This window comes from Peromyscus maniculatus, chromosome 15 (assembly GCF_049852395.1).
Source record: "Peromyscus maniculatus bairdii isolate BWxNUB_F1_BW_parent chromosome 15, HU_Pman_BW_mat_3.1, whole genome shotgun sequence".
Lineage (NCBI taxonomy): Eukaryota > Metazoa > Chordata > Mammalia > Rodentia > Cricetidae > Peromyscus > Peromyscus maniculatus.
Genome location: NC_134866.1, coordinates 71,190,621 through 71,334,799, shown reverse-complemented (window position 1 = coordinate 71,334,799; position 144,179 = coordinate 71,190,621). Strand labels below are relative to the sequence as shown.

General features: G+C 47.4%; 1 protein-coding gene across 2 annotated transcripts; it reads right to left on the bottom strand.

The window, feature by feature from the left end:
• Positions 1-28,843: 28,843 nt before the first annotated feature.
• On the bottom strand, positions 28,844-137,334 carry Serinc5 (serine incorporator 5). 2 transcript variants are annotated; one of them, XM_076552067.1, is made up of 12 exons: positions 137,235-137,334; positions 87,715-87,882; positions 68,772-68,950; positions 68,291-68,373; positions 66,136-66,229; positions 58,475-58,686; positions 56,249-56,344; positions 53,564-53,690; positions 41,311-41,377; positions 37,544-37,583; positions 36,776-36,920; positions 28,844-32,943 (listed from the first exon to the last, which is right to left on the bottom strand). In XM_076552067.1, exons 1-12 carry the CDS (start codon positions 137,319-137,321, stop codon positions 32,796-32,798), a joined length of 1,446 nt encoding a protein of 481 aa, XP_076408182.1. In that variant the 5' UTR covers positions 137,322-137,334; the 3' UTR covers positions 28,844-32,795. The 2 variants fall into 2 exon arrangements, with proteins under 2 accessions (XP_076408182.1, XP_042117556.1); XM_042261622.2 differs by lacking the exon at positions 137,235-137,334 and adding an exon at positions 132,313-132,555.
• Positions 137,335-144,179: the final 6,845 nt, after the last annotated feature.

Here is a 144,179-nt window from a genome sequence, read left to right as displayed (position 1 = left end):
CAAAGGTCTTTTCTGGGGTGACCCTATGTAGTACCACACTAAAACCTGTTTTCTGCTCACCGAGGGACCTCCTCATTCTGGGACAGGGAGTCTCCGGGCCACCCTCCCTAGTCTTCCAGAGGAGGTCACAGTTGAAAAACTGGAAGGAGATTTGCCCTGATATAAAGACACCCCTTACCCTTTCTGTCTCCACCTTCCACAGACACTTACATACTTGGCTCCCCCCAATGTCCTGTGAGTCCAATGGGAAAAAGGGATCTTGTCATTGTAGTCAGGGTCCCACAGCACCAGGCATAAAATCAGTAGCCAACAAACATTTGCTGGGTCAATAAATGGCTGCCTCTTAAGCAACAAGAATAATAGGGGCCGGGCGGTGGTGGCGCATGCCTTTAATCCCAGCACTCAGGAGGCAGAGGCAGGCAGATCTCTGTGAGTTCGAGGCCAGCCTGGTCTCCAAAGCGAGTTCCAGGAAAGGCACAAAGCTATAGAGAGAAACCCTGTCTTGAAAAACCAAAAAAAAAAATAATAATAATAATAATAGGGGTGTAAATGGGTCGAGTGAGCCCTCATACAACCCCCAAGGGCACTCTAAATCTGTGCCAGTTGCTTTGTGTACAGGGCAGACGCTCGCCTCATCTGGCCAGCTGTCCTTACTTTCTAGTTATCGGTCAAAGATACACAGACATTTTACAAATCCCATAGAAATTTAATTCCAAAAAGGTTGGACAACTTATTCTTTTATTCTTTTATTTTTTTTAGATGGGGTCTCATGTAGCCCAAACTGGCCTCAAGCTCTCTGTATGTCCAAAGATAACCACGGGCTTTTGGTCCTCTTGCCTCTGCCTCCCGAGTGAAGGGCTTACAAGCAAATGTCATGTTGTCTGGTTTCATATCATGCTGAGCATGATGCTGAGTAGATCTACTAACTGAGCTACACCTGACTCAACAATATAGTTTCCATTTCCATAATTCCCTAGACTATCTTAAACCACACATTATAAACATCCATTCCAGCTTTACCAGGGCTCCAGTATTCAGGGTGTCTAATAGTGACCAGTGTGAACTATGCTGGATTTAGGGGCCATATTCCCTAGAGGTAGAGCCAAGAAAGATGTGGTAGCTTGTAAGTCAGGACATCAAGATCTCAACGAATGGGGAGACCCTAAGCCCGCCCATCCTCACTGCCGCTGGTTACCCGGTCTTCCAGAGAAACGGGCCTCCAACAGCTCTTCTCAATCTCTGGGTGAAGCACATCTACAGACCTTTCTCAGTTCTGAACCCCCGGGGAGGGAAGGGAACCTGACGGCTGGAGATATTACCTTTCCACCCTCCCTCTTTTACAGCTCACACAAAGGTAGTTTCTGAGCCTCCAGGTCCTTCAAGAGCCCCAAGGCACTCTCCGTTTTCCACTCAGTTATATAGGTAGATTGTACCTGTATAGTATTTGGATGATTCTTCTCTGGACCTCTTGGTGTTTCACTAGGCACCGTGAGGAAGGTTACAGATCCTCTTCTGGAGAAATATTTTTGATCACTGAAGTCTACCAAGTCGTGTTCACAAAATCCAGTCATCTACCAGGCAGGTGTGTTGGCTGATCAGATCTGGAGAGTCCAGGGTTCACCTTTGCACATCCTGCAGCTCTTACATTGTCCCCATCCCCTCGTCTGTGAGGCTCCATCAGCCTTGGTTCGGGGTGGGGAGTGATAGAGATGTCTCATTTAGAACTGAGCGTTCGACGGTCACTTATTCTCAGTGCTTTGTACAGTTCTGAATCTGCTTTAACGACTGCCCGCTACAGCCACAGCAGCTATGGGTATAAGAACAAATACTGGCAGTTTGTCAACACGTCAATTTAGCAAAACGACCATAGGTTCCTCCATAGAGCCTGTGATCTCCTGAGCCATGGGCTTTTGACCAGGTTTACAGTCCTCCGCATGGATCCCCTCCTGTGGAAGGGGCCTCAGATCCAATCAGAAAGCAGTTGCTTACCCGCTAACCTTCATCCCCTGTAGCACCAGCGGGAACACCTCGCATGTCAGCTTGTGTGAGGTCACTAACGTCTTTTCTCCCCCAGAAGCCTGCACGGTGTCTGCATGGCACCGTGAAGGCAAACAGACAGGATGTTTTCAGGTCAGTTCTGGCTCCATTTCTCTAAGAATCCTCCTCCAAATCCAGCTTGATGTGAATGGCTCCCCAAGTGGAAACGGACGTTATCACTCACCCACTACATGAATTCCTTCCGATGCTTTTCCTCTCCTGATTGCTTCTGTTACTTGGGGTGTAGGAGACGTCGCTATAAGGGGAAGCCCGTGCCTGGGTGAAATGGTACAGAACCAATGGGAGAGCCCTTGGGGCAGAGAGGACACACCCAGGGTATCAGGAGCAGGCCCAGCGCACAGGGGTAAGCAAAGAAAGGGATGCTAAGACCTCCTGCTTTTGCCCAAGAAGGACAGGAAACCCTTCCTTCTTCCACCCAGGGCATTAGCCTATGTTTCACAAACATAAGTGAATGCCTGCAACTCCGCTTTCGAGGTGAGCTATAGAGTCAAAGAGGATGGTAGAAGTATAGAAAATCATTATTATTTAAATTCCTTTAAGCATTATTTTATGGTCCAAATTAGGGTGCCAACAGGGACATAAGTAACTAAATTAATATAAATAAACAAAAATTAAGTCTGATCCAGAAGTAAGGCAGCTTGGGACCTAGGATGTGGCTGGTAACATGAGTTGAAGGGAGGCAAGGTGCTGTGTAGAGCCACGTGTGGGGTCCTACCCACAGTGGCCTTTACCGGAGTAAGTTTTACTTGTTTGACCTGGTCTTGTGTGTGTCATCCAGTGCGCAGTGAAACAGACAATCCTGTCAAGCTGACGACATGCAGATGCCCATTATAAGGAAGCAAAGGTCAATTAGGGGTCATCTTGGTCACCCCATGTTCCACATAACACAGCATGTGGAAGGAGTAATTTAATTGGAAAAGTTTTCAGTCAACTTGTTTTTTATTGTTTGTTTGGAGACAAGGTTTTGCTATGTAGCCCAGGCTAGCCTTGAACTCACACACACTCCCTCTATCCCCCAGTGCTGGGGTATGCCTAGGTGGTAATCAGTTTATTTTCCATATGATATTGTCAATCATTCCCATCCACTCTCACCCTCTCCAACAAATTCAGTGGGTTGCTGCATGAGAAAACAACCCTCCAGTGTCCCTCAGTCCTGGGTTTTTCTGAACGCCCCTGAAGGATAAGGATTGGGACGTGAACAGCTCCATATGCTCCAAACCCCACCCCCTCTAAATAAAGTATATTGAACAGGCTGGTGAAATGACCCAGCACTGAAAAGTGCTTGTTGTACAAGCCTGATGATGTGAGTTCAAGCCCAGAAATCCCTGGTGAAAGCAAAGACTCACCAGACACACCATTGTGTGTGTGTGTGTGTGTGTGTGTGTGTGTGTGTGTGTGTGTGCGATTTGCTGCACACATATCATGCCATGTATATTTTGCACATACATACATACAATAGATAGGTAGGTAGATAGATGATAGATAGATAGATGATAGATAGATAGATAGATAGATAGATAGATAGATAGATAGATGATAGATAGATAGATAGATGATAGATAGATAGATAGATAGATAGATAGATAGATAGATAGATAGATAGATAGATAGATAGATAGATAGATAGATAGATAGATAGATAGATAGATAGATGATGGATAGATGGATAGATGACAGATAGAAGTGTTTGTGGACTTGTAAAAACCCACAGCATCAAGTCACCAAGAGGTTGCCAGTGCATAGCTCTTTGCATATGATCCACTAGGGGGCAGCAAGCTTCTAAAAATAGCCTTGTTCTCAACCAGCTGCTGTTCAAAAGTAATTTTTTTTAATTTGCAGACAAATTAACAGGTTTCCTTCTGGTCATTTCATATGAGTTTATTTCGGAGTGAGCCTTTCTCTGCTCCTCCCTTCTCCCCCATCTCCCGGGCCTTGTTCCTTCTACTCCCGAACCCCCTTTTCTATACCACAGTCACCCCGCGAACGTTCCTTACGCGGAGAGTAAGAAGGATGGAGTTTATAAAACGATTTCTCTGGACTCATGGCAATGGGGACATTCATCTGTCCACTCATCATTCGATTGCTCGTTCTTTCAAGGCCCACTGAGCAAGCTGCTGTCTGTATACCAGCACCAGGCTAGGCGCCGTGGTGGCCAGAACGGCACGTGACACCCAGGGGCTTTAGGCCAGGCCTCTGCTCGAGGAGAGCCTTGCTCGCCTCACACTGTCACTTTAGAACTGCGAGCCTTCGAGCCAAGTACCTGACCTTGGTTTCTGGCTCTTGAAAACACGTCCAAACCATGGCCCATGGGCCACACGAAATAGCTGTAAACGCAGTCCAAAAGAAAAACTGCAAATTTAAAGCAATGGGAGTTCTTTGGTTTGTTTTTTGTGTGTGTGTGGATTTTTTTTCTCTCCCTCTCTGTTTTGTTTTTGTTTGAGGTTGGTTTTGTTTTGGGTGGTTTTTTGTTTGTTTGCAATTTGTGTGTTTATGTGTGCGTATGTGTGACTCGGTTATGGGGTTCTCAAAAGTGACCTGTGTTGATGGCTCAGTGGTTAGAGCACTTGCTGCTCTTGCAAAGGTCCCAGGTTTGGTTCTGTTCCTGGCATCTTCATGGTGATTCACAACTATCTATAACCCCAGTTCCAGGGAATGCAGCACCCTTCTCTGGCCTCCAAGGGCACTGTGTATGGTGTGTAGGCATACAAGCAGTTAAACACTAATTTTTTTTTTTTTTAAGTTAGACATAACGTTTATCTATTGGAAGAACCTGTGTTTACTTAGCTGGGTCCAAATGGGACCTCAGCCTAAAGCTTCCTGCCCCAATCAGTGGGTTTCCGAGAAGCAAATCAAAGCAGCATCCTATCCAGAAGAGATTATTTGACACTAATGGAATGGAAAGGAAAAAAACAAAAAACAAAAACAAAACACCCTAGGCCCCAGGGTTGGGGGAGGGGCTGAAAACATCTAAAACTTGGGAGATCTCACAATGTCACTTAAGAAAACTCCAAGTCAGCTGGGGCCTTACAGAGGGGTGCAGCTCTCACCTGGCCCGTGTGATGCTGCAGAATCCCTAGCCACTACCACAAAACAAATTGAATTTTAAAAAATGTAAAATGAGGATGCTGTGGCCACACTGCGCAGTCCTGTGGAGAGGGCCTGTGTCCTCCATGTGTCCCCATTAAACCCTTGACCCCCACCTTGTTCCTACCTTCTAGGGACTGAGGCTGAGACCTGCTTGCGATGTCAAGGTGTGCTGAGGCCTGGGGATGCCTCAAGCCCTCACTGAGTCCCGCAGCTAGTGCAGTCAGGGTCTGGACTCCAGTCCAGGTGTCCACCTTCACTTGTCTCCAAGGCCCCTTCACACATAAGGGGGTCCCACAAAGGGTACCTGAGGAGGTAACTGAGGAGACTTGATAAAGAGGCTGTTGGAGGAAGTTGGGCCTGGAGCTACAGCTCACCTGGTAGGGTTCTTGCCTCATATGCGCGCAGCCCTGGGTTCGATCCCCAGCACCACATACACGCAGGAGAGGTAATAGATTCATACATTCCCAGAACTTGGGAGGTGGAGGCTACAGAGCCATTCGAGGCCAGCTTGAGGAACATGAGTCTCTGCCTTGAAAAAGAAAAGAGGTGGGCAGGTTTTAGGAAACAAAAGAAAACACCCTTCCATGTTCCTGGTTTCTTCCCAGGAAGTTCTTTCCCACTTCCTGGAGAGGGTCAGAGAGAGATAAGGCCTTTTTAAAGAACCTACCTTGAATGGTTGAGGCTGATTCAAACACACATGCTTTCAAAATCTAAAATTATCCTCTAGTTATAAAAGACATCGACTAGGTACGGAAAGAGTTTTCTCAGCAGGCCTGAGAAGCCGAGTTTTCCTACAGACATTTAGTAGCTAACTGGGCCTGGCGTGTGTAAAGGCTCATCTGCATTGTCAACCCGATTGAGAATCTCCTAGATGGACAAAAGGTAACCTCTGTGAGTGTCTGTGAGGGTGTTTCTAGAGAGGACAAAGGGCCAAGGTGTCCTGAATGCTGGGTGTCAACTGCTCACAGGCTGGGGACCAACAGAAAAAAAGGGGGGTTGGAAGTTCACTAGTGTGGGTTCCCCTCTGCTTCCCCAGTACAGTGAGGTGAGCAGCCCCCACCCCCCACCCCCTGTCCCATGAGCACTCAGGAACGGCAGGGTCTGCTGTCCGTGGCCTGCAGCCTCTGAAACCCCCCAAGCCATAAGAAAGTCTCTTCCTCTTTCCAATGGTTTCCTTCACCTGTTTATCATAACCCAACCAAACCAAAACCCAAACACCAACAAAACAAAACCAACAAAACCCCACAGCTGACACCTGAGAACCTTCAGGCTGCGGAAGGCTTCACGGCGACCCACGCCGCTTCCCAGGGCACACACAGCCCAGCCCCCCTAAAGGCCCAGATGTTTGATGATGGGCCACTATCCTGCCATTCATCACTTACTGATGCCCTGTCGCCGGCACCTGCAGAAGCCGCTGTCCACTCGGGCAGCATCCCAGTTAAGGTTTCTATTTCTGGGACGAAACACCGTGACCAAAGCAACTTGGGGAGGAAAGGGTTTATTCGGCTCACACTTCCACAGCACTGTTCATCACTGAAGGAAGTCAGGACAGGAACTCAATCAGGGCAGGAACCTGGAGGCAGGAGCTGATGCAGAGGCCATGGAGGGGTGCTGCTTACTAGCTTGCTCTTCATGGCTCGCTCAGCCTGCTCTCTTACAAAGCCCAAGCCTAGGGGTGACCCCACCCACCATGGTCTGGACCCTCCCCCATCAATCACTAATGAAGAAAATGCCCTCCAGGCTTGCCCACTGCCCCATTTTATGGAGGCATTTTCCCAGTGGAGGCCCCCCTGAACTCTGATGACTCCAGCTTATGTCAGGCTCACGTAAACTAGCCAGCACAGGTATGTACTGGAGGACGGGAGACTCACAAGCCCTGGGCTGGTCCCCTTCAGGACTAAAGAAAGCCGGTCTATGGAGGCAGGGCTTTGTGGAAACTGTCCGACGTGCCCTCGGTATGGTTAATCTCCAGCTGCCCTCCAGAGAGTCATCTTCCCCCTCGTCCCCCATGTAACGTTCCTCCATATCCTGAATAATGGAGTTAATTGTATCATATTTGGAGATAGGAGTCCATGTGTCCCAAGTGTCCCAAGCTGGCCTTGAACTCACCAGGAGCTGGAGATGGAATACGCGCAGCACTCTGTCTGGTTTATGCAGCCCTGAGGATCAGACTCGGGCCTGAGTGTACACCAGGCTATCGCTCTACCACCCGAGCCTGAAGGAGCTGCATTCAAATCCTTATTTCAGGGACTGCTTCTCGGGGAAGCTGGTCTCAAACTACTCACTCAGATTTTGCTTAATCCAGACTTGTGGAATCTCAAATTTGAATGAATTTCTCTCTGTGTGTGTGTCTGTCTCTGTCTCTGCCTCTGTCCCCCTGCCCCCATACACACACACCCTTTCCAGCATCTATCTGAAGCAGACACCCTTATCCTTCAGGCAGGCTTCACTCCAGGTGTGGTGATGTACGCCTGCAAACCTAGGGCTTGAGAGCCTGAGGCAGAAAGACTGTGGGTTCCTGGCAGTGACTTGTCTCAAAATAAATAAATAAGTAAACAAACAAACAGGCAAAACAACCTTCAAAAGGGTGACAGAAATTAGTAAGAACAGCTGCTCTAGTTTCATTTCTTGGTGCTGTGACAAAACTTCTTGACATAAAACTACTTAGGAACGTCGTGGCTCACAGTTCCAGGGTATAGTCCGTCACTGAGGGGAAGTCAAGACAGGAAGTTGAAATAGACAGTCATGCCCACAGGCAAGAGCAGAGAAAGAATGAAGGCACACACGCTTATTTGTGCCCAGCCCCCTCCCTGTGGTCTAGAATTCCTTGCCTAGGGGATGGTACTGCCCACAGTGGGCTGGCTCCTCCCAAATAATTAGCATTTGCAATCAAATCAGTCCCCCACAGGCAATGCTCACAGGCAATCTCCCATAAAGTGATGATTAAAGCTCATCATCATGACAGTTAGAAGTCCCATAAGTAAACACAAACTAGAATACGGAAGTGCAGGCAGCAGCACTGGGTCTCCATTGCCCTCGCTTCACCCCACCACCACCACCACACACCGCCCCTGCCTGGGGCCGGTGCCTTTTCTCTTCCCTCCTCCCCCTCCTGTACTTCCATACAGCAAGAAATAGCAGGCAGCTAGCTCGTGCCTGCTCTGCATACCCCGCACGGGTTGATGGGTGGCAAGGATGATTCGCCCCCTCCTGCCCTCCCTGGTGAAGCCACACTTGGGTGTTTCGCCCTATTTCTGCACACGGGGGAAAGCTGCCAGGAACATGCTCTGCCAGCAGCCTGCTCACACAGAAGTGCATTTCCATTTCATCGAGCACAGCTGTCACGCCTGCTGGCTGACTGAGGTCTGCTAGGCTCACCATGTGCCACCTGCCCAGAGGGCAGATGCGATTCACAGACACTCGGCTTGCCAAAGCCAATCCCTTCTCAGCTCCAGGATCCACCCCACCACCACCCCGCCCCAGAGCCTTCCCAACAGATATCATCTGCTTTGTGGACACCTAACGTGACAGGGAACCCTTCCCTACCTGAAGCAGCTTGTCTTAGTCATTCCTGGCAGTAGGCATCTTTCACTAAACACTCGCTTTGTGCCAGGCACAATTGAAGTGTTTGATCTGTGTCAAGTCATTTAGTTAGCGCAAAAGCCCCGTGAAATAGTCATCATCACGTGCATTCCCATTTGCCAGGCCGTACAGAGGATTAACGACTTGCCCCAACTCACACAGCAAGTGAAGAAAGACATTGTGAGGAGTAAGATTTTTAAAGCAAGGCAGTCTCCTGCCGGAGTCTTACTGTACTGCCCTGCTTCCCCAGTTGGAGGCAGGACAGTCCATCACATCACTTAGCCTTTTTAGGTCCAATTTTTGAGAGACTGTAATGCCAGCCCAGGCCCCTCTCCGGACCACTGTGCTTACGGATGCAACGCTTTGCATATAACTTGAGGACATCAGCCAGCTCAGCCGTGGGCCCCGGCTAACACAGGGCGCTTTTGCCTTTGCACAAAAGGCTTTAAGGCTCTTTTCTATGTCTGGGAGAGTTCCTGGTGCTCCTCCGGTCTCTGCTTCTCACGCTCCATAGGAAAGAATGTCCAGGCTCTCAGCAATCACTGACAGGCGTTAAAACGGCTAACGCTCCAAAGCCACGTGCTGGGCAGTCATCCTTGTTTGTGTCTGCTGCTGACACTGGACCTCCACCTTTAGGGAAGGAATCGCTGGCACCAGGACAGACTTGTGACCTGGCAATTCACCTGGTAGTATTTACTCTGAAAAACTACTTACATGAAACTAAAAGGTGCACATAGAAAAACAGAGCGAACATATCTCAGAATGAGAAGAAAAAGAAGAAGGAGCCAGAGGAGGGGTCAGGAATGAAAAGTCCAGCAAAATAATAGAGCAAGTATAATTAAATACATTCGTCAACCAGCTTAACATAACAAAGCATCTTAAACAACCAAGGCGTTAAAATAAACTTGGGAGGTGGGCAGGGAGGACAAAGACAATATCACGGTGGCACCCAATTGTGAGGCGATGGCGTGGGGATGCTGGGGACTGCCTATTCCCTTTTTCGTCCATCTCTCCAAAAGACCATAGGTCAAACAATCAGACTAGAAGCAGCTCAGAGGAGAGAAAGAGATCGACAGGCACAGAGACGCAGAGACAGCGAAATGTAATATGTGAAATCTGTCCAGATCACAAAAACAGCAGGCAGCATCAAAGAGGGTAAATTAGGAACAGCCAGATTACAGTTTCGGAGAATTATGGCTGCCAAAAATAATGCATTCAACAGAAACTGTGGAAGATAAAACACAAGCATCCATTAATGACCAATAAACAACAGCAAAACTGGGAGAGACATTCAGTCTGAGCAGGGTTCACGGGGAGCCAGAGAGCAAGGGATGAATGGAGGACCACAATGGAGTCTCAGCATCCTTCCGCAGTCAGGCAGGGAGGTAGACGTGGGGAACCAAGGAAGCCGTCTCCTGATGGTCACGATGCCCCTTTGGTGGTTAAACATCCTCGAAGCTGCAGTCGGGTTCTTCCTATGGTATCAGAAACTAAGCGCCAGGGCTTTTCCTTAATTGCAGTACACGCATGCTAACAAAGGACCTGCGTTCTCAAAAGACCACAAGTGCATCACAGTAGATTTGTATTGTGGATTTAATGCCCACCTCATGAGCTTTTTAAGAGGACCATGCACTCAGAAGATGGATCTGGTCCAACACGTTTGGAAAGGGACAGGGGTCACCTGGCTGCCCATCTCAAAAATATTTCTAGAAATCTCTTTAAAACCCACAATGCAGAACACAGTGGGCTGCTGAAGGCTCCTTTGAATCATCTCCTCCAGTCTCTGGAGTATATTATCTTCTGCTTATACTGTCTCTTGATGGAATTCTTTCCTCCAAGAAGACAAGAGCCAAGGAAAACCCTTCACTGGGTAACAAACCTAGAAAGCCCAATGCCATCCTGATGGGGGTCCACAAAGGGGACAGTTTCCAGAACAGAGTTCACCTGGGCCAGGCAAAGTCATGTGTCCAACCATGCCTGGACAGGAGCCCCTTGAGTTCCACAGGAAAGGGCACCACCTCTTCTCCTGACCACCCTAGTGTGTGGCTCCCAAAATAAAAGTAATGGGTGCTATGAGGGATTTGGCCATACTTTTGGACTGAATACCCCATTTTGATCTTAAGTAAATCAATGATTCTATACCCTATAAGGGACGAATCATCATCTGCTAGCTCACCAAGATTCTCCAATTTGATCTTTTATTAATGCCAATAATTATACCTGTTAATATAACAATCATAACTCAAAGACCAGAGATACACACACTTACTGATCACATGATGTATAATCTCCTCGCTCAGGCCTGTAAAGGGAGCTCCCCAAGACTGGCATTTGACAAGCACACTGGACCACTCATGAGCCTTGCTCTAGAGAGATGCCACAATGCAGGCCCTCAGACTAGGACTTTGGCTCCAAGTCAGGTGCAGTTTCTCTTTTTGGTGATACACAGCCCACTTCAAATGGGGAATTCCAACCTGTCCACCACCCAGACCTACATTTGACAGCTCTGTGCTCAGCGTTCATTAAACTTTCTATCTGGTCCCTCACGGAGCCTCTTGGGTACATCAGCTCTCTAGGCCTGAAGTACAGCCCCTGAACACCGTGGCCTCTGTCCCTGTCTTAGCCTTTCCGTAGACAACACCTATCTGTGTTATTGTGTGAGGTGCAATGTGTAGTCTGAGAAATCACATCAGTCATTAAGATTGGAGAAAGGAGAAAGAGGCTTGGGTCTCTGTGGCTCTGAGAAACCTCAAGGCAGGGCTTTGGCTGTGATGAGAAAAACCAACAGCCTGATTCCTGGCATGTCTCCAGGGACCTGGAATGACGTGTGCCTGGGCACAGCTTGTGTAAGCTGGCCCAAGAACCAGCTGGCACCAGTGGAGCACAGAGAGGGTCCCGAGTTTGTTCAGCCAGCTGGCAACATCCCAGCCCTACCCCTCAACCATCTGGAAAATGGAAATAAGACCTCTGCTTGCTACCAGCCTCCGGGGAGTTTACTCATGAAGCCCCGCATCCCCAGAGGAGGCAGCCTGCCTTCACACAAGAGGCCCAGCCTCTTTTGCCCTAAATAGCAGAAATGATGCACGAATCAGCGCTTTTTCCAGCTGCTTTGGGCTGTCCTCACATGTCATTTTTTGCTCCCTACCCTCAACCCCCAATCCAAGGGAGGCTTCCTGCAGGTTCCCACTCTCTGCTGCCCTGGGCCAGCCTGATCTCTGAAACAGAAGGTACAATTTCAAATCCAGTGACTCCTGACTGGGGTGGTGTGCCCATTAATGTGGGGGCCCCTTCCTTGCTCTATGGTGTCAAATGGTTCTCAGCCAGGTTGCCTTAGCATGCACATTCTGACTAGAGATGGGGGGGCGGGGTTGGGATGGAGCAGAGCTTCTGCATGCCCAACATGCTTCCCAACCATGCAGATGTCACTGGTCCAAGGGAAACGTGCTAGACAAGACAGCAGGAGGGAATTTTAGCCTCAAATGCATTCACAGAGAAACCTGGGCTCCTGGCCTAGCTGCTGGGCAACGGCCAAGTGTGTGACGCTCTCCCTAGCTGCTCAGAGCTGCTCAGCAATGGACCGGGAAGCCAGGTCGCTTGACCTGCCCATCATTCTTCGTGGCAGCTCTGGCACATGGCCTGACAGACAAGGTGGCATTTGGCTGGGTATGCAAGCCAGACCCAGCAGTTCACCTTCAGTTGGGGCTCTGGGGTCTGCGGATGAGCACAGCCCAGTCTAGGAATGCACCTGAAAAACATCACTGTGCTCTCCCTGTGGCTTTCTGTCCCTTCCCTCCCTCCAGCAGGGGCCAGCCAAGCCTCAGGGTGGATGCCTTCCGGTTAATTGCTTTTTTTCCCTGGCTGGGCCTCTAAGCTCATGGAAGAGGCAGAGCCTCGGCCGACCATCATCAGCTGAGCACTGAGTGCAGGCTGCAGCTATTCACAGGCACTCATTTTCAGTGGCCTCCTTTTTCCTCCGTAATTATCACTCTTACAACTCACTTTAGAGTGCTTAGAAAAATGATGGAAACACACTGAAAGAATGGATTCCATAACCCTAGCACTCGGGACTGGAGTCAGTGTGTTATGTGCATAGTTGTGGTTTGTATCCAAGTCTACATCGGTTCCGTGACCCCTGACATTAGGGTTGCAGCCAGCCTTGACTGTTGGCGCGGTCCATGTTTGTGGCCTTTGGTACTGGACTCTGTGCTTCTTCCTGCTTCTGTCCCGTGTTCCCAGGCTCCCCCCTTGGATTAGCATGCCCTGTCCTGGTTTCTTCAGCTACCTTCTCCGTGCCGTTACAAGGTGCGGATTCAAACACACAACCCTGTCACAGCTTACTCTCTCCACTTGATGAGGACGGTGACCACCCACAGAAGCTTCTTGTCAAGTGGCCCTGTCTAGGAGTCATGTACAAAGGTTTTCTAGAAAATGAGGTAGACACAAAACCCCATTGTCTAGAACAGGAAAGTGTCTCTGAGGCGCATGGCTCCCCCACCGGCCAGAGGTAACGCACGGATGGGGCCGTCCAGTTCCCCATTTGTGTGAGAATTCCTGCCTTTGGGAGGCGTAAAAATTGCCTGAGTCTCGATGACAAAGGATGATTCTACCAGAGTTCACCCTGGGGAACCAATGAGCTTATTAGATTTGTTTACAGAGTGTGGGTGACATTCAACCAGCCACACTAGAAGGTCTGTGCCAAGCATGGCTACACATAGAGAGCTTCTCCTATTAGCCTTTCCAACCTCTAGCACTCACTAGATCCCCAGTCCCCGCCCTGCATCCCACATGACCACCGGTACAGTTAGGGCCAAAGTGTATGCAGATGGCTGAGAGCAGGGGCCAGACACTCGGGGGGGGGGGGATCCAGTGCGCGTGCCCACTCCTCCTTCTGCAGGGGATGCCAACACTCAACAGCCCCAGCTGAGATGTCGAGCAGGCCCAGCTGAGCTGACGGCAATGGCAGCTGCTTTGCTTGGAGGCTGTCTCTCTACTGTGCCTGATGGCAAGGCTCTCTTCCGAGTAATTAGTGAGTGTGGTGCCACCTCCCCTGTGTCCAGCTGCTACATACCCAACATCCTAAAAAATGGTTCTCGGGGCCGATGCGAGAGTTTTACTGATTGATATACACATCTCCATTAAATGGGGTTAGGAGGAAATAAGCAGACAAAATGTTATTGCAGGTCGTCGTTGCTAGGGTGAAACTGGTGTGCGTGGTATGATGGTTTGGATAGGAAACACCCGCTGTGGGCTCATGTGCTAATGCTTGGTCTCCAATTGATGTGTGCTATTTGGGGAGGTTCTGGAAACTTCAGGAGGTGAGGCATGGCTGGATGAAGTCACAGGGGCCTGCCTTTGAAAGCAATACCTGGTGCCCATACTTTCTTACCCAATCTCTCCCTGCCTCTCCTTCTCCCCACAAAGAGAATAACCTTTTCCACCTGCTCCTACCTCCGTGATGTTTGACCTCACTATGGGACCAGAATGAGCAGAACCAAGTGTGATGGACTCCGAAACCATGGGCTAAAAGAAACCTTGCTTCCTTGTCATCACACTGTGCCAGGCATTCTGTGACAGTGGTGAGCAAGGTAACCCACGATACACATGTTAACTACAACCCAGGTCTAGCTCAGCCTCCAACCAAGCATCGAACCGTGTAGTGAAACCACACTGTCCTCTTCAATACTATGAGTGGACAGAGTGTCCTCTGTATTCGTAATTTCTATTCTGAAACCATCAGCCACCAATTAAACCCCCTGCTAATGTCGGTTGTCGGGATCTACCTGTGCAGGCTGCAGGGCATGTGAAGTCCCATTGCCGTGGCCCACTGTCTCCTGTGTCTCCAAGGAGACTGGACGGAGCACGTATCCTTGTTAATGGTGCTAGAACCTGACCTTGAGACAGTGCACGGCACAACTTTGTGGAAGGAAAGAATGAATTAAAAAAAAGTCCCAAGACGGGCAGGGGAGATGGGTTGGTGGATAGAGTGCTGGCCACACAAGTGTGACGACGGGAGTTCGGATCCAGGCATGGCGGAAAAGCCCTGATGTTGTCCTCTGTCCTCTACATGCACACATGTGACCCTTCGCATGCAAACACGAATGCGTGCAAAAATGAGAGAAAAATCCCCGAGTTTACTGCACAAAGGACGTTTTTGTCATTTCATCGTACATTGACCTCCTCTGAGGTCTAAGGACAGTAAGGTGACGTTTGGTAAGACGGAGTTCCATCCCAGACATATTTATAATTGCTGGCCAGAGTATTACAAAACTCCAACAGAGGTGGAGCGCAGTTACCCTCTGCAAGCGAGGGCATTTAGGACTCTTGCGTGGCTTTTATTTGAGACTAGATCCCGCTCTCCATGTCTCTGCCTCTGCCTCCACCTTCCAAGAACTGTGATCGATCGCCAGCATCCACCGCACCAGCACGCCCAGCTCTCTTCAGTGAGATTTCAGCCATTTGCTGACAGGCGGGGAAAATTACAGAAAGGGGAAGCCTGCCGGAATTCTTGTGGAATTGGTTACAAAGTTGCTGAAAGGGATAGAAGGCATCAATTACACACACACACACACACACACACACACACACACACACACACACACACACGAAAGAAATCAACACTGCTTCATCTGGGAAACTCAAGCAAGGAGTCTGGGAGGATGGAGGACGTGGGGCAGGGCTGAAAGCCTCCGCTTGGCTACACCAGTGCAGACATGGGCCCCTCCTTTTGGCTCTCTGGCACCACATCTTGTCTCTGTTCTCCTTGGAGAAAAGCAAGCTACACGCACCTTTCTAAATTCTAAAACCAGGCTTTCCTGTCAGAGTTACAGCCAGACAGTTTCCATTCCTCCCCACACTGACAGCTTTACCTGGGCCTGTGTCTGGAGCATCGATAGCTTCGAGAGAAGGAAAATGAATTTTGTGTTCCTATTCCATTACTGGAAAGAGAGTGGGACAGACCCATTAATCCAGAGCACCAAGAGACAAACCAGAAGTTCCATTATGAATAGCCCCCAGAGGGTCCATTATGAATGGCCCCTCCCTTCCCTGGGACCTGCATCTGTATCTCCAGGCTCCACCATCCGCCGTGGGGAAGGCAGAGGCTGGGAGCCAGCGTCTACTTCTCTTCCTCATGGAGGGCCAAGGCTCAGTAAAGTAATAAATATGTGCCTTACCTACCCAGAGACTGACAAATCACTCTAGAGGCCCTAAGGTGGCCAGAATTAGCTGGCACCCCATGCTACATGCCCACAAGGCAGGGGCAGGGGGTGCTGTGTCCTAGAGGGACCTAGCCCAACCCCAGCTCTGGTCTCATGGAACTGTGGAGTGCTTTGGCACAGTGAGCAAGCTTACTACTAAAATCTCAGTAATAGAAAAGGCAGAGGGATGGGACTGCATAGGCCGAGACCGGACTACAAGGCAGGGGTCCAGTGGGTCCCCTCTGTCACTGACTTGTGTGAGCACAGATGCAGACACAGCCTCCCGGAGCCTGTTGTCATCATAGAACAGGCGAGTGCCGCTGTCTACCTCAGGGCCCATGTGGGTTCCGGTGAAGCGATTATCTTGGTGTCTGGTACCAAGCCCAGACTAGAACCCGCTGACTGAATGGTATGAGGTGTCAGGCTCACACAACAAAGGAGAAGGACAGATCCTAAGTGGTAATTACCTAAGCCAACGGACTTCCCAATGTTAACCATCCTAGTCTTTCATTTCCAGTTTTTCCTGTAATTTGCCTTGCACAACTGCCCATTATTTTGTTGATTTTACAGTACTGAGCACTGAACCCAGAGCCCAGCGCACCCTGGGCAAGAGCTCTGCTATTGAGGTCAATAGCTGGCTCTACTTTTAGTTTTTAATTTGTTTGCAGTCCCAGCGATAATTCTGCATTTATAAAATCGAGGCTGTATCAGCTTTCCTAACACTGCGGTTAGAAACAAAATCAAAATCACTAACGCATACTGCGGCTCGCAGTAGAAGTTTATTCTCTCACAGTTCTCGAGGCTGAAGTCTGGAATGAAGTTGTGATCAGGGCTGTTTCTCCCAGTGAAGATTTGAGGACAGTCGATCCATTTCCTGCCTCTCAAAGCTTCTAGTGCCTGTCGGCCTTCCTTGGCTGGTGGTTCCATCTTCTAATCTCTGCCTGCCCATCCAATTGTCTGCGGTGTCTATTTCCTCTCATATAAGGATACTTGCCACCACCAAATAATGCAGAAACACGCCCCTGTCTCGAGACCCTCCACTACCCTTCTAAACACCTACAGTCCTGGGATGTGTATGTACACGTTTGGACGCTGCCTGTTCTCACCTGTTCAGACATCTACGGAAGACCAGAGACTGAAGGCTAATCAACAACAGAGCTGACTTCTGGCCATGCTGGAGATCACGGTACTGGCAGATGTGGGGGTCCAGTTGGGCAATAGCTGCAGTGACCGGGTGTCACACATGTGACTGAAGATGGGATGTGGAGAAGATGTTCATCCCCCGGGTGGAGAAAAGGACACGCAGTGGGTGGGATGGGGAGGGAAGATGTGGAAATGTAGTAGCCATTATGTGAAGTAAGGGATGAAAAATAGAGGAAGAAGTAAATGGAAGGTTAGACACAAACATTTTTTTTAATTTTTATTTTTTTTTATTTTTTAAATTACACTCATGATATTCATTAATTACACTCATGATATTAATCACATTTGTGGTATTCATAGATTACATTCGCAGTATTCATTCAATTATATATATGTATATATATATAAATTTTAAATGTCGAATGTCATTTCTTGAAGTGGGTAGGAGGTCTTAAATACAGGCTAACAGCACAATGGGAGAACCCGGGAGGGCAGAAGTTCGCTACTGATGTTTTACAATCTTGCATCTAAGGTGTTAACGCCCATTATTCAGGATACACAGACAAGGAACTTCCCTTAAGCATTCAGGAGGGTGGAACCTGACAGGGAATTAGCATAGGGAGGATATCAAGGTCAAGGTCTGCAAGCAAGGCAACAGTTACCCAAAACGGGGGTCAGGACCCTGCAGGTCCCCCTTTTATTAAAAAATGAGCTTCTGACTTGGGTTGTGTGGGACGTCAGCAGGTCACCTTACCTGTCATGGAGACGCCTGCCCAGGCCACACAGGAAACACCAACATTTTTAAAGGATAGTTTGTTTGTTTGTTTTTGTTTTTGAGACAGGGCTTCTCTGTGTAACAGTCCTGGCTGCCCTGGAACTTGCTCTGTAGCCCAGGCTGGGCTCGAACTCACTAAGATCCACCTGCCTCTGCCTCTCAAGTGCTGGGATTAAAGGTGGGCGCCCTCCGCCGCTGCTGCTGCCGCCGCCACCACCACCACCCAGCTTTAAAGGATAGTTTTTATTTATTCTTTGACAACTTCCCGTCTGTATACAATGTTTCTTGTTCGTGTCAACCCAATTTCTCCCTCCCACTCGCCCTGGGTCCCTCTCCCAATGCATCCATCTTTTTGGCTTTTTTTAAAAAATCCACTGAGCCCAAACAGTGCAGACTGCATGTGCTTGTGCTGGGGTGTGGAGCCCTTCCCTGAGCATAGACAACCTTCCGGTATCGGAGCCCCGCCTCCTCAGCAGTCATCACAGCCAATAATAGCTCCTCAGCGAGGGGTGGGGCCTCATGAGGCCCTTCCCCATTGGTTTCTGGAATGTTGACTAGCTTGATATTGGAGCACATAAGTTTTATTATAATAATTAAGGTTTTTGTTGTTGTTGTTTTGTTTTTTGAGACAGAGTTTCTTTGTGTAGTTTTGGTTTCTGTCCTGGAGCTCGCTCTGTGGACCAGGCTGGACTCGAACTCACAAAGATCCGCCTGGCTCTGTCTCCTGAGTGCTGGGATTAAAGGCAGGCGCCACCACCTCCCGGCAACAATTAAGTTTTATACCAAAGAGAATTGTAATCTTCCCTGATGACATTAAGCCAGAATGTTATGGCATGAGCCAGATAACCACAGAAACAATGTATCATGTAGTGCAAGGTGAGTCTAAGCCTCTCCCTGGTCAACTGGCCAAAGCAGATTACTTAATGGAGTTATTTAACAAGTATACTGCATTCCATTGGCAGTCCCACAAAGCTGACATGCTGGAGAAGGATACCTAAGCCTAAGCTCTGCAGGGTGTATTTTCCTCCCAACTTGAGACATGTTGCTCTAAAGCACTGTTTTGTACATACCACCTTCCAATATTGAACTCCAGGCTGGTGGGATCGATTACCAGTTAAGAGCATTGGTTGCTCTTCCAGGGGAGCCAAGTTTGGTTCTGGGCATCCATGTTTGGCTGCTCACAGCCATCTGTAACTGAAGTTACAGGGAATCAATCCAGTACCCTCTGTTAGCCTCCACAGGCACGACATTCATGTGCACACACACACACACACACACACACACACACACACACACACACACACACACTTTGAAAAATAAAAATAAATCTTTAAAAAGGCGGGGGGGAGGGCTGGAGAAATGGTTCAGCACTTGAGAGCATTTAGTATTCTTACAGAGGACCCAGGATCAGTTCCCAGCACCCACATGGTGGCTCACAACTATCTGAACTCTAGCTCTAGAGGAGCTGATGTCCTCTTCTGGCCTCCGTGGGCACTATATACATGCGGTGAATAGACATACATGCAAGCAAAAGCACCCATATGCAGATAAAAATAAATACATCTTTAAAAAATTAGTTTGTATAATAGTATTGCTTGAACATTCATTTGTTACAGCAGATAGTTTTAACAAACAAACAAAAAGTAAATTTTTAAAATACAAATTAGTCATCCAATTTATTTGTTAAATAAAATTAATACATTTTAATCTGGCTAAAAATTTTTCAGTTCATATACATTGTTGTTGTTTTAAGACAGAGTTTCTCTGTGTAGCCCTGGCTGTCCCAGAATTCCCAGGCTGACCTCAAACTCAGAGATCCGCCTGCCTCTGCCTCCCAAGTGCTGGGATTAAAGGCGTGTGCCACCATGCCTGTCTTCAGTTTATATTTTAAAATAAAAGCTTTAACTCATGGAAGAAAATTTCCAAAGACTATCAAAATAACCTCAATTCCAATAACAAGAAAGACTCTGTCCTGAAGGTTAGAACACAGTGGCATTACACACACCATGGGGAGAGAAGCAAATTGTAAGAATCTTTATAGTTGTCCTCATTTCCAGTTATGGGAAGTCGTGCCAGTGTCGAGAATATTTGCTGGACCAACCAGCGGGAGGATGGGACTTCTTTGCCTTCTTGCATCAGTCTGAACTGTAACTAGAGGTCCCCCTCCTGGTGGGAGGAGTCCATATCCCTACCTCTTGCCCTCAAGAGCGGCTACGACCCTTGCCTTGACCAAAAGCAAAAGACAACAGAAGAACTAATCCTAAGTGAAAACACTAGGAGCCATTGGGGACCGGGCCATATTCTTCCTCCCTTCCAGAGGGAGATGACACTTTTAGCTTTAGTCCTGGAGCAAGAGGACTGTGCGTCAGAGCTGCAGACAACCATACTAGATGAGAATGTGAACAAAAAAATAACTTTGGTAAATCACCGAGATTTTTGGAGTCACTTGTTACCACGGGTTAATTCAGCCTACACTGACCGATACATCCACCTGCCAATTTCTTTTCTTGTCTGGAAAGCCTTTGTGTGGCGAAATATTTGCTTGAGTTTTAACTTATGTTTTTATATTAAAGTTACACAAAGAGAGACCACACACACACACACACACACACACACACACACACACACACACACACACGCATGCACACACTCATGTGTGCACGAAGCCTCCTGAGGATCTTAGGTGTGAACCCCCACAACCAGCCATAATCTCTTTGTCATTGATTTCTACAAGTCAACAAAATGGCCTAGAGAGAGAGCTCAGAGGGTGCAGTACTTACCTTGCAAGCATGAGGAAGGACCTGAGTTCAGGCCCCACAGCCTACATGAAATGCCAGGTGTGGTGGTAAGTACTTACAAGCCCAGTGCTGGAGCAGTGGAGGCAGGCAGATCCCGGGGCCCGCTGGCCAGCCAGTCTAACCTACTTGGCAAGTTCCAGGTCAGTGAGAGATTCTGTCTCAAAAACATGGCAGACAGCATCAGAAGAATGATACCTGAGGCTGACCTCTGACCTCCACACGCCACATGCCCGTGCGCATGAACACTAGGGCGTGTTCTTGTGCTTGGATGCACACACAAAGACACACACACTAAAAACAGCCAACAAAGCAACATTTCCTTTCTAGCCTATAGACAAAAATCCTCTTAAGCACTTAAGACACTAAGCCTATATTTAATGAACAATTATAATTTAAACATTCGGACAGACCCTAAACATAACTACTTACATCTTATGAGGTCTTGATTAATATTTTAAATCTAAAACTTTGGTCTTTGTTCACCTTAAAAAGCAAGAAAATATACACAAAATACCATAGCACATAACAAAATTCATTCCTAGATAAAATTCCTAACTCCACATAACTTAGCTTGTCATCAAGAAGTTGTTGGAAGAATTTTGGGGTTCTGGCAATAACATGATATTCCAGACTCATCTCGATATTTCCTTTCCTAAAACACACACTAAGTATCCAGCCATGACTATGACGGGCTTGTGGCTTCAACGCAAATAAAAGACATCTGCAAAGAAGTGCCTGGGGGCCACTGAGGGGAAAGCCAGGAACTCACTGTAATCTCTGGTCCGACATTCAAGAGCAGCGAAACCAAGTTCCCAGCGGCTTAAAGCCCTGCAACGCACTGTGTACAAGTTCACTGGGACTCAAGTACAGTTCTCTCATGACACAGTAGTTCCACAGCAGAAAAGCCAAGAGAAAGAGCTGAATCTGAGAAGGAAGAGGCAGACCTGGGGGAAGGTCTTGGGGTCCTCTAAGGGGTAGGATGGAGAGTGAGGCAGAGGCCGGAGCCGGGGCTGGGTGAGGGAACCACTTGGCATGGTGACACATCTAAAACCAAATGTACACTTTGTAAGGATTTCAGAAAACTCTGCCATTCTCCTTCATGCTTTAAAGGGGTCAGAACGCCAACAGCCAGCCACAGGGCCGTTGTGAGAATGTCAGCAGTCACGAGAGTGCTCCACAGATGTGAGGCCATGGGCATCACTTTATCAAGCTGGGCCTCCCAAGTGGGTTAGAACGGAAGGCAGGACATCAGGAGGAAATGCAGAACATCCGTTCCTTCTTTCCCTCTTGCCCTTCGCCTGTTTCCTCTGCATGCCTGTTTGAATCTTCTATCTTTCACAAGTGGCCTTTCTTTTGGGGTCCATGGTGCCTCAATCACTAATGACATCTTCAGCTTTCTGAACGTAGTGGCTCAATGAGAGGCCGGTTAGAGAGACAGGAGAAATTACCAGGATGTGGTTTGAGCCTCTTCCTGATACCTGGGAAATTAGTCCTGTCTCTACTGTGAGGTTGTCTTCTGAATGAAAGAATTTAAGAAGGGACTCGGACAGAAGTCTGTGGGCAATTTTGCCAGCATTTGCATGAAGAATCCCAGGGAAGGCAAGCTATGAACCTTGTCAGTTGCCAGGAGAAGGAGAATAGAGAAGAAGGCAAAGCCATGCTGTTTGCGTTACGGTGTCATAGAATTCAGTCACATGGTGGGGATGGCAGCTTTAGAGAAAGAATAAGGAAGCCCAACGCACCAAAAGAGCACATCAGTTCTAGCCTTCACAAGGAATCATGAGAAAAAAAGAAAGACAAGCTGTACCTTTCTGAGTCAGGCCTCGCCTCAAAAGGATGGAAGACCCAAACAAACTTTCGACGGCTTGGCTTCTAGGAACTGTACTGGAGGGCACGAATTCTGGGAAGGAAATTACTTACTGGGAAGTACAGTATCCCAGTAAGGGGATAATTATTCTGCCCATCTCTTTACCATGGCTTAAGGTGAACCCACCTTCCTAGGGATGGGTCCCCTGACCAGGTTATTGACACTGTCCAACAGGAATGTTAGGTCTCCGTTGGGACAGAGATTCTATTGTCTTGGCCCGGGCCTTTCCCTTAGTATTTCTCTATTGTCACGCTAACACTCTCCCCTTTGAAGAGGTAACAAGAAAATCATTCAGGAACAAGAACAGGGATCAGAGCCCCCAACACTTTTGGCATCTCTGACCTCTGACAAAGATGAGGCTGCTGAGAGTCCCAAGGACATTCTTGGCTTTTAGCTAAGAAAGGAAGTGGTTCCTTCTCTTGGGGCCTTTTTACACTAAACTATCCAGACAAGGACAAATTTTACTTGTGGTTTCCACTGCTGTGACAAAACACGATGACCAAAAGCAGCTTGGGAAAGAAAGGATTTATTTCATCTTACACTTTCAGGTAAGAGTCCATCACTGAAGGAAGTCAGGGCAGGAACCTGAAGGCAGGAACCTGAAGAAAGGAACCAAGCAGAAGTCACAGAGGAACACAGCTCGCTTTCTTATAGAACCCAGGACCCAGGGCTGATTCTGCCTACTGAGTTGCCCCCGCCCTTCATCAATCACTAATCAATGTACTCCAGACTTACCTACAGGCCAGTCTCATGGAAACATTTTCCCAAATGACTCTAGCCTGTGTGAAATTGACATAAAACTAGCCAACACATCTCCTATTTTCATCATTGCCATCTAAGAATCCAGGATTTCACCACAATAAATGACATTCACTTAAGAATTTTTCTCCCTTTGAGGTTATAAGCCTATATTTTCCTAGGAATCTGACCAGTGAAGCACAATCCTAATTAGTCTTAACAATAAAAACCCAGAGTCAGATATCGAGGGTGAAAGCTGAAAGATCAGAGAAGCAGAGCAGCAACTACTCGGGACTTCTTACCTCTACGAATCCTCAGACTGAATGGGGGGGCCAAGATCCTGTCTCCACTTGCCTTATATTCCTGTCTCCACCTCTGTAGTGCTGGGATTAAAGGTGTGCACTACCACCTTCCAGCTCTGTTTCTCTTTCAGACTAGTTCAATCTCATGTAGCTCAAGGTGGCCTTGAACTCCTGATCTTCCCACTTCCTCCTCCCAAGTACTGGGATTAATGGTGTGTGCCACTACTGCCTGGCTCTATGGTTAACTAGTGGCTAGCTCTGCCCTCTGATCTCCAGGCAAGCTTTATTTGTCAGAACACAAACAAAATATACAACACACCAGAAACCCTCTTTATAATAAAAGCACATTCCTTAAACCCCTTACACAGCCCTAGGGCTTTTAGATTTACCTTACTAGGGTACCATCCCATCCGAAGCACACAGCATGGATGATGACTTGCAGAAGATGGACTATGGATGTCCCTACAGGACTTTCAGGCCAAAGTCCTCTCCCGTACAGTCCTTACAGCTTATAGGACTTGATGGAGGGAGGGCATCTTCTGAATTTGGTCAGTTTTCAGGGTCTTCCAGTGACTTTTAAGTTGTTTACTTCCTAAGTCTTAAGAAGTCCCCTCTAGAACAGTCTCCAGATGGAATGTTCAAGTGTGGAGGAAGCTGCTATACATCAGGATAGCACCAAGTTGGTACATACAGCTAAAACGAAGCCGTTTACTGTGACTCTCCCTTGAGAAGCCCATATCCGCACTTGAGTGTCTTATTCCTCCCCCAAGTATCTCTCTCTTAAACTCCATGGTTAAAAACAGTATTAAAAATGCCATTGAATAAACTGCAACTCCCCCTTGGCACGTGCACACTCACGCTCTCTCTGCTCTGCTCTATTCTTTCCATGAGCACATTTCTATTCTTAGCGAACGCCAACCCTGCTTCACAATGGCTAATCTTGAAATCAAAGCCAGGGATCCTGGGTTTACCCGAATTGAGGTCCCCAAAGATTACAGGAAATCCCCAGGCTGCCGAGGGTGGCCATGTGGAGCTGTGTTCCTGTCCCCCAAGTGCTGACAGAGGCAGCAGCTACCTTAACTAAACACAGTTTCAAGTTTCTATGGAGAGGCTGATTGCCCAAGTTGGAGGAAAAGTCCATTCCTGGCTCAACAGGCTGCAGCTGACAGGAGAGTGTGTGCTCCTACTTAAGGCAACTTCAGCTACTTCTTGCATGAGGCCGTGTGCATGTACATGCATGTACATATATGCACATATGCAGCCCACAGCATTTTCTAAACTATTTTTCAAGCAACAAATTTAGAATGCATTCAGTACTTTTTTTTTTCAACATCACCATCTTATTAGCTACCTATCCTTTCCATATATACCCTAGATGAATTTTATTTCTTTTCTATTATTTCTGTAAACATTGTAGGCTATTCTTTTTATGGGGTGGGGGGAGCAGGATATGACAAGAAACTTAATTTTTAACTTGAGATCTGGAATCAGCTGGGAGATGGGCATCTGTGCACATCTGTGAAGGATTACCTTGAGTACATTCATTGGAGTGGAGACTCTCCCACAGTGAGGGACACCTTTCCCTAGGCTAGGATCCTGGACTGTCTACAAAGGAGAGTGAGAGCTGAGCACAGGAATTCATGCCTCCCTTCTTCATGATTGTGGATGCCACATGACCAGCTGCTTAGAGCTCCCGCTGCCCTAGCTTCCCTGCCATCATGGGCTGCACCCTTGAAGTGTGGACCAAAGCAACGCCTTCCTGAAGCTTCCAGCAGGGCATTTTAAAAGAAAGCAGAGGCAGGGCCTCACCATGCACTCCCGACCGGCCTGGAATTCACTCATGGTGCTGGGATTATAGGTGTGCCCTGCCATAAATGCTCAGCTCTTGTAGAATTTTCTTTGGACTAGATAGTTACAATGTTTGCATTGACTCACAAGGAGAATAAGTTATGATTGACAAGTGGTGGGGTGTGCCCTTTTGGAAAGGGCCTGGATGCACACTATTGAATGTCCTCGGCTACTTGAGCTACGCTCACAGCACACAAAATGTCGTTTTCAGCAGCAGCGTCTTCAGCACTCAGAAACTACTTGACAGTCGATAACCAAAATTTCCTTGGCTACTAGTAGAGCCAAATGTAATTCTTATATTACTTATTTTTAATTTTTTGAATTTATTCTTTAAGATTCACTTATTTATGTATATGAGTGCTCTGCATGTACACCAGCACTCCAGAAGAGGGCATCAGATCCCATTATAGATGGTTGCGTGCCACCATGTGGTTACTGGGAATTGAACCCATGTCCTCCAGAAGAGCAGCCATCTCTCCAGCCCTAAAGTTTATTCTGTCTTTCACATCATGCCTCTCGATCCCACTCATCTCCCCACCCCTTTGTGAGCAGGTCCCACCCCCTCGTCTGCATGTGGTGTCTCTCTCCCCCTCACCTCTTGCCAGGCAAGTGGGAGAGCTGACTCACCCCCTCACCAGCTGCAGCACTCTGGGAAAGCAGGTTCTGCACCTCACCTGGGCAGCACGGTAGAGCTGACCCAGTTGACCAGGGCACAGGTGAGCCAGCCCCAAGAACATGAGTATTGGAGATCTGGCCCCACCCCTCTTCTGCCATATGGTGGTGTGAGTTAATGGAACTGGAGTTGCAGATAGGTGTGAGCCACGATGTGGGTGCTGGAAATAAACTTGGGTCCTTTGCAAGAGCAGTAAGTGCTCTTAACCATTAGATCATCTCTCCAGCCCCTATTGTATTTTCCAAATTGTCTTACAAGGGCATATTAGTTACTCAAGATCCAGATAGTCAGTGATATATTCATATTTTTCCAGCTTGTCATAACTTTGGTGTTTTATCTGTATGTATGCGCCCACCCTGTCCCTCACCACCTGTGGCAGTTGGAAGAGCTGGCCCTAAGGTCATAAGACACAGAGCTATCCCTGCCCCTCACCAGCTGCAACACCCAGGAGAGTGGCCCTGCATCCCTCTCCTGGGCAACCAACACAGTATATAGCTGGCCCTAGTGATGTAGGCGTGGGTGAGTCTGCCCTGAGGGCATGAAGCTGGAGAACCGGTCCTACCCCTTGCTCCTTGGGGCACAGGGGCAAAGCTGCAGAGCTTCCCTGGTGGTGAGGATGGAGGAGAGCTGGCCGGCTGACCAGCCCTGCAACTACCCAGGCCCAGAACCAGGGCTATGAATTGGCCCACCCCAACATCCACTCCATCTCTGACCTGGCGGAGCATGAGAAGGAGCAGGTCCTGCAGACCCAAAGCTGCGGCATCCTCACGATACAAGGCAAGAAGATATCCTCATTCACAAATCCTCCCTTCACCCCTCACTGAGCACCATGCCAAAGCCTCCTCACCAGCCTTGTCTTCCACCGTCATCATTCACAAATCCTCCCTTCACCCCTCACTGAGCACCAGAACATGCCCAGTATCCTTTGAGGCATCGGAGACGCATGAGTGAAACATGGGAGATGTATGTTCTAGTGTCAGAGACGACGTGAACAAGATGTAGGTGCTGTGGTGGCTTCAATGGGAACGGCCTCCATAGACCGAGTGCTTAGTCCCCAGGCATGGAGCTGTTTGGGAGTGATTAGGTGTGGCCTTGTTGAGGACGTGTATCACTGGGCAATGGCAACAGGTCATGCAGGCTTTTATAGACCCCTCCGAAGACTGTGGCTTTAACTTTGAATGCATCAGCAAGCTCTTTAGAGAGCATGATGAATTGTGTTTCTCAAGGTAGTAGCTAACACCCTGGAACTCAGTGTTTCACAAGATGATCTTGCTACTCTATGTGGCTGAGAAGAAAATACACCAAGAAAATGTGGTATGCATGCAACAGAATGCTATTCAGCCTTTAAAATAAAGGGACTCCTGCAATACGCAGTAACTTGAAAGAGTTTTTTGCTAAGTAAAATAGTGCAGATGTAAGCATACAAATCAGGCCATTTAAGTATTGTGAGTGTCCTCCAACCTAAGCAATCATCATCTTGAGAAGTTCAGTGGCACCCTTTACAAAAAAAGATCATCCCAGCAGGGGTTGTTGACCGTCTACTCATCATGGAGGAATGGAGAGTGTCACAGGACCGTTATCTGAGTATCCAGACACTGCCTTAATTTCATGTAGCCTTGGGGTGGGGGTGGGTGGTAGGGTATATAGGTACAAGACTAGAGGAAGGAAGCACCATCTTTGTGGGTACGGGGAAGCCCTCATCCTTGCTGGGCAAAGGCTTCCCAGGTGTGCCCTGTTGGGGGTGTGGGGGACAAGAACACCTACATCCCTGACATAACCACTTCCAATGCTCTCTGTAAGGAAGCCTAATAAATTGTTTCCCTAGAGTGAACTTGGACAGGATCATGTCTGTTTGTGGCTGGAAGCTTAGAAGGGGTAGGTGTTGTTTATGGTCTCTAACACCAGGCTAGAGTGAGACAGGGTGGCTGGGGCTGTAACTAAGTGCTACTGGACCTGCCTATCAGCCCTGTGTTCAATCTGTAACACCCAAAACACAAACAAGCAAGGTAAACTCAGACGCAGATCATAAAACTGTGGTTACCAAGGACTTTGGGATCATGTTAGAGAACTAAGAATTTCAGCTAAGAAGAGTAAGTTCAGGAGAAATGCTGTAAAACATGGTGACTGCACTTAATAGTGTACTTACGATCGCTGCAAGGGGGAACTATATGTGCTCTCACCATAAAAAAGAAGCAATACATCTTAATTAGCTTGATTTAGCCATTCTATGCTGTGGAACAATCTTTGTACACTGTAAATATGTGCAACTCTCATTGGTTAATAAAGAGCTGACTGGTCTATAGCTGGGCAGCAGGAGATTGGGCAGGAAAACCAGACTAGGAGGACATTAGGAAGAAGGGTAGAGTCTGAGGACTCTCCAGTGAGACGCAGAGGAAGTAGGAGATGAACATGCTGTACTGAGAAAAGGTACTGCCACGGGGCATAGGGTAGAACACAGACAAAAATAGGTTAATTTAAGTTGTAAGAGCTAGTCAGTAACAAGCCTAAGCTATCAGCCAAGCATTTATAATTAATATTAAGTCTCTGTGTAGTTATTTGGGGAGCTGGTAGGACAGAGAAACTCTACCTACAATTCTATTTGTAGTTCAAGACCTTAAATTGGATACCACAAACCATTAATCTTATTTGTTAATTATAAACCATAAGAATAGTTGCCAAGATGTTTGATCCTTGACTGACATGTGAAGGCACCAACCCTGGCAAAGGCTAATTGGAGGCTTTAGTCATGTGTCTAATAGAAAGAAAACAAACAATATGGTTTTCAGGTTTACATTTTATTAAAGTACAGAGTTAACAAGTTTGAGTTTTTTACATAGGAAAAGGCCAGTCAATTTCAGGTGCTTCATAGAAAAATTAGCATTAAAAAAAAAGATACAAATCTTTAATTGGTATTGTGGCTAATGGGGGAAAAACAACAATTTTAAAAGGTAGCAAAATCTAACCATGTCAGAGACCTTTATAAATGAACAGTAGACTTACCACACAAATAGCATTCAAACTCCAATATAGAAAAAAACGTAACCACGAAATTTGGCTACAGCTAATTGTTTCCAAAAAATCTTTTAAAAAATTAACAGTTATGACTATAAAAATGTTTGTAGTTCTTCTTTGTAAAGTAAAAAAGTTTAAATCTTTAATAAATGAAGACAAAATGATCCTCTTAAAATTTTTATAAATAGCTCTCAAGACATATATTACTCATCTGCTGTGATCTTTCTTTACCTGAGAGAATTTCCCAGGATCCTTTCTCCCCAAAGGAGTACCTTAAAGAGTTCGTCCATCATTTTGCTCACATGAATGTGGTTAAACTTCTGCCGAAGTCAATTTGGGCAAATGCAGCCCTGATTTGCCTGCCCTTCCCCAACTACAACAAAATCAAATACACTTCTTTGGTAAAAGCCAAGTATTTCGGCCTTTCAAAATAACTGTCTCTGCGAATGGTTCACTGATGGAAAACAGAAAAGAAGAGCGAACTAAAGACCCTGTGATCAATCAGCTCTCCTCTCTGCTGATGTCATCCAAACACTAGAGAGCTCATCTCTGCAGGAAATGAAAATGTTTACTAGTAGGTAAGTTACACACACACACAAAAAAAAGCCTTTTCAGATTCTATGGCCCAGGTGCCAACCTCATTTCTGATGGAGGAGGGCCCAGCGTCCTTTCTGGGTGTTCAGTCTCATTTCTGAAGGCCCTTACACTTCTTAGCAGAATATATGATGTGCACTGGTACACATTTCAGTACACCAACACGAGATACTGCTTAGAAAGGCAGTGGAAGGACAGCCCAGGAAGTGAAATACGGCTCTGGAGGTCCTTTCCAGGGTAACGTGAGCACCAATGATGGATGGGCCACCTGACAAAACTTAAGTACATCATTTGAAAAAGGCTGAGGGGACAGTTTGGGAAGGGGGCAAGTAACACTACAATGAAGTCATCTGTGAAACGGGAAACATGGCTGTCGTGTGGAAACTCCTGCTGGCCATTCCTTATGGGAATCAGAACCCCAAAGTCTCAATACCCCATACTCCCTCCAACTCCTTCCCCACCAGATTACCCACTATCTAAAACTTCCCCAAACCTCTGGAAAACAATTCATCTGCTGGCTTCCCAAGAAGCCTTGGCCAACTCCCCAGCAATGGCGTGGCAGGCTTTCCAAGGGCGAACACGGGGACAGTCTCCAGTCTCCAACTAGGTATCATGTCTAAGCGAGACTGCCAGGAGAATCCCCCCGCCTTAAGTGTTTTACTCATAAAAACAAGAGGAAGAGGAACACATACGGTTTCTAACACCCTGCTGCCAGGTCTGCCATGACTACAGGGGTCGGAGCAGCAGCTCCAAGGCATGCGTTTTTATAGTCCTGTGTGAGTATGGCAGGAAGCAAAGGTCTGTTATCTTTACAATTATTGGTGGCTAAAGCACGTTAACACTGCCATTGTCAACTCAAGGCAATTGGCACACTTTCCAGTTTCTCAAGTACAAAGACCTAACAGGGTTCTGAAACCCACAAATGGACTACCACCTGAGTAGTTTCTCACAGCTGACCATGATGTCAACTTGGTGTTGAGACAGGGTCTAGCTGGCCTAGAACACGCAGAGATCTCCTTGCTTCTGCTGAGATTAAAGGTTGAATTCTTAACTTCTACCTCACTAAGACATCCACAGTTCTCAAGTGCAGCCATCTCCCTTCGGACCATCAATTCTACTCTAGCAGCTGAGGGTAAAGATGGGTGTGGCCAATGCTTCCTCTAGTGCGAGACCTAGCTTCTGAAGGGGAGGGCACACACCCAGCCACCACTGAGGCCGCTGGAAAGTAAGTGGGGCCTGGCTGGCTGACGGAGAAGCCCGGCCCTGCGTTTCCCTGAGCTGCTTTCTGGAGAGGAAAGGGATCCAACAAAGGCTAGCCCAGGAAGGTGTGGCCTTGTCAGCCTGACCTTGGTCTGGTATGAGGACCAATTCAAAAGTCACCCCATCTGGCGGCCAGACTGGGCAGAGAAGGCAGATAGAGGCCTTGCCTAGACCTCAGCAGGAGGAAAATACTGCTCCCACCACTACCTGAGCTGCCTCTGCTTCTTCTCATAGCATGTCTTTCGGACACAGCAGTGGCCGCTGCCATGGAGCTGGTTCACACAGGCCACGTTCCGACTCCTGGGTTAACTAGACTTGTTTAGAGTTAGTGTGTACCTATGCCTTTTGTGATTCTCGTGTGTATTCAAACTGCTGAATTTAAAGAGCCCCTGACCTAAACAAGGAATTGTGATGTAGTGTACAAACAAGGTGTCCTTATTTGTGCACCCTTTAAAAGGGGATCTCAAGCACTGAAAATCAGGCAAGTTCTTCAAAGAATCCACCCCATTTACCCGCCGCGGCACTTTTAGTGAGTGAGTAGAAGTAAGAATCCACATTTTGGCACATGGGAACCAGGCTTAGGTGGGTCCCAATTCTGCCTGACTTGTTCAGATAGGCACAGAAAAAAACCAGCTAGACTGAGTTCTTCTGGGATGTCTAAAGAGTATTTCTACTCCACCAGAGTCTTCAGCAGACTTGGCACAGGGAAATATCCTGGACTAAGAACATCAGCACTGAAAACGCATAAAGTGAGCATTCCTTTCCAAAAGCAGATTTGGGAAATTTCCTTGGCTTTGTGAGATGCCCCCAGCCACCTACCTTTGCATTTAAGTCTAATTTCTCACTTTCACGGCTTGTCCAGATCTGTCCGGTGAGCTCTGTTGACGCTCCTCACCCTAACCTCTCTACTTCAAGGGAGCCATGAGGTTAACATTGGGGCACACTGCACAAGTGAGGAAGGCTGGGGAGGGGGGCAGGGGGCTTCTCTTAACACTTTGAGAAGGCTGAGAAGCTGCAGCCAAGAATCAACTTTCCTGCTAAGACCCTTAAAGCATTTCTGTTAATGACACAAGTTAAGAGCTGCAATCCTCTGCTGCTCCGGCAAGGAAAACAATGTTGTTCTACAGTCACATGAACATCACCATAAATAAGCGCCATAGTTATTGCAGACTCGGACTGGGTAGGCATAAGATGATGGAGAATTCCATGGAGGTGAGATCAAATTGTGCTTTTCACATTATTACAAAGATTACCCCGACAAGAATGAAGGACCTCTGCCAAGGGCGGGGAGGAAAGGCCCTGACTCCCAGCATCGTGACCTCAAAGGCTGGGGCAGGGACACAGGGAAGTAGCTGAGAGTAGAGGACCTTCCTCTTGGACTCTATAAACAGGGAGCTGGGAGGGCTCCGGGAGGCAAGAGTGAGCGACAGAGGTCAAGGCCCACCTGAGGGCTGGGGACTCAATGCTTTTGTTTTTGCTTCCTTACACCAAGGATGAGAATGCCAGGCCATTTTCATCCCTGTGATGGATGCTGTGTCCTGAGTTCTGTTCTGGTTAAAACACACCCCAGAAGAACAGCAACAGAGCTTCAGCTACCACTTAGGGTAAGGCATAAAGACATAACCGCACCTATCAGCTTGGCTAAAGATTTCAATTCCCGTAGTTTGTCAAACTGGTAGTTTCCTTTTGGATTTTAGACTAATTGCTAATTGGGAGATTTTGTTCCCTGGAAGCACTGTCAGACCCACGTAAGATAGCCAGAGAATGTCAGTTTTTCACAGGGCACCCTGCTGCGCACGTTCAAAGGGCAGCCCTCCAGAGTGGGGCGCAGGCCTGCTGAGCCACGGGGCACTTGGACATCCTTACACCAAGAACTGCCTGGAGGGGCAGCAAAGAGGGGCCACCAGAGTCCACAGGTACAGGATCACACACATCCAGCAGGAGGCCATCTTCACCCAGAAGACAGACCAGCTCCCCGTTAAGAAGGTCTCAATGGTGGCGTTTTCATAACTGTTGAGAAAAGGACAGAGCTGTGGTGAGAGCAGAATGGGGGGGGGGGGGGCTCCTCTGCTAGGTACTTCCGTCCCAACAGCCTCAACTTCCTTTCTCAGCAGTTACCGAGTTATAACTCACAGACATTTAGAATGTATCATTTGGTGACCTTTCAAACACTTACAGACTTGTAGAATCATTACTACAACCAGTTTTAGAACATCGTTGTCTCCCCGGATCCTGTACCCCTGAGCTGCCTTCTCATTCCCACTGTCCCCCATTATCTGCATTCATTAACCCATTTCCTGTCTGTAGGATTTGCTCTTTCTAAGCCAATTCATGTAAATGCAGCCGTGTGGTCTCTTATAATTGGCTTTTTAAATGTAGCATAATTGTTTCAGAGTTCCTAGTGTTACACCATGTATCAGCACTGATTGAGTGTCCCTTATCTGAGATGCCTAGGACCAGATTTTAGAGTTTTTCATCCTGGAATATTTACATAGATGTTACCAGTTGAACAAGTCCAAAATCGGAAATGGGAGCTTTCCCGTGTCATGTTAGATTTGAGAACATTCTGGATTTTCGGGTTAGGGACATTCACCTTACATCACTCCTTTTTATTGATAAATAGTATTTCATTGTGTTTGAGTAACGCACTTTCTTATCTCATTAGGTATGAACATTTGAGCTATCCCTGACTTCTCTGTTGTTAGGAATTACTATGACATGAGTATTTGCCTCTAATGTTTTGGTATTTTTCCTTTTTGTCTTAGATCTATACTTAGGAGGAAAATTGCTGGATTATACTATTTTTGTTGAACAATGCAAGGAACTGCCAAACTATTTTTCAAACTATTGCCAAACTGTATTTCCAAATGTGGCTTCTATTGTGGGGTATTTGTATACTGTGTGAAGATACACTGTTGTGATTATCTTAATAAAGACCTGAATGCCAATAGCTAGGCAGGAAGAAGTTAGACGGGACTTCTGGGGACAGAGAAGAGTCTGGGAAGAAGAGAGGTGGACACACCAGTGAGACTCTGAAGAAGTCAGACATATGGTACAGAGCAGAGGTAACTGAGCCACGAGGTAGATTTAGATGAATGGGAATGGGTTAATTTGAGTTGTAAGAGCCAGATGGGTACAAGCTACACTAACAGCCAAACTTTCATAATTACTACTAAGTCTCCATGTCATTAGTTCGGGGCTGGTGGTCCAAAGACAGTCTGACAAGAAAGCTTGCTACATTTGGCAACCAATGTCCTGCATGTAAATCCACACAGTGCCTGAAAAAGCTGGGAAAAAAAAGTTCTCAGTAGGCCTGGTGCTGGTGGCACACAGAGGCATGGCTCCTTTAAGAGGCTCTGATACAAAGCACGCGAGTGGGGTTTATGGGCAGTGGGCAGTGGTTTAGATTTTTGTATAGTGATACAAATTTGAGGTTATTTTTGTTACAACATACTCTATGTATCTTTCTACTCTTGTTTAAGATGTTTTTGTATATTTATACAAATTTAAGGTTATTTTTGTTAGAACATACTCTATATATGTTTTTACTCTTGTTTTTTTGTTTTGTTTTTTTTTGTTTTTCAAGACAGGGTTTCTCTATGTAGCTTTGTGCCTTTCCTGGATCTCACTCTGTAGCCCAGGCTGGCCTCGAACTCGCAGAGATCTGCCTGGCTCTGCCTCCCGAGTGCTGGGATTAAAGGCATGCGCCACCACCACCCGGCATTTCTACTCTTGTTTAAGATATTTTTGTATATTTATACAAATTTAAGGTTATTTTTGTTATACTGTATATGTTTTCTACTGTTGTTTAAGGTATTGTACTTGTGCAGCTCATTAAAAAATGTAATGTATAATTAAGAAATACAGCTGTCTCTGTTGTTTCTATAGTTTTGAAAAGCGTTTGCTCTGCACTTCCTGTTTACTCAGGTAATATTATATCCTTCCTGGTTATTTGATGGGGTTGAAGACCAGATAGTTATAGTTACAGTTTTCCTTGTTACCAAATTCAGAAAAGAAACTCACAAAAGAGGTGTAAAGTGCATTAGGTTGAAAGACATAAAAGCTTAAGTTGATTATCTAAGAAAATGCTTTAAGGTCTAAAAGAATATTTCTGGGCTGGTAATACAGTTATTATAGAGAGTGGTTTAGGTATAAAACTCTGGAATCATAAAGATAGGATAGATAATAATACTAGAGTAATCTTTCTGAATTTGCCAAATACAAATGGACTGGACATTGTGAATGTAATTCTTACCTGATAATTGTTCTTACTGTATATAGTTTTACTATGTTAGAGTTAAAACCCTTCCTTTTTATTTAGACAATACCTGATCATTGTTTTTATTGTATATAGTTTTACTATGTTAGAGTTAAAACCTTTCCTTTTTAGTTAGACAAAAAGGGGGAAATGTGGAAGATTTGTACACTGTGTTAAGACATATTGCTGTGACTGGTTTAATAAAGAGCTGAATGGACAATAGCTGGTCAGGAAGAGGTTAGGCAGGACGCCAGGGACAAAGAAGACTCTGGGAAGAAGAGAGGTGGACACGCCAGTGAGACTCTGAAGAGGTCAGACATATGGCACAGAGCAGAGGTCACTGAGCCACGTGGCAGAACAGATTAACAGAAACAGGTTAATTTGAGTTGTAAGAGCTAGTTGGGGACAAGCCTAAGCTACAGGCCAAACTTTCATAATTATAAGTTTTAGTGTCGTAATTTGGGGGCAGGTGATCCAAAGATAGTCCAACAAGAAAGCTTGCTACAGGCTTCATTTTACATTCCTAGCAGGATGTAAAAAGAGCTCTGATTTCTCCCTATCCTCAACGTTTCTCAGATGTTCCAAGCCAAAATTCCTCCAGGAGTTTTCAAAGGATCACTAGAAAACATCAAAGTCCATCCTTCCCTCAGGAAGAATGTCCACCAGGAAGTGTTTTCTTACTCTAGGCTCTAGACTGTGGCTCCTGGTCCAAGGTAACCCATTCCCCAGCACTCATCACTATCTGACACAATGCAAGGGATCTGGGTCATGATCTGTCAATCCTACTAGAGTATAACCTCTGGTACTTACATCAGTGTGGCATATGAGAGCCACACAAATACCTATTAACTAACAAACACATGGATACAACTGGAAGTCTGGGTCTGTACAAAATGTATGAATCTCCATGTGGGAAAAATCAGATTTTTAATTTGCATGGGCAAATTAAAAACTAGAAAGAATAAAAGATACATATTTTGAAGTAGGGGAAAAACCCCACTATTAATCTTTTTTTTTTTTTTTTTGGTTTTTCAAGACAGGGTTTCTCTGTGTAGCTTTGCACCTTTCCTGGAACTCACTTGGCAGCCCAGGCTGGCCTCGAACTCACAGAGATCTGCCTGCCTCTGCCTCCCGAGTGCTGAGATTAAAGGCGTGCGCCCCCCCCCCTGTATTAATCTTTCTTAAGACAACCTTTCCTCTATTGCCACTGCAGTCTTGCCAAGTGGAATTAGCTCTTCCAGTCTTGTGTGCTTTGTCTCTCAGTACAGAGACGGGACTCAAGGCCTCTCATACACTGAGCTCATGGTCTGCCTCTGAGCACCTCCAGGCACCTGCTACTTCCTGACTGCAGTGAGCACCCTCGACGTCCAGGAAAGGATGCTGATCTACCAGGCAGAGTGGTCAGCTGCTGGCTACAAAGGCTACGATACGAGTGTGCTGAGAGCTGGGCAGCAGATGACTCCACACTTTGGAGAACCACACTGAAGTTGGCTTTTGTTTGTTTGGTTGCTTCTCAGACAACCATTTGACTGTACAGAGTATTTACTCTGAGCTTAGTTTGAAGGCATTCGAATGGGCACTCACTGGAACCAGCTGGTCAAGGTCATCATCACGTAGAGGGAAGCCAGCATGAAGACAGAGTGGAAATAGGAGTAGCTGTAGACAGTGCCTTTCTTCTCATCATAGATGACCCGGGGTCCCTCTTTGACATTCTGCTGCTCTTCGGTGTCTGGAGGTGACAGAGAGTGCCCAAGGGCAGTGATGAGCCCACACGCGATCAGCACTAAGCAGCTCCTGGCTCCCACATTTCAGTCTGGGGTGCTGCTAAGTGGAAAAAGCTACAAATGCCACCTGTACCTCAGTCACCCCAGAAATTGTCTTATGAGTTAGCAAATATGTTTATTTTAGTAGGGCAGAAGAAAGAGTATTTAAAGATATAGAGAATATTAGAAGCTTAACAGAGAGGGTAGCCCATGAGCTTTCAAGCCCCTAGGACTTTCCCTTCTATGAAGCAAAGCAAGTAGACAAGAAGAAATGGCACCCAAATGAGGTGTAGGGACTTCTTGGCATTTTCCTATCTTTCCTTTAAAAAGTAAATACACACATTGTATTTTTTCCAACTCTTACTTAACTTAGACATGAACCAGAATCTAGTGAATTTTCCCTGCCAGCTGCCAACAAAACAATCAAAACCCAGCGACCCTTAAGATGTAAGAAGAAGATAAACGGTAAACCAGCATTGGAACGAGCGTAGTTGGGTACCAACATAGTGCCCGAACTGCAAATGCCCACAGAGAGAAATCCCGGTCTACAGGGCCGCGGTCAGGCCCCGAACAGAAACGCTGCACTTACCCTCTCCATCTGGACCGAAGCAGAAACAGCACCGGGCGACCTGTGGGGCAAAGGCACTGGGTGAGACGCCTGCTTTCTGGGTCCCCCCTGGCACTGCACGCTGCCCACGCGGCAGAGCTGCCATCAGAAGCTTGTGCTAGCGCCTCAAAAGGTCTGGCCAAGATACACTGGGTGCAGTTACAGGAGTGCCCTCGTGGGCGTGAGGATGTCCTAGCTAGGTACCCTGGGAGCAAAGCCTGTACGCCAGCTCCATCAGGTACAGCTTCAGCTGCAGAACTGCCTTGTCCTATAGCAAGCCCTGTCTGCCCATCCTCCATCGAAGGACTGACCTCAGAAGGCATATAAAGGCCCAGCTGACAGCCCACAGAGGCACCGTGTGTTGGGGAGCATGTCCTGGGGTTAGTCTGGCTTACAATGTTCTTTAACTTTATACTTTGCCTAATTCTGTCTCCTTCCTCCCTTCTATATGTGCTGGCCCCTAATAAATTATCCCATTGAGCCAGTCTGCCTCAGCTCCTGCTTCTGGATGACTCGGACTGAAACATGCAGCAGACAAGATGAGGCCCTCACTTGCCCCGCGCTTTCTAGTGATCCATTCTGCATGCTGTTCATCAATTCTCCTGGCTTTGGGGCTGGGGCTAAGATCATGCTCACAGCTGAAGACACTGAAATCAGGCAGGTGTAACAGGAAGCCAGCAAACTAGCTTCCTGACAGAGCTGGGAGACACGCAGGATGAAGACCTTGGGATCTATGCTTCACAATAGTAAGTGGCATGTGGTATTCAGGGGGCTGAAGCTGCCCAGTGTGAAGTGGGAATGGGGAGGGCAGATTAACGCCAGCCCCTGAGCAGGGATGGTGCTGCACTCCGGGCCTAGCACTCAGGAGGCAGAAGCATCCCAAGTTCAAGGTTGGCTTGAGCAACCTGGTGAACTCAAGGCTAGCCTGGTGACACAGTGGATTCCACCCAGCGTGGGATATGTAGTGAGAGCATTTCTTATAAAAACAAAACAAAACAAAAAAAAAAACAGATCAGACTGCTGAGCTGACTGTGGATACAGATGGCTGGGATACTAGCTTTTTTTTTTTTTAAGTACATTTGAATTTTATATCCTTTTTCTTACTTGTTCAAAACAATAAGCTCAAAGAAAAAGAAATGAAATTATCTAAGTTTTATTACGTAATCGCAGAAAGACCGGTAACAGAATAAGAAGCCCAGCAGATGCTGAGGCTGTCTGGGAAGCAAGGGCTCTGCTATCTCCAGGGGAAGACAGCTGGACTACAAAAAACCGGGGGGAGCATCAGCCTGTCCTCCCACATGTCCACTCGAGGTCAAGCCCTTGTTTCCCTCCACAGGACCTGGACCACGTGAGGCGGGCTGCAATTCACTAACAGCAGGGGATCCACTTTATTCACGCTGAGGTCCTCTTTCTTTAGAAGCTTAGGTTACCACAGCAAAAACCAGCTTGGTTTTTCAAAGGTATATCCCAGGCGACTCCCTGAGGAAGCTCAACCCACTCGCTCAGAGGCAAACAGTGGGCAGCTTCCCCCTCAGAGGAAAAGAACACCATTCTCTCTTAAATCTCACCTGGGGGCTTTGCTGCTGTGTGAGGCTGAGCTCTGTACACAATGGGGACATTGAAACCATAACAGTCAACCCTCAGCAGGTGGCCACCCAGTCAGTGCTGAGGACAAAGGATGCTTCTGGAACCCATTCGGCTCTCTAACAGACAGCAGCCACCTATTCAACCCAGCACAGTTTCTCCCTGAAGTGACAGAGATGGCTGGTGAATGTCGCTGGCAGAGTAACAAGCCCTCATAATGGCTCACTATCTCCAGGCCAGGCACGGGAAGGGACACCCTAGACAGCCAGCTGCAGAGCAGAGTGCCCATATCTGGAAAGACACCAGGGCTTGTCCATCCAGTAAATGCTACTCCGATGGAGCCTGCGGCCAGATGCCAGGCAAAGCCAGCGTCAAGGAGCAGGGACAGCATCTGTGCTCCGGGCCGAGTGCAGTCAAGAACATGTACCCCGGGGCCACATCCCAGTCAATGGAAATCTTTTTCCCTCTGTAAAATGCAAAGAACAGCCCCTTGCTGGGCTTTTGTGAGCACTAAATGAGGAAATGACACGTGGGAAGCTCAGAGCCGCACTCAGCACCTGGCAAGTGCTAAATATTAGACTCAGCCATTACTGGAGCCCCCGGTCCTCGCCAGCCTTCCGTCCGGACTGAGTCTTGTCTTAAGTACCCTGTATGTGTGAGTTTTCTGACTATGGTCTATGCCTCATCAAGAGCTCCAGTTAAAAAATTTCTGTACAGGAAAGAAAACAACAGGCTTTTTGGACTGACAGTGGGCTACAGACTCCCTCGGACTGTGACATGCTGCGAATGGACTCACTGGTGTGCTTACAGTTCCACCGTCTTTATGAATGATACAAGTGTGATGGAACTGCTGTATAATGGTGGTGTCAGTGTGCCCACCATGCTCAGGAGCATCTGCAGAGCATGTGCAATTCTCTCCCTGGACTGTCTGTCTTCCTACAGAACAGTATTACATAACCCCACAGCCACGCTCTCTATGGAGAATACAGATGGGTGTCAAACAGGTGAATGGTTTAAAACAAAAAGAACATCTGTATTCTATTATAGCCAAAGAGAGTAAACACGGAGTAGCTGAACAAGGTTCAGTTCGGACTCGGGTGGGTGCCAGGGTAACAGGCAAGAGGCCAACACTGTTGATGGAAAAATCAAGAGTTCTTTCATTTAATACACAGGGCAGTAGTTCTTTTTCTATACAAAAATCTTATTCTTTCTCGAATAGAAAATAGAACCATGAGGCGGGACAGTGGTGGCTCACACCTATAATCCCAGCACTTGGGAGGCAGAGGCAGGCGGATCTCTGTGAGTTCAAGGCCAGCCTGGGCTACCAAGTGAGATCCAGGAAAGGTGCAAAGCTACACTGAGAAACCCTGTCTCGAAAAACCAAAAAGAAAAGAAAAAGAAAATAGAACCATGAATGCCAAAAAAAAAGATATCAGCACAGTGAATGGAAAAATTAGTTTTCTTCCTAGCTACAGAAACCACACTTCCGGGCAGGCCCCACACCCAGCAGTAGACGGCCAACACAAAACCAACTCAGTGACATTTCTGGGTGTTCTGTCTCGTAACGCTCTGCTTGGGCACTTCCTACCTTACCTGTCCTTTGCTCCCTGTTCTGGTTTCTGATTCTGTGTGTGCATGTGTTTTGTGTGTGTACACGTGAGTGTGTGTCTCTGTTTATGTGTTTCTTGTGCTTTTCCTTGTTTTCTTTTTCCCTTGTTTGCTTTGCTTTGTTGTTTGTAAATTGGCCTGTTGTTTTCTAAAGAGAGAAAGAAAGAATGGAGTTGGATGGATGGGGTGGGGGTTTGGGAAGAGACAAGAGAGGAGAAATCATAGTCAGAGTATACTGTATGAAAGTTTCATTTTTTGTTTGTTACATTGTTTGTTTGTTTTTTTGTTTTTTGTTTTTGTTTTTGTTTTCGTTTTTTCAAGACAGAGTTTCTCTGTGTAGCTTTGCACCTTTCCTGGAACTCACATTAGAGACCAGGCTGGCCTGGAACTCAGAGATCCGCCTGGCTCTGCCTCCCGAGTGCTGGGATTAAAGGCGTGCACCACCAAAGTTTATTTTTTAAGAAAAGGGAAGAAAGAAAGAAAAGACTAGCACATAAAGGCTGTCCTGAGAAATGGGTCCGGGGCTGAAGCAAGGGAAGAAAAGGAAAGGAACTTACTTCCAGTTCAGGAGCTCCGTAGCGCCTCTGCAGAGCATCCGAACTCGACCTTGTTGTTGATGTCAAACTAGGGAAAAGCAGAGTCCAGAAACACAGTGAAAAGCTGTCATTGGGGGAAGAGGAAGCTGCCTGGCCCAGGCTCACTGTGCCCACAGCTCCGGCGCAGGCTGAAAGCACAGCTACCCTCCTCGTCTCCATCTGTGGGTTTATCTAACTTTGCATAAAGGTATCTAGGGGGCAAAGGTGTGTCTGTGCTGACAGGAGCAGATCCTCCTCCCTTGCTCTTACTTCTTAACTAATGATGTCCTACATTATTTACACTGTGTCAGACACACCATCTAGAGACAATTCAACATACATGGAGGATGTATGCAGATCTTATGGAAAAATAATACCTACACCATTATACATGTAAGCTTGATTTGGTATCTGGAACAACCCCGCACCAGCCACTGAGTGATGAACGCGAGCTACTGTGATATTCCGTTTGCTATCCAAGCTCATTGGCTGATTCCTCAGTGATCTTTTTATGTACACTGTATTAGATCATTTCATCCAGACACAAGTTTGCGGCTGTCTCTGCTCTTCCACTGCGGTGTTCAGCATGGATGGGTTCTTGCTGCTCCTCGCTCAAATGCTCAGATCACTTCATAATTTCACCTTTCTCTCTCTCTGATGAGTCTCATTTAGAGGTCAAAAGTTATGAGAGAAGCCAGAGGGACCAGAGCAAAGGACAGCAGAGTGACACTTTCCCTTTGGAATTTGTTACAGAAGCCGTCGCCTGTTTTATTATTGTTGGGCAGCTTTTTCTCCCTTTAAATCCAGGCGATGTAGCTCAGCCAGCAGAGGGTTTGCACAGCGTGCCCGAAGCTGTGGGTTCTGTTTCTAGCACCACATACACTGGGTGAGGTTACACAGACCTGGAACCCCAACTGGAGGGAGGGGCTCAAAGGTCAGATATTCAAGGGCATCCTTGACAACACAGTGAATTTGAGACCAGACTGGCCTACAGTAGACCCTGTCCCAAAACATTTTCCTGTCTTTCCTTCACACAGAGAGCTAAAATGATATGTAAAACTGACTTGCAAAGGTAAAACTATTTATCTCTCCCTCCTATAAAAACACAGAAGCACTTTAAACAAACTAATATACTCAACACTTAGCCTAACGCACTCATTTCGATGATTCCTATTGGCCATGAGTGCGGCATGTGGCGAGCCCTGTTCTGAGTGCTGGGCCTCTTCCACGAAAATGCAGTTACCCTTCTCACACAGAACCAAGCTTACAAGGACAGAGTGGGCGACTGTTGCTGCTCAAGAAGCCCGGCTCCCAGTGGACAGGCAGGAAGTAAGATTCGGGTCACCAAGCCAACCCCGGGAGGCGGCAGGTCTTGTCTGCTCTCAGTCAATGACCTTAGGGAAGCAACAGAAATGCCTCCCTCACTAGCCAAGAGGTCCTCTGGGATCCGGACCCTAACCCTCCACTGTACTTCCTGACTCAGGGGAAGACAAAAATTTCTGGTATCCATGCTCCCAAGGAACACAGCCATCTGCTCCTGCACGTCAGACTTCTGCATGCCAAGCATGCTCTAGTACAGCAGGAAGCTTCAGTAGGGAAACCCACATTTGAATTTTACCGAAACTTCAGTATCTGAAGTCTTCGATTGAAAACTGAAGAAGAGTCTTTAGGAGCATTGCAATAACTACTCCATTTCATAATTCTCTGGATTAAAAGTTTCAGAAAGACAAAACTTTTGATTCAAGGGCCTTCGCCACCTCATTCCCACCCTCAGACAGCACTAAGCCAGGGAAGGGCTTTGCTGTTCCGTCTAAAACTATTTACATGCAGATCATCCTTGGGACCGTGTCCTCCGACATGCAGAGCAGGTGAAGCTGCAGTATACGGCCTTCCCATAAAACTCTTGAAAACTGCCAGCAGCGGTGGCGCACGCCTTTAACCCCAGCACGCGGGAGGCAGAGCCAGGCGGATCTCTGTGAGTTCGAGGCCAGCCTGGTCTACACAGTGAGATCCAGGACATCCAAGGCTACACAGAGAAACCCTTTCTTGACAAACAAACAAACAAACAAACAAAAAAAAAAAACGCTTGAAAATTACTAAAGGAAACAATGGTTTCACAAGTTCTTAAAGCCTAGAATATTCTCTCTCTCCTTCCCTATCACCGTGTGTGTGTGTGTGTGTGTGTGTGTGTGTGTGTGTGTGTGTGTGTGTGTGTATACACACGTGAAGGTCAGAGGACGATCTTGGGTGTACGTCCTTGCCTACCACTCTATATGAGACAAGGTCTCATGTTGTTCTAGGTCTCTTGAGCTTCTAGAAATTCTCCCATCCTCCCCACCCCCACTTCACTGTGGAGGCACTGGGATTAGAGATACATGCTATGCCTAGTTTTATGTGGGTTCTAGGGATTTGAACTCAGGTCATAATCTTCCCAGCCCTTTATTTTTTTTCTTTATTTTGAGGCACAGTCTTACTATGCAGCCCTTGCTGGTCTGAAACTTACTATATAGTCCATACTAGCCTTGAGCTTATAGCAATCCTCCTGCCTCAAACTCCTGAGTACAGAGGTCACGGGAGTACAGACGTCAGCCACCATACCCCGTAACGGAGCAAGGGTGGACAGAGAACTAGGGCATCGAATGAGGCAGTTTGTCACATTCAGAGAACTGCTAACACCACAGAGCTTGTTTACTGTCTCTGGATCCACCTACAAAGTCCAAGTTCCCTGTAATCAATCATTCACACATTCACCAAAACATCACCTTCCTTCCCTCCTCTCTAGAAACCATGGCAATACTCTAAACTCTGCCATACTGTCAGATCAACGCACAGCGCACGTGCCTTCTGAACACCTGCTTCAGCTCATGCCCGAGGGAGCCCAAGTCCCGTGGTCACAGAGAATCCCAAGAAGATTCCAGACTTTCCCACTGGAGATCACAGGCCTCTACTCACCCTAGAAAACTGACAGGGCAGGCCCGGGTTACAGCCCATGCCTCTGTGACAAGTCCACCACGTTCCCACAGTGCTCTGTAATCAGTGATTCATGGCTATCAAAGGAGACCAGGATGCTGTGGGAACCAGGGGAGGCCGCCCCACGCTCCTGGTGCACAGTCACGAAAGACTTCTGGCTAGTTGCTGAGGCAGTGGCAGGATTTCTAAAACAGAAAAGCAAACCACTACCATTCTTTCCTTCTTAAATAAGAGTGGCAGGCTGAGGACAAAGAGAAACAACACGCTCTTCTATCACCATTTTTTCTCAGCTTAAGCCAGCCTCTTTACCAGAACATCATACATCTCTTCCCCACGGCATGCTGTACTGCCGTCAACAGCCTATTTTGAACTAGGAAGTCGCTTAGCATTTAATACAGATTCTTAGCTTGTCCACTTTTAGATTCAGTGGGTATTTTCCTAGATGGTGCAAACACTAAAGAGTTACTTTTTTTTCTCTTAAGCATAACTAACATGAAAATAACCAAGGGATACTTTATAACACAAATGCTTCCTAATAATCTAATTGTGCATGCCACCCAGCTTAGGATCCTGCCTCAGCAAAGGATGTCACCCCAAGCCATCTCTGGGGTGGTCTCTGTCACATCAATAGAAAGCAGCTACAACAGTGTACCAAGAGTGGGCTCTGGCTGTGACAGACCTAACCAGGTTTGGAACACTGGGCTGGAAAGGCCATCAGTTCTCAAAGCTTAATTTTAATTCTGATTAATGTAAGAGGGCCCAACCCACTGTGGGTGGTGCGCCCCCACCCCCATGCAGGTGGGTCTGGGTAATACAAGAAAGCAGGCTAAGCAAGCCAAGAAGAGCAAGCCAGCAAGCAGCACTCATCCACGGTCTCTACTTTTCAGCTCTTACCTCCAGGATCCTTCCCTGAGTTCCTGCCCTGACTTCCTTTAGGATGGATTACAAGCTGTAAGGTAAAATCAAGCCTTTCTCTATGCATTTGGTCACTGTCTTAAGTTATGGTTTCCACTGCTGTGATAAAACACCCTAACCAAGCAGCTTCCAGAGGAGAGGGTTCATTTCAGCTTACAGTTCCTCATCACAGTGCACTCAAACAGGGCAGGAACCTGGAGGCACGAGCATATGCAGAGGCCATGGAGGGGTGCTGCTTACGGCCTTGATCCTCCTGGCTTGCTCCATTTGCCTGCCCGGGGTGGTACTGCCCACTATAAGCTGGACCCTTCTGCATCATTATCGATCAAGAAAATGCACCACAGGCCAATCTGGTGGGGATATCTTCACAGTTCAGATTCCCTCTTCCCAAATGACTATCCTGTTCTGGGCAGCACAGCCATGTTATCTATTAACGGTAACAGAAAGCAAACCAGAACACTCCGAAGTCATGAGCCAAAATGAATCTTTCCTCCCTTAGGATTTCTTTGGTCAGGGGTCTTGTCACAGTGATAATAAAAAGAGTAACTCCGTAACAGTCAATCTCTCCACATACTCGAGCAAAGGAAGCCAATGGTTCTGGAAGCTGAGGTAAAGAGGTGCAGGAACATACTCCATCTTTTACAAGTACAAACGACTCCCGGGTCCTCCCCAGCCTGACAACTTCAGCTGGAAATAACAAAAGAGCAATCTGAATCTGAAGAACAAGGAAGGAGTTAAGGACCAGTTACACCCAGTGGAAGCTGGACTTTGTCACCCGGTTCAGGAGAGGGTGGGAAGGCTGGACTAACTAGGTGAGGGCCATCCTGGGGTCCTGGCTGGGGTGCTCCTCCACATAGGTAACTCCTTGGCACCAGGTGGGGGCTCTAGAGAGAGAATTACCCAGGAAGCAAGGTCTGAACAAGACACTAGAGTAAATTCTTATCAAGTGCCCAGGCAGGAGGACCAGGGCAGACACAGCGCCTCCTGCGGGCCGCAAGAATACACTACAGAGACTCAGCTGTGTATTAAGGCTATACTTTGACCTGCCAAGGGTCTGTCAAAAGGCAAGCCATTTATTATGAATATTTGGTGTTATCCAGTTTTTAATATTTCAGCTGTCTTCTGCTATGAGATTTTTGTGGGCCCAAATACTATAGACCATTTGGCAAACAGCTAAGCTTCCCAGACCTGCTAAACTTGTAAGTAACTAACTCCCCCCGCTGAGGAGACAAGCAGGCTGTGATGCATAGCTTTGTTTCTTGTGCAAAGAGGCTCAGACCATCCCCTTCCCTCAGGCTAGGGGCCTGGCAGAGAGACTGACTGAGGACAGTAGGACTTTCTGCACAACCAGGTGCAGTAAGGACTGGAGCGGAATTCCAGAGGCAGACACAGAACCGCATGGCCAGGGAGAGGAGAGGAAGACAGAGATTCTGTAGGGGGTAAAGCAGATCTTATCAGGGCCGGGGTAAGGAGCCAGGAAGGATACAGATGGAGGAGGAAGGGACGGAGGAGGAAGATCAGGTCAAAAGCATAGGAGCTTACTAAAACTATGAGGACAGGAAAACTGGGCACAGAGAGGAGCTGAATGTGAGGACAGGGCTGAAACTGTGCAGATAGAATTGACCTAGAAGAATAAAGTGAATGGACTAAGGAACTCTGTGTGCTTAGATTCATTTGATATCCCTCAGATTAGTATCCTTAGCCGCTTGTAGCATCTGGTCTGGACCCTGATAGAAATCTCCTCAAGGCAGGCACTTGCGGGGGAAGTCATGAAGTGCCTAAGGAAGCATTTGGGAGTGAGACAAGAATCCCCCAGAGAACCAAGAGTGGACCGTGCTTCCTACGATATCATAAAGTAGCCCCAGACAATCCTGGGTCTTACAAGGACCACTTCTTTAATTCCTTATTTCTTCCCCTTTAATCTGCACACTATCTGTTCTAGCCTATACAGTGTCCACCAAGAATTTAACCATTCCTGTAATCAAGCTCAAATAACAGCTTCTACCCAGACAGCGTGGCCTCATTGGAGAACATTCTCCAACCTCCCATGCTTCAACCACGTCAACTCTGGGAACAACTGCGAACCATCAATGGTATCGTGCCCTCCCTTAGCAGCAGGTCTTCTTCGAGGCCCTGTGATCTTGAAGCCAACCCATTTGTTTATAACATTCTAAACGCTGACTCCTCCTGGTGCCATGGTGGGTAATTACAGCAAGCATCGATCTCCAGATCCTACGGGACACTCGGCCAGCTCCTGAGAGTGTTACAGAGGCCCCCACGGGCAGCACCATTACCCTCTGTGCCCTGGGCACTGCTGCTTCGTGTCTTCATTCCAGGCACTGCACTTCTGCCGTTTAATTACCAGCACTCAATACCAACGTTTGCTGTTGGCATTTAGACAGTCTAAACAGCAGCTGTCAGCTTTGAAAATTGACATCTTTGGGGAGCATCAAACTACCCTCTGCCAACCTCCACTTGTGATGCCATCTCTCAAAAGTGATCTTTGTAGGGTTTTGTTGTTGTTGTTGTTGTATAGTGCTAGGGATTAAGTCCAGGGTTTTATACATATGGAAGCAGATAAATTCATTTCCACTTAAGCCCCAAATTAAAAGTGATTTGGCAGGGGGTTGGGGGTGGATGTGTTTCAGACCCAGATCCTCATAAAGGCTGAGAGTTAAGAATTGCTGTGCTAAGTTGTGGTCACATTATGCACTCGTGGGAAATGGACTTGAATCCTTCTTATTGGTGTGTGTGTGTGTGTGTGTGTGTGTGTGTGTGTGTGTGTGTGTGTGTGTGAATATGTTTGTATGTCTATGTTTGTGCATACACTGTATGCCTAGTTCTGTCACTGAGCCATACTCCCAGTCTTAAAAGTGACTAAAAAAACCAAAACTGGGTTTTGCTAAATTGCTGAGGCTAGCCTCAAACTTGTAATCCTCCTGCCTCAGCCCCAGCCTCCCATATTAGTTAGAATTATGGGCACACACCAACATACCCAGCTCTAAAAGTAAGCATTTACAACCGAGAAGCAGGGGAAAATGTGAGGGGGTGAAAATTCCATACTGTGAGACGCCCCCACAACCATCAGTCTATGTAGCTTACCACCCAGTAGGACTCTGCTCCTTTACAGATGCCCAAAGCAAACCTAAACCTCTGGGCTAGCACAGGAACAACCACTTGCCTACCCCAGCTTTACTGGACACTGACTAACCTTCAAACAACCAGTATTTTGTTCTGCTAAGTACCCTTGTAATTTCTTCTGATGATACCAAAACAGACAAAAAGAAAGCCAATTTAGTTGCAAATAAACACAAACCAAAACACCACAGAAACTAATGAAGGGAAATACTTATCTCAAACGCCACCACTACCACAAGTTTGCTCTGTCTTTTCCTAGGAGTTTCCAGTTTTGCGTTTTGTTTTGTTTTTTTTAAATATTTATTTTATGAGTATGAACATTTTACCTGCAATTATGTCTGTGCACCACATGTGTGCCTGGTGGCCAGAGAGAAGAGAGCATCTGAACTGGAACCAGGGTTATGGATGACTGTGAGCTGCCGCGGGGTGCTCTGGGAACTGAACCCTGATCCTCTGCAAGAGCATCAAGAGCTCTTAACTACTGAGCCAGCTCTCCAACCCTTCCTTCTGGGAATTCTTATAAACACAACTCTATTTGATTTTTTTTTTTTTAAGAAAATGAGCTATAAGCAGCTTAGTAACCTATTTCTCTCTTGAAATTCCAATATTTTTGAGATTTTTGTTTATTTTTTTATTTTATGTATCTGAATGTTTCGCTTGCATGTATGTCTGTACAGCATGTGTGTGCAGTGTCCTAGAGTCCAGAAGATGATATCAGATCTCGTGGAGCTGGAGTTACTACAGCTGTTAGCTGCCAAGTATTGACTGAATCTCAGAGCTCTGGAAGAATAGAGAGTCAATGCTTGGAACTGCTGACCATCTCTCCAGTCCCACTCACCAACATTCTTATTCTTACACGCTGGTTTGCTTTCTGTTGCGGTGATAAACACCATGACATAAAGCAGCCTGGGGAGGAAAGGATTTATTTCATCTTAGACTTCTACATCACAGCCCATCACTGAGGTAATTCAGGGCAGAAACCCAAGGCTGGAACCTGGAGGCAGGAACTGAAAGTAGAGACCACAGAGGAGTTCAGCTAACTGACGTGCTCCTCAAGGCTTGCTCGTCCTGCTTCCTAACACAGCCACTGCACGGGGTTGTCCACCTCTAACACAACCACTGCACAGGGGTGGTCCACCTCTAACACAGCCACTGCACGGGGTTGTCCACCTCTAACACAACTGCTGCACAGGGGTGGTCCACCTCTAAGACAACCACTGCACGGGGTTGTCCACCTCTAACACAACTGCTGCACAGGGGTGGTCCACCTCTAAGACAACCAACCACTACACAGGGTGATCCACCTCTAACACAACTGCTGCACAGGGGTGGTCCACCTCTAAGACAACCACTGCACAGGGGTGGTCCACCTCTAACACAGCCAACCACTGCACAGGGTGATCCACCTCTAACACAGCCACTGCACGGGGTGATCCACCTCTAACACAACTGCTGCACAGGGGTGGTCCACCTCTAAGACAACCACTGCACAGGGGTGGTCCACCTCTAACACAACCAACCACTGCACGGGGGTGGTCCACCTCTAACACAACCACTGCACAGGGGTGGTCCACCTCTAACACAACCACTGCACAGGGTGATCCACCTCTAACACAACCACTGCACAGGGTGATCCACCTCTAACACAACCACTGCACAGGGGTGGTCCACCTCTAACACAACCACTGCACAGGGTGATCTACCTCTAATACAACCACTGCACAGGGTGATCCACCTCTAACACAACCACTGCACAGGGTGGTCCACCTCTAACACAACCACTGCACAGGGGTGGTCCACCTCTAACACAACCACTGCACAGGGGTGGTCCACCTCTAACACAACCACTGCACAGGGTGGTCCACCTCTAACACAGCCACTGCACAGGGGTGATCCACCTCTAAGACAACCACTGCACAGGGGTGGTCCACCTCTAACACAACCACTGCACAGGGGTGATCCACCTCTAAGACAACCACTGCACAGGGGTGATCCACCTCTAACACAGCCAACCACTGCACAGGGTGATCCACCTCTAACACAACCACTGCACAGGGTGATCCACCTCTAACACAACCAACCACTGCACAGGGGTGGTCCACCTCTAACACAACCAACCACTGCACAGGGGTGGTCCACCTCTAACACAACCACTGCACAGGGGTGGTCCACCTCTAACACAACCACTGCACAGGGGTGGTCCACCTCTAACACAACCACTGCACAGGGGTGGTCTACCTCTAACACAACCAACCACTGCACAGGGGTGATCCACCTCTAACACAACCACTGCACAGGGTGATCCACCTCTAACACAACCACTGCACAGGGTGATCCACCTCTAACACAACCAACCACTGCACAGGGGTGGTCCACCTCTAAGACAACCAACCACTGCACAGGGTGATCCACCTCTAACACAGCCACTGCACAGGGTGATCCACCTCTAATACAACCACTGCACAGGGTGGTCCACCTCTAACACAGCCACTGCACAGGGTGGTCCACCTCTAACACAGCCACTGCACAGGGGTGATCCACCTCTAAGACAACCACTGCACAGGGGTGATCCACCTCTAACACAGCCAACCACTGCACAGGGTGATCCACCTCTAACACAACCACTGCACAGGGGTGGTCCACCTCTAACACAACCACTGCACAGGGGTGGTCCACCTCTAACACAACCACTGCACAGGGGTGGTCCACCTCTAACACAACCACTGCACAGGGTGGTCCACCTCTAACACAACCACTGCACAGGGGTGGTCCACCTCTAACACAGCCACTGCACAGGGTGGTCCACCTCTAACACAGCCACTGCACAGGGGTGGTCCACCTCTAACACAACCACTGCACAGGGTGATCCACCTCTAACACAACCACTGCACAGGGTGGTCCACCTCTAACACAACCAACCACTGCACAGGGTGGTCCACCTCTAACACAACCACTGCACGGGGGTGGTCCACCTCTAACACAGCCACTGCACAGGGGTGGTCCACCTCTAACACAACCACTGCACAGGGTGGTCCACCTCTAACACAGCCACTGCACAGGGGTGGTCCACCTCTAACACAACCACTGCACAGGGGTGGTCCACCTCTAACACAACCAACCACTGCACAGGGTGATCCACCTCTAACACAACCAACCACTGCACAGGGGTGGTCCACCTCTAACACAACCACTGCACAGGGGTGATCCACCTCTAACACAGCCACTGCACAGGGTGGTCCACCTCTAATACAACCACTGTACAGGGGTGATCCACCTCTAACACAACCACTGCACAGGGGTGATCCACCTCTAACACAACCACTGCACAGGGGTGGTCCACCTCTAACACAACCACTGCACAGGGTGGTCCACCTCTAACACAGCCAACCACTGCACAGGGGTGGTCCACCTCTAACACAGCCACTGCACAGGGTGGTCCACCTCTAAGACAACCACTGCACAGGGTGGTCCACCTCTAACACAACCACTGCACAGGGTGGTCCACCTCTAACACAGCCACTGCACAGGGGTGGTCCACCTCTAACACAACCACTGCACAGGGGTGGTCCACCTCTAACACAACCACTGCACAGGGGTGGTCCACCTCTAACACAACCACTGCACAGGGTGGTCCACCTCTAACACAACCACTGCACAGGGGTGGTCCACCTCTAACACAACCACTGCACAGGGGTGGTCCACCTCCAGTGGGCTGAGCCCCTCACATCAATCACTAACCATGAAAACGCACCCCAGGCTTTCCCACAGGTCAACCGAGTGGGGTATCATTTCCTTAATTAAAGTTCTTTTTCCCAGATTACTCTGGCTTTGGCAAACAACCAGCCAGCACACAGGCAGCAGGAAACGTGGCTCATGAGGTATGGGCTCACTGGACATGGCCAAAGACTTGAATCCCCTGTTGTTTACTTTTGTGTATGTCTCTGTGTGTGTGCATGGAGAGGCTAGCACACACTGGGGACCTTCCTCAGTGTCTTCCTACCTTACTCTCGGAGACAGGGTCCCTCACTGAACCTGGAGCTCACTGACTACACCGGCTGGCCAGCAAGTCAGGATCCACCTGTTCACATCCCCAGCACTCGGGTTAGCGGTGTGGATGACAAAGCTCAGCTTTTTACACGAACACTGGAGATGTGAATCTGAATGCAGGTCCTCACGCTCGCACGGCCATCCCTTTACTGACTGGGCATCTCCCCAGCCTCAACCCTCTCTGTTTCAGGACCGCAGGTACTAGGCAGACAACTGATGTGATTAAATGTCAGAAGGGTTCCTTCAGACATATCGGAAAGGCTGTCGCGTAGCACAGGCAGACTGGGGATTAGAGCTGGCCAGAGAACCACCACTTTAACCACATGGTACACAAGCAAGCATTTCCTGGCTGGGTCACAGTTCTGAGCAAACACTCTGTAGCGTGGAGGCTCTTGCTGGCCCCTTCCTTTCAGCAGGATTAGAGAGCATGTCAGTGTACTCAGACATTTTCTTTATACAGGCTGTCACCACCAGGATTGTTTAGTTTCAGCAAGAGGAAAATTATAACGTGCCCATGACAAGCTGAATTTCTCACACACAGAAACAAGACATAAAACATACTGAAGTAAAACCTCACTCTGAAAAGGCTCCTGTTGAAAGGAAGTTTCATTACCAGTGAAGTATGTACCCAGAATAGGTAACCAACCATTTCTATCCTTGACTTTTCTCTCCAGCAACCTCTGAAGTGTTTTTAAAGCGGAGGCTCCTTGGCACAGGCACGTGAGACACCCTGCCTACATCACATACATACCACAGACCCTGGGAGTGATAGCACGACCAGTCTCAGCACAGGAGAGGAGGGGACGCTTCCTGCCTTCACTGGACCACATGTAGAACAACCCGGCTTTCTCACCACCGATAACAAAACAAACGCCATTTTCCCTGTGGATTAGAGCTCTGCCAGGACATTCTGGCATACACTATGCTTTCGTCTTCCTCACTATGTGCTCCCTTCCTCTTCGGATGCTTCAGCAACTAATCTTCAATCAACTTTTAAACAAAGCATGCTTCTATTGAATTTGCCCCATCTAATGGAGCAATGAGTACACGGATTTCACGCAGGAGGCCATGTCACTGCTGGCTTTTTGTTGTTTTGTTTTTTAACAAGGAAACAACTATAATTTTAAAGCCTGTAAGCTGAGCTTCAATAACTCCTAGGACTTACCATGAATACGAGATGCAGACGATCAAGAGCAAGGTGCCCAGCCAGGCCACCATATTCTCATCTCTATGCAGGTCTTGACCGAAGTCAGGCACACATATGGTAACGTTCTTCCCGTGTTCATCTTGAACTTGTAAACACAAAGCAAACACAGTCACCTGAGAAAGGTCTGCTGCCCCTTACAGCGTTCATCTGGGAAGATCAGAGAGCTCTGACATGCCTCCTCCCGACACCGAGGCCTTCACACTGGGGACTTCTACTCTACCATCTGTTTCTGCATGACTGCACTTTTATTAGCTCAGAAAACTGCTCTCCCACATCAGCACACGAGAGGAGCGCCCCACGCCCCTCCGTGTTAAGTGTTGGAGGATGTGATGACTCAGGAGTCAGTCACTCTCGCTTTTTTTGGTAGATTAAAGAGAAAACAGTAAAAGTGAAGTTAGATCCATTTAAAAATATTATTCTGCTTTCTTCTGAACTGGATCCACAAGCCTCTGAAGAGAGGGTAGAGCACAGGCCCCCTGGGGTGAGCAACCCACTTCCAGACAGTGTGATGGGGGCCTGGAACTGGGCTCCCAAGCCAGAGAAGACAGGTTACTGCAGCTGACAGAAGTCGGACATGGCCTCCTTCAGCCGGTGACCTGGAAACCTGAGGGAGTCTCAAAGTTCAAAGAGATGAATCAAGAGGCCGGATAGAAATGTTTCTATAATACCTCTCTCAGTAGCAATTAGCATTTTTTTTTAAAACAAAAACAACATTGTGCTTCAATTATTAACATCCAGCTAGGTCTGATTGTCAACTTGACCCCCAAACAGGGAAGTATAGAAACCATTCTGCAAACACACACTCTGTTTGAGTCAAACTGGAATTATCACTGGTGTTCACCTCAAAAGAGTAAACATAACCATGTCAGCTGTGGTTTTTAAAACCTTTATTTTCGAGGGCAGTGGGGGAAATGATTTTTGTGAGATGTGAACAAAACTTAACATTTATATTCAGGTAGTACTACTTAAAAATAAAAGTGCTTTACTGTTTGGGGGAAATATTTGTTATTAAAAAAAAAAACACTGTGAACAAAACCTCCATTAAGTTGAAATCAGATATTAGTACACAAGCAATTGCAAAAAAAAAAAAAAAAAAAAAAAAGTTTTGAGACCCCACAGTAAACTAAGTCAGGATTGAGCTTTTTTGTGTGTAATTAAGCTCAGGATAATCTATACTTACTATAAGACCTCCAATTACTACTTCCAACCATAACTATGAAGACAAGACCCGAGCTGAACATGGTGGCATGTGCCTCTGATTTCAGCACTTGGGAGGCTGAGGCAGGAAAACAGCAAGTTCAAGGCTAGCCTGGGCTACATAGTGAGTTCCATGTCAACTTGATTTTACAGTAAGACCTTCTCTCAAAACAAAGAAGACCTATAAGTACTTGTATCTCAATAATCACTACATTTGTTTTCTAAATTTAGGAACTTCTATTTTCTTTTTTCTTTTTGGTTTTTCGATACAGGGTTTCTCTGTGTAGCTTTGCGCCTTTCCTAAGACTCACTTGGTAGTCCAGGCTGGCCTCGAACTCGCAGAGATCCACCTGGCTCTGCCTCCCGAGTGCTGGGATTAAAGGTGTGCGCCACCACCGCCCGGCTAGAACTTCTATTTTCTATTCAATTAAGACTACATTTACTTGATTTATGGAAGATCAAATATACCTGAACATTCAAACATTCATGTATCTGCATGCATATGTGTTTATGCATACTTATGTATCACAAAAGTGATAAATATAAAATATATTGATCTAAAAAATCAATATGAAAATTTGGCCACCTGTTCATAAGGCTCAGGGGCTCATAATATCACGTTAGAATATACTACTACTTATGTAGGTTAATATCTTACTTTTGGAGGCAGACAGGTGGATTTCTGTGGTTTTGAGTCCAGCCTGCTCTACATAGGGAGTTCTAGGTCCGCTAGGATTATCTAACCCTGCCTTTAAAAGCTTTCAAAATAATCACTGTAACAATTTTACACTAGTAACAGGTAACACCCCACAGAACTTGCTGTGTGCTGGTCACCGTTCTAATTGACTAATGCACACATCATGAGCATTTTCACTGGATTCTTAAAACCACCAGAGAACAGAGCTCCGACAGTCTGCCTCTGACAGTCCTGGCCCTTCTCTGTGTTCCACTGTCTCGGTAATAACTGTCACTGGACAGCACCGTGAGACTGTCACCTGCCAGAGACCGATCCGGGTTCAAACTGCATTGTTCACCCTTCTTACCTCCATACTTTCCAGCTCCCTCTCACTGTCAGAGAATAACCTCCTGACGGGGAAAATTAGTAACTAAAAAAATTGAAACAAAATGTACCCACGTCAGGTGGCTCATGGTGGCCTGTAATTTAGCTTCAGGGGATCATATGCCCCCTTCTGGACTCCTGGAGTACCTGCACTCACACATGCATGTACACACACACACACACACACACACACACACACACACACAGTTAAAAAATAATGAAAAATTTTTAAGAGAAGAAATTTTTGTTATTGCAGTTAACGACTTGATTTCATGAAAAGGCCTAGCTCATCTTGCTTCTTTGATTTACTGAATCCTCGACAGCTCAGGCTCCAGGGAAATGAAGACACATGTACCATCAGCACACACTTGAAGAAGGCTCCTTACCTATTTTCTCAGGCTTGCTGGTGAGTGCCGAGAAGGTGAGGTATGTGACATAGCAACTGATCAGCCCAGACTGCAGCAGCCCCGAGTGTGGCTGTCCTGGAACAGGAGACAGGCGGAGACGGCCTTAAAACCCCAGCAGCAGACCCGGACCTTACGCGGATTCCATCCCCACGCACGAAGCTCCTTAAATTTCTATACCTGCCTGTACTAATGAAGTGTTTGTCTCAGAAAAAAACTTAAAATTGGGTGAGGATATGCCTACCTTCATATTGCCATTTAAGGACACCAAATTCTTTCCAATCTCTCCATAAACAATGCTAAAAAACCTATAACTATGCAACACAGTGTCCAGACCCCGAGGGCTTTTAACTGTATGTATGTGTGTGTGTATGTATGTGTGTGTATGTGTGTGTATGTGTGTGTGTGTATGTGTGTGTGTATGTGTGTGTGTGTGTGTGTATGTGTGTGTGTGTGTATGTGTGTGTATGTGTGTGTGTGTGTGTGTGTGTGTGTGTGTGTGTGTGTGTGTATGTGTGTGTGTATGGCTTAGCAGGAAGTGCCTTCACCTGCTGAACCATCTCTCAGGCCCCCTCCCCGCTGAAGTTTATAACATTAGCTCCTAAGTCATGAGATCAGAAGAAAATCGGCATCGTTGTTTAGCTTAGCGTGATAGACCGACAAACTTCACAGAGCATGGGTAGATGGACAAGGTCATTAGATAATCCACGAAGCATAAGCACTTAGCTGTCAAGACAAAAAAACAAAAAACAAAAAAACCCACCACCACTAAAACACTCTTGGCCACACTAAGTACAAGACCTAGTCCCTGCTAAAAAGAAAAGCTATGGGGTGTGGCATTCACTGGGAGAGGGCCTTAAAGTTCCAATATTTAAGTTACAACTTAGTATTGGAATCATTTAGAGTAACTACAGAATCTGTTGACGTGGGATCTCTCTTTGCTGAAATTTTCAACCACCTGCTGATATGAAAGGATTCCAGCTACCTTCTGTTAAAATTCCTTCTTAAATTACTGTTTTTCAATGATAATTATCAATAGCGGCATTGTAATAGGCATTCACAATATTGCTCTTTGGAATTAGACATCCTTAAACTAATGGCACTAGTCAAAATTTCAAAATGTTATGCCTGTTTCAGAAGGTAGGACTGAACCCAAAGGAGATTTCAGTCAGCTTACCAATGGTTTGTTTTAGGAAATTCTTTACTGACCATTTGCACAGACTGGGAGAGTAACTGCCTCAGTTTCTGCAACGCAGCTAAAGACTCAGTACGGACAACATCTTATCCTGGTAAAGTTGTTTGCTGCTCCTTAGCTGCTCCCTTTTTCCTTGAAGGCAAGGAGTCGCATGTAGCCCAGGCTGGCCTCAAATGCCCCTATGCAGTCGAGGCTGGCTTTAACTTTCGGATCCTCTCCCTTCCGTCTCCTAAGTACTGTGATTACAGGCCTGGCTTTTCAAACCCACTGTTCTGGAAAGGATTCCAAGGGCTACACACTTATTGTCCTATCGCCTCTTCCCATCTAGAAATCTGAACAGCACATCAGATTAATCACTTGTACAGGAAGAGTCCTTCGAGAAACACCAGACTGGGATCATCTTTATGACCTGGAGGCAGCACAGCTTGGGCACACAAGCTTACGGGGTCGGAGGTAGTGTACTGTGACAGCTCACACCTCCACTCTCTAAGGAACTTTCAACGGTCCCCTCCTTTGTGGCTCTGACACAGCCTGACCAAGGCCAAGCTCACACAGTTCTGCGGACTTCACTGAAGTAGAATCTGGTCACGAGACTGGAAACAACCAGGATGCGAGTTCCTATTTCCTGACTCACTAGCCAGGTTGTCCTTGGTTGCTCTTCACCTGCCTAGGACAATCCCAGAAACAGCTCCTTCTGGGCCCTGTCATTCAAATTTCTCCAGGATATAACAAGCCAAATTCAGAAATCTCGCATAACAAAGACTGAGCACATTTCCCATTTAAAGGCTCCCTATAGTATACTGTCTATCTTCCTATGTATTGGCTTAAACTCAGATCTTCCTGGACACAAAGTAAACCTGGCTATCCCCTCCAAATAAGCATGGAATATGAAGAGGAGACTTGAGCCCCATCCACGGGAAATTAAAGAATGACTTGGACTTTCAAAAAACCACTGTGCTCGTTCAAACTCCCAAATGAAAATACATACAGAAAAAGAGAAAAGCCATGCTTACGATTCTGGACACAGGGCGAGATGGCTGCCAGAGAGACCAGCAGGCACAGGCCGCCATGCACTCCCAGGAGGATCTTGTTGTCCAGGCAGCCATTGCCCTGTGTGTAAAATAATGCCATCAGAGCCAAGCCTCCAACAGCAACAGAGTACATGATGAGCGTCGCCAGGGACAGGGAGGCGTACCACAGCTTATTACTGGCAGTGCCTGCGGTCCTGTTTCTCGGGAAGGGGGAGGGAGGTGGAGGAGAGAGAGAACAAGTCAGTGAAGGCCTCCGTTCTCTGGAGCTTTCCATCCCTCAGATACTGACCAGCAGGATCAGGCCCCATCAGGGACACTGGAACCATGGGTCCAAAGACACCTTTAGCAGTGATGACACTCTACCTCAGCCAGAAAGTTCTCAGATTCTGCAGACTTGCTGACTTGGGCTTAGAAGCATCTGCACACATGAGTTTCTTCTCCTGAGCCCAGTGTGTGCATCACCTAAAATGAACATCTACCAGCTCTACCCTCGATCCTCCGTGCTGGATGCTAACGGCACCGGGGGAGGCAGTGGCAGCATTGGGGTTTGAAGGAAAGACAGTAACTCAGTGGGGTGGGCTTCGGGCTTCCTCTGTGAGGGCAGAGCCTGGAACTGCCATGACCTCTCATCTAAGTGCTGGCGGCAGCTCCCAAGGCCACCCTCTCTTGGAGGAGAAACAGCTCCGCTCACAGAAGCCCTGCCAGCCCGTTCTTCTCCCTCTGCACAGAAGAGGGCCTGCATCAGGACCACCTCTCCGAAATTCTGAGAACTGATTAAGGGAGAAACACCGCAGTAAATACAATCAGGGAAAGAGGGGTTGGGGCGACGGCTCGGTGCTTAAGAGCACTTACTGCTCTTGCCGAGGATCTGAATTCCATTCCCAGCACCCACATCAGACAGCTCACAAGTGCCTGTAACTCCAGCTCCAGGGGACCTGAAGCCTCAGCGGTCGCTGCACTCAAGCACATACTGCCGTACAGACACACTCACATATGCATGATTTAATAACTCTGTAAAGTCGGGGACAGAAACGCCGGACCGGGAAGACAGCTCGGTCAGGAAGTGCTTGTCTCCCAAGCACGAGAACCGGAGTTCCGTAGTCTAAAAAGCTGGGCACAGTGACATGCGCTTGTGACCCAGCACTGGGGAGGTGGAAACAGCTGGATTCCTGCTGTAACCTGACTATCTAGTCCAGCCTACTCGGAGAGTTCCAGACCAAAAGGTGGACAGAATGATAGCTCAAGTAGCCCCCTGGCTTCCATATGCATGCACAAGTGTTCACCCCTATAAACATGAATATGCATATACATGCACACAGGAGGGGAGGGGGGAGGGGAGGGGAGGGGGGAGGGGAGGGGGAGGGGAGGGGAAGGTCTACTGGGATATACCATAAAGAAACCAAGAGAGGAATCTACTTTGCAGTTTTTATAAATATTAATAAAGGCATGAGCAAGATTAGTGGTGACATAATTCCGTAGAAATTGTTCAGAACAAAGAGGAGGTGTCTATAAATGCTAAAGAGGACAGAGCCAAGGAAGCCTGGCTGACTGACGGTCATCCACCTCATGATTCAGCTGCTCTTGGTGTCAGCAACCACACACCCACACCGTGCTCCCACAACCACGCTCCCACACCGTGCTCCCACATCCACGCTCCCACACCGTGCTCCCACAACCACACACCCACACCGTGCTCCCACAACCACGCTCCCACACCGTGCTCCCACAACCACGCTCCCACACCGTGCTCCCACAACCACACACCCACACCGTGCTCCCACAACCACACACCCACACCGTGCTCCCACACCGTGCTCCCACAACCACACACCCACACCATGCTCCCACAACCACGCTCCCACACCGTGCTCCCACAACCACGCTCCCACACCGTGCTCCCACACCGTGCTCCCACAACCACGCTCCCACACCGTGCTCCCACATCCACGCTCCCACACCGTGCTCCCACAACCACGCTCCCACACCGTGCTCCCACACCGTGCTCCCACAACCACGCTCCCACACCGTGCTCCCACATCCACGCTCCCACACCGTGCTCCCACAACCACGCACCCACACCGTGCTCCCACATCCACGCACCCACACCGTGCTCCCACATCCACGCTCCCACACCGTGCTCCCACAACCACGCTCCCACACCGTGCTCCCACATCCACGCTCCCACACCGTGCTCCCACATCCACGCTCCCACACCGTGCTCCCACAACCACGCACCCACACCGTGCTCCCACAACCACGCTCCCACACCGTGCTCCCACACCGTGCTCCCACACCGTGCTCCCACAACCACGCACCCACACCGTGCTCCCACACCGTGCTCCCACACCGTGCTCCCACAACCACGCACCCACACCGTGCTCCCACATCCACGCTCCCACACCGTGCTCCCACAACCACGCACCCACACCGTGCTCCCACAACCACGCTCCCCCATTCTTCAGAGAAAGCCGCTCGCCTAACGTTTCCACAGAGCTGGAAAGGGTTCAAGCAACACTGCTGGAACGCTTTCACAATGGAAAGGTTGCTCTCGCCCGAGACAGAAAAACAGGAAGGAAGGCTGAGATGACAATGACCACCGCACTCTGATGACCCCACGACAGGCACACCAAGGAAATGGGGGACAAAACATCATGAATGGCAAGGATACACAGTGCCGTACACACCAAAAGCTGACCACTGGACTGGTGGGCGGGGCACGGTCCAGCCTGCTCCTCCTCTGGTCTTTGGGTTGTTAGCATGTGAGGGATTCCTGACTACACTGGTCCAGGTTCAGGGTTCGGTCCTAGCCTTTCCCGAGCTCCAGACTCCTCCTCCTCCTCCTCCATTGGGAGGTCAGACTGGCATGCTAGCCTTGGCACATCACGAGGACTCCATGTCCACTCCTCTGCTCTCACTTCAGAACATGGCAGCCACACTCTCGTTGTTGGGAGAAAGAGAAAACACAAGAACCACAGGCCCTCTCCTCACCTCCACATCTTCGGCTCACCTCCAGGTCCACCCACACCTGAATCCTGGTCAGATCATACAGAACCTGGGCCTTTGCAACCTGGCTCCAAGCTCCACCCCTCAGAGCTAGCCCTCCTCACACCGGCCTCCTTAGCATGCACTTATGGCCCTCTCCGATCTTTTGTTTTTTAAGTTAAGAACGACTCAGTTACAGTCTTCCCTTCAAAACTCTTCTACTCTCCCAACGTTTCATTTAGAAACCAAAGCTCTAAGTCTGGAAATGCAGCCCGGTGGTAAAGTACTTGCCCAGCAGGTGCAAGGCCCTGCGTGAAAACAACTTTGAAAAGCCTTTACACTAGGCCTCAGAGGCACTATGATCTGGCCCAGGGCCAGCTCTGATATCATCTTCCCCGCTCTTCCCACGCCTCTAGGCCCCAGACACAGATGTCCCTCTGTTCCTTAAACCAGCCGGGCCAGCTTACATCTGAGCGGGGTCCTTTCAAAGGGCAGCCTGCTCTCCAGCACCCTTTATGGTGTAGTTTGCACGCATGAGTCCTTCATATAACTGCAGGATTCTGTGTTGAGTATCTCATCCCCGCTACAACGCTATCAGCTTCGCAGAGCAGACGAAGGCTGTCCCCATCCTATGGCTACCACGCAGGGTGGTGCTTGAGTAACGCCACGCCCTCACTGAGCATGCTCTAAAGAAGTAACACAGGGCAGCAGGTGGGCACAGAGGCTGTGTCTGTGCTGCTCTGGCCTCACCCCTGCTCCTGATGGCATCTTGCTGGAGGCCGACCCAGTCCATCCTGTGACTGGTCATCTCTCCCGGCTCCATGCCCATCACTGTTGTCTGGGGCACAATACTCCAAAAAGATAGTGACCACGGGCTGAGTAAGAAGCCCCAGACAGAGAACAGAGAGCACCAGGGGACTGCAGAGCCTACACACACACACAGAGTACCGGGTGATTGCAGAGCCTACACACACACACACACACACACACACACACACACACACACACACACACAGTACCAGGGGACTGCAGAGTCTACACACCCAACAGGAAGAGAGTCCCAGGCTGGGAAGGCTGGCTGGGCCCAGGCTCGATGAGAGGCAGGAGCAAACTAAACCTACCAAGGCAAGTGTACAATCTCCAGTGCGTTTAACATCAACTCCCATTAGCAACACCTGAATATACTATCTACCTTCTGTTATTTCATCAGCTATTTATTTAGGGGGGGGGCACATGGGAGGGCGGCACGCATGTGGAAATCAGAGGGCAATTTATGGAAGTTCTCGCCTTCTACCACATGGGTCCTGGGGAGTAAACTCAGGTCATCAAGCTTGGTGGCAAGTGCCTTTACCAACTGAGCCATTTGGCCAGGCTTCCATTATTTCAGTAATATAGAACTGACCTTTCAAATTGTGACTATGACCTAGACAGCAAAAATAAAACAGAACCACAACTACTAACCATCTAATCCAACCAACCACACCATTTTATAGTACAAAATCTGGTGTCAGAGGTGCCAACAAACATTTGTCAAAGTGACATTCCAGAATGGGGAGGGACAGAAGCCCTGTGTTCAGCTGGCTTGCAGGTCCATGGCATGTGTACCTTGTGGCTTTGAGGCTCTTCTCTTTTGATATATTTATAAATGAAATAAAAGGGAGAGGAAAAAGTTCCATCTACTAAGTTGTTCCCCTAAAACCAGTAATCACATTTTCTGTTTTAGCCTTGAATCAAGTCTATTTAAATCAAAGCAAAACAGGGGGGAAAAAGGAGGGAATGCACAAAAGTTGAAAGTAAGGAAACAATTTTAGTGAGCTTCCCAGCTCAGTATTAACTTTAGGCTGATGAATCAACTGTAGGTGTGTTAACAAAAAGGTTTTGTTGGGATTCTAGCGTCAAAGCAATATTATTGTCTGCAAAGGTCTTTTTTTTTTTTTAAGATTTGTTTTTGTGTTTGTATACGTCTGTATAGATATATTCCACATGTGTGCATTGTCCAAGGAGTCTAAGAGTGAGTGCAGGAGCCTCTGAAGCTGAAGTGCAGGCGCTACCAGAAGCTGCGAGCCACCCTGCATGGGTGCTGGAACTGGACTCAGGTCTCCGGAGGAGGAGCAGTGAATGCCACCATCTCTCAAGCCTGGCTGCAAAACTCCTACGCTATTCTTACTGAGTAGTTTCTAGGAAGTTTTCAAAGCAACCAAACTCTTCCTAAGGGCCCATTAAACTTTGGCATTAATAGTCAGTCCCAGAAAAACTGGCTCAGGAATCAGTTAAAGCACTCAAGGAGAGAAGCACAGACATGCCCAGGGGAACGTGCTGTGGGACACCCAAGTCAGGACTCAGTGTCCAAGACACGATGTCTCAGCATAAAGCACACAGCATGCAATGTATCTGCAGAACTTTAGAGGAAGCCTTGATTTTATCCAGTACAAAAGACAGTATGCAGCATTATCAGCTAAAGTGCATTACTTATTGTGGGTCCTCTGTACAAAGACCATAAGGCCAAATAAAACTACAGCACCCCTTAGCTGATCCTTAAGAAAACTCTACTGCCTCAGAACATGGCCTAGAGGGGATGACAGCAAAAAACACTAGATTTTAAAAGTGACTCAAAATGTGAATAGCATGCAATAACTCTTACACGAGCACAAGTCAACTTGAAAATATACCAGTAACACTTCTGTGTGGGTCAGTATGCTGGAAACATTGTTTTTTTTTTAATATTTATTTATTTATTTATTTATTTATTTATTTATTTATTTATTTATTTATTTATTTATTTATTTATTTATTATTTGTGTGTGTGTGTGTGCCTCTAGAAGAGCGGGTCCAATGCCCTGGAGCTGGAGTTATAGATGGTTGTGAGCTGCCTGAGATGGGTGTTGGGAACCAAGCATGGATCTTCCAAAAGAGCAGCAAGTGCTCGTAACTACTGAGCTGTCTCTCCAGCCGCATCGTTTAAGGTCTGGTCCTCCTTGGCTGTACTCATCAGTATTCACTGAGTAATAAAACGGCTGGCACTACACTATGTCTTCACCAATGTACTCCCCACACACAACTGCCACATCACATCATCACCATGTTTAAGAAACAAAAGCAGAACAATGTCCAACTGAAGAATACGTTCAAAATAGAAAATATTGAGAAAGTCTGGAGAGTGTGCTTTGTCTTACTCAACATAAAAATAAAATGCACACTAATGGCACTGGGTTTGTTTGTGTTTTGTTGTTTTGCCAAAATTCAGTATTATAAAAATGATGCCTAGAAAAACCTATAAAAGAGCAGCCATAGTTCATGTACACCTAGGATCCTAGTACTCAGAAGGCAGAGGCAGGAGGATCATGAATTTATAGCTTGAACTGCAGAGACAGACAGACATAAATAAACCAATAGCTTTATTGGGTATAAAAGAGAATCATTTTTAAAGTAAAGAAAGTTAGCTCAGTGGTGAACACCTGCCCAGAGTTGATCACCAACACCACCAAAACAGACACCAAATCAGAGCGATGGCACTCTGTTCAGAACCACAGCGTCAACTTGGCCCCTATACAAGGACGGGAGCCTTGTCTGGTTGTCGCTTCCTCAGTCTAGCTCAACCAGAAAGAACTAGCTATTAATAGGCATTTCCTCGTGGCCTGGGATGTGAATTCTGTTCTCAAGGCACTAAAGAGTCTACCATTTTACAGGCAAGACAGCTTCCCACAGCAGGACAGAAAGTTTTCCCAACAAAGGGATGTTGTGTGTCTTGGAAAGTGGAGACAATTTTTTTTAAAGAAAAAAACTATTTCATCTCAGTCTTATCAGAAGAGTCTCATGCTCCGAAGTGTTTGTGGCTCCTGTGCTTCTGTTTCTTAACCTTGTAGGAGGGGGGCCTAGATGAAGGAAACCCAAGTCACAGATGCACACGGTCCACAGAGCCAGCCAGCCACACATGATCCACACAGCCAGCCACACATGATCCACACAGCCAGCCACACATGGTCCACACAGCCAGCCAGCCACACACAGTCCACAGAGCCAGCCAGCCACACATGATCCACACAGCCAGCCACACATGATCCACAGAGCCAGCCACACACGGTCCACACGGCCAGTCAGTCACACATGGTCCACACAGCCAGCCACACACGGTCCACACAGCCAGCCACACACGGTCCACACAGCCAGCCACACACGGTCCACACAGCCAGCCAGCCACACACGATCCACACAGCCAGCCAGCCACACACAGTCCACACAGCCAGCCAGCCACACACGGTCCACACAGCCAGCCAGCCACACATGGTCCACACAGCCAGCCACACACTGTCCAGACAGACAGCCACACACTGTCCAGACAGACAGACAGTCACACACAGTCCATACAGCCAGCCACACACGGTCCACACAGCCAGCCAGCCAGTCACACACAGTCCACACAGCCAGCCAGTCACACACGGTCCACACAGCCAGCCAGTCATAAATGCTCCACACAGCCAGTCACACACGGCCCACATGGCCAGTCACAACAGGCACAAGCAAGATAGGAGGGCAGAGCGGACAGAAAACGGAGAAGAAGAAATGGAGAAATCCAAGTGGACTGGAACCCAGAGCAGAGCCTTTCCCAGGGGCAGGCAGTTTCTTTGACTCAAAAAGTGAGAGCTTTCCACAAAACCACCTACCAGTTCTTGTTCCACTTATGTGCAAACTCCACAATCAGGAGGAGCTGGATGCCAATGAAGAGGACGCTCCCCACAGCTCCGACATAGCGCCAGGCTGCAAAAGAGCACAACCCGAAGGGTGGCGAGGTGAGCGCTGAATGCGTTTAACTCCCAAGAAGATAAACCTTCCATCCGTGGTCACTCTACCTCTGGTACATTTCATTCCCACACAGCCATACATACTAACCTCATACTCACTTGTTAGACATGAGACGAGAACTGGTGGTCTATGTGAGTCAGTATGATGGTTGGTGTCTCTCTGACAGACTCTAGAATCACTGGAGAAATAGGCTGCTGTGGATATCGCTCTCTATACATAAACACCGATTGGCCAGTAGCCAGACAGGAAGTATAGGTGGGACTAACAGAGAGGAGAATTAAGGGAACAGGAAGGCAGAAGGGGAGACTGCCTGGAGCCACAGCCAGGACAAGGAAGATGTAAGGGACCGATAAGCCACGAGCCACATGGCAAAGTATAGATTAATAGAAATGGGCTAAATATAAAAGTAAGAGCTAGACAATGATAGGCCTGAGCTAATGGCCAAGCAGTTTAAATAATGGAAGAGTTTGTGTGTTTATTTTACAAGTGGGCTCCGGGACTGGCGGGACTTGGCCTGGAGGCACACCTGTAGGGGGCTATCCATCTTAATTATGGGGACCATTCCTTGGGCAGAGGAGTCTAGACTGTGTCAACTGGAGAAAGCGACCTGAGCAGGCACTTGCTGCTCTTCTCCCCAGCCTTGTGACAGCCACTTCAAATGCTGCCTTGACTCCCTGCCATGAACTACGCTCTCCAACGAGCCCTCTCTCCTTCATGAAGCTTTTGTCTGGGTATTTTATCCCAGCCGCAAAAGCGCAGTACTAAGGTAACTGGCAAAGCTTCTCACACATAAAGGGCATGGCTGGAACTTGGACATCAGTCTGGTCCTGGAGCATCCAAGCTGAATCTCATGATGAACCTCAGCTGTCTCAATAAATACAGGAGTTCACAAAGTCCACAGTGGCCCCTGCCTCACAAGAGAAAAGAAATACTGCTAGAAAAATCAGGAGTTTAAGTTTTACTGGGCATGAGCCTTGACTGTCCAGTGTGGCAAGGAGGTAAGAGGAGCTCAGGTCTGTGTTGGGCTCTGTTATAAAGTGACCGTGCCCTGTGGGTTGCAAACTGTCTATAGAAAGACTGAGCTGGAGCTGACCTGAGGACCTTAGGTCACTGAACTCTAGACATCTATCTCCAATATGCTAAAATATACACAAAAGTTACCTCTGTGGAGAAAAAAAAATAGTTAACAGTGTCATAGCTGGAAGGAAGACTCAGACATCATTTGTAAAAGTCTATGAAAAACTGACAGACACACCCTAAAGATGGACCTGGACCCTGTCATCTAAGGCAGTGTGGCTGGTGGTGCCTATCAACTGCCATCTCCACTAGGAAAGTGAATTGATTTGGGTTGAATAATGTGTTGGATCCACTTTAATTTAGATTTCATCCCCATCCGTAACTGTTGCTTCCCTGGGAAGAAGCCTTGTTTCAGTTATGATTACTAGGTCCATATTAAATAAAAGCAAGGATTATAACTCAATGTTACATAACTTCACATACAGTGTGTTTAGAAAGAGACTGGAGAATGCCTTCCTTGTCCGATTTTCACAGCTAACAACTGTTTCATCCTGCCACGTTTGTGTGATACCCAGAGAGAATAAGGCCCCCTCATGGCAGAGGCATTCTAATGTGCCGGATCTGTTTTCAAGCAAATGTTAAAGACACACTTTACTTTCCAGGCCAGTAAGTTTATCATTCCAGTTCCTCAGCCAACAGAGGGACAGAGTCTTCTCATGGGCTGTCCACAAGTGGAATAGAAGGAACAGGGGACGGGAAAGGGCAGGCAGGTAACGCTGCCTTTGAAAAGTTCCCATACACTGCTGGAACCAGACCCAGAGTACTGCACTTGCTAGACAAGCGCACTACCACTGAGCTAAATCCCCAACACCCAGACATTCTTTATGTCATAAAAGAATTAGTAGTTCAAAATGTCACACACACTGGATCACATTTCTGAAGAATTTTACAATGTGTAAAAACAAAATAGCCAGGCCCCCGGGAACACCCCAACTGTACCATTCAGAAAGGTCTCCTGATCCGGGATGAAGAACGCTCCTGAGCACATAGCCCCCAACAGCAGAAGCTTAAAGAACCAGAAGCTGGAAGAGAAAAGGGAAATGTATTTAAGTGATATTCAAAGACAGACAAAAGATCTCTAGAAGGTAGCATGCCGGCCCGTGTTCCTGTCATTGGGAGTGATCTCTCCAAATCAAGGGGAATGACCAAGTGGCTGCAGATGCCTCCTCTCACAGTTCGGCACACTTGGCATGGCTCTGACTACACAAAACCCCGTGTCAGGGCAGGGTGGAAATGACCTGACAGATGCCTCAGTGGAAACAATAAACTCTGTGTATACTGAATTTCTTATCACGGCACCAGGCATCACAAACAGCACTGTCGCTCTGGGACTACCAGTGCCTTGCGGCCCATCTTCCCCAGATCAGGGGAGGAGCAGTCAGTGCTGATGAGCAGCGGGGGTGGGTTCCAGAAGACTTACCCGTTGTGGATGTAGGCCCGGCAACCTTTGCTGTTGTTGACCTTCAGGGTCAGCAGGCAGAAGACGAAAAAGAAACAAGCCATCCCAAAGCAGACTTTATAGACCGCAGAGTACCCCACCAGGGTCTCGCAGGCGTCCCCAGCTTTAATGCCTGCACAGAAGTCTTCAAAAAAAGGAATCTGAGGGAGAAGGAGAGAGAAAAACTACCTGTTAGAACTGAGCTAGAGAGGAACCGTCTGTGAGTGTTTGTCCAACCTTAAGTCAGAACCATGGTAAAGACAGTTATGTGGACAACAAAACCAAGACTGAACAAAAAAGAAACTACATAGCCTTCAAAGACTTCATAGCTAGAGAGAGGGCTCAGCAGTTAAGAGCACTGGCTGCTCCTCCAGAGGACCACAGTTCAAGTCCTGGCACCCACACGGTGGCTCACAGGCTCTGTCATCCCAGCTGCAGTGGAACTGAGGCTTTCGTCTGACCTCCACAGGCGCCAGGCACACATATGGCGCACATACATACATACATACATACATACATACATACACACACACACACACACATACATACATACATACATACATACATACATACATACATACATATGGGCAAACACCCATACACATAAAATTAAAAACATTTGTAAAGTATACAGACTTTTTCTTAATTTTCTTTAAATCCCCTTTCAAAGACACAGTCCTTATAAAAGCACTGCTCAATCTTTATTTACTCCAGTGAATTTCAGTATCAGAATTTCCATTGCATTTATAGGGTATAGGTGTATACTTCTGGAAATACACAACAAATAACATAAAAAGTGAGAAACTGCCTACATAATCACTCCAAAGTCACTCCTTCCTACAGCAGAGTCAAGACTTAGTTGGTGGGTGACTTTTATTCATTCACAAATAGAAATGTGTGTATACACATCTATACAACACATATACACATCCACATACCTACACACACTCGTGTAGTACTGTAACCATTATATGCACACAATGTTTTCTGAAGACTTAGGGCCTTCTCCTTCTCTCCCAGCCCGTTCCTTCCTTTTCTTCCCCCTCTGAACACGGACAGGCAAGACTTCCTGACCCATTCCCACTGAACCCTCCTCCTTGTTGACTCCAGCCAGGCCCGACTGTGGCCAGAGCCCCTGAGGCACATCCAAGGGTGGGTATGTGGTATTGCAAATGTGATCCAAACTAAAAGTGGGCAAATAACCCCCGCTCCAAATGCTAACCAAGACTCCTTTATGCTCTGTGGGTGACTTAGCACATTCAGCCTTCAGTAAGTGGTGAGTATTTTTAGGCACTAACCTCTAAGCTGAACGAGCCACCAAGATTTTAACAAGAGGAATTTTCTCTGATTAAATATTTGCTGTTCCAAACTCTAGTCCAGTTTTGGGAAAAGAAAACACACATCACACACAGATTCCATACTCAAGGGTGTTACCTCTTAAGTCTGCTCTGGGCATCCAAGGACATCACACACTGAGTCTGTGTTCTGTGCAGGCCTCTGGGAGCAGGGACTTTCCTCCCATCCCATAGAGAAATCAAACTCAAAGCCAAAACCATCATGTAAAACTAAATAGTTCATATGGATTTACAACCTGACTCCACTGCTCACCTGGGCAAGTTTCACCTCCCCCTTCCCAATTTCCCTATCTTTAAAATGAAATAATCTCATAATGTTGCCCAGAAAACTCCTCCAGCTACTTCCTGTGAAGAGCTAACTACAGCTCCTTACCTACAGCAGTCATATACTAGGGTACCAGATAGGATACAAAGAGCTTTCTGGAGAGGGGGTCAGACACGCTGCAAGGATCACTGATGGGAGTGCCTGATCCAAACAAGGTAAGGTGAGCATCTTGGAGCTCTGTGACAGGGTCAAAGGATTTCCTGCAGACCCATGACAATGAGAAGAATGATGGCCGCGTCTGTAAGAGCTGAGCTCCAGCAAGGCACAGTGGCACTCCATTCTAGTCCTAGTATGTAAGAGGATGATGCAGGAGTATCACAGGTTAGAAGCCAGCCTGGGACACATACCAAGCTTTGGGCTAGGCTGAGCTACAAGGCAAGACCCTGCCTCAAAACATGAGGGGCTAGGGAGACAGGTCATTGGTAAGACACTAGAAAGCACATGCAAGGCCCTGAAACTGATCTGCAGAACTAACAAGATGAAACACAAGTTCCACAAACATCAACAGAACTTGCAGATCTGGTCACCTCCTAAAGGGAAGTCCATCTGGGAAATCCTTCCGAGGCGTGAGCAGAAGTACCGAGCTCAGGCCAAAGGAGCAGGAAGCAGCAGCACTATGATCCTCTATCATCCTCCATCATCATCCTCTATCATTATCTTCTATCATCATCCTCTATCATTGCTGGTGAGACACCAGCAATGTCCTGACATCTTCAAGTTCGGGGAAGTTAAGACCAAAAATTAAGGCAAGAGGAGGGAGATGGCTCACTACTAAAGCACTCACTATGGTACCCTGAGTACCCAAGCTTGGATCCCCACTGCCCATGCAAAAAGGTTCACGTCTTAATCCCAGCACTGGGGAGGCAGAGATGGGGGATCCCTGAGGTCTGCGGGACAGACAGTCTGGATGAATCAGTAAGCTGAGGGTTCAGTGAGAGAGCCTGCTCAACACAAGTTAGGAACCAAATGAGGACACCCAGCATCAACCCTTGGCCTCCATATGTACTTATACACACGTGAACATGTGCGTGCATACACACACACACACACACACACACACACACACACACACACACACACGGCTACAGAACGGTCTATTGGTCTCATCGACTAGGGGTCCAGAAGATGCACACTTAGAGAAAAAGTAGGTTTGGGGGAGGGAGTGGTTCTCTCAGAAACAAAGGGAGATGGCAGTCACATGCCTCAGCAACAGTATGACTTCAGAGATGAAAATGTGATATTAGCAAAGCTAATTTGTCTTACATTTCATTCTATCAAATTTCTGGAGCTTCAAATGAAATCATGCCGCTGAGAAAAGCTCTGGGCAGCTCTGCATGAGTGACAAGTTAACTCACAGAACTGGAAGAACAGTATCTAACTAAGAATTCTTCCAGTCCTCACTTGCAAAGAATGTGGGGGGGGAGGGGGGGAAAGGGAGAGAATGTGTGTATGTCTCCCTTGGTCTCCACTTCAGGCTCCCTTAGATCTTCTCCTTGAAGTAGTTCTGACAGCAGTATCAGCCTGTCACCAACCAGGGCACAATAACAGTAAGACAGGAATACTGGGCAGTCTCCACCCTCTGCGGGACAGTGGACCACCAGGCTCTTCCCTGGATATGTTAGCATCCTGCAGCCCTCTGGGGAACCCAGAGGTATTTAAAAACAGCAATACCAATTAGGGCGTGTGTGTGTGTGTGTGTGTGTGTGTGTGTGCGCATTTGTGTGTGTGTATGTGTGTGTGTGTGCATTTGTGTGTGTGTATGTGTGTGTATGTGTGTGTGTTTGTGTGTGTATGTGTGTGTTGTCCTTATTAAAAGCCAAACAAGGGGGGGGGGATTAAAAATGCATGGTCTGGTTTTACCTAACCCTACCACCTCTCAAACCAGGAGCATCACGCGCCGCATACAGGCAGACTGACAATATAGTCCACACACTCTGTTTGTGACTAGCATGATCAAATAGCTGGAAAACAGCCCTAACTGAAGAGTTAAATAAACAAGCTTCCAGTCTAAACCAGGGAACTCCCAGAGGACTGGAGAAAAGGCTCTTCCAGACACAGAGTGAAGTCAGTGAATTTTACCCTCCATTGACAGAGAATTAGGTAAAAATCAATGTAGACCACACGAGTCACAATTTCATGGGAGAAGTAAGAGGACTTGCCAGTGAAGAACCATGAGAACAGGGCCATGAGAGGCTGTCCCGTTAGATGTGACATCACCTGGGAATAAAGGTGCAGGGACCTGGGAGGAAGCTTCCCAGTTTTGTAGCTGATGGGCAATCACAGAAGTAAATCACAGAACAGGAGGGCGGCCATTCATTTAAGGACGGCTTATCCTGGAGGAGGTGTGGCTATGGCTGGATGGCCCCACAAGGGCCCCCAGAAAGACAGCCGGACTAGAGACAATGGGCATGTTGGCACAAGGCTGCAACCCTAGCAGCCACAGGAGGAATGCGTCAAGTTCAAGACCATGCTGGTCTATAGAGCAAGTTCCAGGCCAGCAAGAAAGGGGTAAGGATTTGGGGGTGGCCAGCATACGTATGGCGAAGGAGGCAACCCATGGGAGTCGGTCAGCTCTCCTGGGCGGATGGGGGTGAAGGAGCAGAGGAAGGTAGTCCTAAGCCCAGAGAAGGAAACACTCAGAGGGTTCTTCGAGCCTTGGTGACAACTCTCTCCGAGCTAACCCAATCAGCTAAGACCCTCTTAAACGTGTGAACCATCCCAAGAGACACAACTGCATGCACGGTCATTTCTGGGGAAACTGGAAAAACTCAGACAAATTAGAGTTTGTATGGGTACTATTTACCCTACTACACACTACATGGCACACACGTGTGTTGCAGGCAGAGTTTGATTATCCACTCGTTCTCACCTACTATGTGCAAGGATTTTTCAGGCCCTGGGGATATAAGCATCAAATAAAACAGGTATAGGACCCCACTCCAAGGCTGGGTGCAGCTCAACTAGTAGGCTGCTTGCCCAGCGTGCACAGGCCTTAGGTCTGATCCCAGTGCTACAGAATTTACTGGCTAATTAATCAATTTAAATCCAGGCTGCCAAGGAGCTACCTTTCTTGTGAAAGGCTGTGCAGACAACCCAAGGTATATATATATACATTAACTATGCATGTATTTTATGTATGCTTCAAGGATTTTCATCTGTTAATCTGAACTATTTATGATTTTTTTAAACCTTGGTAGGACATGAGCTTTAACTGTCTTCCGTAGGACAGGATGCCAACAGACTTAAGCAACTCGTTCGTGCTCCTGAAAGCCTGGACCACTTGCTTCCTAACCCCATTCCTGAGAACCACGCACAGCAGACATTCGGGTTCTTGAGAACCACGCACAGCAGACATTCGGGTTCTGGCTCCTCCAGCATCTCTCTCTAAATCAGCCTGGGACCCCACATCCTCATCCTTACATCCCTCACTACTCCTCATCCCTAAGGTGTCTGAAATAGACGCCTACAAGTAATTCATCTCCCTGTCAGTTATTTCCAGTGATTCCACCATTCCATAGAGAGGAACAGACACTGAATTCTGCTTGCCTGCTAGGCATGTGCTTCATGCAGCCCTTCCCTGCAACTTAAGCCACAACTCTGGTTGCCAGAGCATCAAGTTTAGGCCATGACGTTTGACCCTCAGAGAAAAAGGAAAATAACTGTACATGACCGCATGGAACCACTGGGCGCCAGGAAACTACAGCCCATAGGTCAGATCCAGCCAGTCTCCAGACATTTATGTAAATAAAGTTTACTAGGAGGGGCCATGCTCATTTGCTGGCATTGTTTGGGCCACTCTTGTACTACAATGGAAGCCCAGAGCCTACAGAGCTTACTAGCAGACTTTTACGGGAAAAGTCTGCCCACTAGCAAGCTTAATACAGAGCAGTAAACTGCTGAGGTACGCATTTATATGTGGAGAGCAAAGAGCCCTGTGCACACAGATAAGCACTGGAGAAGCCAGGAAAGTTAAACACACAGCTCACCTCTTCAACGGAATGAGGTGAGAAGCCGCTCTCTCTGGAACACCAGAAATGGTGTCATTTTACAACCTGGTGATCCTCTGCTGTCTGAAGAGACAGACTCTGTCTTACCTCCCAGAATTTATGTTTATACTTATCCAAGACCTTTTCCCTAAATCTTGGACATTGCTTTTAGATCATAAAACCCACTCTTATGAGTGATGCCACTTAATGCTTTACAATAGCCTAAGTGACTTCTTTTTTGTTTGTTTGTTTTGTTTTTTTGTTTTTCAAGACAGAATTTCTCTGTGTAGCTTTGCTCCTGTCCCGGATCTCACTCTGTAGACCAGGCTGGCCTCAAACTCACAAAGATCTGCCTGCCTCTGCCTCCCAAGTGGTGGGATTAAAGGCGTGTGTCACCACCGCCCGGCTCTAAGTGACTTCTATGTCACTTAGGGCCATGCCAATCCTGACACCCACAGACATTGTGTTTACCTCAGTCAAGCTCCCTGGACCCTAAATCTTGGGCGCTACCTCTGAGTCAACATTACCCATTCTTGTGAAAGAAAGCCAGACGTACTTTGTAAGGAATCTCAGTGTAAACATGTCATAAATTGTGGGGCACTTGGGACTGAGTTAACTGTTATCTGAATACTTTTTTCAAAACCATGCTGTGCTTAAATATGGCTAAAGTAAAATGATCTGGTCCAGACTCTAGAAGTCCCGGTCCAGACTCTAGAAGTCCTGCTCCAGCACTGGTTACAATACAATTGGGCTGAGCTGAGTTTCATTCATCTCTCCGTGGATCATTTATATTTCAAAAGCCAAGTGTCAGCTGTGACAGCTCACTATCTATTGTTACTATCTACCAAAGGAGCAGGAGCTGAGAGGGGGCACAGATATCGGGGTTATCTCAGCACATCTTCTGGCCGTGGCCTTTCCCCTTTGACCCTTTCCCCTTTGACCCTTTCCCTCACCAGATCTGCTTCACAGCAGCAGCTTTAGTGAATCCAGCTGTAGAGCCTTCTGCATGTCGTTTTTAGCGAGTAAAGAGGATTTGTGTTTATTTTTTGATGAAGAGGGGAATTGGGTAGATATCCAATGTACAGAAGCCTTAAGCAGCGTTAGCAGAAACCCTCACATCTGTTCCATGTGTTCCAGAGCCACAGCCTGCACAACCAAAAAGAAACCACCCTGGTGAGGGCCTGGTTTAGAGGGTGTGCTGACTGCAGAGAACTGTCTCCTGAACTGCACCCCTTGGGGTTCCAGTTTTCTCAGGCAGAGTGAGCAAGCGGCCAGGGTGCCAGGCTGAGTCTCTCCCTCACCTTAGCTCTCTCCAAACATCCCCAGGTGGAGTTCACAGACTTCCACAAGTGTGCACCAACCAGCCTATTATCAGGGTCTCCTTCCATGCACACTTGCCTCAAACTTGAAATCTTCCTGCCTCAGCCTTAAGTGCTGAGATTACAGGCCTGCACCACAAAAGCCAGTTACCAGACTATTGCTGCCCCCTACCTGAGGTCCAGTGATCTACAACAACCCTCTGTTGGTTATACTTTATCCCCAATACACCTCAGTTTGGGGTACCTACACTTATAAGAATGGGTAAATCGACAAAAGCAGCAGCAGATTTGTTTTGTTTTTGTTTTTTTCAAGACAGGGTTTCCTCTGTGTAACAGCTCTGGCTGTCCTGGAACTTGCTTTGTAGACCAGGCTGGCCTCGAGCTCACTGAGACCCACCTGTCTCTGCTTGTCTCTGTCTCCCAGAGATTAAAGGATTGGACACTACCACCCAGCTTGCAGCAGCAGATTTTCAAATCTGGGCATCATGGTGCTTGTTTGTAATCCATATGCTCTCCTGAGGTTAAGGGACACAAGGATCACTTGAGTTCAAAGCTAACCTGGGCTACAAAGCAAGTTCCAGGTTAGGATAGTCTACTACAAAACAAGATTCTACCTCAAATTCATTCTCTCTCTCTCTCTCTCTCTCTCTCTCTCTCTCTCTCTCTCTCTCTCTCTCTCTCTCTCTCAAAACAAAGCACAGAATGTACTCAGCAGCTGGTGGTGCATGCCTGTCATCACGGCACCCAGCACCAGAGTGCCTGGGGCAGAAAGGTACATGTTCTAGCACCCATGAGCTACACAGCACTTCTGCTGTTCTGTACAGTTAGGCCCCGCTTCCAAACTCTACACCACAAAAAGAATGTACCGAGTTAGAGTTTACCCAGAGTAATAGTCCTTATTATACTTTGTGAAGAGCATCAAAATTAGAGTACATTTATCTCACTTTATCTGCAGGTACAGCAGGGAACAGCTGTAATAGCAGCAAATCCCAGCATTTAGTAGGGAGAGACAGACGTAAGGGAGTTCAAGGTTATCCTCAACTAGTAGTGAGATTGAGGCCAGAATGAGCTTCTTGAGATCCTGTCTCAAAAACAGAAACAAAAACAATGGATGCCTAAAACTGTGGGGAATTAAGCTGAGTAATATACACATAGATCTTACGATAAATGAAATGCTGACGGCAATACACTGTAGTCAACCGCCAGCGTCACTGCTCTTGCACTTGGGGCCACACAAAATGAGAATTACGTGAGCTGGGTGGAGTGGCAAAGCATATGGGAGCTAAGGCAAGGGGATTAGAAGTTCAAGGACAGCCTAGGTCACTTAGAGAGACCCGATCTTAAAGGAGAGAGAGGAAGAAGAGGAGGTAGGAGAGGCTAGTTACAGCTTACTGGAAGAGTAACTGCCCAGCATGTACAAGGCCCTAGGTTCAACCCCTGGTACCAACAAACAAGCAAACAAAGTAAGGATTGCTTGAACATAAGTACTGATACCACAGTATCAGATCTGATAACCAAGATGGCAGCTGGTGGTATAAAGGGGTAATTCATCATCTATGCAGGATAGAGTGGGGGCAGTGCTGCACAATTTAGGGATCTGAATTATTTATTTCTGGAATTTTCCATGTAATATTTGTGAGTTGACCCCATATAATCAATGCCACAGAAAACAAAACCGGGGGTGGGGTGCCACTGCGCTAACAACATTTGCGTGCTTATTCCCACCCCATCAATCTGATGCTACTTCATCTCAGCTCACTCTGCGCTGTGGTGTTTGTTCCTTCGCCTCCACGTTGAACAGATGGCAGTGTTCGTTCTGATTGCAGCACTTCGCTACTCTCTATCTGCAAGTGTGTCCGAGCCAGTCATTGAAGAGACGCTTTCGATGGTCACAAGGAAAGGACTGAGAAAAACTCACTCTCTCATGTCGTCATTCTCTCCCTCCCTTAGCCAGGACAACCTTGAAAAAGATCCCGCTCACATCTGGTGCCCTCCAAAGAGTTCTGTGTTAGGGATCTGACAGACAAGGACAATGAGGGTTGCCTGCTGCTTTTTGGCTCCTGGCAAGCTCCTGGTTACTAGACAAGCGTCAATCTCAGCCCTTGATTCAGAGTCTAACGAAAGCCTCTCGGCATAGTTCAGAGTGCTGCCTCCTCAAGCACAGAACAATTTCCCAGCACCGTTCTCTGTGGGGAGGGCAGGTGCGGCAGAGAAGAGACTTGCAGGGACTGTTGGCGTCTGGTTTAGATAACCTCAGACCAAAGACAGCACTGTTTTCAAACCTGTGTCCCTCACAGACCCCTAGTGAGAAGGGATGGAAGCCAGGGAAGTAAGAGGTGGAGCTCGCGGCCAGCTCCCCTAACCCTCAGCCCACTGAGGAGACTATGATGGGCTCCTAGTGACCCACATGAACTGAGGTTCTACACAATTGACCCGTAAGGCATCTGACGTGGAATTCGGTGGATGTTCAGGAAGAGAACTTTTGAAGGCCATTTCATCTCAGCTGGGTTAAAATAATAAACTTGAAAAGTCTCTAGAATCAAAGCACTGCACTAGCAGTATTTCTCTTTATTTGATATTATTCTACTAAAAAAGAAAAAAGAAAGAAAGAAAACCACCAACCATAACAGGCAGATGCAGCTGCTGAGCATGTTGAGTTCTGCCCGGGGCTGTGACTCCAACAACCCTGGAGCCGAGGTCCCGGCATTCTCAATACTCAAGCGGTAGAGACCACACTCCCAACGAGAGCCAGACATTCAGGCTTTAGCGTGAACCTCGCCATTCTGAACCAAGTAAACCACACGGTGTTTTGCAGAGTGAAATATTTTTCACCAGTGCTGTTGCTTGCTTTAAAAAGACAGGTACACGAAACACAACCAAGGGCAGGTCCCACTTTCCACGCAACACCGAATGAATCCTTCTTTTGTGGCACTCCGCTTTCCATTTCGGACCAGCAGTCCTTCTTTGAGGCCAGCTTCTGGCTGCGGGAAGGGAAGGAAGCAGCTGGGAAGGTGACCTTTCCAGAAGGTCAGCACATACTTCTTCCTGCCACTGTGTCCAGAGACCGTCCAGGAGTCAAGGAAAGCTTTGCTTACTAATGGATGTCACTGTCACAGAAGGCACCTCCTAGACAGGCTACTTCTCCCTGCCCCGTACCCACCGTGTTTAGGAGCAGAGGAAGACAGGCTGCTTTCGGCTAGGATTGCTGTTTCTGTGAGTTATCCGGCCAACGAAGAAACCTAGGGGTATGAGCAGGAAAACTCTGGCCCAGTGACCAGGGACCCTAAGTTTCAGTCTCCGCTGTCAGTAGTGTTTCCAGCCTTGGACAAGACACTTCACTTCATGGGCGAAGTGACTAGATCAGACGACTCGATGGGTAAAATGACCCCTTAGGACTCTCCTTTATTCTTCTACCAACTGATTCAAATTATATCCTTTAAAAAGCAACACTGTTTCCTCTGTGTACTACTTACCAGACCCCTGCTGTTTACCGTCACCTATCATAGATGTGGCTGTGTTCTATTTTTGTTCATTTCTTTAATTAGAGGCTTTAGCTGAAGATCTTAGTTCTTAGATCCCTGAGACTAGCCCAGGAAGGCGAGCCACACACAACACTGGCAATCATGTCATCAGAGTCCTCTTAGTTCTTCAGATGAAGACAAGAAAGGAAGTAGCTTATCTGCCAATCTGTAGTCTTAAGCATATTGCATGGCGCTGCCATCTCCAAAAACCACCACAGTAGCGGGACATGACATTCAAACTAACTAGACAACTAGATGCTGTCCTTAGGAAGGCTCTTCAAAACGCAAGGGGTGACTCCAGTGAGGAACGAGAAATAGCAAGAGTGTCCTCACCCTCGAGATCAGTTATCTGGAGAAGGAAGGCAGAGGGCAGGAGCCCGGTATGGCCAACTCATCTGTGACTGAGTAAAATGCACAGTACAAACCAAATACTTCCACATCCTGTCCATGGAAAGTCTGTGATCAGTACTTGGAGGGAGGGAGGGAGGGAGGGAGGGAGGGAAGGAGGGAGGAAGGAGGCTTTAACAATGTCCCCAGGTCTGCTCTGAGTGAAGGTACTCCTACCCACAATTCTTCACAGAACATAGCCAGAGGCAGAGATGAATGAGCTGCCCCAGGGGAAGCAGGGGCTCAGGGTAGCATTCAAGACACCAGCAAAGAGATCATGACACCACAGACACACCAGGATGGGGAGATAGAAAAATAACAATAAGGGTTGGCAAGGGTAGAAGAAACACATCACTTACTGTGAATGTCTCACACGACAGTGGAGACGCAAACGGTGTAACTACTTTGGAAAACAGTTTAGCAGTTCCTCAAAGATGAAGCAAGGTGTTTTCATATAGTCCAGTGTCAGGAGCGACTGTCACGAGCTATTGCAGGCCATGACGCAATTATAGCAGTTGATAATTCAGATGTCAACCCACAGAGGGATGATTCTAAGTGGGGTACCCTGTCAAGTAAGGCGCGCAGGCCACTGACTCTGAATACTGTTGCTTTCATTTGTAATTTCTTGTGCTATGATATCTCCCTATTACCATGCACTTTCATGTACGTGTACATGTAATCTCACCATTACATCTCAATCTTATGGGCACACGTATTTGTGGATGGTCAGGAAGATGACTTCTTATTTAACTGTATAATTCTGATGAACAGAAACACACTAAGATATGCTTCATACTAGGTCTATTGTTCCATGGACTGTAGACACTTAGAGGTCTTGTTCTCCATCCTTAGCCATTGACAAGGCAAAGTTGGCCAAATTGTCTTCGTAGAACTTTCACAGAATGGAATTGCAGGTGCCTGGCCTTGCTGATCAAAACCCTTCAAAGAATTATAGTGAACTAGAGGTGATAGTGCAGGTGTCTGTCCTTGTTGGATCAAAACCCTTCAAAGAATTATAGTGAACTAGAGGTGATAGTGCAGGTGTATGGCCTTGGTATATCTTAGTCCTTCAAGAGATCAATAGCACCTACGTTGCCCTAAGCTTCTTCCACTGGCTCCTCCCCACTCTGATTCAAATAAAAATTAACACTTTGTATTTATTTCTACACCAGTTTTTAATGCAAGATTTTAGGATCAGCAGGCTAACTATGTTTAGGTCCTGAGATTCAGGTGATAAACAGAAAAAGGCTGTTAACTGACTAACCGTGTCCGGATATCATTAATTACATAAAATAGTACACATATTCTTTGCCTTTTCCTTAAATCTCTCATTGGTTTAATTTCTTCCCTTGTAACCCTTGAAGCTACCCCTTTAAGAGACAGCCAGAACTTGTTACAACCTACAGCTGTTGTCAGTCACCAGTTAAGGTGACCAAGTTTTTGCCAAGTGTGACTCTTAGAATACTTGTCCCTGAGAGTTTGCTTTGTAGTTTTTACTAACAAGTTGCTAATGAATGGGGATATATTTACATGCATGCTTGGGAATTTGTGATGGGTAGTAGAATAAAGATGTAGAGGAATAAGGATGAAGAGTGAGTGAGTGAGTGAGTGAGTGAGTGAGTGAGTGAGTGTGAGTGAGAAAGTGTGGGTACGTGCTGAATGAGGGATGCAGCTGAATAGCCAGAGAGAAAAGTAAAAAGCTATGGAGAGAACTGCCGTGAAAAGAGCTGTGCAGAGGGCAAGAATAGATGTGTGTGGGTATGTGCTGAGGAAGGGATGTGAAGGAACTGTGTTAAGAGCAGTGAATTGTGTGTGTGTGCGGCGCGCTGAGTGAGGGATGTAACAGTGTGGAATGTAACTTGCCTGTATGGAGAATGTAACAATGTGGAATGTATCTGTGTGAAGACAAAGAGAGTCAGAGACCATTTTTTAAGAAGAAGTAAAGAGAAAGTTACCATCAGTAAGCATGTGTGATTCCTTGTTTCACCAGTCATAGTTAGATTAAAACTTATTGCTAAATAACCTCACATAAAAAAGTTTCCTATCCCTCGATACTCTGAGGCATTTCTTTTATTACCCTGAGCTGATTGTGGGAGCTGGTCTCTCACAATCTGCATTAGTCCAGAAATTCACTGTATATTCCCAGAAGATAATTATCCACAGAAAAAAATGGTGACATTATCATTAAGAGTCAAAAGGTACAAATATCATAAGTGTCCATCAACTGAAGACTGGACGAATAAAATATGGAGTATTCATAAAGTAGAATACTATTCAGCCTTAAAAAGGAAGAAAGTACTGATATATGCTATAATATGATTGACCTTCAAAAACATGCTGAGTTAAAGAGGTCAGACAAAAAAAGTATGTATTATTCCATTTACTGTTACCATAATAAAATACCTCATTACAAGGTAATTAGTTTAAAGAAAACAGAATTAAGCCAGTATGGTGGCACACAGCCTTTAATCCCAGCACTCGGGAGGCAGAGGCAGGCAGATCTCTGAGTTCGAGGCCAGCCTGGTCCACAGAGTGAGTCCCAGGACAGGCTCCAAAGCTACACAGAGAAACCCTATCTCAAAAAACTAAAAACCAAAAAAGAAAACAGAATTTTGTTTAGCTCATGGTTCTGGAGGTGTCCATTTTGACACATAAGACTCCATCAGAAACACAAGCTATTCCAAGAGTTGCTAATGCTTAGTATAAACTCTGAGATACAAGCACAGCCCAGGGCCAGGGTCTCACTACACCATGACAGCACCTCTCAAGGCAGCCAATGAGGGGACTTTCCAACCAAATAAAAGGCAATCTACACCCCACCCCACCCCACCCCCCACCAGAAGTTCCGGGAGTTTGTCCTTGCTCATCTGGGCGGTCTGATGTGGCCAGGAGTCAGGAGCAGGGTGAGAGCCATCAGCCTGAGTGCTTTCACCCAGGCCAGGAGAACAGGACCAGGACGCTGCTTTACCATGCCATGGAGCCAGGAGCCAGGAGCCCCTCACATCCAGGTCCCACTCGGTCTGGGGCTGTGTTCCTCGGAGGCCCTCCACACACTGCGGTGTTACTAACCCGTGCTGAAGACAAGCACAAAGCCCTTTTCACCTGGGGAGGGCAACTAGTCCAAGTCATCAGTTTCCAAGTCACTACCACTCCAAACTACCCAGACTCGCCTCTGGGAAACAGTGTGCAAAATAAAACGTTTGCAGCGAGATCAGAAGGCACAGGCAAGCACAAACCTTCTACAAATGAATGAACGACAGACACAAAGACAACAAGGTCGCAGCAGGCTCCCTTCCCAACAAGTGAGTACTTCTTTACAACTGAAACTTAAAACAATTGTGTTACATCACGTTCCACACTCTATATACCAAACAAATGAGTTCACCACACTATTTATGATATATCTGGGTTTTTCAGCTTTTAAAATCACCATGTCAGCAGACATCTCCGTCAATCAGAGCAATGCAGGGAGAACAGGGACCTAGGACATAAGCGCACAGAACGCTCTTCCCACACTGGCCGATGAGATCTGAGGGGAAGGCGGGGACCCATGTCCCACAGCACACAAGAGCCTTTGTCCTCCCTCTCAAAGGACCAGCTCTGGGGCACTCAGCTGTCGCCTTTTCTCCCAAACCAGGCAGACAGACCTTATTTTGTCAGTGCAGATTCCTTCGCCTGCTTCTCCTCTTGGGTTCCGCATTCTAAAGTCCACTAAAGCCCAAGTTCTGTACCTGCTTCAACACCACAGTGGCTGGCAAGAAGAGCATGCTTAAAATAGTTCCTACAATCTGACATGGGGGAAAATGCTCCCAGAAGGCAGAAAGCCATGCTGTGACTCAGCCGTGCAGGAGACCCTTCCGAGGCGACATTCTCATGGGGAGAGAGGTTCCTCTCATGCGAAGAAGGGCCAAGTTGCCCCCGCGTCTCCTCAACGTCCCCTCTCACGGCGATACACAGGCAGCCTTCTGAAAGCAGAAAGAAGCCTCCTGTTCGCAACCCACACTCCGCTGGCCCTGTGACCCTGACAGGGCCTCCCTCGGAGGCGAGAATGCAGGGTGGGAGGCGCGACACACCCGAGCAGGCCCCAAGCCTGTCGTCCTTTCTCCTCTGCCAATCCCATCTCTCCAATCTCCACAGGCCAACAAAGGACAGGCAAGGACCCACACAGGGCCTCCCGTGCACTGCAAGGAGACCCTTCAGGGCCACCCTCCAGCACCGCCTGAGCAGGAGGAGGTCAGCCTGGTTCTAGCATCACAAGACAAGCTGACTCTGTGGCCAGACAGTTGTCCCCCTGTGGAGGGAAAAGGACTTATTTCACCCAGAGTGACCTCGCTCCCTATGCAGGAAGCCTGGCCAAGCCATTTTTCAATAGGTATATTCAGAGGCAGGCATGAGGCTCCAGAGATGCACCTCCCCTCCCCCTGCCTCTCCCCTCCATCTGATCTCTGGTCCCAAGTGTCACACACACACACACACACACACACACACCGGTGCTCACTCCCCCAGTCTCTCCCTGTTCCATGATGATCACATCTGCTTGGGAATCTACAATGGCTCCTCCTTTATCCATGGACCTGTGGGTTCTGGTCATGTGACCCACGGTCTTTATCCTGTCCTTCTCGTCCTTGCTCTTTCTCTGCCTTTCTAGCTACACAGCCCAGTAAGTAGGCACATACTCGCACAGTTCAAACCCCAACTCTGACTCTAGGTGGCTGTTAAGAGCTGAGGTAAACTGGTCAGATGACTCGTTGCTTCCTCCCTGTAGGATGGGGTCCTGACAGCACCTACTGTCCGGGCAAGAACAGTGCTGAGGAAGGATGAAGACACAGGCAGACTGCTCGAACGAAAGTCGGGCATATGGTATTACCCTACAGAAAGCAGCTCTTAAAACACTTGTTACTTATATATGCCGCTTCCTCCATGAAGCCTTCCTGGGCAACACCAGTCAACATCTTCCTACTGAAGGTTCTGTCAGGAAGCACAGATAGCACAACACACAGGTACCAGTTGGTAGGGAGCGTTGCATGGAGCAGGGGCAGGATGCTTGAACGGCAATCAGGTGTGTAATTATAAAATTTATGCCTGAAGCACATCCCTTTGGCTTCTAAACCCCGACACAATTGCACTTGCAGTGCTTCGTCCTGAGATGTTACCGTCTCTCGGACCTAGGGCTTTCATTCTCCTTGGACCGAAAGCTTAAGAGCAGAGCTCACACCACAGACGGCTGGGACACAGACTTCTTACCACAGGACCACAGTGGGTCACCAAGCAGCCGCTCCTGCATGGAACTTAAAAAGACAGCAGCATCACACTACTAGAAGAACGAAAGTAGCAAATGGTGTGCTGGGCTGTAGCTCAATGGTAGAGGCCTCGCTGAGCCGTCTATTCAAATTCTATTCAAATGAATGAGTGTAAAGGGAGATTAAACAGACCCGCAGCAGAAGAGTTCAAATCTATCCTTTTAGCGTTCTAGCTCTTAAACTTTTGATTTTTAAATCTCTCTATATATATGGGAGCAGGCATGCACGTAAATGCAGGTGCCTGCAGAGGCCAGAAGAGGGTGCCAGATCTCCTGAGCTGGAGCTGCAGGTAGTTGTGAGCTGCATGAAGTGGGTGCTGGGAACCGAACTCAGTCCTCTGCAAGTGCAGTATGTGTTGCTAACTGAGAGCCACATTTTCAGCCCCACAGGCCCAAACTTCTTCCCCCAGACACACTAAGCTAAACCACAACGCTAGTAGGGACTGGGTGGTAAATATATCAACCAGCAAAAGCAAGTCTGGCATGGACTCCTCAAGGCAGCCAGACCCTTAGCCTCCCTGCCTCTAAATTTCTACAGTATCTTTCCATGTGGAACCTATGGGTTTTTATCTTGTTTTAGGCTTCAGAAAAATTCACATCTCTTCTTCTGAGTGACAAACTGTACTTCTTATCAAAAAACATATCATCTCTCCCATTGTGGTGTCTTAATCGGAGGCTTTACAGTAGTTTATATTCTAATAAAAAAACATACAACTGTGATTGGAAATGGATTGGCCAACAGGAAGCTCCAGCAGGCCTGTGCTGACTGAAGGATAAACAGGATGAAAAGAGACCAAGAACTTTGAAGAAAATGTTTGCTGGGCTGGGGTGTGGGTCAGTCGAGGGACTGCCTAGTTCACGCCAGACCCCGGGCTGCATTCCCAGAACAAAGAGAAGGGGAAGGAAAATGGTTGTTTTAAACAGAGGGTAATTAAATGGCCACAGTGTGGCACAGGGTTGGGGGGCACAGTTTGCTTAGGCGCTGCCCCAGCTATCATCACCACAGGAGGGATGCAGCACCACTAGAGGCCCGGCTTCCCTGTCTCCCCGCTGCCTGCCTGGGAGGGGGAAGGGCTGAGCGGCGCAGCAAAGGGAAATGGGCTTCAGCAGCTCAGCCTCCATCTACCACTTCCCCGGGGATGAGAGGTGCCCGCAACTGACTGCCGCTCTCTTCCTGCCAGCTGAGCCCCAGGAGAGGAAAGCTGCCATGGACCATCCAGTGGAGCAGGGGTGGGTGAGGCTGATTGAGGAGGAGAAAGCCCACCTCGATGCACACACAAGCCGCGTGATTTCATGTGGCTCGTTAAGTAATGAGCGTGGTATCTGGCCTCTACCTGCTGCTAGTTTAGTCTTTTTTTCAGAACCTAGGACAGGAAGAATTGTGTTGTTTATTGGGGTTTCTTGAGACTACAACACACTGCACTCTAATATAGCCCATCAGGAGGCCTACTATGGGGAAACAGGAAAAGGTCCTCCATGTGTCACCCTTCAGGCATCCCTGAGTACAGACTGCCCAAGAAGTGGCTGAACTCCTGCCCTTCCTCTCAGAGACAACACTGTACACGTGGTCTGTCTAGAAAGGTTAAAAGCCTCACAAACCACTTCCTGGTATCTATGGTACTATCTAAGCTGCATCATCCTTTCCATAAGGCTAAATTAAGTGCTCATAACAAGCTGTGACTCGAAATACTGGCAGCCATCCTTATGACAGAGATGTGCAGAGTTCTACAAGCAAAGAGTGTGTTTTTATCAGAAAGAGCTATAAACAAAACAGAGACCAAACATCCCCTGACATCAGCATTCCCTACCAACAGCATTTCACTATGGCTATCCTGCCACTAAGGATAAAGCTACTGGGAACTGGAAAGGTGGCCCAGTGGGTAAGTACTTGCTGCCTGAGCATGAAAACTTGATTTTGGATCCTAGTACCTATGTAAAAAGCTGGGCATGCCTACACATGCCTATAACCCCAGCACTGTGGCGATGGATAAGAGTATCACTGAGGCTTGCTGGCCTCTAATCACCAGCCCAGCTCTAGGTTCATGGAGAGACCCAGTCTCAAAGGAACAAGGCGGAGAATGAGAGCAGAACCCCTGACATTCTCCTCCGGTCTTCACGAGCACCCAGACACAGTTGTGCACATACATCATACATCATCACATTCACAGACATACCCAGACATCATACCAAACATTAATTGGTTGATTAATTAAAGATGGAGCTGCTGAATGGCTTGCCTGTTTGGCCAGGAAGCAGTGGACAAGCTTTGAGACAGTTCAGAGACCAAGTGTAGTGGTTGGAATGACAAATGTCCCCTCCAGCCTCAGGCATTGGAATACTTGGTCCCCAGTTGGTTGGTGGTGCTGTTTGGGGAGATTTAGGTAGGGAAGCTTTGCCGGAAGGAGTATGTCATGGGGGTAGGTGTGGAGGCATGCTAACTCAAAAGCCTTGCCAACTTCTACTCCGTTCTCTCTGCTTTGTGCTATGGTTCAAAAATGTGAGCTTTCAACTTCCTGTTGCCATGCCTACCATGTGCTGTCATGCCAACCCACCGTGATGGACCCTTAGCCCTCTGGAATCATAAGCTCAAATAAACTCTTTCTTCTAGAAAAGTGGCTTGGCCACGAGGTTTTATCACAGCAACAGATACGTAACAAACCCCAACTCACAGCGGTGTGGAACCCAGTCCTCTAAATCCTGTTTTTCCAACTCCATCGACAAACACCAACTTACATGCTCCCTTATCTGCTTGGTCACAGACGGTGCCATCATCACACAGCAGAGGCCGACTACCAGGATGAAGTAGAGCAAATACATGAAGCGGGTGGTCCGAGACTGCCGGATCTTAGGGCAGCAGCCACAGCCGAGGGAGCATCCAGCAGATCCGCAGCAGCAGGCCAACTAGGAAAGACACAAACATCCTCTCAGAGTGTGCCATTGTGACAAGAAACACAAAATCGTTCTTCAGGATCATGGAACGTGAGCCTCCGAAACCACTGGAATTTCAAGGGTGGGTGAGAAGTGTCTTGTTATTCATAAGCCCCCTTAAGCCACCCCTGAGTCTATACTTACTGGCACGACTCTTGGTGACCCCCTCTCCCCAGCCAGACAGGATGGGGTCTGGCTGTCAGAAGTCAGCCAGATGACATTGAAGATTGGAAATTTCAGCTCCCCACTCTCTCCTCTCAGGGAGGGAGTGGGTGATTGAGATAAATGACCGATGGCTAATGACTGAATCAGTTGTGATACTCACTGGTATCTCTACAAAAACCCTCATCAGTGGATTCAAAACTTCTGTCCGAAAATGCATCCATGTGCACTGGAGATGCGCCCCATAATTGTGGAAACAGATACTACTAGGGTTCACACCCTCTGGGGCTCCTCATCTTGTTCATTGGGCTGTGAATTTTATCATTTACAGCAAGCGGGGAAATACAAGAACAGAGCTTTCCCTAAATTCTGCGAGTGACTCAGCAAATTACTGAACCCTATGAGGAAAGGGTCAGAACTCAGTTTTATACCCAATCAGATAAGCTGTGAGAGGTTCGGACTGTGAGTGGCCTTAGAAGTTGGGACAATCTTGTGAGACTGTACCAAACCTTGGTAGTGTCAAGTTTGAACTAAATTATAGGAGACCCAGTTGACATCATATACAGATGCACTGCTTTCCGAACATTTGCCCTGGCTTTTGGCGGGTAGACCTTCCAGGCTACCAGATGACTATGCTTTTGGTCATCATGACCACAGGACATGAGAAGAGCGTGTGGCAGAGTCTTTGCTAGAACTGTCTCACATGATGAGCACTGATGACTTGGGAGGTGGCCAGGAATAAGCAGGAAAGGGACTTCCTCAGAAGTACACAGTCATTACACTTAAGAGAAAACAAGGGTTTCTGGGATCAGCTAAGGGCAAAAACAGCAGCTAAGAACTAACACAAGGAGGACACAAGAGGAGAACGTGGGAAACAAGGGGCTGGACCCAACAACCAATGTCAAAGTCCAGAGTCTATGTACGAACTGCAAACCCTAGGAACATGCTGGGAGGAAAAGGCTGTGCTTCCAGAGGGGGCCTGCAACTTGAAACCCCAAAGACAGGGTGGTAGGAACCTCTTCTGCATGCCCTATTTCTCAGTCTCGTGCCCCTCAGGGGCAATCTTTCTAGGCTAATGAGTGGGGCACCGGCTCGGTGAGCACAGGACTCGTGCTGTACCACTAACAGCATACAAGGCTCTCACCTGGGAAACTGGATCATTGTGCCATGTGCGGGGCACACGTGTGTGGATGCATGTGGAGGCTAGAAGTCTCCACTGGGTGTCACCCCTCAGTCATGTCTCCACCTCATTTTTCAAGACGGTCTCACAGTGAACATGGATCTCATCAATTCAGCTGGATAAGCTGGCCCAAGGGCTCCTCCTGTTCGGGCCTCCACAGCGCTGGGATTACAGGGGTGTGCTGCCACACTCAGCTTTTATGTGGGTCCTAGAAATCAAGTCAGCTCCTTGTGCTTGCACGGCGAGTACTTTACCAATTCAAGTCTCCCTGCCCCCCATTATTTGGTCTTTCAGAAAACACAAGGCAGCGGAGCAGTGGATAGCAGTCCAGGCTAGAAGTCAGTCTTTGTGGAGGTAGTTAGACTCTGCCACCTGGAGATAAAGGCATTTCCTTCTTCAAGACTCAGTGTCCTCACTTATAAGGTAACAATGGTAACAGGACATATGCTACCCGTCCCTTATACACTGCTGTGGTCTTTTAGAAGCTCCCTCAGATGCATTTGACTTAAGGGAGGAGCTGCTACCCAACAGGGCTTCTATGAAAGGAATCACAAAAACTGCAAATTACATCCAAATATTTGAGTATGAACACTGTTCTATATTGAACCTAAGCCTTAATGATTCAATTTCTTGGTAATGATCTGGAAGGAAGTTTGGGACTTTGCAAAGCTTCAAAACAAACACCAGTTAAAAAACTTCATTACAAACATCATGTACAAGGAGACTAGCTGACAGGTATGTAGCTAAGACAGCAAATTAAAATGCTGTGGTAGACCTCAGAAGTCTGCTCACGTCTCATGCTACCTCACTTCATGAAAGCACCAGTGTCTGAGCCTCTGTCCTGCACTGTGACATGTCCTCCATGCATCCTTCATTCAACTTTCCACACCACCTTACTCAAACGGCTCAGAAAACTAGGCTGTCACTACAAGGGAAGCTATTCTCCTTAGGCCGAGCCAACAGATTGCACTGTGCGATACTAACACCTGCTGCATGTGTTTTTATCAGCTACACCTCCATTTCCTTTACACTTCATTCGTCCTTTCTGTTTTTGCTTTGTTTGGGCATTAGGCTCCTCCCAGGTGCTGGAATTACAGGCATGCACTACCACACTGGGTTTATGACATGCTAGCGTTGAACCCAAGACTTTGTATATGTTAGGAAAAGCACTGAACCAACAGAGCTGCCTCCCAAGGCCACTTTATCCTCATTGTCAATCTCTGACTTATTTATCTTTCTACACACATGCTCAAGTCTTTCTCTCTCTTTCTGCTTGCTCTTCTCTCCGCTTCCAAACTAATTTGATTCTCTGGGCTCTCCCTCCTCTTTCCTAGCGTTTCTTTAAGCCACGTTGTCTCAGGTAACCAGATTTGCTGCATCCTAAGTTCAAATGTGACAACACTTAGCCCTGTTGGAAAGAAACCTCCTTTAGAAGCAGTTTTCTATAGTTTGGGCCTTAAGCACCGCCCACGTGACCACACAGTAGAAGACCGGCCTAGCATGGTACAATCTAAGAGCTCGAGAAAGGTCAGGTCACAGGAAGGGACTGGGGGTCCCGGCTCCCTCTGTCTGCTGTCTGCTCCCCTCGTGATGTGCTACTTGTCACGGGCCCAAGGCAACAGGGACGGCCAATCACATTCTAAAACGGTGAGCTCAGTGACCCTCTTCCCTTTATAGGTTGACCATCTCAGGTAATTTAGAACTAGCTAGAAAGTTTCAAGCTAACGATAGAACTACCCACAGCAGAATCAGTAGGTAAGTTTACTACCTCTACAGAAGGGAAAATGAACACACACAGACATTTAAATTTGTCTCAACAGTGACGGAAAGGATGTGATTATGGAAAACACTACAATGAAGCAAGCTGTTCAATCCTACTCTATCACTGAAGTCCTGTATCAATGTATGCACGGCATTTATCAAGCGTCACTCTTTACTTAGAGTGCTGTGGTCCAGTGGTGGAGAATTTGCCTAGCACATGCAACACAATTGGTCTATACAGTACTGCCAAAAACCAGACAGATGTACATTTATATGTATGTACATATTGTATAAAAATTCTAAAAAAATATTGTAATTCAACAGTAGCCTTTTTCTCCTACACCAACAGTCGCTCTTCAAAGCAAACTACACCAATAGACAAGGAATGCACGTGTAGCCTTGAGCTGAGTCCTGACAAACGCGCCAGGTGGAAGCCGAAAACCGTGTCCGTGAAAGGCACGGCAGAATTCCAGGAGAGTTACTGCACCTGGGCTGACTGGCCACCGTTTCGGAGAACATAACTTACGTTTCATCCAGCCCGTCTCCAGAGCCTTATTACCTTGGCATCACTCATCCTGCTCTTCACCTTAGACAACTGGCTGGCCTAACTCTAAAGTGTCACAAGCTTGGAGAGAAAAGCTAGTGTCCTGTGCCTGGCTCTACAAGGTATAAGCCTTTTGCCAAACAAGTCAGGCTTATAAAACAAAAAATGTAGGGTTTACAGTGTTGTGACAGTTGTGACATAAACCAAGGACTTTGGCAGACAAAGAGGAGATATAGACTCATCAGACATAACAAACGTGCCGCTGTGCTGGGGGATGCTGTGAGGGGCTGGGGACCATGGGAAGATATGGAAAAGTGGATCCTGGGAGGATGCTGGGCATCTTCGGGGAAGATGCACCTCTGTGGTAACACAGCAGATGTAAAATATTTCTCTTTTCTACTCAATTTTGCTGTGAGCTTAAAACTACTCTTTTCCAAAGCCTTTTGTTTAAAATAAAAACGAAACATGAACAAAGCAGTGTTGTGCATCCTCGCCTCAGTAAACGGATGCTGGATGAGTAATGAGTGGTGATGTCATGTGGGTGGCAAACTCCTCAAACAAACAGCACAAGCCATCGCAGTCCCGGCCGGGGCTGAGGTCACAGACCACATGCTGAACATGGAATTTTTTACTCGCACCATATCACAGAGCACTAAGGACTCTGATTTTTCATATATATGTGTGTGTGTGTGTGTGTGTGTGTGTGTGTGTGTGTGTGTGTGTGTGTGTGTATGTATGTATTTTTAAATATTTATATAAATATATTTTTATTATATATATATATATTCCTTTTATTCTTTGAGATTATAATTACATCATTTTGCCCTTCTCTTGCCTCCCCACTTTACTATATTTCCCTCCTTACTGTCTTTCAAATTTGTGGCCTGCTTTCATTGTTGCTGATACATTCATATGAATGTATGTATGTATGCATGTATGTATATTCCTAAACACATGAAAACAACCTACTCATTCTATACGGTGTTATTTGTACATATGTTTTTAGAGCTGACTATTTGGTACTGGATAACCAATTAGTGTGCTCTTCCTTGGGGAAGACCATTTCTCCTGCTCTGGGCATCCCTTAGCTGCTGTAGGGTTAAGGCCTTGTGAGCTCTCCTCTGTATAATTTTTAAACTCTTCAGAGGGCAATGCTTACAGTTCTTCAGAGTTCATCTTTGTAGATACATACCTACAAGTATTCAAAGACTTAGTTACAAACCTTGGGAAAAACTGTATAATCCATCCACACAAGGCCTAGTGTTAATTGTGGGCTATCTACCCAATGGGATATTGTTTTAAAATGAGTAGGTTAGAATTACTGAACCTTTTTCTCCCTCAAAATTCACATGTTGAAGTACTAACCTCCAGTACCTAAAAATGTGACTTTGTTTGGTCTTTAGAGAGTAAGGTTTTGGAACAGAATCACTGGAATGGTCCCTAACCCAGCGGGCTTTGTCCTTATCAGGAGAGATGAGAATATAGAGTCACAGGACTGCCCTGTGAGAAGATGCTAAGGGGCCATTTGTAAGACAACCGGCCAAAACCTTGCTCTGGGGCTTTTAGCCTCTGGAAACTCAAGACTGAATTTTTGTTTAAGCTATGTGGTTGGAGATCTTGAGTGTGGCCGCTTCCACTAACACAATCCACATGTGCTGACTCAGACTGACTATGCAGAGAGGTACATAGAGCCATGTGGGAAGATCCAAGACTACTGACTGACTACCAGAGGAATGACCTAGATATGGGGAGGGAAAAAGAGACATCTCCTTCTTTATACTCAAGCTTTTACTACGTGTGTATTACTTTTGTTTTGCTTTGCTTCGGGACAGGGTCTTATGAAGTCCATGTTGGCCTCAAACTCTCTATGTATCTGAGATGGGTCTTGTATTACTGATTCTCCTCCCAAGTGCTGGGATTACGGGCACACGGCACCATACTTGCCGAGTAGTCACATTTTCCTTTCTTTTTAAAGAGCAGCACATGCACCCGGGCTGCATGACATCCTGTCAAAGAAAGAAAGAGAGAGGAGGGAGGGAGGAAGGGAGGGAGGGAGGGAGGGAGGGAGGGAGGGAGGGAGGGAGGGAGGGAGGGAAAATCTAAGTATTTTGGAAAAGCAATGAGGTCTGAAGATGTTTCTGTAAAAGGATTTGCGAACACAGTATGGACTTAAGATTCTCTTCCCTTCTGAAGAGTCCTTCTGTCCCTCAAAAAAATCACAAAGAGGCATCTGTCACTCCCAGGGCCCTTCCCACTGCCCCAGCTCACTTCTGAGGCATGCTCAACACAGGCATTCAGGAGTAAAAGGTGCTTTGTCCTTGCCTGGGAAAGGCTCAAAATGAAGTCAGGCCAGCTGCTCTCACCGCTTTCCCTTTATCTAAGGAGAATCCAAAATGCGTTCCACAAAAAGTGAATACCATTCTCCACTCTCCTTCCTGGCCTTGCCCACCAAGCCTGTGAGATCATCATCCCCAGGACTGACGGAGGCCTATGAGGACATGTGCCAGGAACCATGAGCTAAGGATGGGAGTGGCTTCAGTTACTTCTATTAAGTCAAAACACAATATCCCCATTACCTGGAAGTCCAGGCCAGCAGTACAAACTGAAAACAGCAACACATCAGGAGCCCTGCAAGTGTCACTGGTAAGCACAAGCAAACAGTGGTACCTAACTCACTCAAGAGCCCTCCTCTCTGCAGTTCAAATCTCCTTCCACAGTCCCAAAGGCCTAACTACCTGGTTCTGAAGCTGACAGCAGGCAGCTGTGAAGCAGCAGGAGTGGGTGGGGGTGATCGGGGACGGTGGGGGTCCTTGAGGGTGAAGCTTAACTCAGGGGTCTGGGTGCCCTTGCTCATGATCACACAAAACGTCAATTCTGGGTCCCTTTCTTGTGAACCCACGGAGTGAAATTCATGAGCAACCGAAAGGATGGGCTTTAAATGAAATTTTTATTACAGAGAGAAAAAAATAAAAGAACAATCAAAGCTCTATTGTAGAAAACGGAGCTCTGGAAGGCAATCGAAGCTCCAGAAGGGACCCAGTAGGGGCTGCCGGAGAGTATGGGAGGGGGATGTGCTGAAATGTTTGTCCATGGGCTCTTAATAGGACTTGTGGTAGAAACTGGGAAGAGACTGGGGTGATTTTTATTAAGACTTAATTCTCTGAGCATAGTGAGGCTGAGTCAATAGGGACCCACATGCTCGACACACACTCTATTGATCCAAGCAGGGAGATGATCGTGCATGCTCACACACTCACTCACTTAAAGAAGTGGCCATGCTTTGATGCCCTCCATGCATCTCTCACTTGTGGCTGGCTGTTGACACTGTCTACGGACCATTAGTCATAGCCAACCACTCACTGACTTTGTGAGGTCAGCTAGCTGTTAAGACCACACAGTCTTTGTTCTCGAATTTACATACCCAGCTAGAACTTCAGCACAGGCCTTGTTCTTTGACTGGCTGTGGATCGTTAAGTCTTATCATAGTTTACCAAGATGTAGCTGTGGTTTCTCTTGACTACCTCGTGTTTAACTCCTTGTCTACAGGTTGGTCTGGGTGTTCATCACCTTTTTGGAATAGGCAGACTAGAGCAGGTGGAAAGGAAGAAAACTGTTAAAAACTGTCCCTACTTATAATTTAGTCTATTTTAACTATCAGCAAGACTGCATGAACAAGCAGCAGTGTCTTGTGTGGACTGCCCTCTTATCTGGTCAGCTCGGTTATCTCAGACTCGGCTGCAAGCACTTTTACCTCTCGTTGCTAGTGTTCTCGATCTCACCATTTTAATGCTCACACTCCTTAATACCTTCGGGTTTTTATCATAATAGGAAGGACTTGTGTAGCCCCGATCTGAAAACTGGAAGGCCAAGAGTTTAAACTGGGCAGCTCTGGGTTGCGAAATTATGGACTGCACAATCAGCACTTTGCAGCTGATCCCCATCCCTCACCCCGCCCTGTGAATTTATGCAGGGCTTATCCTACTGCATGAGGGTTAGGAAGAGGAGTACAGGTGCCGCCATGGAGCCAGGCAGTGCATGCCGGGTAGTGCACGTGGGCACAGCCCTTTACCAACACCTATCTATGAAACAGTGAAGTGGGGTTAAAGAAGGAGTCCTTTGCTGAGACAGTGAGTACCGTGTGACAGGAGACAGAGAATAGGGAACTTCTGAATTCCACACTGTAGGGAGGACTCAACACTAACACACTATTAATGGCCATTATAGGTTCTGGCTCAACTTTCCAGGCCAGGCAGCACCTAGGGAGATGCAGAGTTGATACCAGCAGACACTGGCCAAGAAGTGCCTGAGACAGCCAGGAAAAGGTGGGAAAATATGAGTGGCAGATACCATGAATCTCAGAAAATGGTGGTCACCTGACGGGGGGTGGGGGGTGGGGGTGGGGGTGGGGGGTGGTTCAGCTCTGGGATCATCAATAGTCTTTGTTCCCCTCTTTGCAAAGAACGGTGAGCTAAAGATGAGATGGTAGGGCCTCTCCATGAGGGGGCTGGCCTACCATCTTCTCAGATGTCTATCATCTAACTAAAGCACAATTTACAGATTTAACATCGGTTCCTGCTCACTGACATGTATGGTAACAAACAAGCCAAGCTCAGCTATGACAGTTCCAACTGTAGCTAGTCCTCCGGGTTACAGCTGTCGCTCATCCCAGACTCACAGAAAGACTGTGCCAAAGGGAACTCAACACAAACACGTGCATTAGCAATGTTATTTATCCCACACGAACAAGGCTTACTTCATCCACATTAGCAAACACCTGCCAATCTCTCACTCTCTGCAAGGGGCGACGATTATGGTTGCTGCTGCTGCTGCTGTCATCTCTGAAAGAGCAGAGACCAGGGCTCAGGGAAGTGATGTAATGTAAGGTGCCAGGCGGGGAGGGTTTCATCTGGTGAGCTCTCTCTATTGCCTGCTTGCATGAGTCGACAGGACAGAGCACATTGGCCAAACCATGGTTTCCTCTAAAAGGGAGACTGGCTGAGATGGGAGGCGGGGGTAAGCAAGGAAGAAGCAATTTTTCTTTCCTGGCCTACAAAGTAAGAGGCCAACCAGTCACCTCCCTTCTATGCTCATCTTCTCTGGCATACTTGACTTCTAGGACTTTTGGCAGCAGGGACCTGGAAGTGTTCTCTGAGTCTTCTGCCAAGTAGATCAACCACCCAGGCACCAAACTCACTACCTCATCACCAAATCCTGCCCTGTGCTCAAATCCCAGCTCCTGGCTCTACAGAAACACCCAGACCATTCACTCACTCTGCCAGTGTTTGTTGCATGCATGTTTACTAAGAGCAGCGTTTGCTCCTGGGAAGGTAGCGATGAACGTGGAACCTCATTCCCATCACTGAGCAAGGAAAGAAAGATATTTGTAAGAATGACCAACTACGTGTCTAAGAAGAGAAGAGATGTCAGGCACTTGGTGGCTCATGTCTACAATCTCAGCACTTGGAAGGCTGAGGCAGGAGAACTGCAATGAGTTTGAGGCCAATCTGATCTGGGCTACAGAGCTGTAACCTGTCTAAAAACAAAAAAAAAAAAAAAGATAAAACAAACCAAAAAAAAAAAAAAACCACAAAAACAAACAAACAAACAAAAACCAGACAGAAAGAGAAGGAATAACAAGAAAAACTAAGAGGAAAGATGAAAGGGAAGGAAATTTTAATGTTCAAATGAATAGAGTATTGATGGACTGATTGCTTAAATTTCAGCAGATTCACACTTAGAGTATGTCCACTGCAATGACTTTCCCAGGCACACAGAAAGCAATCTATGGTGTGTTAACTGGAAGCAGCTAATAACGCAAGAACAGTGAGTAGAGCAGTACTGGAGATAAAAACATAACAAGGCAGAACAGCAACAACAACAACACACACACACACACACACACACACACACACACACACACACACACACACACCAGAAGATGTATCAATACGCCAGCAGCACTGACAAGCTACAGGGATACGAGTGATTATACTGGTCTATTTTCTGAACTCTGCAACAAGTATCTATCTTATAGACAGAAAACCATTGCCCCAAGTTTCCCTTTGGGAAGAAAACAAACAGCATTCCTGCTCCATCTTGTAGGTGGTGAGCACTCAAATACTTGCTAAATGAATCAGCGAGCTAATAAAAGAACTCTACTTCAGCAGGAGACTAATGCAAGACCACCAGGTAACCGAGGCACAAAAGATTAAAAATGTCTACTGTACTCTTAAAAATGTTGAGGATGATAAAATTCCATTCCATGTTTTTACCACAAACAAAACCACAACCATTAGGACTGGGGATGTGGCCCCGTGGTTGAATATTTCCTAGTATGTGAAAGATCCTGACTTTGATTTCTTAGCATGCATAAACAAACAAACAAACAAATAATAAAGAAATCTCTGTGACCCTGATAATATTTCTGTTTAACTAGTATAATAAACTCTACTTGGTGGGATCTCTAGCAATAACAAATGAAATGTAAATATTAAACAGTCACCTAAAAGGTCAAGCGGGTGAAGAGGAAGCTACGTAGCACAGAGCCCGGAAGTGAGTGCTCCTACAGCCCTGTCCATCCCCCTCTTGACTTTTCCTCTTTGGTGGCCAGGCTTCTCAGTGGTTCCCGCTGGGCAGCAGGACACCGAGGGCTGTCAGGAGTCCTTTTCACTATCCTGGAACACACTGGTTTCCACAAGAAGTACAGTTGAGGACCAAGTCAGTGCCCTTGGCCACCAGGACCCAGCCTTGGAAACCCAAGGCCAGGCTGTGAACACTCACAAAGGCAGCACCTATGATGGAGTTACAACCGGCCCTGGACAGAGCTGTTCTTCTGGGGAGCGTTTTCTCACGCAGTTAGGGTTACTTTCCACATGAAAGGATGTTTACAGAGTTCTCTACTCCCAGACAGCAGATGGAGTCTTTCAATCATTCAAAAACACACTGCCATCTCTACTTACATGCCTTACAGAAAATACCACACAAAACACTGGTTATTCTTCATCTATGATTTCATCAAAGTCCAAAAGTACTCAATGGAAAATCCCAGGAACATGTAATTCTTTAATCTAAAGTAAGTTTTATTACAGTATATTGTTAGAATTTTTCATTACAATTTGGTATTGGTAATCGCTTACCATGCCTATCATAAATTTATCATATTGACATATAGGGAAAGGCATAGAGTATATGTAAAGTTGGTACTTATCCATGGTTGCAGGTGTCTACTGTGGGTTGTGACCATATGCATCATGGAAAAGGCAGGATGGGCTGTACATTCCTGTTGGTTAGTAAAGGGATTCTACAAGGTTTAAGGTTAAGGTAAACAAATTCTACCTTTCTCTGAGTTCCACAGAAAATGGGCATTCCTAAGAGGCTGAGCAGGGAGAGTAAGCTTCCTCAAGTCAGCATTACTGATGCTGGGTGAGGGTGGGGGCTTTAACTGCTGTGGAAGATGACCTGTGCTCTGTGGCACAGCCAGCAGTGATCCTGACCTCCTCCTTGGCCTCCTCAGCTAGACGCAATAGCAGCCTCCCTCTCCCCCACAACTCGGACAATCATCAACATCTCCAGACAACTGCTCCTTGGCTGAGAACCACTGACCTAAGAGTCAAGAGCAGGAGCAATGGATTCAGAAGGTGTTCACCTGCTACAGTCTGGAGTCTAAGCCAGAAGAGTATCCCAACAACGTGGGAGAGGTGGTTCTGTGCATATAACAAGCAGGGCTCCAACTAAAGCTATCTTCATCTTTTTCCTATCAGGGAGGAGAAAGTACGGGTGCAGGGACACCATTTGTACCCATCAAGGAGAAAGTATCTTCATATCTTCAGCAGAGGGGGTGGATTGGGGAGGGGTGCCGGACCTTACGTTCCAGAAGAAAATGTTGCCAGGAAATGAATCCATGGAATTCAAAATGGAAAAGTAGTCTGGAGAAATGGGGAAAGCATGCATTGAGTTTAAATCCCTATTGCAAATTAGTTCTACACACTCTCCTCAAAGGTGGAAAGGGAATCTTGCTTATCTCACTTTATAAATAACAGCTTATCAGCTGGCAGTTACTGAAGCTCGACACCCCAGACCTGCCTCCCGTGTCTTGGGGATTGAGCTGCAATGGAGAGCTGTGGTGAGCCCTCTCCAAGAGCCACCGAGTGCCAGCTCAGCTCCCAAGCCCTGCCAAGCCGCAGAGCACCCTCCAGGCTGGAGACCAGGTCACAGAGCCAAGGGAATGGAGAGGTATGCTCTGGCATGGGAACAGTGATGAGTTCATTTCTCTGCTCTCAGAGAGCCGAGCCGGGAGGGCGGGGACTCAGGAGTGCCCGTGTGAAGGGCTTCCTTCATAGGGAACACACTTCCCAAGCAAAATTTTCTGCCCAGATGCAGCCCATAAGACACCTGGATGCACTACAACACTACAGACAACACAACATTCCCATAACAAGTGTTTACCAGGGCTTCCTAGTAAGCAACACTGCCCCAGGACCTGACAATCCAAACTCTGCCCTCAGGAAGCTCACATTCTAGTAAATCAATTTTACCCACTTAGCATCCTGGAAAGCCAACTCAATCGGGGTCATGTCCGCAAATGTGGGTGGAAAGCCTTGGATATAATCAGTCCTCTGGTTTGCCTCAAGTGAGACCGATGTCCAGAAAGGCCATGGTTCAAGACAGACTCAGTGATGAGTGAGACATCAGTGGACAAATAAAAACGCTACGAACAGCTCCATGAATAACTCAGCGTTCTGGAAGAGGGTTCGGCCAGTGACTTGGCCGCTGGGCTCCACACTTCCGTGTCTGCGGTGGAACATACTCCGCGGCATTCCAAATTGCTACACGACGTCATGGTAAATAATCTGAAGCAGCATTCTGCTCCTCCTAGCAAATGGGCAGTAAGCGTCTAGTACATCTTGAAAGGTTTCCATCACAACCAGAGAAAACCAAAAGCTGGAGAACAATGCCCTAACCCCAGGCTGGCCACAAAACAGAGTGGCTCCCCGCAGCTCCAGCTGTACCCCGTCAATGCCTACCCTTGATGAACCTCCTTCCCCCACCTTCTGAGAAGCAAAGAGCAGGAAACTCCCTCCCCAGCCCTCCTCTCTGTAGGGCCAACTACCGGTCACATCCCCTGCCCACACCACAGAAAGGCTGGTACTCAAGTGAAACCTTGTCACCGCCCAGTGAGAAGGGTTTCTCTTTGTGGTCTGTTTTTGAAGCAGGATCTCACGTAGCTCAGGCCTTGAGCTCTTTCTGTAGTTGAGCATGACCTCGAACTTCTGAGCCTCCTGCCTCCACCTCCACTTTGCCTGGTTTATCTGGTGATGGAGACTGACCCCAGTGCTCCATGCATTCTAGGGGAGCATTCTAATGAACTGAACTGATCCCTAGCCCCAAGATGGTTCTTTCCAAACCTGTCTCAGAGTGAAAGCTCTGCCCACACTTTACCAACGTTAGATTGTTTAGGGCAGTCAGGATTCCATAGAATACCACTTTTTAGGGTCCACAAAATGCTCAAAAAGCAGGTAAAATTTTCATGTAAATCAGAAAATGAGGTGTCAGGCAACTAGCTCTAGTTTGGAAAACCACCACTGTGCCATGGTCCAGAGGCAAGAGACAGAGTGGGGAAGGGGGGGAGGCCCACACTGGCCCCACAGGCCACCCTCACCCTTCCAAGACACTCTGCTCTGGATGAAGGGCTGTGGGGACATGAGAGGGCTTACTGGGCAGCTTTCCCTCGGAGCCAGAGCAGCAGCTGCACTTGGTTTTTACGGCTGAGAAAATACCTCCTCATGGTTAATCTTACTATCCATCAATCCCCCAAATATTAGGAAGCCTCATCCAAGCTCCCCTTTCATTTCATCACGGAAATCCATCTCCTCCCGCTTCCAATGTGAAATGCAAAGAATCAGTGTTGGCTCGTCCCCGAAACAAGTATCACAAGTTAAAGGCAGCCCTCCATTCAGCCACCCCCTTTACCCTCTTCTGAACCAGGTCCTCCTTCCAAGGCTGACTGAGGCCCAACCCTAAAGAGCTGGAACTGGGATGCTTGCCATCAGGGTGTACCGCCTCAGTAGCAACAGCCGGCAGACAACTATCACATACACACAACTCCCCCACACGACCAACATGGGAAGTGGTCTGCTTAAATGTACCTGCCAAGAAACAGAGCCCAGGTGAAAACGCAGTCCAATGGCCCAGCACCTGCATGCCTGGGGTTCCTGGATTCGACCCTCAAAACACTGTAGGTCAGTAGGAGGAATAAAATAAAAGAGTCACTTCTCCCAAAATACCAGCAGAAATGAAAACAGTCGCAGGCAAGACCTCCTTGCTCCCCCTTATTTTCTTCTTCATTCATCAGGCAATCGGGGATCTAAAGAGAGGTCTCCCGGGTCACTTCCAAAGAGATCACTGCTCACCGTGGAAGCAGTGTGCCCTGACTTTCATCCTCCCTAGATTTTGAAGGCCAGTACCCCCAGCATCGAAGGCAAACGTGAGGACTGAAAGCGAAGCGGAGACATCCAGTGTGGGCTGTTCACTGGGCTGGGAGGTAAGCAGGCCCAAGGGAGAGGAGTTGAGGAAATGAATCTTAATTACTGTTATTCGCACAGTCCAAGGCTGTATTTCTCCAGTCAGCTGGTGGGATGAATGTGGACTGAGCAGAGGGGTACCTCGGAAGACTCACACCTGACCTGGCTCATTCCTTCCTTCTAGAAGGAAATCCCAAGGTGTTGGTTGTCAGGGAAGCCAAGGAGGGAGCCTGCTTGGGTCAAGATGGCTGAGCCACAATGCCTCTGAAGGGAGCTACCAGCCTCCTCGGAGGAGGAGGCTCAGGCAGCACTCGACCTGAGCTACGGACAGAAGAGGTTACGGACAAAACAGAGTTCCTGATTCTGGGGTGGCTGGGGCGGGTTAGACTAGGAGAGATTAGCCTGCTGGGGTGAGCAGGGCAAAGCCTGGGTGGCAATGAATATGTGCCTGGCACAGCTGGGAACAGCTGGAGATCTTGAGTAGCCCTGGTGAGAAATGGAGCAATGAAGTAGAAGGCAGCCATCATGCAGATCAGCCCAGAGCAGGGACCGCTTCCCCACACCAGCACCTTGGGGGGGGGGCACTCCTAGTGGGGGGCTATGGGCCAGCATCATGGGCATTCTGGGAGTTTCTAGCCCATCCTAACCCACAGAATCTCACCTGGAACCTGTACTTGAAGGTGGCCATTAAAAACCAGCCCAACAGCTGCTGCAGAATTAAATTCAACCTGTGATTAGATGACACCATGCCCAGTGTCCCCAGACATTTATTCAAAGGGCCCCTTCAGTGGTGGTGAGCACAGCAGGAAGTCTCCAGGGAGATTAAACACAACTTCAGTGTAACAAGATGATCCAGACAGACCAGGATCCCATCCTGAAGAAGTCTTTAATACAGAGATAGGCTAACAGACATCCTTGGGAAAGAAACCACCACCCAGGGCTGAGGGAGGTCAGGTGACCTTTGTTTCTCTGTCACGGTCTAGCTTTCCAGGTTTTCAGCATTAAGCTTGAATTTTATAAGTTGGATTTCCTGGGGCTTCCTGCTTGTTTGGTTTTTGTTTTGTTTTGATGTTTATTTTTTTGTGGAGCTGGGGATAGAACCCAGAGTTTTGCCAAGCTAAGGAAGTACTCTACCACTGAGCTACACTCCTAGTCTGCCTAAATTTGTTCAATTAAATGAATATGAAAATTTTTAGTAAACAAAGAATCAAATAATAGAAATTTATAAACCAAAAAAAAATTTAGTCAACTTAATTTGCTACATTCCACATAAAATACAACTTATTTATAAAATATATTCTATCAGTATAAAGATAAGAATAACCCTAGCAAAATCAACAATTATCAGAAGAAAAATACCATAAAGTGGGTTTCAGTAACAGCTTTGGTAAAATGGTTCAAACATCACTCTCTGCTGCTGTTGTAAACAGACGTCGCCTTGCCATAAAAAACATCCTACCGTGTGTCCTCCTCAAGAAGAATCACACCAGGAGGTGGGCAGGCCACTGTTTCAAGGTGGCTTCTCGGGAGGAAGATGAAGTTTTGCTGATGAGTGTGAACATGTGTGGTGTCTGCAAGACACTTGAGAATTTGTAGTACTCAATTCCACCAGGAGCAAAATGGATCCGTGCTGGACCCAGTCCCAGAAGTATGCCCTCTCCACTCTAAACTGGATCTCTCCCACCCAGCTCCCTAGACCACTTATGCTCACATGACCTCCCGGAGGTCAAACCTACCAAGCAAAAGCCTCCCCTCCACACTATCCTCCCCCTGACCCTTCACTCCAGCAAGGAACAGCCCTTACCAATTCCCCCAGGTTCTGAGGCAGACTAACCACCCAAAGCACACTGAAATTGCCCCACCCACCTCACCCCCAACAGGCAGGCACACATGGCCTTATGGGCCTTTCTCAAGGAAGCCACACAAAGGAACAAATCCAGCCTACCTCTGTGGCTTCCCAGGTTGCTGAATGGTGTCTGTCCCTTCCCTCTGGACAACTGTAACAATTATTATTTACACTGTAGTTGTCCCCGGGTCTGCCGACCTCACCATACCTGACCAGTAACAGACCTTACATTTCAACACACACACACACACACACACACACACACACACACACACACACACACCATTTAATTTTTATTTCTTAATCCCATAGATTTTCCTTACGCCTCCCCCACCTGCTCCCAATTACGTAGGGCAGATGGCAAGCAGAAAGAACAGCACCAACACTAATGGGAAATGGGGAATTCCATGGTATTTAGCTTGCTTTTTTATGAACAGATACACTGGGGTTTGGGAGGACAGACAGTCATATTGCTGAAGTCATATCTGCTTCTCATCTCTAACTTTCTCACTGGACACAGTACAAGCAACATACTTTGCGAAGAACAACACCCCCCGAGAGCAGGGCCCAGAGAGTCGATGCTCCGAGGGAGGAAGAGTAGAATGCATCTTTACTGGGCAAATTCCTGAGACCGTCAAGCGTCCAGAATGAACCAAAAGCAGCAAAATCAGCACAGCTGTCAGCGTGGTCAGAAACGGGAAATCAGAAGCACAGACTTTCTGCCCAGCACCCACTGTGGACATCAGTGGCCTCCATTCTTGATCATTCCTGCAGTTTCAAGCCCAAGCCCCAATCCCACCCTCACCTCACCCCTACCCTCACCTCACCTCCATCTCACCCCCACCCCATCCTCTCACCTCCACCCTCACCTCACCTCCATCTCACCCCCACCCCATCCTCGCCTCCCCCCTCCCCTCACTCCCCCCCAGCCCCACCCCGTTAAAGGGCTTTCACTTTATCCTAACAAGAACTCTATACTGAATCACAATCCCTTTCCCAAACCCTGAGTCACTGGAAGGTCACCTACTACAGAAACCACTTCAGGAATGAACCAAAGTCCATCTGGCTTCACAAGTTGGTTTTCCTTTAGCATATCTTTGGGTTATCTAGAACACACTGTTTTGACGTCTCTTCCACCTGGCCCCACAGAAAAGCATGAAGGCAAGGAGCCCTACAGCAGCCCTCTCGAGGGTCGCCTTCCTTGGCTGCCCTCACTGAGGGCCAGTGCAGAAGCTTGCTCTGCAGACACAGACACAGACTGTTCAGGAAAGCATTCTTAAATAGTGGAATACTGCGTGTGTCAGACAGGGTCCTCAGTCCTCGGTGCGGATTCATTTAATCCTCCCAATAACCCTTGCTCTACATTGGAACTCAGGATCCCCTGAAGGCTGTGTGTCCCACACCAGACTACGGGCTAAAGAGAGGAAGCAGAACCTTTAAGCAGTGGAGCCTAGTGGAAAGAATGTTCTGGGGTGGGTGCCCTTGAAGGGGGTTTGGGTACCCCCAACCTCTTCCTAACTGTATGGTCCCCTAAGACAGCCAACCTCTCTACTATGTATTCCTCCATGATGTATCATGTCATTGTCGGCCCAGAGCACCGAGCAAGTGACTGACAGCTGACCCTCTGAAGCCAAGAGAAAAACAAATTCTCCTCTTTTACCTCGGTTATTTGCTAATGTACTAGAAAATAGGCTAACAGAGGGGGTCCCCAGCTACTGGTACAGATTCATTTAATCCTCCCACAGCCCACAACGCAAACTCTCAATTTCAAATACTTCTCATGAATAAGAAAGTACCACTTTAAAATACTTTGCGTGAATATGTGCTACTTTAAAAATCATGACAAAACCCAAAATATATGATGGTTTTTGAAAAATTCAGGGAAATGTAAAATAAGTAGAAGATACAGGATAGAAGAAACAGGAGCCATGTCAAGTCCGGTTCTCCACAAATGAGAAAACCTGAGGGAGAGACGTCCAGTAACTCTCCTCAAGCGCTCAGAGGAGCTCAGTTCCATGAACCGCACCCTGCACAGCTGTGGAGCCTCCTCTAGCCGGGAGCAGCCACCAAGAGCAGCCACCAAGAGCAGCCACCAAGAGCAGCCACCAAGAGCCGCCCACACGTGGCATTAGTTCACGGGGACCTGAGGGAACAAAAGCAACTGAAGAAAGGAAGGGTGTACTAGGGTTCACAGCCCGGGCCAGCGCACCAGGCAGGGAAGTCACAATCAGAAAGCAGCAGGGAGCTGACTCGCTGGAGTCAGAGGCGGCTCCCCGCAGTGCGGGTTCTCCAATCCTCTGCACCGATCTTAGCGCTCCAGACAAGGAAGCTGCCCAGCATCATCACAGCCTGGGCTTCCAAGGACAGCAGTCTCGCTTCCTCAAACACAACTCATCGGTGACACTTGCTCAGGGTGGCTTACCTGGTGGCTTCTCTCCCTGCTTAAGGAAATCTCAGGGGACGGGAAAACAAAGATGCCCTTCCTCTGAGGGACAATCTTCGGGACAATCTGCAACAGCTTCAATATTCAAACTTTATATCTGGGCCCCACAAAAGAAAACCAACAAAGGACTCCTTTTTGCATGTCTACCTTCAACTCCTGGTTATCCTTTTCCGGAGGGACCAGGCAGAACAAATAATGAACATCAACCAAGACAACTGCTCACATATGCAGCAGGGCTGCCGAGTCCTGTGACAGATGCTGTGACGCCTGGACCGGTTCTCCCAGCTGCTGAGGGGGCCACTGCCACTACCTCCACTGTGGCTGTGGGAAGCTTGGACTCTTGGCAATGAGAGACGATCACAGCCACAACTCTGCAGAGGTGAAGACAGGACCAAACTTGGGAGCAACACCAAAGCCAGCCTAAGGAATGTCCTACCAAGCCTACCAAAGTGAAAAAGAACAGGAAAATCACACTTTGAATGTGTACCTGTGTACAGGTGCACGCGTGCCCACGCATGTGAAGATGTTATTCCTCGGGTGACAGCCACTTTTTTTTTTTTTTTTTTTTTTTTTGAGAAAAGATCTCTCAGTGGTCTGGAACTGGCCAAATAGTCTTGTCTGGCTGACCAGTGAACCTGAGGGATCTACATGCCTGGCCAGGACTGGGATTACAAGCAGGAGCCAATGACTGGCATTTTTTTATATGGGTTCGGGGGTTGGAATTGGGTCTCATGCTTACAAAGCAAATACTTTATTGACGGGCCTTTTCTCTCCAGGCCCAGAACCACACTTTAAAAAAAAGAAATCAATAATCAGTAATTATTTTTTAAATCAAAATGTATTTTCCAATAAAGTTACTGTTTAGTAAATGAATATATCAGACTAGAGCTTGAAGATGATCCTAAGGCAGGGGAGTGCACTTCTGATGACTCCAGGTCTCGGGGCAGTCTTCCTGACGGATGGATGGTCCAGTAACAAATGCTACAGTATATGCTGTGACTGTGTGTAAACAGAACCATCTCTCAGGTCTCCACCAGAATCTACTGCAAGCCTATGAACATTTAATGTTGTTCTTACTCACAGAGATGAGTCAACCATCTCAGAAAAACCAGTCCCCAGTCCCCAACGTTAAGTCCCCAGCTAGGTGACTGCTGCTTCACCACACTGAAACCTCAAACGAGTTCTTCTGTGGGACAATTTTAAAACTAAAAAGAGATGGCCAGGCAGTAGAGAGGACTCACTGCTCTTGCAGAGGACCTGAGTCTCATTCCCAGCACCCATGTCGGGTGGCTCACAAGGCCTGTGACTCCAGCTTCAGGAGATCCCACATCTCTGGCCTCCTCCACAGGCCCCTGCACTCAAGTGCCCAGGCCCACACACAATAGCCTCATTAGTTTTCTAGTGCTGAGGTAAAACACCGTGACCAAAAGCAACTCGGGGAAGAAGAGTCTATTCATCTTACAACTCTCGGGTCAGAGTCTGTCGCTAAGGGAAGTCAGGGCAGGAACTGAAGCAGAGACCACAGAGGACCACTGCTTACTGGCCTAATCTCAGGCTTACTCAGGGTAACCAGGACCACAGCCCAGGGGTAGCACTGCCCTCAGTGGACTGGCCCACCCACACACCAATCACTAATCAAAAATACCACCCAGAGACTTGCCTACAGGGGGCCACTCTGAAGGGGGCCACTCTCAACTGAGATTCCCTTTTCCTAGATGCCTAGGTTTGTATCAAGTTGACAAAAATCAGCTACCATATGCGTGTGTACACGTGCACACCCACCCCCACCCCACCCCACCCACATCATTAAAAAAATAATAAAAATATGGGGTGTGGTACATGTGTAACACTTGGGAGATAAAGGCAGACAGATCTCTGTGACTTTGAGGACAGCCTTGTCTAAAGAGAAATTTCCAGGCCAGCCAAGGCTACATAGTGAGAACTTGTCTCAAAACAAACAAGTAAACAAAAAACAGCAACAAAAATAGTTTTTTAAGTAGGAAAGCTGGGTGTTCAGAACTAAATCTGATCATCTGCAGACAGTTAATCTTGTCAACATAAGGAATGAAGGGAAGAAGAGTCATTTCAACCAATGTGCCTAAACCTGAGTATCTGAATTCAGAAGAGTGAAGTGGAACATTTTCTTGATTATACATAAGTTCATGCTAAGGTCTACATGTAAGATCTAAAATTGTGTAAGCCTTAAGAGAAAACAAGACTTAACCCTTTATTTGGGCAAAAGGATTTTTGAAAAAAGATCTACAGCACAAACAAAACCAGGAAAAACAGTTTTTTATGCATACTTGACCAAAATTTGTAACTTTTCTGTTAAAACCCATATCATCAGAAAAGACAACACACAGAATGAAAATATTCACAAATCATCCACCTCAGGAAGGACATACCTGGAATCCAAAATATATGAAGATCTCTTAAAACTAAGAACTGAGAAAGGATCCAAGGGGACATGTCTCCAGGAGAGGTACAAATGGGCAATAAGCTCATGAAAGGACACCTAGCATTCTGAGTCACGAGTTCTGTGCAGGAAAACAGTGACAGGCTGGTGACACGTAGGTTGTGAATGAATTCACAGAAGTTGCAGCTGCAGTGTTCTCTGGGAGGGAGGGCTTTGCTGGGAGGCAGGGAAAGCTCTTTCCACAGTGGTTAAAAGGCAAGAGGGTAGGTCTTATGGGGCTGACATCTGTGTGGGACTCACATCTGGATGGCGAGGCAGACACCTAATTATTCCGCTAAGATGTAAGTTCTCCGGTGTGGCCTCTCCCTTCTTAGGACCAACTATCTGTGCAATGCAGCACAGTTCTCCGTCTCCTGGTGGTCTGAGCCTGCTCAGAAAGACTGGACTCCTCCGCAGTGTTGTCCAGCCAGACTGCAGCCACACTTGTTTGAGTTCAACTCTTCTGGTCCTAAGAAGGTGAGGTGTTAGCAGGGCTCGGGCAATCGGGGAAGAGGTCGTGAAAACAGAGACCGTGGAGATGCTGCTACTGGCTTCATCTCAGGCCTTGCTCAGGACAGCCCAGGACCACCTGCCCACACAGCAGCTGGACTACAAAGAGCGATAACACCCCCCTTTGCAGCTGGAAAGTCCGCTCACTGGCCTTTGTTCTCTCTCTGGGCCAAGGACCATCTGGACCAGCTAGGAGATGCAGTAATGGGAGGGGGGGGGGAATTAAGACAGAAAAAGGGGGGGATCAAAGAGGAGGGAGTCCAGGGGCCCTATAGAAGACCAGCTCGGGGTCTGCTAGACGATCCACCAGCTCTGGCGACCCCACCATGCCAAAAGGTGCCTTCTGCTTCTGCTTCAAGAAACATCGGTCTTCATGTCTTCTGCGTTCTTACTTTCTTCGTCCCTGGACTTCAATTCTCTGTTATCCTCTGGGAAGACACTAGATACCTGGGCAGCCAGCCCACAGCACCAACACTCTAGTATCCATACTCCTGTTACAAGAACAGTCTGATTTAAGGCAAAAGCAACCTTGTTGTGAGGTTAGAATAGCCCAATGAAGCCCTCATCCTAGAATGGAGTTTACAGTCAGGAAAAGCAAAGCCAAAGCGAGACATCAGTACACATTCACACCATCAGGATGGCCTTTCCATTTAAGGGTTAAGGGCACATGACAAGGGTCTGCAGAAGTTGGTGCCCTGGGACACTGGTGGTGAGTCTCTTTCCTGCTTGATGGCTCCCAAAGGGTTAAATCTGATGACTCAGCATTTCTAGCCCTACATATAGACTTGAAAGAAATCAACACACATTCTTACAAAAAACTTGTAGGAAAAAATACCGGAAACAGCGTTATTTAAAACAATCAGATTTTGGCCAGCTATGGTGGCACACACCTGTAATCCCAGCAGATGAGGGGCAGGGGAGGAGGCACACAGACTTGCAATCTGCGTATCAAATGCTGGTGTCAGATTTGAGGTTATCACCCTGCTGGACAGACGTGAGTTCCAGGCCAGCCTGGGCCACAGAGTGAAAGCCTGTCTCAAACAGCAACGCGCAGTGGAAATAACTGAAACGATCACCAATTGGTGAATGGAAAAACACGGTATTTTTCCTAGCAAAGGGGTGACAACATGCACAAACCTTGAAAACACACATGGGAGAAGCAGTTACGAAGGCCATGTGTCATAAGGTTCCCCTCACACAAAAGGTCCAGAGAGTGAGGCCCGCCATAGGGACAGCAGGTGGTGTAGTAACCGCCAGGACAGAGTGAGCTTGGAGGAAAACTGGCATTAACTGTCACCCACGGCCATGGCGACGGAAGTTCACATTGTGAGAATGACTGCACAACTCTAAGTATTCAGAAACAAACAAACAAACAAACAAACAAAACCACTGAACTGTGCACCTTCAGTGGATGGGCTACATGATACATAAACACCAACTCAATATAACTTTTTAAAAGGGCGCTTTTTAAATTTATTTATTATATGTGCATATATGACGGGGCAGGGCACAGCAAATGTGGAGGTAAGGGACTTTTGGAGAGTCAGTCCTCTCCTCTGCCATGTGGGAACTAGGGATCAAACTCAAATTGTCGGGCTCAGCAGCTCTTGCTCCCTGAACCACCTCACAGGTCCTCAACAAAACTTCTTAAAAACTATAATCGATTTTAACTGGGCATGGTGGTGTACACCTATCATCCAAGCAGCTGGGGGATGTAGGGGGGAGGATCAGAAATTCAAGGCCATCATCAACCACACAGTAAGACCAAGGTCAGCCTAAGTTATATGAGGTCATTTCTCAAAACAAAAACAAACTTTGGGGGCTGGGGTTTTATAAAGGAATTAACGAAGGCTTGAGGAGGAGGGCTCAACTAAGAAAAGGCAGCACTCAGGACAGACAGACAACCCTGAGAACATGACTGCAGGCTTTTCAAAGAAGCCTGGCAGAAAGTAAGACATAACCCAGGGTGGATATGGGCTCCTCAGGAGGAGCTGCCAGGCGTTTGTTTAAGATTTGTTTTATTTGGGGCCTGGAGTGATGGCTTGGCATGAAGATCACTTGTTGCTCTTGCCAAGGATTTGGGTTTAATTCCCAGCACCCATACGGCAACTCACAGTCATCTGTAACTCCAGTTCCAGGGGATGCAAAGCCCTCCTCTGATCTGAGGGTACCAGGCATGCAGAAAGGCAAAACACCCACACACATAAACATAAATAACTGAAGTTTAAATTTTTCATTAAATATTTATTTACTTATTTATTTTGGCTTTTTCAAGACAGGGTTTCTCTGTGAAGCAGTCCTGGCTGTTCTGGAACTCACGTTGTAGACCAGGCTGGCCTTGAACTCACAGAGATCCACCTGTCTCTGCCTCCTGAGTGCTGGGATTAAAGGTGTGCGCCACCACCGCCCGGCAAATACTGATTTTTATTTTTACATATGTCTTGTCTGTGTTGTCTGTGTGAATGTATGCTCACACCTGTGCCAATTTCCCTTAACACTGGTCTGCCGGAAGAGCGGGAAGTTCTCTTAACTGCTGAACCTCCGCTCCAGCCACCTCCCTCAACACATCTTTAAAAAGTAAAACCTAATCTGGTATTCTTTTAGGATAAAAAAAAATGTTTTACACTGTCAAATAACGATTTTTTAAAAAATTGGTTTGTGCCATCAAGTTGGCCCATTCTTCCTCTCCGTAAGTACTCTGTGCATTTCAATGTTTTAAATAGTGATCATTTTTTCCAGCGGTGAAAAATGTGTGCTCTGCAACCCTGACAATGTGCATTCAAGTCCTCAAAACCCACAGTGAGAAGCAAGGACCAACTCCCAAAAGCCTGTTCTCCGACCTGAGCGTGCGCAGCACGGCACACACACACCTGCTCTCCTACACACCGGACCCACGCCTGCTCGAACACACACTACCACCAACGACAATACAATAGGGTTTCTTAAGTTATGTGGTCAGGCATGGCTGCTCAAGAGGGAAGTGGGAGCTAGGCATCTGTCCGAGCCCACTTTCTCTGTGCAGAAGGGTCTCTGCACACCTGTTCATTTAAGCACAAAGTGCCCCCAAAGGCAAATTAGCAGCACTTCATGTTCCTGAAGTTGTAAGCCTGCTGTAAAAGGCTTTATAGAGTTTACATGAAGTGTTTTATGGCCCTTTCAACGTTTAGTTTTCTTGAGAGCGCACATTTGAAATGGCTCAGTCTTAACCCGGGGGCTCCCATGTCTGTTTCCTTGTCCTGCACCAGAATAGCACTGGGAATGATACTTGCTGATAGCCCACAGCCCAGCTGGAACAGAGACAAAGCAATGTGACAGCTGAGTTACTATCTTCACCCCCACTGCTCTGGGTGGCACACTCCTTTTCTGTAGTTCTATTTACACTTCAGTACTTTAGGGGGGGGGAACCCTCCATTTACATATGTAAATTGTGGGCATGCAGATAAAAATAAGCGACACCACAGTCACACCAGATGTGCAGCCAGCCTGGCATCTCGGTTTCCGTCCTGTGCAAAAGTGGCCTGACTCTGATACGGTCCAGCCCATTTTCTAAAGGCATCAAGCACCAGGACTCCCTATATCCCTTGCCTCTCCAAGGGCAGGGATATCAAAATCACTATCAAACTCTGGGGAAGGCAATTATGTAAGATGCCAACTTTTACACATTTGGCTTTGCTGAAAGAAGTTTTGAATTTTTTAAAAAGCAACCAACATGTGTCAAGATGAACCTGGACAGCATAACGACCTCTCAAATTAAGAGAGATACCGCCTACCCTCCAACCTCTTGTAGTGATCTTCTGTAGAGATCGCTGCTGCCAGATAACTCTCAGAAACGTCCTTGCTTGCACAGGGATCTACACAAAGAAGTACTCCTGTGCTTTTTCTCCTTTGCAAACAGGATACATCACCATGTCTGTCCTCCAACTCCCTCCAGCAAGGGGGAAAATCTTACTTCACACTGCCATAGCCATCTCTTCCCCTCCACACACCCAAATTTATCTCATTTTTAAAATTAAGTCACCTTAGCCACATTCATGCCTGTAGTTCATCAGCATTAAGGACATTCACTATCCTTAGTCAACACAGGTGCCCCTTATGCTTCCTGCCCTCCAACCTTTAGAAAGCCCATTTCTGTTGTTGGGGGGGGGGGGCTGTTTTGTTTGTTTGGTTGGTTGGTTTGGTTTCTCTGTGTAGCTTTGGCTATCCTAGAACTCGCTTTGTAGACCGGGCTGGTCTTGAACTCACAGAGATCTGCCTGCTTCTGCTTGGGATTCGAGGCGCACACCGCCACTACCACAACCACGGGCCTGTTGTTTTGTTTTTAACTACCTCGACTACTTCATTTGAATGAAGTCATAGATATTTGTCCTTTTATACCGGGCTTGTTTTGTTGAACACAATGCCCTTGAGGTTTGCAGCCACTATTAAAGTCCAACCTTGTGTCCTCAGACACATACGCACGTCTAGGTCCCAATCTGTCCGTCAATTTTACAGGACTAGAAGCAGGACAAGTCTACTCTGCAGACCTAAGCTGTACGAAGAGATCTGTACCCAAAGGTCTGAGTGTCTTTAACTGAGCAGTACCACTATATCCCACGGGCCTGATACAAGCTGAGGCAGTGTTCCACAAAGAACAGATCTAGGCATGGACTTCCTTCCTAAGAAAGAAATGCCCGGGCTGGAGAGATGACTCAGTGATTTAGAGCTTTGTTGCTCTTGTAGAGGACCTGGGTTCAATTCCCAGAACCTACCTGGGAGCTCACAACTCCAGTTCCAGGTGATCCAACATCCTCTTTTGACCTTCAAGGGCACCCACCAGGCACATACATACATACATGGTACACGTACAATACACACAGGCAAAACGTTTATAAACATAAAATAGTTTTTAAAAAAGAAAGAATGAAAGGACTGATTCAGCCAAAAAGCCAGCGCCCCTCTTCAGCGAGGCCCTGGCTGGTGATGCTCACCTCTGGTGTCTCAGCTCACAGAGTGACGTCACAGCTTTTCTCTACTGTCTCTTATCAATACCTAACAGGCTCTCTATAATACATCCTGTTATGTATTATACATGGATATTACATGTTACATATATGGGGGGGACTACACATATGAGACTATTCTTTAGACAGGTTTTACTGCATTACTGAGGCTGGTTAAATGCTCAGTCTTTCAGCCTCAGCAGCTGTGGGGTGCTCTGTTTGGGTTTGTTGTTGGTTTGCCTTGGGCTGGGGTTTCCTGGGACATCTTCTTGCTGTCTAGCCCTGGCTAGCTGGAATCTGCCTCTGCCTTCCAGGATTACAGACTGTACCACTGTATCTGCCTTAGAATAGATATATTTTCCATCAGGAGCTCTAGACTTTGTACACAAGTCGCTAATTTTTATACTCCCAAAGACTTTCTTTAAAGGGCACTGAGTGGAAGAAAAAGACCTTTTCCCAATGGGAACATGCCCTGGCCTCGTATGAAGAAGCCTGAAGGAGCAGCAGCATCCCGTTTGAGGAGTCCGCTTTCTGCACTTCACCCCTGCGGGATAAGAAGGGTTCGAGGCAGGTCCACTGGGCAGGAAACTTCCAAGTGCAGCAGCCCTTACCCCCCCCCCAACACCACCACCATAAGGAAGTAATTTACTGCTTCAAGCTTTCCAAAGCCTCCAGCCAGAAGCCACTGCTGGGCAAAATGATTTGCATAAGGTTCCTCATTGGTTAGCCAGTGCTGTTGAAGTGGCCTAATTTCCCTTACTCAGCAACCTGCAGCTTTCCCAGAGTACATCTCAGGGTACAAAAGTATTTGTAAAGACTGTTTTCTGTTAAATCTCGTGATCCACATACAGGGTAGAATTTTCTGGAACAATAACAACAAAGTAAGCAACTGCTCGGGAGTTTAAGAGGCATAAAAAGACAAAACGCTTAAACCAAATTTATCACAGAAAAATACAACATGGAAGAAAAAAAAGCCAATACAAGATTTAAACCACAAGATGATGTTTAAAATTTATAGCCATGAGCTCTGTTGGGTTGCTTTGAAAAAAGCCGGACGCCCAGCCACTGACTCTCAAGATGTACTGTTTACTGCATACTGCATACTGGTGTGCTGCAGGAGGGGAGGGGCCAGAGGAGCAGGGCAGCTGTCCTTGCTGCAAGCTGCATGGCAATGTGGGGCCCTGACAGAGTTCTCATGCTGGGAGCCTGGTCCCCTTAGTTACTGGAGGCGAGCGCACATCTTTCTGGCTCCAGAAGATGAGCTGTGGCCTCCGGGACTCTGAGGCTCCTATAAACGCAGCACCTGGAGAGCACCTGGAGGCTTGGCAGCATGCCACAGGAACCTGGGCAGCTGCAGGCTTCGGGGTGACGCCTCCCAACTCCAGAGCACACCACACCCCCCTCTGCTAGTGTCCCGGTTTGTTTATGGATCAGGTGGACACTTCAACTGCTCACACAGCGGGACTAACAGCCAAACTGGGAGTTTTTGTGACTTGGGAGCCGGAGGCTCTGAAGGAAATCCTGGAAAGCAGCTGTGTTTACAGAGGATGACAAGGGCTGGGATGTGGAGTGGCTGGAAGAGTGCGGGTCCAATCTCTTCATCTCGGGCGAGCTGTAGCCTCGACAGCCATTGCTCACCCACCTCTGTGTCAGAACTAACATCCAGTGACTACTGGATAAAAGCCTTTTAAATGTATTAATTTAGCAGACCACTAACTTCCACCAACCTGAAAGCTACAATGTCATCAGCTAACATCTGAGGCCTAGAGAAAAGCTCCCTCTCTCTTGCTGTAGCTGCCCCCTTAATTCATAACTGTCTTTGTTCTGTAAAACTATGGAACCACTTCCATGTGGCAACAGGGAACTTGGAGTATCTGAGTTACTGTTCTTTTGCTGTGAAGAGACACCACGACCAAGGCAACTTTAAAGAAAGCATTTAATTGGAGGCTTGCTTACAGTTTCAGGGGTTAACCCATGGTGGTCATGGTAGGGAGCTGGTGGCAAGAAGGAGTTGAGAGCTCACGTGATCTTCATATTGCAGGCAGGGAAGGAAAGACTGGATCTGCATGCGTTTTTGAAATCTCGAAGCCCACCACCAGTGACACACCTCCTCCAACAAGGCCACACCTCCTAATCCTTCTCAAATAGTTCCACTAACTGAGGACCAAGCATTCAAACCTATCGGGGGCCAGTCTCATTCAAACTACCACACGGGGTAACCTAACCTGTGGTTCCAAGTCATGACCACTCAGAAAGGTTTCCAGAAAAAAACTCTCTCTTATTCTCTGAGATGAAAGCTGTGCTGTACACTGACAAGGCCGTACGATCCCTTCTGACTGTCATACTGTGTCCCTCTGCAGGACACAGCCAAGTTCTTTCGGGCCTGGGCAGCTAGCAGGAAGAAGGATTGAGTCAGAGGTCACTAACAATGAAAAAAGCTGACTCCAGACAGGAAGATCCTGCCTCTGGAGCTGTTTGCTTAATACAGTAAAAGAAAGCAACACACAGATGGGTCAGAAGGGCAGATCCTTCCAGCACCAAATTTCTGGGAGCAGATCCAAAGGGGGCCTGCTGGACCAACACCAGACCTCACAGCTGAACAGAAGTGTGACTTGAGGACATCCTTCATGAAGAAAGCTGAAAGTTCAGGGCTTCTTGGCTATTCCAGACCTCATGTCTCAACAGGAGTGGGACTGGGTTATCCTCCTTTGAAGAAAGCCTGCAAGTCCAGAGCTTCTAGGCTGTTCATCCTCTTCTTATTTTCAAAGTACACACGTTCCAACAGGATTTGTGTGTCAGGGATGATCTGAGCTCAAGAGGAAGCGCTGTTTTTTTCGGTGAGATACCAGAGAACAGGACCCAGCCGACCTAAGCTGCGTAATCATCCTCCGGATGCACACAACTGAAATGGTGCTGGGTCACACCATAGCAGACCTGGGCACCGGCCTCCTTCCAACTGCCGATGCCCCTCCTCCCGCCACGCCACAGCAACCTGAGGCTGTAACTTCCAGCACCTATTTCTGCAAGCACGCCAAGTCTTTTTCAAAGCAAAGTGACAAATTTATCATAGTCCTAGGTATTTCTTAGCAACCTTAGGTCTGTAAAATTGTCAACACTAGTTTCACCAGGTTCCTTTTTAAAATTATTTTATGGGTATAGATGTATATGTGCATGTGTGTACCACTTGTGCATCTAGTGTACACCGAGCCCAGAAGAAGGTGTGAGACCCACTGGACTGGAATTGCACGCGGCTGTGAGCCACTGTGGGGGTGCTGGGAATCGAAACCAGGTCCTCTGGGAAAGCAGACAGTGCTCTTAACTGATGAGCCACCTCACCAGCCTCTAGCTTCCTTTTCCTTAAGAATGTGTTAGTGACAAAGTGTTGATGTTTAGTGCTATGCCCCATGTTAATTTTTCCCATGAGACCTGTGGTTTTTCTTGCACACACAGTGTGAGTACACAGTGTACTGTGCCCAGTGTTTTCTGCAGCACCCCATTTCCAGGTCTCTAAGCCTAGCATAAGAGATATTATTTATTGTTAATATTCTGATCCAACCCTTGAAATCCCACCCCTTGGTGTCGCCCTGTATCCTGACATAAAAACCTCTTTTTAAAGGAAAACTCTGCCCCTTCCTCTCTCTATTCTCACGAAGTGTGCACCCCCCCTTCCCTCCCTCTCTCCCCTCTCTCTTTCCCCACCAAGTAAAACTCTTCACTGAGCTCTGTCTCTCACCCACTGTGAGGCAGGCACCTTAGCTCTACCTACCAAAGCCTCCCGTGCACTGTATCATAACACTTACGATCTTTTTTAATGCACCGAATGTCTAAAAGTAAAATAGTGAAACAGATGTGTATGCTATTTATTAAATATTAATCTTAATAAATGAAATAGGTCATACAGGTTTTGTGTGTTTGCGTGTGTGATGGTACATGAGCACACGTGTGAGTGTGTTGGTGGGGCTCAAAGTTGACGACAGGTATCTTCCTGATCACTTTTCACTTTGACCATTAAGGCAGGATCTCTGAACTGAACGCAGAGTTCTCCAGGCCAGTTAGCCAGCTTTCCCTGGCATCTCCTGTCCCTACCTTCCACATTTTCTACACTGAGCCATCTCTCTTGCCTAGAGGTCTGCTTTTTAAGAATTCTTACAATATTGAAAATATTCTCTCCTATATGAGATTAAATTATAACACAGAGAACAGTCCAATTTATTATAACACTTGAATGAAACACAACCAAGTACTGACAGGGATTGCTCTTCCTAGGATCAAAAGTCACAGTTTTTTCTTTATAATCGTATTGCCTAGATGCTTATACTAACCATATATTTTTAAAGCATAAAGCACTGAGGTTTTGTTTGTTGGTTGATTTGGGGAGGGAGCAGATTTTATTCTTATTTGTGTGTGTGTGTATGTGAGTATCTGCCATGTATGGGTATGTGAGCATCCTGGAGTCCAGAAGAGGGCATCAACTCCCCTGGATCTGGAGTTACAAGAGGTTGCCTGCCACCTGGCACTGGGTGCTGGAATCGAACTCAGGTTCTCTGGAAGAAGAGCAGTACTCAAGCCCTGAAGCACCTTCCAGTCACTTGAGTACTGTTTTAAAATTAATTCCCATGTGCTATTACTTTAACACTCTAAGAGTCAGGCAGGCAGTTGGGGCTAACACGCAGTTCGGCAGCAGAGGCCTTGCTTAGCACGATGCAAAGCCCTGTGCCTTGGTAGTCATCCTCAGCAAGGAAAAAATGTCCCTCTGATACGTACTGCTACTTACAGAGGCCAACTCCTCACTTAGGCTTGCAGATGCCTAATGGGTAACGGGAAACGGGATACGTGCTTACTACGCCCGCCTTCATTTTATACTTGCCTCCCTTTGCTATCCTATATTCTGGGCAGAATCTGGAGGCAAACATGAGGTTCGTTTAAAGAATACTCCTCTAAGGAGGGAATCCTCCCCCTCCAAGACTGAACACATCAATACACAACTAAGACATTTCCGGGAGTTGCCGGGCATCATAAACGAGAGATTGCTAACTGCCCACTATCCACTGCCCAGCTCCAGACCACCGTCTGCCCAACTGCAGTCACACCTTGGACTCGAGGGTCCCAGGTCTGACAGAGAAGCTTCCTGTGGTGGGAACTGAAACTTCGGGCAGGCAGCAGCCCAACTTCTTGCTGCTCTGCTGGTCTGTCCTGAACTCATAACCAAGCAGACTACAGTCGGAGCATGACGGCTTCACTATGCCTGCCCCGCCCCACCACCCCCAGCCCGTGACTCTGGCTCCTTCCCTATACGACCCAAAGCTCTCTATTAGCTCCTTGAAGGCAGGCGTGTGGCTGCTGGATCGCAGCAGCCTTCTCAATAAACTGCTTTCCTACTTCATCGTTACATTTGCGGTTTTTGTTTTGGGGTGAATGGCTGAACTTGGTCTATTGGTGACAGTACCCATAGGCAGCCAGATACGAGCAGTGAAACGTAAAGGGTTAAAATGCAGGCCCCTGGGCACGTGACATTTTACCCCCGCCTGTGTTGTAGCTGCCTGGTCCCTCCTAACTATCTTACTAAAGCTGCTTGCGGGAACAAAATCAACACTTAAAGAAAGCAACTTTTTAAGTCCACATTTAGGCCCAATTAAAGAGCACAGGCTTCCGGCGGCTAGGCCCGGCCCCCCGCCCAGCAATAGCCTCAGGCTCACTGTATGGACTGTGTCCCCTGCACTGACAGTTGGGGCTTCTCAGGTAACTTCTAGGCAGCTGCATGGTCAGCGAGCAGCTCTTACACAGCTCTTAGAGTTACCCATCAAGCTCAAACCTCCACTCTGGGCGTGGGGAGGAAGGAAACTCAGAACAATAAAACACTCTCCACCCTAGGGACTTCTGGGCCCATAAATGGTCCACTACCCAGACTTGACAGTATATTCCATTTTCTTGCAATAAATTTTTATTTCTGCTACTGTCCACATGCAGCTCGATTGCTTTTCAGTGACAGCACATGAACCAGGACTCAACTTGCCAGGTAGCCCCTGCCCACCTGCTACCAAAGCGAGGCTCCCAGGCCTCTAGCAACACTCCCAGCATGCCGACTGCCCTACCTGCTGCACACCGTGGTTCTCAGAAAGCATCTGAGCTAGAAGAACAGAACGACGGTGGGAAACACCCAACTAACTGCCCCCGTGAAAAATAAAATAAAAAGGGGTTGGCAAGATGGCGCATCAGTAAAGCAGCTGCTGCCATCCCTGCTTCAATCCTTGGAATCTACATGTGGAAGGAGGCAAATCTAGTAGGTTGTTCTCTAAATCACACACACACACACCACACACACACACCACACATACAACACACACACCACACACACACACACACACCACACACACACATACACACACCACACATACACACACACACCACACACACACACACACAGAGCACACACATACACACACACCACATACATACACACCACACACACACACACATACACACACACACCACACACACACATACACACACCACACACATACACCACACATACACACACACACAGAGCACACACATACACACACACACACACCACACACATACACACCACACATACACACACATACACACACACACCACACACACACACACACACCACACACACACACAGAGAGCACACACACACACACCACACACACAGAGCACACACATACACACACCACACACACACATACACACATACAACACACACACACACAACACACACACACACACACACACACACACACAAAGAATTCATAGCTCTAAGCTCAAAAATATGAATTTTTAGATTAACTGTAAATGATCTAAGTACTCACACAAAGGTAGAGACCATCAGATTAGGTCAAAAGCAAGACTTGACTACATGAGGTCTAAAAGGGACACAACTTTCAAGAACAGGGACAGATGAGATGAGTGTCAACCGAGTGGCACAGCCATAACACCAACGAAAGCTTGAAGACAGAAAGTATTAACTACCAGAGACCAAAGGGATCATTTTTCAAAGACAAAAGGATCAATTTAGCCAGTGGTGGTGGCACACCCCTTTAATCCCAGCACTCAGAAGGCAGAGGCAGGCAAGCTTTTGAGTTCAAGGCCAGCCTGGGCTACAGAGTGAGTTCCAGGATCAGCTCCAAAGCTACACAGAGAAACCCTGTCAAAAAAAAAAAAAAACAGAGCCAAAAAAAGAACTAACAAACCAAGCAGAAGTTAGCAAAATAGAAAATGAACGATTGTAGCAGATGTGGCAGTACACACCTGTAACCCTGCTCTTGGTAGGCTGGCACAAAAGGACCATGAGCCTTAGACCAGCCTAAGTCACAGAGTAAAGCCTTATCTCAAAACTGAAAGAAAAGAAGGAGATGAAAGCTGCCAATGAAAAGCAAAAAAGCCTTATCTTCCACAAGAGCAATAAGCTGGAGCCAGGCAGTGGTGCATGCCAACGATGCCTCGGTAAACCAGCAGGGCAGGGCCAGCATCCGGCTCAGCCAGCAAAGGAGCTGGCCACAAGACTGACACCTTGAGATGAGGGAGAGAACTGACTCCTACACCTGTCCTTTGACCCAGCACATGCCGCTTCGTGTAGACACACACACACACACACACACACACACACACACACACACACACAAATAAATAAAAGTTAAAAAAATTAAACTCCTTAATTTTGAAGGCTTTAATAAGTTTGGGTTATCTTATCTATAAATCTATTAATTTTATGTTTCTAGGCCAGCCTGAGATATATGTAGCAAAAAAAGAGCCTGTCTCAAATAAATAAGAGAAAGGAATGAAGCTCAATGATAGAAGACTTGTCTAGCATGTGCAGGGCCCTAGATTTCCATTTCCAGAACCACAATAATAACGATGGTAATAATAGCAGTAATAAATCAACAAACATCCTAGCTACATTAATTAAACAGAGAAGGAACACATATGACCAGTATCAAGAATGATAAAGGAGACATGACTACAAATATGTGTCAAACAACCTGACATTTATAATCATAAGCTAACAGAAGAGATTCTTTTCTTGAAAGAAAAAAAAAAGAAAGGCTTATCTTTATTTGTGTGTGCATGCACACGTACCTGCAGGTGCCTCTAGAGACCAGAAGAGGGCATCAGATCTCCTGGGAGCTGGAGTTACAGGCAATTGTAAAGGCACCTGATGCGGTGCTGGGAGCCAAGCTCGGGTCCTTTGGAAGAGTAAGTGCTCTTTACCACAGACCCATCTCTCCAGCCTCTAGAGGAGACATTTCCAAAGGACTAGCCCTTCGGAAATCCATCACATTCACCTCCTGTCAGGTTGACAAATCAGACCGGAGATGGTATGATTAGAACTGACCTTTGGCAGAACTGACTTACAGGCAGTGAGGCCAACATTGAGGAAGAAGGCAGGAGGAAAATGGGCAGACTTGGCTCTCAGACCAGGTGAGAAACGTGTTCTGTTTATACCCTGCTCTTCCCACCTTCCTGCCTTCCCCCCAGCCCCTCGGCACCTGCTCTCGGCAGGCTCCACTTTCCCCATGGTGCAGCCATCACCAGAGCTGCCCAGTGCTGTGTGGAGCGTCCTCTTCATGCTCACAGCCTGCAGCCTCGGCACTCCGCCTCTTTCTTGTACGCCTCCCCGTCCAGCTCTGTTTCCCAGTGCTGAAGAATCTGTCAAATGAAGCTGCATTCCCAGGCGGTGTGAGAACCTTGACAATGACGAATATCTACTCATCCTCCTGCTGTGGCCCTGGGGCAGGGTCCAACCCTGACTACCTGGTAAATGGTAGCCAAGAGGCTGGCAGACCTCACGCACTTCTTGTCGGTTAATGAATTCTAGTGTGGTAAAAAGGCACACTGTGTTATTTTTGGCATAGTGGGCTCAGGACACTGAGGCAGTAGGATTGCAGATTTGAGGCCAACCTGGGCTGCAGAGTGAGTTCCAGGCCAGACTGGGCTGGTTTTCTAGTTCTAAGTCTGTCACAGACTTTTCGGGTTTGGGTGATAGCTAAGCACCTAAAAATAAATTTGATAATGGGAAGTGTAAACTCCAATGTGAAGCACCAACTACAGCTTCAGAGCGGCCACTCTAACTGGCAGAAGCTCGCTGAGATGTACAGACTTCTACGTGCATGGCAGTGGGGGAGAGGACACCTTGCAGGAGGCAGTTCTCTCCTCCAATCACACAGGTCCCGGGGATTGAACACGCGTCACCAGGCTTGGCTGCCAGCACCCTGACCAGCTGCGCCATCTCACTGAGCCCTCGCTTTTATTTTTATTCTTTTATGTTTTGGATAAAAGATTCTTGTGCAAGGCTGAGACAAAGCAAAAAGTATGGACCTTCTTATTGGAAACACGGTCAGGGTACACAGACATAGCTGTGTGTACAAATGCAGGGCTACATGGGATACCTCCAGCCCATTCATGTGGACTTACTCTGCATGCTCCGGAGGGGAGTGTCCCACCCTACACAACCCTATCCACTCTCCTTCCCCAGAGAGCAAAGCTCCAAAGCTGAGGGGACAACCTTCAGTGAGCTGTGAAGAAAGCCACCTTAGGAGAGACAGTACCCCACAAAACTACCGATTCACAAGCTGTCGATGAGTGGCAGCCTTTCATTTGTATTATCCTGGATCCCCAATCAGCTGACATGCTGCTTTAAGGAGTTTGTCAGCTCTAACACAAAAACAGCAGTATGGAGTAAGTCAACCATGCCCCAGGGTCCACTTGCAAAGCGAGGAACACCACAGATGCAGAATCCTATGTCAGAGAAGTCTCATTACTATGGTTACAAAGCACTGCCATTGTCCCGGAGAACACCAGTGCAGATCAGGGCATGAAGTCAAGAACAAAAGACCGAATTCCTCCTTGTTCCTGAGATCAGAGCAAGTCAGGAGAGCCAGCCCTCCATTAAAGGACTCACAGCGTCCAAGAACAAAAGGCTGGGGGAAAATTCCACACAGACCTCACAAGCTTTGTTTCCAAATGCAATTAGCCAGTCTATAAAAATGTTGTGTAAACAGAAGTCTGATTTCCCTTCGACTCCCCATCTTCTCATAAACAAGACTTTGGGGGTGGATATGAGTTTGTCCCACTTTTCTTTTGACTAGACAGTGTCCTTGAGAAGCAAAGAAGGCTATCTAATCACTCTGTACTGTAACAGGACTACACACCCACAGAGCTTCAAAACTCGCCCTGTGATACAAACCCAGTCCAACTAAGTTTTTCCATAGCAGCTGCTTTCCGAACACTTCAGCAACTTTAATCTCACAAGGCAAGCTACAGAAGAAAAGCCAAGAGCAAAGGCCTTCTTAAAATGCAGGCAGATGGTTTATATAATCAAACCAAACCGCTGTTTGAATTTCCTATACATACTACACTGACTCACAGCTATACTGTAAAAATCATTTTAAATTATCATTAATAAGAAAAATAATTAATATCAAACTAGAAGATGTAGTAAATGCTTTAAAATATTCTTTTACTAGGTCCACAGAGGGTCACTTTTGACTACTCAGAAAGCCTAGATTTAAGGACAATCACAGTGGTTTAGTCCGGTAATTTCACCAACATTGCTCTCAACATTCAATCATAACACTAAACTCAACCAAAAAAGAGCAGTACGAAATGAAAACTCACTGGCATCCGCCCTGGGGTGGTAAAAGGGTACATGGGCTTTAGTCATCAGGGGAGTGGGCCATCGCTTCTCAGCCCCTGTGGTAAGACCAAGAACACTGGAGCATGGGCATGTGAGGCAGGTTTTACCACCTTTTCAAAGGACTAGAGAGCGTGGTCCCGGAAGGAGAAGCAATCGCAGGCGAGGCGAGGCTGGTACCGAAGGTCCAGCAGCTTGTGTGAGGGCCTTCCTTAGCTGAGTTAGCGGGGCACACCTGACTCCAGCACTGCACAAGCTGAAGCAAGAAGGCTGCGGTGAGTTCAAGGCCAGCCGGGGCTATCGGTACATAGTTCTAGGCCAAACTAGGATACAGGTAAGACCTGTCTGGGAGGGAAAAGAAAAAAGAGAAGAAATGGCGCCGGGCGGTGTTGGCGCACGCCTTTAATCCCAGCACTCGTGAGGCAGAGCCAGGTGGATCTCTGTGAGTTCGAGGCCAGCCTGGTCTACAGAGTGAGAGCCAGGACAGGTTCCAAAGCTACACAGAGAAACCCTGTCTTGAAAAACCGAAAAGAAAAAAAAGAAGAAGAAGAAATGATGAGGAGGAGGAGGAGGAAAGAGGGGGAGGAGGAGGAAGAGGAAGAGGAAAAAGAAAGAGAAGGAGAAGGAGAAGAATGCCTATCATTCCAGCACTAAAATGGCAGAGGCAGGAGGATTCATAGCCACTTTGGCCCAACAGCAAGCAACAGGCTGTCTTCGTCTCTATTCTATAGCTGTGAAGAGACACCATGATCAAGGAAACTCTTACCAAAGAAAACATTTAATTGGGGCTGGCTTACAGTTTCAGAGGTGCAGTCCACTGTCATCATGGCGGGAGCCTGGTGGCACACGTAGCACTGGAGCCGTGGCTGAGAGCTGCATCCTGGTCCACAGGCTGAGATGACACTGGGCCCAGCTTACGCTTTTGAAACCTCAAAGCCCGCCCCTAATGACGCACTTCCTCCAGCAAGGCCACCCCTCTTAATTTCTAATCCTTTTAAACAGTGCCACGCCCTGGTAACTAAGCATTCAAATATATGAACCTATGGGGGCCATTCTTATTCAGACCACCACACAGGCCAACCAGGGCTACACAGCAAGGTCTCACCGTGTGTGTGTGTGTGTGTGTGTGTGTGTGTGTGTGTGTGTGTGTGTGTGTGTGTATCAAAGGATCCAGACAACTGGACTTACACAGCTCTGAAATAACAAGCAGCCATGCCATCATAATCATTGCTTTATCCTCTGAGAGGTTTAAGGATAATTACATTTAAACACTTGGGCAACTACTGATAAGGCTGATGGGACTCAGTCTATTCACTGACGGATACCCCGTATCTGAGGGAAATCTCCTGGCAATACTGACATGGAAAACAGCAGGCAGGGAACAAGCAGCAGGGCAGGGGTGTGACTTTATCTCTTTAGCCCAGAGATGAGTCACAATCTTCTTTCCATTTCCTACGTACCAGTGGCTCCACAGCACTCATCCCACTCTGCTCTACCACAAAGACCCAGCCCAAAGCCATTTGTCAGCTAGTCCTGGGCAGCTACCATGAATTCTAAGAAAACAAACGTGTGGGAGCCACCTGCATGCCAGATATCCAGACATGAGGGAGGCTCCTGCATACCAACCACACAGCTCACCCAGCAACCTTCACTCGCTTTTCTGCGCAAGGGAAAAATGGGGCAGAGTTACCTCTCCAACACTGGAATGTGGTGAACCCTGCCAAGATAAGATACTGCTGGGCCACTACTCCAGTACCGGCGCACTGTGAGCTGTATCGCCCACAGCTCCACCAACTGCCCGACAGGAGGGCTGAGGCAGTGTGCAGGCATCCACCGTATTCTGCTTGCATTTTCTACACTAAAAAAAATGTAAATGACTACAAAACTAAAAGTGCCCATACTAGTGATAAGCATAGGACTCAAATTCATTGCAACCAAAACAAAACTAGACACAGCAAGAAAAAAGTCAGAACCGTGACTCAGTATATACATTAAATGGTATATATATATATATATTAAACAATGGTATATATATATATTAAACAATATAATAGTATACATATTAAACAATAAAGAAAAGCTCAAAGTTAAAGAAAAGACTAAAAATGACTGAAATGACTCAGCTTTACAAAATAAAATCACATATATTAAACAAAAATGACTGGCTATATTGAATATCAGAACATGGCTCTCTCTGGGTAACAGTAATTTTTCTTTTCCTCAATGTTTCATAATACTGCCACATAATTTCAAAAGAGTATCAGTCTTGAACAGAATAAATCTGTGCCTGGACCCCTTCCAAAGGTGAGAGCATCTGATGGATGAGACCCCACAAAGAAGAGGGGGACAGGAGCTTTGTGACCAAAGCCTCAGCTTTGGTCATGGTACATGCTCTGCACACAAGATGTGATACACTGTACTAGCAGGCCACATGTCTAGTGCACTAGAAGAATATTCTTGGGGGTGTCATCAAGATTTTGTGGTAGGTGGTCTATATTTTTTATTTGTCTTTCTCTGTGCATGTGTGTGTACATGTGTGCGTGTACATGTCTGTGTGTGTATGTGCACATGAGTGTGCACATGTGTGTGTGCTTGCCATGCAGGCCTGGCAACCTGAGTTCAATACTCAATCCAACATCAAGGTGAAAGCAGAGTGCCCACGCCACAGGTTGTTTTCAGACTTCAACATGTGTGCACCGTGGCAGCCACGCCCCTCCACACACATCATATACAAATAATAATTAAAGATACTCTGCATGAAGAGACAGAGATGGAGTAAGCAGATCCTGAGAGAGAGAGAGAGAGAGAACTCGTTCTTCTATGATAAACTAGCAAGACCAAGGCTCCAGCTCTGTGGAGGACAGAACCGAACCGACCAGAGCGGCTAGCGGGCAGAGCTGACAGCCACATTTACAAGGGCCAGCCTCGGAACTTTTCCCTCCCGAAACTGGACTTGGGCCACTACTCGCCCCCTTTCCTACTCCCCTCCCAAAGAGGCCGACTCTTCAGGTGGCCCACACCTGTAGTTCCAACGCTTGGGAGGCTGAGGCAGGAGATCTTCTCAAATTCTGTACAACCTGGGCCAGCCAGAGCTACACAGCTCATGCTGCACGGAATGCAAGTTCAGTTCTTTACCCAATACTTGGCAAATGAAACACTATGCTTTAACAAATGTCCTGGGGTTTTTTTGCTCTCTAACCTTCAACAATGGATGATAGTCCCTGGTAGCATTAAAGGCTTTGTGAATAACATAATAGACCTTAGAGTGGTTTTTCATTAATGAAAACCTCAATGATCAAGAAATATGCTCTTGGCTGGGCAATGATGGCACACACCTTTAATCCCAGTACTAGGGAGGCAGAGGCAGGCAGATCTCTGAGTCTGATGCCAAGCCTGGTCTACAGAGTGAGTTCCAGGACAGCCAGAGCTACCCAGAGAAACCCTGTCTCGAGGAAAGAAAAGAAGGAAAAAAGAAAGAGAGGGAGGGAGGGAGGGAGGGAGGGAGGAAGGAAGGAAGGAAGGAAGGAAGGAAGGAAGGAAGGAAGGAAGGAAGGAAGGAAGGAAGGAAGGAAGGAGAGAGAAGAAATATGGTGACACATGCCTTTAATCCCAGTACTCAGGAGGCAGAGCCAAGCCAAACTCTTCAGTTTGAGACTCGGGTCAGTCAAAATTATATAACGAGATGTGTCTCAAAAAAAAAAAAAAAAAAGAAAGGAAGGAAGGAAGAAAAAAAGAAAAAAAATCAGCCACACACCTGCAGTTCCATCACTGGAGAGCTAGAGACAGGAAGATCAGAATTTAGGGTCACCCTAGTTGGAAGCCAGTGTGAGTTACGTTAGACCCTGTCTCAAGAAAAAAGGAGGCAGGAGGAGCGGAGGAGGGAGAGATGGGGAGAGGATGTACAGACCTGTCTGTGAACACCTGAGCACTTTACCCTTGTATGAAACTGCTGTCGAGATGGACTGGGTCTTCACTTGGCCAATGGCAATCATACACTGGACCTGTCCACAAGCCCGGCTCCTGTGGCAGTCACGGTTGCCTGAGGCCGTCCGGAAGTTAGCCAAGTTCTGCCTGCTAACTTTGGGTGCTCACATCTGCCCCAGGGACCTTTCCACTCAATATGCATGCCACAGCATCAAGAAGGCAAGTCGCAACTTCCCAGAACTTCAGGAAGAGCCGCAAGACCAGAAAACAATTCGGCAGAACCTAAGTCGCTAAGTGGGTGTTTGTAACTTGGACCAGGTATGAGGAAGAAACTAAACCTCTCTCACCCTTTCCCACAGGCAGCCATGTCTACCAAAACAGCCAAAAGCCCACTCAGTGCCATCACGTATTTGTGCTGTACTAAGAAAAACAAGGGACAATTGTCAAGCTGAGAAGTCAGCCAACCAGAGCCTGGAAAACCATCATCCGAAGGTCTGGATCTGTCTGTTGATTCTTTTTTCTTCCTTTCTTTCTTTTTGGTGTGTGTGTGTCTGTGTGTCTGTGTGTGTGTGTGTGTCTGTGTGTGTGTGTGTGTGTGTGTGTCTGTGTCTGTGTGTGTGTGTGTGTACTTCATTCAGTTTTCTCACCTGTGAAAGACAGGGCTGCTACCTAAAATGACGATATACTTGTAAACCAGACAGCATACTGGGCACTGAAATAAATCTCTGCCATCGCCATCATCAGCCCATGATTATCATGAATGCTTACACTTGCCTGCAGGAAACCCTGACAACTCTCACTCTCCAACTGTCTTGGAAAGGCTGTCTAGATGGTTTTTAAAGCATGCATCTCATTTCACCTCTAACAGGGTGTCACAGCTCTGACACCTTCATTCCCAGCCAGCCCCTAAGTCAGAAGTGCCAGGAAGCTTTCTGTTTGTCCCTAGAGGCCTGTGTCACGGTGAGGTACTACTATGTGATCTCTGCCTCCATTAGCATCCATTAGCCAACACCTAGGCAAAATCTGAGCATCACAGTAGATAGAGCATGAGGAAGATGACTGGCAGACTGTCTGTCCTGTGGCAGGCAGGAAACGACCAGTAATGCCTTGGAGCTGGGTGTGGTAGCACATGGCTGTCATCTCAGAAGGCTGAGGCAGGGGAATAACCACGATGTCAAGAGCAGTCTGGGCTACGGGCTGAGTTCCTGCTCAGTCTGGACTAAAGAGTAAGAAAAGAGGGTATGACTCATCGTGTGGGATTACAGGCTGACAATCTCCAATCATATCTGACCCAGCGAGTGCTCTCATCTGCTCTAAGCCAGTCCAGCCCCTGTGCCCCTCCAATGCACCTCAATCCTAGAGGCATCTTCTCAGACAAGCTTCTCACTCAACCCGCCCAAGGCCGTTTCACCACCCAGCCTTGTCACACTACTGGATTTATTGTTGTTGTTTACACGCTAATGAAATGCCCCTACACTTATGTACACACACGGGTCATTGCCAGCAGAGATGTTCGGTTTCCTACAACATATCCTCCTCCTCCTAGCACTTAGCAGGTGTTTTTAAGACAATAAGGATACAACTGGCAGACTTAGTTTCTTTTGTACAGTGCCAGGGGCTGAACTCAGCCAAGTGCATGCTGGGCAAGCATTCTAGCATTTACATACCCTCTACATCCACATACCCTCACATAAACTCCTGCTAGGGGGTCCACAGTCCCTCCCAACTCTATAAAATCGCGGTGTGATTGGCTGCTCACTCCACTGAAACCGACCACAGTGAGGCCTCCAGTAGCACTGAGAAAGCAGAAGTCATTATCCTGTGGGGAATCGCCAAGACTTGGTTCTTTCCTAAGTCCTAAGCGGGGGGTTTTAGAAACAACTCATGAATCCGGGCAAAATATTACTCATACCAATATTTTCTTAAAACTCATTTAAGTACTAACAAAAATTTTCAGAGCCTGAAGTCAGGCACCTGTCCCGAATGAGCTTCAAAGGGCTCCAAGGGAGAAGGGCAGATGCCCTCAGATATACGCAATTACTATACAATGAAAAGTGTTGCACTAAATTGAAGAGTATCACAAAAGAACAAGAATAATGAACTTGAAGTGCTGCTCAGTAACAGAGCACTTGCCTAGCACGCACAGGCACTAGACGCTAGGTTCCATTCCAGCACCACGTTAAAAAGCAAGCGAGCGAGCAAGAGGGCAAAAAAGGGGGAGGGGGATTTGCAATTTTCTTAAAACAATCTTTTCTGGCCCCTCTTGGTCTCAAGAGCTCTCGTTAAAATGGAGGACGCTGCTGGGACACAGTCCTTTGCTCTTTGCTTTCCAGACTTGAGGAGAGGGGTGTCATTTTAGCTCAAATCAAAAAGCCTCAATTTCCTCATCTCTGAAAATGCCAGCATGACTACACGCCAAGCACAGTATTAGACCTCAGAAACCAAGATGACTCCACACGGCCACCTCAAAGAAGGCAGGACGGATTACTGGCCACTGTAACCGGTGGGTCCTGAGACACAGCTTAACCCCTACAGCCCTTACAGCTGGCCTCCATTGTCCTGAAGCTCCAAGTAAACAAGACCAGTCCGGCACCTCAATGCCCACCCACCGCGATCAGATTCCGGGGGTTTTGTTTTTATTTTTAGTAACCCATTAAAACCAAACAAAAAGACATAATCATCGTGGGAGAAGAACATCCAGATGGCTTTACCTAGTTCGCTGTTTTTCTAACCCTGCAGATAGAAGGGAAATTAGCATTAAAGGGCTAAAACCTAATAATTCTCTCCTGTTAGGAGACGCCTATGGCTTGGCTATCGAGAATTACAACTAGCAACATTACAAAACAGGTTCCAGCAAGACAAGTTGCAAAGGAGGGTGTGAAAGCTCGTGCCCGGTCAGGGTCGGGTCGGGTCCGGTCTGTAAAGCCAGGAAGCAGGGCTGAGCCTTCCCTGCGCCCAGACTTGTGCCCGGGAGTTTGCAAATCAGGCTTCCGGACGTTCTCACGACTACAGAGCCCACGTTCCAGACTTAGAGATGCCAACGCGCCTTGCCTGGACTGACTCGAGTTCTATTCGGAGTGTGGAAAACAGAGATCTTGTCCAACCCCACGTTTTCCCTCGGTTCATCCCACAGGCGGTGGTGCAGTGGCAGGAGAGCGGCGGAGCTCAGTGCCACTCACTCACTCGAGGCGCCGGCAGGAGGTGACACGTCCCGGGCACCGATGGGATCCTCGGCTGCAACCCCGCTCGCCCGGCCAGCCCGGAATCCCAGAGGCCTGACGCCGAGGTCGCCGGGGGTTGCCTCTCGGGCTTCCCCGCGTCCCTTCCCGCCCACACGTTTTCCGGAACCCCAGCCCCGGGCGCGCGACCCCGCGGCCGCGTCCACGGTTCTGACAACCCGCGCGGCAGCCCGTCTCGCTCACCTGGCCAGCACAGCACCGGGCAGACATCGCCGCGGCCGACGACCTCGGGGACGCTGCCCGCTGGGCCCGCCACTCGGGCCCTCACGGCTCAGTCGGCGAGCAAGCGAGCGAGCGCACGGAAGCGGGTCTGGCTTGCTAGCCGCCAGCGAGCCGAGCAGCCCCAGCTGAGAGCGGCGCACCTCGGCCTGAAAACAACCGCCCCCAGGCCCCGCCCCGACCGCCCCCAGGCCCCGCCCCGACCGCCCCAGGCCCCGCCCCGACCGCCTCAGGCCCCGCCTCGGCCGCCCCGACCGCCCCCAGGCCCCGCCCCGGGACCGCCCCAGCCCACAGATCCCGCCCATACCTTAGGCTCCGCCCCTTAGCGGGCCCCGCCCCGCCCCGGGCGGTCCATTGGGCTCCTTCCTTTCCGGCACTTCCGTCCGGGTTAGGCGGTGGGAATGCGTCTGATCAGCCTCCGGGTCCTACCGGCCCGCCCGGTTTTCGCGGCGGCGCCCCTCCGCCCTGGCTCCGGTGAACTAGAACCGCTTGCCTTAGCTAGTAAAGCCTGGAGCCCTAGTGAGAGACTCCCTCCCGACTGCCCTGCGCTGGTCCCACTACCGGGGGACCACTGCTACTGGGCTGTGATCGCCTCCCCTCCTCAGAGGCATCCACCAGATCCCTGTTCGGGAAACCCTTCTGGCCCCCCAACCCCCTCATCTGCGGGGTCCACCCATCCTCCGGCGCCTGGCTCTCCCACCTGCTGTCTCGCGGAACTCTGAGGTCTCTGGGCTCTGGTAAGAGCTCTGTCCCGAGAGTCGGTCTCGGAATCCAGGGACTCAGTTGGCGTCCTCACTTCCTCTCACCTGACCCACGCTGAAAGGATTCTAACAATTGTTTGTTGGATGCCAAGAGAGAGCCGGGTTTTTCTCTCTCCACCTGAATCTCTCCTCATAGTCACTTTAAATGTAGAGCTATTTCTGTTAGTATGCATTATACACCAATTCCTTTTCTACTGAAAGAGTATTTCAGATAAACATTACTGTACCCATTTGAGGAAGGTGACGTGGAAGCCCAAGCATGTTAAATAGCTTGCCCTGAAGTCTCAGGAAGCGAAAAGGCAAAGCTGGGAATCCTAGTGTCTGGTCCTCCCGCACAACTCAGGGCTTGATCTTCACTGGACAGCTTTTGTCAATAGTGTCTCGGGAAGATTAGGAGGTAAAGAGACGAGAGAAAACAATCAGTGCCTTATCTTCCAGCGACTTAGATCCAGGAGTTTAGAGTGACATACAACGGAGCAGGCCCTACTTGGAGGCCAGAAAAGTTATGAAGACGGTGGCTGTAACTAAAAATAAAGGGGTGTGGGAGGTGGTACACCAAATCAAGTCAGCACAGCCACTTGCTGGGTGGCAGCCTGTGACTCAGAGCCAGGATCTCCGTGGGGCTTAACAGTGAGCCTTGTTGTTTGCTGCAGGAAGGTCACTTGACTTCGAACTTCAACCCCTGGGCAAACCGGTTGGACACCAGGAGTTTCTGTCTTGGTGGAAACCGCCCAGCAGGTGTAGGCGGGGTGCAAAACCCACAAACCTTTGAGCTGGGACTTATCCACTCCTTCAGGAGAATCCTCACCAAATATCAATGGGTTAGGATCAGAGGCTTCCTACCGGAGTCCTTTTTTGTTTTTATTTGCCAAACCTATGCTAGGATTCAGAGTATGGATGTCAGTGTCCTGGAAAGAGAGCATATGTCTTAGTGAACTGGAGGAAGGGCTGGAATCAGAGCTAAATGGTAGAGCACTTGCCCAGCATGCATGAGTTTCTCCCCTACATGCCAACAAAGCTGTGGCCCGTAAGATGTACACTATGTTACCAAAAAAAAAAAAAAAGTTAACAAAAGCCTGAGCTTCCCACAGTCAGGAAGTTGCAAATTCTAAGTTCACTAAGAACAGGCTGGATAACACGACCTCTTTGAAGCTCTGACTTAACCACCACTTGTATTAATGAATATGTTTGGATGAAATGAGAAGATAGTTTGTGATTTTCTCTTCTGGTCCCAGCCCCTTCAAGCTCTATGTGGACCGTGGTGTGGTGCAAACATCACGTCATATATAGCCGGTTTTACAAATGGCATCAAGAAAACTGGATGCAGGCTGGGATGTAGCTCAGTGGCAGGACCCTCACCATGCCTGGTGTGAACTGAAGTTTTCTGTAGACGCTATGTGCTTTCTCTTTCTTAACACACTAGTGCTGAAGTCTGGCAGACTAGACTGTATCTTCATGATTGTGGAAGGATGGGATGTTGTAGATCGAAAATCAAAGTTATCTTGGGCTATCTCTAATCATCTTACTAACGATTTACTGCCCACCTCCAGAATCTGACCTAACGTGTTCATGACTATTAGGTAAAACCTTTGGAATGTACTGCCCAGAAGAGCGCTAGCTTCCAACCATAAAGTTGAGTGTTATGAGCACATCTGAAACCTATAGCTACTTCCCAACTCTGCAGTGTCCTTCCGAGCTAATATCCCCACCCAAGTGTTGGGTAAATACATTCATTTATGAGTTTTCTCTGAGACTATAAAAGTTCATGTACCCTCTTCTGCAACAGAATGTCATTCAGGCCAACCTGAAGTTATGTTCCCAGGCCGTGGTTATCCGTATTTGGCCCGGAATCAACAATCTCTTGTTCCCTTGAGAGTCAGAACTGTTTCACATCAGCACTAACAGGCACTGTGTCCCAGGTTCCATTCCCAGAAATACAAAAAGAAAAATAGAAACCCCAGCAACAGAGAGGAATCATGTCATGGTTTGGAGTCCAAGTTGCTGAAGAAAACTTTGTCAAGAAGCACAGCATAAGAGCTTATAGAGTCTGAGACGGGCACTCAGTGATACAGCACTTGCCTAGCATACAGGAAGCCCTGGGTTCAGCAATGCCAGCACCATCCCTGTGGTTGCTGAAGTTATTAAGTTATTAAAGCCTTCATGAAGCTCAAGGAGGTCAAACCCCAAACCCTGATCTACACATCCAGCAGACTTACTTCTGACATCCATGCCAAGCCCAGCAAGAGTGTGCATGCTGCTGTAAGGCCAGGACTAGCTCAGACAGCCAAAGTTCAAGGCCAGCCCTCTAGCCGAGGCAATATACAACTCTGGCTCCACATCAGTCTAATTCTGCCTCCAGCTCCAACTCGCAAGGGTGCCCAGCCCCTCCAGTCTCCTTAATATAGACCCCTGTGCTGAAGGACTGGGTTGACCCCTGGAATGCTGTAGGCTTGTTGTTATTTGTACAAACAAACTCTACACAGGATTTGTCAGCAAGAAAAAAGAGAGAAAATTTGCATGTACTCTTCTTCGATTTTTGATCAAAGATCTGAAATTATTGTGGCCAGGCGTGGAGGTTTCCTCACCTCCCCACTCTGAGGACCTGTCTGGTTTAAAGCATCCTTTATATTTGTGGTTCACTACAAAGAGTAGAGGTACTGTTAGGAGACCAACAGAAACAGTGGCACCTTGATTTTGTTATTATTATTTTTAAGTAGACTGCATACTTTTTGACGTGAGACGTGGTGTTCCTAACTTGAAGGGAGTTGTACAGTCAGGTCCTTTTGATGTGGCTTTTTCAGGAATAAGCAGTAACAGATCTATTTTAGTAAGATTGTAATTCTTGGCAGACCAAGTCAAATAGACTCCCCACAAAAATTTTCTTAAATTAACTAAACTAGCTTTAGTTTGTATAATATAATTATATATGTGTGTTACATATAAAATTAGAAATAAGTAGCTTGTAATTTGCTTTTTTCCCCTCCTTGAATTTGAAGATTTTTTTTGATAGAGGTAAATATTTAAAAATACCACATACTGAACTGAAAATGGTAAGATATGTATGTGTGTTATTAAAATCAAAATGTAGAATAGACAACACCCTCTCCACTTTTTAGAGACAGGCTCTCACTGGATAGCCCTGCATGGTCCAAAACTCAATATGTAGACAAGGCTGGCCTCAAAACTCCAGAAATCCACAGTGATCACAGTACTGGGATCAAGGTGTACACCACCATACCCAACAACAACCCCTCTTTAAAACCTTTTTTTAGGAATTATCATTACACATTTCATTTCCAATTCAAGAATTGACTAAAAACAAATAAAATTTCAGCCCCCTAAAAATTTTAGCCTTTAACAACTTTGAGGAAGAAAACTAATGACGACTTCTGTTGGTTTTTGCTGCTGCTGTCAGCATGAGGACTTGAACCCTGGGCCTGGTGCATTTTAGGTATGTGCTCTACCACTGAGCTATACCCCATCCCCTCTACTGAGTTTTCTTCTCCTTCTTCTTCTTCTTCTTCTTCTTCTTCTTCTTCTTCTTCTTCTTCTTCTTCTTCTTCTTTTGGTTTTTCAAGACAAGGTTTCTCTGTGTAGTCCTGACTATCCTGGAACTCACTCTATAAACCAGGCTGGCCTCAAACTCAGAGATCTACCTGCCTCTGTTCTCCTAAATGCTGGCATTAAAGGCATGTGGCACTACCTCCTGGCTCCCTCTGCTGAACTTTAAGTATTACAAAAAAATTTTTCTATGATCTTCCTGTATAAAATCTTTTGGGACCTGTGTTGGTTGGTTTTTGTCAACTTGACACAAGCCTAGACATATCTGGGGTGAGGGAATCTGAATTGGAAAAAAATGCCTCGTCAGATTGGCCGGTAGGCAAATCTGTGGGAATATTTTCTTCTTTGGTGAAAGAAGGAGGACCCAGCTCATGGTGGGCAGTGCTACCCCTATGCAGACGGTCCTGAATTATATGAGAGAGCAGGCTGAGCACGCTGTGGGGAGCAGGCAGTAAGCAGTGTTCCTCGGTGGCGTCTGCTTCGGTTCCTGCCTGCAGTTCCTGCCCCGACCTCCCTTGGTGACGGAGTGTGACCTGAGCGTTATAAGATAAAATAAATCCTTACCTCCACAAGCTGCCTTTGGTCATGGTGTTTTATCTCAGCAGTAGAAAAGCAAACAAAGACAGAAGTTAGTACCACAGAGTGGACCATTGCAGTCACAGACCTAACCATGTTCTTTAGGGGGATTATGAAGAACTTTGGGACTTTGCTCTGAAAAAGCTATTGAATAATCAGAGTTTAATGAGCTATCATGGTAGTTTGGATGAGAAGAGAATGCTGAGAGCAGTATCAATGATGGAAACCTGGCTCGTGAAGTTTCAGAGGGAAGGTTAAGAGTCCTTGTAAGACTATATCAGGGACATTCAGTATTTGGAATTGAGAGTCTATGGTTCTGGTTGGCTGAGGCTAAAGAATTGGCTGCAATTAAGAAGAGTCCAGAACCACTAACGTAAGTCCTTTGTTTTCCTTGGACAATCGATACTGGTCAGCTGGGGCCAAAGAATCAGCTACGATTAAGAAGAGATTAGCATCGTTAAGGCAGACTCTGGATCAGCACACAGAAGCTGTGGTCTAGAGGGGGCCAAGGCTGTAACCTGGTGCTGGTAGCTGAACTTAGTCATGTGTAAGAGCCCCAAGTGGTACTGATTTTGAAGGCATGAAGGGTTTGGGCAGAAGCTGAGGCTTGGTGCTGTGGAGGTCAGGAGAAACCATTGGTGAAGACGCAGCCTCAGCTACAAAAGAAATCCAGGACTGAAGGGTTCATGGAGAGAAGTTGAGGCCCTGAGGAGAGGAGCAGCTAAGGCTGCTGGTGAGGGCACAGCCCAGTTAGGGTGGAGACCCCAGCTTTTTAGAGATGCCAGTACCAAGGGCAGCAGCAGGTGTGGAGTGGAGCTGGCCCAAGCCTACAAGACAAGCTGTGTGTGCTGAGGACGGCAGAGCCAGAGCCGCGGCACCGTCCCAAGCCTTTTGGAGCTTGTGGGTCCCAGAACCAGACACTGAGCTTTGCACTGTTGGACATTGATGTTTGTTTTGATCTGATTGCAACTATGCCCTGGCTTTTCCTTTTTAAAATAACAAGTATCTAACTTTTATTTTACAGAAGCCCGCAGTGAAGAGACTGGAATTTGAGGGAGACTTTGGATGTTTCAGAGAGACTAAATATTTTAAAGAGACTGAACTTTTAAAGTGTTTGAATCTTCAAAGACTGTGGGACTTCTAAACGTTGAAATGTTTTATACCGTGATATTAACATGATGTCTTTGAAACAAACGAGAAAGGAAAAAGTTGTAGTTGACTAGTGATGTATCTGGGGTAACAAGTGATATAACAAGGGGTCAGTTGTGCTGGCTAGTTTTTTTGTCAACTTGATACAAGCCAGAGTCATTTAGGAAGAGAGACAGACTCTCAGCTGAGGAAACACTCTCATCAAGTTGGCCTGTAAGCAAACCTGTGGAACATTCTCTTGGCTGATGATTGATGTGGAAGGGTCCAGATCACTATGGGCAGTGCTATCCTTGGGCAGGTGGTCCTGAGTTGCATGCTGAGCAGGGCAATGGGAGCAAGCCAGTAATACCTCCATGGCCTCTGCTTCAGGTCCTGCCTCCAGGTTCCTGCCTTGAGTGATGGGGTGGGACCTGAGGGATGCAAGATGAAATAGCCCCTCTCTCCCCTAAGTTGTTTCAGGTCACGGTGTTTTATCACAGCAACAGAAATCCTAAGTAAGGACTTTATCGGTTCAAAACAACCACTAGGTACGGTGGCACACACCACTAATCCCAGCCCTCAGGAAGCAGAGACAGGCGGATCTCTGAGTGTTTGAGGCCAGCCTGGCCATCATAGTAAGTTCCAGGCCAGCCAGGGCTACCTAGTGAGAACTTGTCTCAAAAAAAAAAAAAAAATCGTTTAGAAATACACTCAGCGCATTCCTGTAATTGCAGTATTTAGGAAGTAAAGACAGAAGATCATGAACTGGGGATTGGAACGGGCTACATAGTGAGTTCCAGACCATGCTAGGCCACATAGACTGTTTTGTTAATTAACATTCTCACTAACAGCTAGTTAAATAGATAAGCTGTAAGTGTGGAGGTTCCAGGCAAAAATAGAGCCCCATGATTTCCTTACCCCACTCCTTCTAATAACTTTATTTCTATTAAGTCAATATATGCACAAGTTTTAAACCTCACTAACATTGTAAAGCAATAAAATGAAAAACAGTATCTTTCTGTCTCAACACCCAGCCTTCTAGTTCTTTTCCCAGAAGCACTTCTCCACCGTTTACCTCCGTATTTTTAAATGATACCCTTCTGCTGTTTCCTAACCAGTTGGCTGCACTTTCTGTGTGGTGTCTTGATGTTGTGTGTGAGCTGAACTCTCAGCATGGAGAGCGCCTCCACCTACCTGCCTCCTTGCCAGTGTAAGTAGATCATAGTTTTCCTAAGTCAGCAACCAACAGCTATGTAATTATGGATAGGAAGAAGCAGATACGATTTCTTTTAGTTGCCTTTTCTGATAAACTTGTTGTTCAATCCTCTCCCTGTCAGCCTGTCTTGCAGTCAGTCTGTCCTCTCAGTGTATTCTAACCCCACAGCAGGACCAGCTTTGCTTGGTGCCCCATTCCGTCTCTGGTTTTGAGGAAGTTGTAATGTTAGGACCACGGTGACAACCCATAGATATGGGGTAAGAGCATTTCCCAGGCCAGAACAGACACAGGAAAGAGTTATTAAAGGATAAACAGAAACACAGCAGGTGATTTCTCAGACAGAGACTCATACCTAGGAAAAACAGGAGTTCTTTTAGAGCGGGAAGGGAAGTTACTTGGTCCTGGCTCTTTACACTACCTGTTTGGAGTCTATTGAACAGATAAGCAATTACCTCACTATTGTGTTAAGCAGTAAATTTTACAACATTAATCTTCTCTGAGATTGTCTATTTGGGTAAGCCCCCGCCCTAATCATCCTTAGCTGTCAACTGGACTATAGACATCTGATGATCTCAACTGAGGGCTTGCCCAGATCCGACTGTCCCGTGGCCATATCTGTGTGAGAGTCTTATTTGATGACTGACCTGTCACAGCAACAGGAAAAGGAACTAAAATAGACACTGGCCCATTAGGAGTTAGGCTTTAAGTGTTTAAGTAAGGCATCACAAGCCAGTGGTGGCGGGGCTCTGGTAGTCAGGGGTACATTGTGAAAGTACTGTATTTTTGGCCTTTTTGTCCCTGTGCACCTCATTTTCCTTCTGTATAAAATTGGAGGCATGGGGAAGTTCATACACAGTAGAGTCCTTAGACCAGTACCTATCCTATAATAAATGATTGGCATTGCTTTAAATTACATTGCTTCCCTTGTGCCCATCCTTCATCTTTCTTAACTTGTACATCTACTCTGTCATTCTTGTTGTAGAACATTATTAAGATGTGATACATTTGTTTATGCTCTGGAACATTTGTTTAATGATGCAAAGAGGTGTTGCATTCTTTTATGTTGCATTTGTTTTAACTCTGTGAAACTGTGTTACTGTGCCTGTCTAAAATACTTGGTTGGTCTAATAAAGAACTGAACAGCCAATAGAGAGGCAGGAGAAAGGATAGGCAGGGCTGGCAGGCAGAGAGAATAAATAGAAGGAGAAATCTGGGAGAAGAGGACAGGGAAGCAAGAGAGAGCAAGGAGTAAGAAAAAAAAAACAAAAACGGCCAGCCACCCAGCTACACAGCAAGCCATGGAGTAAGAGGGAAAGTAAGATTTACAGAAGCAAGAAAAGGAAAAAGCCCAGAGGCAAAAGATAGATGGGATAATTTAAATTAAGAAAAGCTGGCTAGAAACAAGCCAAGCTAAGGCCGGGCATTTATAATTAAGAATAAGCCTCCGTGTATGTTTATTTGGGAGCTGGGTGGTGGGTCCCCCAAAGAACAAAGAGCCAAAAGAGCCAAAGAGTAAAAAACAACCAACAACACATCATTAATTTTTTATTTTAATTTATCTTATGTATGTATGTGTCCATGCACATACATGTGTGCGTGTTTGCACACATGTGGAGGCCAGAGGGACAACCTTCAGAAGTCTGTTCTCACCATCCACCCTTTTGAAGCACAGTCTCTCTTACAGATTCTGCTGCTTCCCTGCATATTCCAGGTTACCTGGCCTGCAGGCCTCGGAACCCTCTCTGCCTCTGCCCGCTGTCTCCCTGTAGGTCCTGGGATGTCAGATGAATGCTAAACCACCACCTGGTTGCTGATCTATCATTCTTATTCCACATGACATGATCAACCATGTCAATTCAATTTTCTCCAACAGCTCTCTCTTTCTCCCAGAGCCCTGCACACTGTTCTAATGTGGATCATTTTTCAGCTTCCACAGCACAGCTCCCATTTTGGGTCATGAGGGATGCTGAGTCCTTTCTGCAGGTTCTTGGTCTGGTTGATAAAGGAATCTAAACACAGACTCCGAAGGGAACCAAGGACAATTTTATTGGCATTTGAAAGGAAAACAAACACACAGAATAGGTAATCTGTGCCTTAGCCACAGATCTGTGAGGTGCTACATCGGGTGCGCATGTTGAGAGAAAGGAGTGGAAGATGTCTTCAGAGCTAGTGAGAAGGTCAGGGCAAACAGAGGATGGGTTTGAGCTGGTATTCAGTAAAGCGAGATGTAAAAAGAGAAAAAGGCTAGGCCTTCTGAGTTACAGCTCAGACAGTGGGCGTCTCAGCAGTGACTCTAAGCAGCTGCCCTGAGGGAGGGCTTTGAGGAATATTTGAGTATGGCCCTCGTGAAAAGGCTAGCTGATTCTCCTGTTGGGGGAGGGAGGCTCAGAACGGACCCCTTGATGGGCAGGTGCGATATCTCGGAGCTACATTTTCAGCTCTATCAGGGAGCTACATCTCCAGCAGCCCTCCCATTTGCTTATCAGGGCTTCCAATGTATCTTGCTTCTTTCCACCTTCCTGCTCCAGGCTTGTTTTCTCTAGGCTGTGAAGGAAAACTGTCTCCTTAACACCCAAGGCCTCCTCCGTGTCTGGCAAGGGACACCTCCACCTTTCACATTATCAAGCGCTGACCAACCCACTCCCTTGCTAAAGGGGGCTACTGCCCATTACTATCTGTATTAGAGGACATCACATGTTATTCCTATGTCCCAAAGGAGTTTCCAACATGGGAAGCACCTGCTGTCTACATCAGAAATGTTGCTATCTGGACATGGGTCAGGCCACTTATACCACAGGAAGTTGACATTAGATAAACAGGGCCCAAATGGGGTCTGGAGAAAAGCTGGCTACAGATCCCCTCTCCCATTCCTTTTCTTCTTGCCTAGCATCCCCTGTCACCGGGACCTGCCTCTCATCCCCTTCTGTTTGCACACTGGCTTTCTGAGGTCCTGTCACCTGTCTTAGTTAATTCTCTATTTCTGGTGAAAAACATCAGCAGCTCCATCCAGAAGCCCTTCTCAAGCACTGGCCTTTCCTGAGCAGCTGGAGTTAAAGACATGTTCCTACCAAACCTTACTGTGCCCTGAGTCTCCTACCAGCAGCTCCTTTCCTTTCCAGTTTCTGTCTTCTGGGAATTTTGTCTTCTTTGAGGTGGCACCTTGCAATATAGCCCAGGTTGTCTTCAAACCCATAGCAATCCTCCTGCCTCAGCCTCCAAAGCATTGTGATGGCAGGCACGAGTCACCACTGTAGCTCTCCTGAACATGTTCAATTCTTCCTTTTTATTAAATTATCCAAGGGACAGAGATGGCTCAATGGTTAAGAGATCTTGCAGCTCTTGCAGAGAACCTGGGTTCAGTTCTCAGCACCTATATGGGGCAGCTTACAGGCACCTGTAACTCCAGCTCGAGGGAGTCCCACACCATCTTCTGCCTCACATGCACACCCCCCCACCATACACACACATAATTAAAAATAAAATAAATCTTAAAAAAAAAAATCTCAAGTTGTAGTCAGATGTTTCTCCGGTCCTGCCCAGCCCTGCGGTTGGGAAGGATCTCTCCCTCCCACATCCTGCAGCCACTTGATCCCAAGAAAACACACAGAGGCTTATATTATTTGCAGACTGTATGGCCTATGGGTCAGGCTTCTTGCTAGCTAGCTCTTATAACTAAACTCAGCCCATTTCTATTAATCTATATGTTGCCACATGTTCCGTGGCTTTACCTGTGTGCCATTACATGCGCTCCCTGGACAGCGGGATGGCATCTTTCCTGCCTCTTTCACTGTCTCCCTTGGATTTTCCTGCCTGGCTACATCCTGCCCTGCCATAGGCCAGTGCAGCTTTATTTATCAACCAATCAGAGTAACACATTCACAGCGTACAGAAAGACATCCCACAGTATTAAGTTATAAACATGATCAAATTTTTCCTAAATTATACAAAAACTGCACATCTCACTTTAGTCCAGCTTCTAGCTTTTTCTTTTTTGCGCCTCTCTGCAGGAGGACCAACCAACCCTCCCTCGCGTGGTTTGCTTTTTATATACAAGAGAGAAAGAAAATCGAACATAACTCCCTAGTCCCTATGGAGAGGAATTTTCAAAGAACTTCCATTTTCAAGTTCAGGTGATGACCACAAATAGGTTACGGCGGTGTCGCCTGAGCTGGCGACGGAAGGAAGAGATGGTTCCTGTGTGCGATTACCATAGTTGTGTACATACAGCGTGCTGACGGTTCTGAGCCGCTAAAATCGCACTTTAGCATTCTGCCTCCATGTTGTAAAGATTCTCCCTTGAATCCCATCGCATTATTAATTTGCTTGTCGAGTCCCCTGAGTATAGACAATACAAAGGAAAAGACTCTTAGGCATCACTCCAGGGGACTCAGATTCCACACTAATGAAGGGGGAGGGAGTTTCTCAACAGACTTGTAACCCTGTCCAGCCCTCTGGGAGCATATTAATTTCAATTTCTTAGTCCTCTCTGGTCCTGATGCCAACGGTAAGGAGACATGTCCCCCATTTCTAAGGTGCATCAGGTGCACTCGGGTTTTCAGTTTGGTGCACTCAGGTTTTTAGTGATTCCT

Coding starts and splice junctions, on each gene's coding strand:
- Serinc5 (XM_076552067.1), bottom strand. CDS start 137,321: ATGGTCCACTCTGTGGTACTAACTTCTGTCTTTGTTTGCTTTTCTACT. Junction 36,921..37,543: donor CTTCGGTCCAGATGGAGAGG/GTAAGTGCAGCG, acceptor TGTCACCTCCAG/ACACCGAAGAGCAGCAGAAT. Junction 32,944..36,775: donor ACCTTGACCAGCTGGTTCCA/GTGAGTGCCCAT, acceptor TTTTCTCAACAG/TTATGAAAACGCCACCATTG.